We start from the raw sequence: 109,196 nt of genomic DNA on the forward strand, positions 1-109,196 counted from the left end.
AGTGACCTCAGAGGCATCATTTACAAGTAGGAATCGAGGGATGTTTAACAAGATACTGGAGGAAAATGGGGTGAACAAGACCCCGTGTATGCGTGCATTAACATGAGCACAAAAGCAAAGCCCAAGGCGATGTTTTCCTCCTGCCTGTTCTGGCCTTTCTCTTGCTTGGCCCCATGGTCCGGTGGCCAACGTGCAGGTACCAGCCCGCAGTCTCACTGCTGCCTTGCCCTTGGCATGAGTGTTTCCTCCTGCTGCACAGCCAGAGGGTGAAAAATAACCAGGCTTTAAAGCTCATCGCCTTGGTGTCTTCCCCCTCCAGAGGATAATAAGCTGCTTTTAATATTTGACATGTTTATTAACAGATGCAGTTGTGACAGCTGATGACTTCATATGCCAGTTACCACTGAAATGTTAGTAATAACTCGGAATTAGCAGTCATAAATAAAAGTGACTACAAAGAAAACGAGATGTTGTGTCACTCTGCAGTAATTTACTGGGCCCCGTTGGCTCTGGCCGGGCTGGGGCAAGTCCGCGGCTCCACTCCGGGTTTTGCAGCAGCCGCGCAATTTGGCTGCTCGGGCTCAGGGGTGGTACCCGCGGCTGGAATTCCCTCGTGCAGGAGTCCGCTGGATGCCTTTGCGGAGCTGGATCCTCTGGTAATAATCACAAGAAGCCCCCGACTGGCCGCGCGGGGATGGAGCCCACGGCGCCGGGACCGGGGACGGCGGCGGCGCGGGCGGCGGGGCCGTGACGGCGCCGGGAGCGGGAGCGGCGGCCGCGCGGGCGGCGGGGCTGATGGAGCCTGCGGCCGCCCGGGCGCTGCCCGCGCGCTGAGCGCCCTCGGAGCCCGCCCGGAGCCGGCCATGCGCCCGCCGCGCCGCCCCGCCGGCCGCGCCGGCCCGTAGCGCCCCGGGGAGCCGCAGCCTGCGAGAGCTTCGCCGCCGGGAGAGCAGGAGAGCCTGCGGCGGGGATGCGGCCGTGACGAGCGGAGGTAAGGGCTGCCCCGGGCGCTGCCGGCCACCGCTGTCCCCGCGTCTCTCCGGTCCCGTCTCGTCCCGTCCCGTCCCGGCGGGAGCAACTCCGCCAGCCGCGCAGCCCGGCGGCACCGGCGCTGTCGGAGCTGCTGGGGCTGCGGAGCCCCTCGCGGCACCGCCCGCCGCCGGCGCGGGGCTCGGGCTCGTCTTGGCGGGGCGCGGGGCTCCGCCGGCCCGGGCGGCTCTGCCCGCACCGAGCTCCGCGTCCTCCGTTCGGGGAAGCCGCACGCCCGGGTCGCAGGGTCCCCGTTGGGGCTCCCGCCGGCTCTCGGGGCAGCGCCGGGCGCTGCAGCGCGGTCCGGCGCACGGCCGGGGGTGCTCGGTGCTGAGCCCCGTGCTCGGCGGGGGACGCGGCTGCCCCGGGCTCCGAGGCTCCGTCCTGCCTCCCGCCGGCCCCGCAGCTCCTCTGAGATCCCTCCGAGGGGCAGGTGCCGCCTCGTTCCCTACCCGATCCGGAGCCCTGGGCTCTGGCTCCGCTCTTGGCCGGGGAAACCAGCGTGTGCCAGGGCGTGCAGCTCGCGGGGCTCCTGCGAGCCCTGGCAGCTTGCTAGGAAGAAACGATTAGAGCCAGTCCTGGATGCTGCCGCAAGCAGCTTCATCCAGAGGCTGGAGCGCGCGGGCAGCGCCCTGCATGGAGCAGGTGCAGCCCGGGGGGACGGGGTGGCCGCAGCTGCGAGCGCTGAGCTCTGCGCTTGCTCCTGCTCGACACTTGGCCATCCTGCAGCACCCCTGTTGCCAGGTCCTGGAGGGGCTGCCACCCTGCACGGAGCCCATCACCACGGCCTCTCTGCCCGCACGACTGCTGGGCACTCCACTTCATGGCCATGGCACTGCCAAGGTGTTCGGGAGCAATTTGGAGGGAAGAGCCATGCTGGTCCCGGCTGCTCCTGCCTTGCTCTATTGGGACAGCGGGAGCCGCCCGGCCGGGACGTGCGCCCCGCTGGCCGCGCGGCAGCCGGTGGAAGGAGTCAGACCTCAGCAATGCTGCGGGAGCTCTGCTGCCAGATCACTTCATATTATTATTTTTTTTCGTTGAAGTTTATGGGGTAGGGATTTTGCAGAACTTGGCACTCGGATATCACATCAAATGAAGACCTTCTGGTTCGGAAATTTCACTTAATGCAGCCTCCTTTTATTGCTGCACGGATCAGGCAGAACAAAGTGGCTCTGCCTGTGCATGGGGAGGCGCACGCTGGCCACAGCGCCGACGCTGCCTCACGCTCCCCATCCCAGCCCGGAGCACAGCAGCCCTGTCCTGCCTTCCCGCAAGGTCCCTCCTCGCTCCTCAAGGATGCTGAGTGGCACCGGGAAGCTGCTCAGCCTCTCACTGCATGGGACGTGTAAAACGGGATGCGAAAACACCTGCTGTGCAGGAGTGCAGGGCTGGGGCACGTCCCATCCAGGTGCCACGCAAGAGTGATGCAGGACAGGGCTCGGGGCTCTGCAGTAACAGTGTGAGATCCCTCCTGCCTGGAGATTTTCACCCAAAATAAGTTACAATGCAATGCTCTTTGCATGCTGCCGCAGCTCCCGACGCATCCATGCGTACACCACGCTCGGGGTGAATCTGCAAAGCCTTGTCCTGTCTGTGACCCTGCCTGCAAATGTCGTTGTAGGGATCAGTGGACGTTTGCACCAGACTGCTAAATTTTAACAAACGTTGCAAAAATTGATGGACCGTGGTGCTGCAGGAGCTGGCGCTGCGCAGCTACTCTATGCGTTGTGCTTGTGCCAGCAGCAGCGTGGGGCTCTGCAGCAAGTTGTCCGCACGCCAAGAACAGAGCAGCCTAAGCCTGAAACATGCAGTAGCAGGAGGGTGCAAGAAATTGAAAGCAAGATTGCAAAATGCATAAATTCATGGAATCTGTTCTCCTTGCATCTAGATAAGCTGCCAAGGCAAAATGCACCAGGTAGAGGGATGCAATGCAGCCCCTTCCTCCAGCCCTGGAGTCCTGGCAATGCAGGTTCCCCAGAGCTTGTGGCTTGTGGTCCGAGTAGCCAAGGGCTCTTTGTGGGCTCTGATGTTGCTGCTGCGGAGATCGGACTTTGTCCTGCCCCCAGCCCCTGCCCAAGCATCTGGTCCTTCTCTCCTGGCTTCAGTAAACCTTTGGAGAGCCCGTTTACATTACTGATAGCTTGAGACATTGGGCAAGAGGCAATATATCAGCAATTTCGTTATTGCGGATTAGGTCTCCAATATCCCAGAGATGTAACATTGCTCTGCCTCACCTTGTGTGTAGGAGGACTAATGGTAAATTATCTGGATGGTTTACATTTTCTGGTTTGCATCGGGGCTCCCAAGGACCAATTTATCCTGATTGAATTGCAAACAAGGCTTACTGTCATCCTGGGCGCAGGGGCCACGGCTCTCTATAAAGGAATTCAGAGCAATCCGGGTTACCCCAAATTCTTCCAGCCGATGGGATAATGGCATAAATCCTGCTAATGTTTAGACTGGAGATTGTTTGCAGCAACCTGAGCTTGACTGATGGCCCAATGTCGGAAAGAGCTGCGATCCATGCCCGAGGCGCAGGTCGGAGAGCTGGAACCGGCTCCGGTGGCAGCGCAGTGTGGGCGCAGCGCTGTGCCGGGCGCGGGGAGCTTCGCGCGTGGGGATTTGCCGGCCGCCGATTTTGGCAGGGCTTCCCGTCGTGGGGACGCGGCCGCTCGGCTGGAGCCCGGGCTCCCTTGGCTGCAGCGCAAGGCAATGGGGGGAAGCTCTTTTCACCTCTTTTCAGTGGTGGCCACTGATAGGACTAGAGGAAATGGCCGGAAACTGAAAAATCAAAAATTCCATAGGAACTTAAGGAAAAATTTCTTAACAGTGAGGGTGACAGAGCACTGGAACAGGCTGCCCAGAGAGGTTGTGGAGTCTCCTTCTCTGGAGATCTTCAAAACCCGCTTGGACGCAGTCCTGTGCCACGTGCTCTAGGTGTCCCTGCGTATGCAGGGGGGTTGGACTAGATGATCTCTAGAGGTCCCTTCCAACCCTAAGCATTCTATAATTCTATGATTCTATGATTCTATGAAGCGTCTGTCCGCACGTCTGCGTCCCGGCGAGCCCTGGGGACGGAGACACCGCCGAGGCGGGAGCCTCCCGCTGACTCTTGGCTCACTGGGCGGTTCCTGCCGCTGTCCCCGCAGAGAGCGGGGCTCACCCCAGCCGCGAGTGTTGTGTAAATACTGCGGACACGGAGCAGGTTCAGCCCGTACCTCCTGAGCGCCCCGCGGACCGGGCGCTGCTGCTATTAGGGCACCGAGCCGGCCCGGCTGCCGCGGGGGCTGCGGGCGCCGTGCCGCGGGGCTGCGCTCGCGCCGGGCGGCTGCGGCAGCCGGTCCCGTCTCCAGCACGTGGTCATGTCCAGCGAGCAGCAAACAGCGTTTATGCAAGCAACTAATTATTAATCCGTAGCCGCGGGCGATGCTGCAGGATGCAAGGACCTGCAAGGCGCCGGCAGCAAGAGCGGTGATCCTGCAGCAGCGGCTTTGAGGAGCTGCCGGCCTGCAGGAATCGCCCATTCCTAGGAGTGTTCTCCTGCTGCTTGCAGCTTCTCCCAGCTCCTCACCACATACCCTTGTCCCACAGCACCCCGATGCCTCTGCGGGAGGTGATGCCCCATGCAAGGCACTCGCAGCACATTGCAGGTCCCGCTCTGTCCCCAGACCAGCCGCCCATGAGCTCGGCAGCGCACAGCAGCCGTCTGCTCACTGCCCAGCCGTGGCCCAGAGCAACGACTGATGCTTTTGGCACATGTGCGGCATCAGCAGATGGCAAAATTGCACGCATTTCGATGGGAATGGCGTGCTCTTTGCTGCTGAGCAGAGCAGTGAGTGGTGGGCGAGCGTGGTGGGCAATCTCCTCCATGTGCTGCTGCTTCAGCTTTGCTGCGAGGCTTTTGTGTCCCCTTTTTTGCACCCAGCCGAGTGCTTGCAGGAGCAATGCAAAGAGCGTCAACTATCTGCCAAAATCACCCTGTTCTCTGTTCTCTTTCCAGGTCCTGGGCACGCACACGGACACGACACACAGCGGGCACCCCCAGCCCGAGCCCCCGGATGGGACTAGCCCCCCGTGCTCCCTATGGGGCTGGTGGCAGAACCACGCGGCCCGCGACCTGAGCTGCCCGTGGCCCACGTTGCCGCTTGCGGATATGGTCCAGCGCCAGGCTCCGCGCGCAGCCGCTCGCGCCTGATCCAGCCCGAGACCCACTAGCAGCAGCAGCGCGAGCTCCCGCGGCCCCGTCCTCCCTGCGACGTGGGGGCTGCCGCGCGGGGGCTACTATGCAGCTTGGACTCTTTGTGGCGGTGGTGTTTCTGAGCTCCATGGATCTGACGGGCAGCAGCAAAGTGCTCAAGGGCAAGAGGCAAAGGCGAAGTACGTGCACAGCGCTCTGCTCCTCTCCCCTCTGTGAATTCACCTAGTGCACAGGCTGCCCAGAGCCCGGCCAAGGAAGCTCCAGGGTGCAGAGCACCTATAGGTGCCCGCTTTGAGGGGGTGCGATCACCCCGGCTAGCTGCACCCAGCATTAACCTGTGCTAACAGGCTCACAGCTGCCGTGTGGGGTTGCTCTCACTCATGCAAGCTGCTTTTCACCTGGCTTCCATTAAAAACAATTTAAGCTATGTTTTATGTAAGTTATCTTATATTAAAGCGGTGAGTGTTGACCTCAGAGGGAAGATGGGGAGCTTGGCATGTGATGCTGCTGCACCGAGCACGGGGATGTGCCGGGGCTCCTGGCACCACGCGGGGCCACGCTCTGGACCTGGCCAGCGGTCCCCAGCCAGCTCGGAGCATCCGCTCCGCGTGGGCAGGGACTGGCTGCGCTTTCCATTTCATTTTCCGCACCCGGAGCCACTGGCATCCCCGGCGGGACCCCGTGGAGCCGCAGCCACGTCACCACTGGCTGTGCCGGAGGGACAGGGAGGTTTTCCCACCTTTCAGCCGGGCATGCGAGCGCTCTGGCATGCCGTGTTCCCTCTTGAGGGCCAGTAAACACGGCATTTAACAGCCACTCCATAAACAAGGATGCTGCTTGCATAATAAGCTAATAAAAATAACCTGCATTCTAGCCTGCAAAGACTGCCCTCGCTTTCAAAACAAGCAGCATTTCGTATGATAATTGAAAGCAGAAAATTCTCAAGACACAGGATTGAGTGTTTTTCTTGGACAGAGCTGTGGCGCTGGGAGCACATCTCTATTTTGAGCGCAGTCCCTGGTGTCACCGAGCACACGTAGTGTAAGAGGGGACACGGTGTCACCCAGGGTGGTGCGGGACGCGGTGCTGAGCGCCGGCTCTCTCTTGCGTTGCAGTTAGCACCGAGCTGAGCCAGGGCTGCGCACGAGGCTGCGACCTGTGCTCCGAGTTCAACGGGTGCCTGCGATGCTCCCCCAAGCTCTTCATCCTGCTGGAGAGGAACGACATCCGCCAGATCGGCATCTGCCTGCCCTCCTGTCCGCTGGGGTACTTCGGCCTTCGCAACACGGACATGAACAAGTGCATCAGTGAGTACCGGTGCCCCGTGCCTTGCCCCGTGTCGGGCAGGATGAAACGTGGCCATCAGCGCCCCCAGGAACCATCTCCATCCCCTGCGGTGCCGTTGCCCGAGCACCGTGGTAGGCGGCATCCCGCGTGGGAGCCGGAGAAGGACGATGCTCCATGTCCCATGGCCAGTCCCCATGCAGGGCTGGGTCCCTTGGGTCTCATGGATAGGGCCGTCCTGCAGGCGCGTGGGTCACTGCTACGAGAACTAGGATCCTCCTTCTCCAAGAGGCAGCAGCAGGAGGGAAATCCTGCCAGCGGCAGGACCTACTCGCACATGTCCCTCGTTGCTGTCTCCTGCCTGGTCCCCATAAAGAATTAGCTCTCTGAAGGAGATCCTTGGCCTGGAGCTGCCTCTTTCGGCCTGAGCAGTGGGAAGGAAACTGGACATGGAAAAACGTGATCATTTCCCTGGCAGCTTTGTGCAAGCCACCTCATGGCCAGCTTTCCGCCCGACCTGGCTCCTTTGCAGCCTCTGCTGGGGCCACAGCTGCAGCTGTAGGCGCTGGATCTTATTCCTTGCACTTTTCCACCTTGGCTGACTGATGCCCAGGCTGAACACGAGCCCAGATCTCCCCCTGGTCCAATTTCGAGCTGGTGGTGGCTGTGGTGGTTCTACAGGCTGCAACCCAGGGCTGTGTTCTGCATGAGCAGCAGAGCAAAGGGGATTGACCCACTAACACATGCGCTGGCACCGGCAGGACGGCCAGAGACGCAGTTTGCTCCCAGCAGGCGACCTGACAGCTTTGTGTTTTCTCCCCAGAATGCAAAATCGAGAACTGTGAGTCCTGTTTCAGCCGAAACTTTTGCACAAAGTGTAAGGAAGGGTTGTATTTGCACAAAGGGCGATGCTACGTCACCTGCCCCGAAGGCTACTCCGCAGCTAACGGCACCATGGAGTGCAGCAGTCCCGGTAAGCGCCGCTCGGGCCGGAGAGGGTCCAGCGCAGGGCCACAAGGATGATCAGGGGCCTGGAACATCTGCCCTATGAGGAGAGGCTGAGAGAGCTGGGCCTGTTCAGCTGGAGAAGAGAAGGCTGAGAGGGGACCTGAGCAGTGTCTAGAAGTACCTCAAGGGAGGCAGTGAGGAGGATGGGGCGGCCTCTTTTCAGTGGCGGCCACCGACAGAACTAGAGAAAATGGCCACAAACTGAAGCACCAAAAGTTCCACAGGAACTTAAGGAAAAAATTTTTAACAGTGAGGGTGCCAGAGCCCTGGAACAGGCTGCCCAGAGAGGTTGTGGAGTCTCCGTCTTTGGAGATCTTCAAAACCCGCTTGGACGCAGCCCTGTGCCACGTGCTCTAGGTGACCCTGCGTGTGCAGGGGGTTGGACTAGGTGACCTCGAGAGGTCCCTTCCAACCTTAAGCATCCTGTGATTCTATGATTCCCTGGTGCGCGCTGCTACTTATGAAGGGCCCGTTTTCCCGCTTCCGCTCCTGGCGTTTCCTCCGGCGGTGTTGGAGGGCACACACGCGACAGCCGGGGCGGCGGGAGGGCGGCGCGGGCCGGGGCAGCGGTGCTGACGGGGTCTCCCCTGTGCAGCGCAATGTGAGATGAGCGAGTGGGGGCCCTGGGGCCCCTGCTCCAAGAAGAGGAAGCTCTGCGGCTTCAAGAAGGGCAACGAGGACCGGACGCGGAGGATCCTGCAGGCGCCGTCCGGGGACGCCTCGCTGTGCCCGGCCACCACCGAGGTGCGCAGGTGCACGGTGCAGAAGAGCCAGTGCCCCGAAGGTGAGTGCGCCGGGCGCGCGGGCGCGCGCGGGGCGGCCCGGGGTGCCGGCATCCGCGGGAGCTCCGGCGGGCGCCGCTCGCTGCGCGCGCCGAGCCTCACTGCTGCCCTTCGCTCCGCCGCAGGGAAAAGAAAGAGGAAAGAGGAGCAAGGAAAGCAAGACAACACCAACGGGAACAGAAATCGGAAAGACACCAAAGATGCCAAGGCTGGCCCCAAGAAGAGGAAGGGCAAGCAGAGGGGGGCCGCGGGCCCCGCGACGCCGGCCAGCCCTGTCCAGTAGCCGCCCGCCCGTCGCCCGACGCCAGACTTGGTTGCTGCTATGGACACGAGAGCTTTACGGAACCAGAGCGCTGTGCCCCACACGCACCGTGACCCACGGACGCGCCGGGCGCACGGACCGCAGGCGCCCAGGGGACCGCAGGGGCGCCGGGCCCGAGCGCCGCGGCTGCCGCTGCCGCGCGGCCCCACAGGCCACACCAGGCTGGGACTGAACCTCTGCCCTTGCAAAGGGTGGAAGCTGCAGCCTGCAGCGGCAGAGCCCCCTTCTCTTCCCCCCAGCCCTTTATTTTTTGTTTTAAGCTGTATGACTTCATCTTTGAGAATACATGTTAAACGTTTGTGATAAGAGGTCAGTGATATCTGCCCTGAATCTGCTTCGAAAAGTTATTTCAAATTTAAAAAACGACAACAAAAACCAAAACGACAACCAGCTTCGTGAGTGTGTGGTTCATGCCTTGGCCCCTATGGAGGCTGGTGTCCCACCGGACTGAGACTCGCTCGTGGAAGGGAAAAGCTTTAAGAAAGTCCCAGGAAACGTTGCCAACTGCATCGCAGCCACAAATCTGTCATAATTCGCTCTCGATCCCAGCTGTGCTCCAATAAGCCCCCTGAGGAATTTCCCATTAAAGGATCCAGTTAACATGCAGCAAATTGAGAAAATGAGAGGTTACAACAAACCACAGGTTGCCTGAACACTGTGACTTTGCTCGGACAGTCTCAGCTCCGCGACTCCGCTCCTGGGCCAGGGACAGGCTTGTCCGTCTGTCCAGACACCGCTCTAACACATGGGAGAGGGAGCGACAGCGGAGACGGCTCAGGCTCTGCAGGAGCAGCCTGGACTTTCGCGCTTAGACAAAACTACTGCTCCCTGTGTCACCAACTGGAATCCCTGGACCAGCACAAGGCTCCTTCCCGGCAGGAACGGACCTGCGGGCGGAGGGACCAGGAGCAGACTGCACTGGATGGAGACTTAGGAAGCCTGGCGTGGGGACATCACGCTGCCTTCCACGTATACCCTCGACGGTGTAACGAGGGGCATATTGCTCACTTCCCCTTGCATTTCGAAACGTGCTTCCTTGATATAAACACCTGCATACACGTAATTCCTGCAAAGCTCCGCAACGGACCCGTGCTCCCGCGGGATGGAGCCAGGTGAGCCCGTGCTTCCCGCGGCGCGTGCCGGGAGGCCGCGGCTCCGGAGCCCCCGCGGGAAGGGGACGGCGGCTGCGCTCGCTTTGGGGGCCCCCTTCCCTGCTTCGAGCCTCGGTGACAAGTTGCCTTCCCTGCCAGGCCAGTCCGGTGCTCTTCCGTGAAGAGCGGGCCGTATCGTGCACTTACGGAGAATTCAGACCTTACGATTCTAGCAAACGACAGCAACGCTCTCTCTTTGCCCTATTCCCTTTGCTGCTCCTTGGGCTTCGTTCAGCATGTGGGAGCTGCATAGTTGTTCCAGCTCCAGAGCTGTACCAAGCTCTCCGTGACTGCTTGCTGGCAGCAAAGCCTTTCAGCCCATCATCCACTTTGTGTTTAAGTAAACAAGAAGCCGTTATATCTTTTAAAGGGGATTCCATTTCAGCACAATGATAAACGACCAGCATACCAAGCAGGGAGAGAAAGAGGTTCTTAAAAGTCATCCTTCGAATTGTTTATGGATCATGTTCAGGCGATTCCTGACGGCCTCCCAGTCGAAAGATCAGATCTCACTTTATTTTCTAGCCTCAGCTAGCCTGTGAGATAAGTATTTTGTTTGTGCCATGGCATTGCATGTAACCAGAATCTTTTTTTTTTCCTTCTGCTATTTAGCAGCAATAATCAGTAACCCTTTCATGAACCTCAGCTTGCTAATTCATGCCCTACTCCTCCTTCCCTCCTGCTTCAGTATCTCAATCCAGTTCTCAACAGGGATTAAAGAGAAGAGAGAGTGCATTAGTAAGGTTTTATACTACTAAGGTTCTGCCAACTGACTGGATTCCCTACAGTAACTCATGTCAATATTAGCATAAATATTTCAAAATGAAACTACCTATAATAAATCAACACAACTTATTTTAAAGAATTTGCTAGAGTTTTTAGAAAAACTGAACTTCTCCTTTCTGTTGTACCCTTTTCCCTTCTCTCTTCCTTTTCATAGCACAACAGGGGAAAAAAAAAGGAGGAGAAAGGCAAAGGAAAGTTTAAAATATATATTAAGAAAATCCAAGATTTTAAAGTAAGGTTGATTTTTAAATGAAATTGTTTTAGAAAAATTAGGAGGAAAATATTTTTAAAAAAAATCTAATTTCTTCCTCCTCTTCTTTTAATCAGCCTGAGAATTGTGCTTATTTCCATTCCCAGAGAGCTGGGTTGTTTACGAATTTAGAAGCATTTTGTCTTTGACCAACTTGATTTGCACGCTGGGCTCAACAGTCCAAATCTGAGACTTCTTTACATGGGTGAACATCATCTCAACTCACATGAACGCTCTCTTTCAGCCCACCAAATAAAATCTGTTGTGGTGTTCTCTCCGTGGCATCACTGTAAAATATGTGCTTCTTTAAATAAATAAATGGGTTTGCTGAACAAGCTTTGTTTGCTTTATTCAGCAACACTGAGGTAAAATCCTGACTCATAAAAAGATTATGTAGACAGTAGGAAAGTCTCTTCTAACGTAATTTTCTACCCACTGCCATCCAGAAGTTAAATGTGTAGCTCTTGGCATGAAGATATTGTTGCTACTGGGCTCTGCAGGGGTTCCTGTTCTGTAGTTGGACGACCTATTTGTGGAACTGGACATACAGTTGCTAGATATATAGGCAGCAAGGTAGATAAACCATAATCAGAAACTCATTTGCACAGAACAAGCCTTTATTTATACAGTCGAGAATAAGCCTTTATTTATACTGTTGAACAAATTGATGTTTACCCACTGGACAGATTCCTACCCCAAATTTGCAGGTTGGTTTCTAGGCAATTTACATCCCTTTTTTACTTCTTAGTGCATAACGGGTGGCAAAAGGCAGATCGCATTTCCAGCTACAACTGTGGCATTGGCACTGTTTAATTTCTATCTCATTTGCTGAGATTTAGGAGCTGAGACAGACAAATTTCACCAAACACACGCTGGTTGTAGCATGGTCTTGCCCTCTCTGTGTGATACCAATCCATACTCTTCATTGGTGCAGTCAAATTGAATGTGTGCACACATACCCCTCAGGCAATAATTTACTAGCCTTCCACCTCCACGGAGATGGAGGCAATGTATATACTTTTTAGCTCATGTTTATGTTAAAATGATTTCTCACTCAGAAGAAATCTTTGTTTTGATTAGAGGAAACATAGTAGTACAGAGAAACCGGTTATTCTTAATACTATTATTTGGGTTATATTGTCTGAAAACATCAGAGGGGATATTTCATAGTAAGTCAATGGTCTTCAGAGAAAGAAGTGTCAGGCCTAACACTTAAAAAAAAAAAAGAAACTTTATTAAAATTACAAAAATACCAGGTATATATATAATAATTCACTATAAATAAATAATTCCAGTGGCATTTATACACATGATAATATATCCAACTTAATGCCAAACTATAGTTTAGATGAAGTAGTTTGCCAGAATCTCCAGGATTTTTGAAGGGCAGCAGGACCCTAATGGAAAAAACAGACAAACAGGTAGATAATTTAGTTACTTGCAGCAAAAGCAGAGCGGCTGGTTAGACGCCTGCCTATCTTTCAGCATTGACACATCTGCAAAAGGCCACAGGGGATCTAAAGAGACATTAGCCTAAAACACATGGTGCAGCCTATATTTTGCACAGCTTCTAGAAAAGCAGCCCGCTTTCATGACTATTAAAATCATGCCACAAAAGGAATATCTAAATCCAGAGCAATGAGATCTGGGAATGCTCCTGTTTCTTCTCGTACGGAGTCACGGAGCCTCGTGGTGTCTCAGCCCTGCCCCTCCTGCAGGCTGTATCCCCAAAAACCGATTCCTGGGGAACCGAGTTGCCAAAATGAGCGTGGTGTTACGCAGTCCAAGGTATCTTCTGCCAGGGCTTTGGAAGGTTTGGAAGGGCAGCTCAGAAACCCAGTTCTGCCTTTGTACTCTGCAGGGAACCACTGCAACAGCGAGAGTAAGATGGCTGATGTTGCCTATTAAAATAAAACAAAGTAGCTCAATACCCCACTGAAAAACTTCTCCGAGTACAAGTCCAGTCTTGTTCTGAAGTCTTGGAAATCTATTTTTCCTTCATTTAATTGACAAAATCTGTAGATCATACAAGGAAGACGATCCCTGCCAAAAATCAAACATCACTAGTTTTTAATAATACAATGGGAATAACCCCTTAGAACATATGTAATTATGGCAATGAGTCATTTTGATGGCATCACATAACCACATTCACTGGGGTTTTGACAAGGAAGAGGCCACATAAAACTCGAAACGATCGCAGCTCAACAGCGGTCGGGCTCAGCTTGTCGATGGAGCGGGAGCGGTTTGGTGGATCCGCTGGGGCTGGCGCGGATCACGGAGCCCCCGGCCCCATCTGGTGCGGACAGCGCTCCGCTGGAGCCCATGGAACACGAAGGAAAAGAAGAAAAGAAAAGTTAAGAAATTAAATGAGGGATTTGGTTCGGCATCGCCGGCGCACTGCGCATGGTAACGCAAGGCGTCCGCTTCGTGCGTTATCAACAGCTACGGCGCCGCGATCCCGCCTGGTAACAACCGCAGCGTCATTTGAAACACCAAAAATTCCATAGGAACTTAAGGAAAAATTTCTTGACAGTGAGGGTGCCAGAGCACTGGAACAGGCTGCCCAGAGAGGTTGTGGAGTCTCCTTCTCTGGAGATCTTCAAACCCGCTTGGACGCAGCCCTGTGCCACGTGCTCTAGGTGACCCTGTGTGTGCAGGGGGTTGGACTGGATGATCTCTAGAGGTCCCTTCCAACCCTAAGCATTCTATGATTCTATGATTCTATGATTCTGGTCAGGAAAAGTGCGCCAGGAGAGCGCGGCCGAGGGGATTTATCCCAATTCGAATGCAATCCCATACGCACAGAGCCGTGTAGGTCTTCCTTTAGGAGACGCAGGATTGCGGCCCGCTCAGGTTTGCACAACGGGGCCATATGGAGAAAGTGGCGCTGCCACGTGGTGCCAACGCCAACAAACCCAGCGCCCGGCGCGGGGCCGGTCCAGTAAAAGTTCTGTGCAGCAGCCCCCGATGTCTGAAGGCAGCTATTTCTATTCTTTCAAAGAAAGAGACAGTAATTTTCTGGCCACTTTCCAAGATATTTTGTTAACAATAAAAAGAGTGTTTTGTTAAGGAAAATGAAAAAAGGAGTGGGGGAGAATAGGGCAAGTATTACTCAACTATTTAGTCTAAAATCTGAAAATCAAAAGGATCTTCTGACAGATTGATATCAACCCTAATAGAAAACACACTTGTCCTGGGAAAACTCTTCTACATAAGCCTCAAGTGTGATAGCTTAAACAATTATCTGCAATTTGGAATTAATTTTTTATGCCCACATCAATGTGTATTTTTGAAAAGCCCAAGGCACAGATAATTCCATTAAGAGGAAAAACAGAAATCCTAGGCTTAACAAAAACAGGCCCAACACTGAAGCCTGCCATCTTACAAAACATCTCCTGAGTCCCAGCTAATTGGGAGGACTTGGCCGGACAGGGACCATGAGCCCTAAGGGCAAAACGCCCCAAATCCCAGGGGAGCAAAACCCCAGGGTGCAGCCGCTGCTCCGGGTGGGCCAGAGCGGGTGGCCCTGGCCCGGTTGCGGTACCGCCCCGGGCCCCCGTGCTGGGAACGACGGGGATGACGGGCCTGGCGGGGGGCGAGGGGCCCAGGCGTCCGGGAATGGGGCCCAGGAGATGGGGACCCCATTTCCCCTTAGCGCAACCCTATACGAGCCAGTGGAGAATCCACGATTCCCCCTTGGGGGGATAACGAGGGGCCCAGGCGTCCGGATTGGGGTCACCCGGAGGGGCCCAGGCGTCCGGGAGCCCCGTTTCCCCTTAGCGCACCCCTATAACAGCCGGGGGGGGCGTTGCCATGGCGACGCCGCGCGTTGCCATGGCGCCCGCCCCGGTGGGGCGGGGCAACCGGGGCGGGAGCGGCGCGCGCGGCCGGAAGCGAGGAGCCGCCGGAACTGACGGACGGCCCCGGAAGTCCCGGTAGCGCGGCCGTGTCCCGGTGCGGCGCGTGTGTCCGCCCGTGTCCGCTGCGCCCCGTGTCCCTCCCGGCGCCGCCATGGTGAAGCCGCGCTACAAGGGCCGCAGCACGGTGAACCCGTCCCGCGCCAGCACCAACCCCGGTACGTGCGGGGCCGGGGCGGGCGGGCGGGGGGCGGTTCGGAACCGGGCCGCGCCTGAGGCCGCTCTGTCTCCGCAGATCGCGAGGCGGGCGCGGGCGGCCACAACATGCGGGACCGCGCCACGATCCGCCGCCTCAACATGTACCGGCAGAAGGAGCGCAGGTGAGCGCGGCGCCCGGCCCCGCCGCCGGCCCGCGCCGTCCGCAGGGAATTTACCCAGGGGGGTTGTTGGATGGGGCTCCCGGGTGGCGCCTGGGGTGTTTGTGGGGGAGTTAGACCCGCGTTTGCCCGTCCCGTGGTAGCTTTTGCCCCGTCTGAGGGTGCGTTACTGCGCTGCGGTGTCCCCTGGCAGGTCTCATAACGGTGCTCGGTTGTTGTGCCCTGGGTATTGGGGTGTGGGGAACTGTTGCCCAGTGGATCTGCAGTGAGTGGAAGCCCTGGAAATTCTTGGGAAAAGCAAAAACTCCTGCGCGTGGGCGGTGGTTGCAGAGGTGGCGGCTGCTGCGTGGGCCGTGGCGAGGCCGGTTCTGCCCCGGGGGCCTCGTCCCAGCATGGGGACCCACGCGCTGGTTCCGCCATCTCTCCTGTTCCCATGTTGAAGCCCCTCTGCTTTACAGGCCGCGCTGCCCCTCGTAGCAATTCCAGGGAGCCTTTCCAGACTATTGGGCTCTGTGGATCCTTTTGGAGGGACTTCTGGTCTAGCAGCTGCGTTTGCTAGAGGGATGGGTGCTGCCCGTGAGCGTTTACGTGTGTTCTCATTTGTCACTCAGAAACAAACGTGGCAAAGTGATTAAACCTCTGCAGTATCAATCGACAGTGGCACCAGGCACCGTTGCGAGAGTGGAGCCCAGTATTAAGTGGTTTGGTGAGTTTTTCAGCTTTCAGCCTTGACAAGCTTAAACTGCTGAACTCTGTGTTTGGAGGGTGGGTTTGTGTCAGGGTCCAGGCTCTGTGCTCTCCAGGACAGATACCAAAAGTGAAGGGGCCTCTATAGGTTGGGGTATAGGGCAATATAAGATGATGGGATATGTAGCATCCTGTGTGTGTACCTCAACATGCAGTGTGGGGTTTCTGCCCACTGCTTTAGAGCGTGTTTGTTTTGTCCACTTTGGATGTTTGGGCTTGCCTGTATGCATGTGTGTGTGTTGTGGCTTATGTATGTTAGGTGCAGTATGTGCCCTCGGTTTTTTGTCACTGGTATTTTTGTTGCTGGATGGAGAACTAATGTTTTGGTATTTATTAGTGTACCCTTGACTTTGGAAACAGTTATCACAGGGAGTGGTGCTGTGCAAGAGATATGCATGTGTATATGTTTTACATGCAGGAAACACTCGCGTGATCAAGCAATCATCCTTGCAGAAATTTCAGGAAGAAATGGAAACTGTCATGAAAGATCCTTACAGAGTGGTGATGAAGCAAAGCAAGTTGCCAATGTCCCTCTTCCATGACCGGATCAAACCTCATGTGTGTGTTGTTCATCTGTGTAGGATGAAGGCTGGGTTATGAGCATGAGCTACCGTGAATATTTTCTTTCCTTTGGAGATGATGCTGCATGTGCTCAGCTTGGTGAAATGCTCTTTGACACCCTCTGCAAGTAGGGGGATCATTTAGGGCAAATCACCCCCTTTTCTGGGTGGGGAAGGATGTTCCTGAGCCTATCAGTTGGACAGCAAATATAAAGGCAGAGATATAGCATATTACTTGCCTGTATTTTGTGAGAAGATCTGTATTATTTATAAGGAATTCTCATTTTCTGTTAGGAAAGTGCCAGCTTAGGACGACTATGGCTGCTTCTCACCTCATGTTCTAACATTTCTAATAGCTCATGTCATACTTGAACCTTTTTTTTGAGCCAGCTTCACCCTGCTAATGCTCTTACGTGATGAATTTGAACTCCAGTATGTACTTTTTATCTTGAGTCAAAAATTCTTCTGCATGTGAACTTTATGGCAAGCAGATCAAGTTTTTTAATACTGGGCTTCTTTTGTGATGTCTGAACTATTATTTTGGACTCCTGCTAGATGTTTTTCACATGGAAACTTTCCAGGTTTATGTAATAACATTTTTCTTTAATTTAAGTAAGCTTTTTATCAGAAACTAGAATGTGCATTGCAAAAACAAACAACTCCTTTTAGTTTAAATTATACGCACTTCCAAGAAAAGTTGGCATTCATTACAGGCATTAAACCCTACAATTTTGACTGTAATTACCCTTGACAAAAATCTGAGAATCTGGCGAGATTTGTGCACTTGTTAGAAAAACAAGAAATGATCAAAGATGGCAGCTAAATTTTCATCATTGGAGCCTTAATTGCATTTGACGATGTTCACGGCGAAAGAACTGAAGCGTAGTTCTGGCAAGTGCAATGTGTTTTGTTGCTTATTAAATATCCACGCTTAGTTTCTCAAAGATTAAGTTGGAAAATTCAAACATTGTTAGGAAAATGCCTGTAACTCTTGTCAGGGCTTGCAGAGTAGCACTGTGCTAAGGTCTTGCACACTGCATGTTGTGAGCCTGGGCGGGGGGAATAGTTTATTTGTGTTTTTTTACCAACTCTTCTTTTGTTAGACCTCCAGAGTTCACATTCTTGACACAGAAACATTTGAAACAACATTTGGCCCCAAATCGCAGAGGAAGAAACCAACTCTTTCTGCAAGTGATGTGCAGTCTCTGCTGGAGAATGCAGAAGCCTCAACAGAAACTTATGATCAGGACAAAGACCGGGACCTCGTGACAGAAGACACTGGTGTAAGGTAAATAGCAAGAAGTTGTTTATTGTTCACGCTTCTGAACAGCTTGATCTTTATTCAAAAAAGAAGAAGTTTTCTAGTGGCATCCCTTGATATGAATATGAGCATGTGAGGAGTATACAAGCAAAATTTGACTGGCATTTTATAACCTTGTTTTGTTCCTATGTATTTATGGTAGAGGTTGCTTCTATGGGAGCCTTCATTAGTAATTCATCTACTTTTGCGTGTCTGACTATCCCCAAACCCACATTTTGCATTAGACAGGAAACCAAATAATGTGTAGATATAACCCTCTAAACCAGTATGTGTTTGTAGAATCTTTCTGTAGATGGGTGGGTTAAAGAAATAGCCAAATCTTAGCTCTCTGTTATTTGGGCCTTACTTCCTGTGCCTGCAAATGACTTTGGAGAAGATGACACTGTAACTCTTGCTGCGATTGCTAATTTCTCTGGTAATTCCCTTCCAGGGATGAAGCACAAGAAGAAATATTTAAGAAGGGACAGTCCAGAAGAATCTGGGGTGAGCTCTACAAGGTAGGCAACACTTAATGATTTACAACAGACACACATCTACTTTTGTGTGTCGCATGGTTCTTTGGTGTTGAAAACTCCACACAGCAGCAATCAGAGAAGATCTGAAAGCCTTTTAGTAATAGATCAGCTCTGTGTTCAGGAACCGTTGATACAGTTGAATTTATTTTCAAAGTTGGCTAGAAACATTAACATTTTTGTCATGCAGAAATGTGCCAAATAGGTAACTGCTGTTTTCCTGTCAGCCTAATTGAGCTGGCTGGCTTGAAACAATACTTGACTTTTTTTTTCTCCCTTTTTTTTAAGCATTGGTCTAGTACTAATAAGGTGGGGGAACAAGAAGAGGGGGAAAGGAAAGGTAGCTGTAGGAGGGGGTAGAGGTTCTGCCTCACTTCATTCTGGAGCTCTTGCCCTAGTATGATAAACATCCCCCAAAATATAATCTAGAGAGAGACTAGCATATGCCTTTCTAGGATTCTTGGGGCTTCACCACAAATAAACCTTTTGGATATCCTTAAGTTTCCTCAAGCTAAAAACATCTGGCAAATTGACAGTTTTCTTTTCTGGAAGGCTCTGTTCCTTGATTCCCGTTGAGTCACTCCAACTACCAAAGGAGTGGAGACTGTGGAAGAATCGGGGTCATAAGAGCACAGTTTGCATACAACCAGTAGCAGTTAGATGTGAAATTGCTTGAGTTCTTGCTCTGGATTTCTGAATGTAGCTTAAACCCTTCCCTTTTAGATCTAAAAGTGCTGGGAATGATAGAACAAAACAGATCTCAGTAAGACGCTGCCAAAAATGCAGGAAATAGCTGTGAAACAAATTCACTTGGCTTGAAGCAAGTCATAAAACGACAGCTCCCTGCTGTAGATGCTTAGTGGGCTAACAGCAGGTTTCTAGTTGTGTGTTTCATATTGATCCAGAAAACACTTTTTATATCATGATCCTTTATGAAATGGCAGGATTGAAGTGCCGTGAAATGGATGGAAGACACTGGTTTTTGTCTACTAAAGCAATTAACTTACCCCTCTTGGTGCAGTTTTTACTTTCCCAAGTACTATGGGCGTCCTGCTACTGCATAAGAACAAGTAAACACTCTTGAGCTGTCCAGCCTGGCTGTGGGGGAGTGTAGCAGAAGGGAAAGCAAGGCTTTGGTGAATATTAGCCTCGTGTGTATGTGGAAAAATAACAGTTGTTCATCATGGATAAAGGCTTTTAGCTAAATGATGTCTTTTAGTAAATCACTAGTTTTGCTTCTGGAGGTACAGATGTCTTAGCCTCTGTAATGTCCTTTTCTGTGTTGCTTTTCAGGTGATAGACTCGTCGGATGTTGTTGTTCAAGTTCTTGATGCCAGAGATCCCATGGGTACTCGCTCCCCTCATGTGGAATCCTACCTTAAAAAGGAAAAACACTGGAAACATCTCATTTTTGTCTTGAACAAATGTGATCTTATTCCGACTTGGGCTACAGTAAGTTCTGTTACGCCTTGGACTCCTTATTCCTTTTGTAGTTTCTCTTCTAATTCCATTGCCAGGACTCATGCTGCTCTCAGAGTGTAATGTAACAGGGGGTCAATGGGAACTCTCTGCTTCTCTGCTATAAAAGTAGCAATTACAATGTAAAACTGTCCAAGTTTGGCTCAGTCAAGCAACAGTTGTCAGCCACAAATTCTCTGCTTCCTCTGTCTGGATTTAACCATTCAGCTGATGTCTCCAGAGTATGTAAAATCTTAGTCCTTCTAAGATCCATATCCACCACAGCTGGTCTGTTTTATATTGTTAAGATAATTAGTTTTAGCTAGCAGTGAAGGCGTTTTTGGGAAACTCTGTCTTTTATACAAACAATAAGTCGATGCCTTCAGCTGTTAAGTTGATGAAATGCTTCAAAGGTTCTTACATAGTAATTTTCACAGTCAGTTGCTTGCAGGACTCATGTGAAGCTCAGGATCCCTAACTCAGTTATGTTTGTCTCTTCAGAAGCGCTGGGTTGCTGTCCTCTCTCAGGAGTATCCAACACTTGCTTTTCATGCCAGCCTCACAAACCCTTTTGGCAAAGGAGCCTTCATACAACTTTTAAGGCAGTTTGGGAAGGTACAGAACTTTGTGGTGTTGTGGTGTGTGGGTGTGTTGTTTTTGATCATTTTCTCCTAGTGAATAGTTCCCTCTAGAACGCTGCCTTCGTTGGAGAGCAAATGGAAAATGTTCCTTGCTGAGAGATGTTTTTCAAACTGAGCAGATCCAGTAAGAGTTACTTTGACCACAAATCTCTGGTCTAGGTTTCTTCTAGAAAGACTATCCCATTGATGCTTCTGAGTAACACTCCATGTCTAAGACTGGTCTGAAATATGTCCCTTTCTTAATGTCTTGCATGTATTCTGTTAAGATATTTTTCATTTTAAGTGTCATCTTCTTGTGGGGGACACTTCGTTGCCTTGGTTAGATTATTTGCTGTCTTCAGCTTCTGTTTGTATTTGCTTGCTTTCTCAACCTAAATGGCTTCTAGCTTAGGGCATCCACAAGTAATTTTACAGCAACAAAGAATGCAAGGGGTTCACTTTTCCCTTTTGAAATAGGGATCTGGAAATATTTTAAACACTTGGAGTTCTTGAATGATCTGTTAGTTGTACCCTTATACATTTCTCATAATAGAAAGGAGCTTTTTATGTATATGTGTGTGTGTGTATATATATATTTATATATTTCTGATATACTTTGAAACTGACTTACTATCTTCTTTATATTAAAAACTAACTGCTGAGCTTTAAGTTTAGAGCTTGAAGAATAACGCTGTCTTTCTCTTTGAGTTATTAAAAAGATGTGTTATCTCTTAACAGTTGCACTCTGACAAGAAGCAGATCAGTGTGGGTTTCATTGGCTATCCAAATGTTGGCAAAAGCTCAGTGATCAATACCTTGCGGTCAAAGAAGGTCTGCAGTGTGGCCCCCATTGCAGGTGAAACAAAGGTAGGAAAAAATCCCTATATATGCAATAAAAACTAATTCTGGGAGTGCACTGCAGGAAGCAGAATTTATGTAACGATGGCTGATGTTGACTGAATGCTATTTTCAATGCAAATTAATATTTTGCTATGTTAAATCTAATATTAACTGCTGTGTAAGCAGCAAGGTGCAGCGTATGTTGCTTAGCTAACAAATATGCTCGAGTTACCATGTTTTTGAGTGTAATACCAAGTTCCTAAGATACCTCCTGTATGTTGTTACCACACATTTAAAAAGCAGAACCACTAGTTGTGATGGAAGGAGGTACCATGGAGCCTGTTGATCTTTCAGGTGTGGCAGTACATTACCTTGATGCGGCGGATTTTCCTCATTGACTGCCCGGGTGTAGTTTATCCATCCGGAGACACAGAAACGGACATTGTGCTGAAGGGAGTGGTACGTAGCTGCTGGAAATGCTGGGAAGTCTTTATGGTTGTCAGTAGGGTGGGTTCAGAGACACTAATAAGCACTTCTACCTTCCAAAGTAACAACTTTGGGATTATTATTTATTGTAGACTTTAGAAAGGGATGCTTACTAGAGCAGAAAGTTACTTAATGTATCTCTCCAGAAGCCTGAGCAGTCTGTACAGTTGTTCCTTTTTACACAGAGGGGATGTTTGATTCATCATTAAGCTAAATTAATTTAATAGTATAAAGGAGATGGTGGCATCTGAGCCTTAGGTCATCTCCCTGAAATATTTCTGGTGCAGAAACTGTCCCACATTTGTATATTGAAAAAAAGAAGAAGAAGAAAAAAAAAAAACTCTTCGCTTCCTAAATTTTAAGTTATCTGAAAGGAGGGTGGGAGTGGTGAAAGAATAGGAACTGAACTTTTGTCACAGATAGGCTTGCTTAAAGCACTTGAGGTTTTTGAACAAAGACCCCTGTTGATGTTCCAGAGGGCTGACTTTCTGCCATTTGTTTTTAGGTTCAAGTTGAAAAGATTAAGAGCCCTGAGGATCATATTAGTGCAGTGTTGGAAAGAGCAAAACCAGAGTACATCAGAAAGACATACAAAATTGACTTCTGGAAGGATACAGAAGACTTCCTTGAGAAGCTTGCTTCTAGGACTGGAAAACTGCTAAAGGTGAGACAACTTTTTTCACCTGCAGGTTGGAAAGGGTATGCAGGCCATGGTCCAGCACCGAACACATACTCAGTGACAGGAATATGGGGAATACAAAGTTGGTATGTTTAGTTCTCCAAATGTGGACAACAACTATTACTGGGTTCTTTCAGGGTGGTGAGCCTGATGTGCAAACGGTGAGCAAGATGGTTCTCAACGACTGGCAGAGGGGCAGAATTCCATTCTTTGTGAAGCCACCTAATGCAGAAGCAGGTCCCCAGGTGAGAATGTGATTTAATGCTCTATCCCTGTTTTGCAAATACAGGAATCTGTCTTGAGTATATTCACACACTTTCACTAGTGTTCACTGTTGTAACTTGGGCAGTGCATAGCTCAGGTTCTGCTTTAATCTGCTATTCAGGTGGCACTCACATGAATTTGGTAAGTACACAGAGAGGACCAGGTAGCTGTGTTCTGCTTCACACTGAGCCATCTTACAGTCATCTTGCTAGCAGAAATGTCAGTAATTATCACAGCCTTCAGTGTGCTTTTTTTCCAGAGAGATAAAATCAAAATTGCTCCCATGAGACTCTGTTGCTAGAGAATGCTCTGTTTTGCAATAATGTCAGACCCAATTTTGCTATTACATTTCATTACATCCAGCCTGATGTGCTGTGCAGCAACCAAATGCGAATTGCTTTTATGATTAATCCAGAATCATTAGAACTTCTTGATTTGTTTCTAACACTTGAGGCGGAGGGGGAGTCCATTTTTTAATTGTTCTCTCTCTCTCATTTTTTTTAACCATTGGCTCTTTTTCAGGGATTGTTTTTATGTGCAGTCATACCCATATCCTTCTGACTCCTAAAGTAATTTTTGGAATTATTTATAATGCTTTCAGACCTGTGCCGCCTTTCCCCCACCAAGAAATGAAATGAAGTGGGAACAGCTAGGATTCTGCATTTGAAGGCACTAATTGCTTAAAGATCAACTTTCTGCCCTTTCTTCTTTCCATTCCTGGAGGCTGATGCCATTTTAAAAAAAAAATACATAGCAGATCCAAGATGCCTGAGACGCAAAGTGCATATTTGTGTAATAGGGAGATACTGCGTCAGACTTTGCTTGTGGCTAATATATCCTTTACACTTTCTTGTAGCCTCCTGTGTCGGAAGAAGCAGTAGCAACAAGCCAGGATAAGAGGGAGGAGAAAATCTCCGAGCCGGTAGCATCAAATGTGGAGCCAGCAGAAGAGAAAAACAACACGGATGGTGAAATTAAGCAACTTATGTCACACGTCCGGCAGAACTTTGGGAGGATTAATGTGGCGCCTGAGTTCTCAGAAGAAGACCTGGTTCCTGTAGATGTGTCAGGCTTTGAAACAGACAGCGATTCTCCTGCAGAGGAGGAGGAGGAGGAGGAAGAGAAGGAAAACGAGCAACAGCAAGACTCTGCAATAGAGGGGGAATCACAGTCAGCTGTGCAAGATGCCAGGGAGAGCTCCAAGGCAGTTATTAAGGCTTTGGAGGAAAAGATTGCAAAATGCAAAAAATTCCTGGATAAAGCCAAAGCCAAGAGATTCTCAGCAATAAGGTATCTAATTCTGCTCAGTGACTCATGTATTCCACAGGGGAAAAAAAACAAAATGTGCTAATTAATGTGGTTCTGCTGTAGTTGCATTCTGTTCATGACTTGCTCTACCGGTTCCCTGTGTGTTAGATTTGCCCCCGTATTTCTAGTTTAGCTATAAATATTGCAAATCTGGATAAGCAGCAGGGCTTTTTTTGTTTTTTGAAATACTATTTATAAAGTTTTCTAGTTGCTATCCTAATCAAAAACGTTCTTGCCTTTGGAAAGCTGCTGCTTCGGCTGTATATTACAAACCTCTTGGTACTCTAGTAGCAATAGCATTTCCTTGGATCTCTTTTTGATGTTGTGTTTGTTCTTGGTGAAGATCGAGTCTGGTGTTTTACTGGAAATGCCACCTTGGTCTCCACGCTCGTGCATGTGTATCCTAGTGGATGGAGCAGGCTCCGTTTTGGCAGAGCTCCCTCCTCACAAGTCTGCACGAGTCCAGCAACCCCAGAGGGAGGAGGAGTGGAGTGTGTTTCCTAGGTGCACAGCCTGGCTTCGCTGGCAGGCTGTTAGGAGGATTTGGAGGTGCCTGTTCCTCAGAGATGGCTGCGTTTTGAACTATGACATTGTCTCATTGCGTGTTTTCTTTCTTGTAGAATCCCTAAACAGCTGAATGAAAAAGTATTTGCAAGATCAGAACAGAAGTCTGAAGAACCCAAAGAAAACGAAGACAGAGGTAAACCAAGAGACCAAGATATAATCCACGTCATTGGAAATCCTAAGAGCAAGAGAAGAGAGGGAGTTGGAGAGAGAGTTCATTAGTTCCTGACCAAAAATTCTTTCTCTGAAGCTATATAAATCTGTCTGCCACTTACCTGAGGGCTTCCTGGTGATTTTCCACTAGCCTTTTTGCAGAATGCCTCTCTCTTTAGTAAGATAATACGTTGTTATGTCAGTGAGTGAGGATAAAGTGAAGACAAATGTTGAATTCTGAACAAAATGGTGTAACTAACAGATTGGAGTCTGAGCAACTTCCATTCCACATGGTGTGGAAGGGTTTTTAGAATGGTATAAAAGCATAGAGATAAAAGCATGGTGATGGATTCCATTGTGACTTACAAGTGTCTGTGGTTTCCGTTTCCAAGTATGATTGAAGGCAAATTCAAATTCTGGCAGGATGAGATCAAGTGATTTATTTATTTATTTATTTTGCTAGGCTTGCACAGGGCTCTAAGCAGCTTGCTGCTGCAGACAGCTTTTGTAGTGAAAACTTGAGTGATTCTCTGGTAAGGAACAAGTCTGCTATTTTGGAAGGAGCTATTCTAAATTCACCAGAGCAATGCTCTGCTGAAATAGGCAGAGTGGTGACACAAGCAGTCAAGTTCTGCAAGCAGAGGGGTTTTGGAAGGTGCTGGAGTATGTGACCTGTGTTGTTTGTAGGCTGCACAGAGAAGAAGAGAAAAAGGAAAGCAGAAGAGGAGGAGGAGGATGATGACCATTTGACTAAACAGCCCTGCAAGAAACTCACATCCAAAGAAGTAAGTGGGATCTCCTGTAGTAAAAAATGGGAGGAAGAGTAGAGCTAGCTTTTTTGCATGGATTGCCTGATACAATTTAAGAGCTTTGAGACTTGAAATTCCATATAGTCATATGAAAGATGCTTGGTATGAAATTATATCTTATTTCCCTTAAAGTACTCTATGTACACTGAGTACCCATTGGAAGATTGCAAACACATCTGGCTATGGATAATGTGCATTTGCTCATGAGTTTTGCTAATGCTTTTTGATTTGTTTGTGTTCGCAGAGGAGACGAGCTGAGAGGCAGCAGCGCTCCAAGAAAGTTGGAGTTCGGTATTATGAAACCCACAATGTGAAAAATAAGAACAAGAACAAGAAAAAAAGTGGCTTGGAGGGACAAAGATCAAAGCACAAGAAATACAAACATAAGTAGTAACTGCTGGTTCTATTAAATTTTACATAAAACAGTTCTGGTATGCAGCATTTCTTTTATTTTTTTAATATAAAACTTATAGTTCAATTCAAAGTCTGGTTTGATTTGTCTATCATGTTTCAAGGAGCAGCATCACCTTGGATGCCTCTTGGTATCTGAATTATCTGAGGTTCTTTATGCAAATAGAGATCATGGTCTTTGCACATCACCCTCTGAAGTCAACATACATTGCATTGCCAAGCCACCTGAGATGCTCTTCAGCAGAAAGGGCACTGAGGCTGTTCAGAGCCTTTTCTGTTTGTTTGTTCCCCCCCTCAAAATGGCTTTTACTGAGTTGTTCTACAGAGAATCATCTTCCCAGGGTTTGTGTATATCCAGCTAGTTATACAGATTCCTCAAGGAAAGATGGCATTTGCTTTTGTGGAGAAACAGTTCTTGGAGTGGCATTGTGAAGGACTTACTACTTATCCTAGCTTTCAACAAAACTAAGTTTTTTGATGTGCTGTTATCACTAAGTTGCACATACACACAGGAAACAACATTTTCAAAGAAAGAATTTGAGACACACATGAGGAGGGGAAAAAAAATAAAGTTTTATTAGTATATTGCTTTGAGGGTCATAGAGCATATTAGCAGCAGGTAGGTCCCAGATGGCTTTACTGTTTAGGAGGCTGAATGCTGAAACAGCGCTGGAAGCGAATCTGTACAATTGCACGGCCTTCAGTTACCGGTGAGTGGAAATTCAGCGTAGTTTTATGAAGGCAAATCTCCTTCACTAATTGCAAACTTCTTGCTTTGACAGTTCTTCTGAGCACAGGCCGGGGGACAATAAGAAATCTACTTATTTGGTGCAATGATGCCTTCAAGTTGGGCCTGAAAACAAATGAAACAGTAAGTTAAATTAGCCTCAATCTAAAAAATAAACCCACGTTGCTGAAAAGCGATAAATTGTCTGTTATATATTCAAAGCGAGGAGCTGAGGGATGCTGCAATACTTCAAGAAAAGCAGGCCAGGGTTCTTTTCCCTTGGTTATTTCATTTCTTGCTACATGTTTTATAAATTAACATTTCATTCTTGGCATGCAGACTTGTTGCATTCTGAGAAGAAAAGAGTTGGCCTTGGTTCCATACAATGAAAGACTCATTTTTATAATGTAAAGCATTGAAAAGGAAATTAAATAAAAGCTGTTGAAACAGGGGACTGAGTTCTCTGATTTCAGGCTGGACTATGTTCGCTAAATTAAATATTTGGCTCTTCAGGGTTTGGAACACAAGCTCTGACTCCGGGACAAAAGGAACTGGAAAGAGCAAGTTTTCTCATTACTGAGACAACTTGACGCCCAATCAGGAGATCGATCAGGGAGATTCTGTGTGTGAAGTGTCCAGGACGCCCAGATCATCCTCTTTCTGCAGCAGTCCATACACAGCTGTTAAAATCTTGCTAGTTCAAGGAAGAAACAAATTCAGTGGCAACAGAGCTTTAGTCGAACATTTGCTCCATTTTATATCCTAAAACAGTTCAAGATGGCCTGAAGATTAATGGTTTAAACAAGAAAAACTGTAAGAAATAAGATGAGGAAAGCAGGTTACTGTATAGGAAACTTCTGGAAGAAAGATTTAAAGTTGTTTCTGAATAATTTTTTTAATCAAGTAATCAAGCTTTTTTTATTTTATTTTTTTCCTAAAGCAAGGAAATCTGTTTTTGTCAAACTGAAGGGGTTTTGGCTACTGAAAAAATAGTAGCTCACACAGTTACTCCTGTCCTTTGCAAATCAGTTTCAGTGATCCAGGTGTGAAAGGAGCAGCCTTTTCCCAGTGTTTAGAATCAGATCTTTACTAACCTTGAGCTGCTGATTTGTGCGTTTCAGGAACTGGACCTCTTCGGTGTGTTTCTTTTCCTCTATCTGCCGCCTTTCATTTTCACGTTTTTCAATAGCTTCACATTTAGCCTTCTGTTCGTTCACTTGCTTTTCCAACTCCCGCTTTTCTTCTTCCAGCTCTGCAATCTTGGAAAAAGAGTACAGCGCCCTCGAGTTTTCTTTGTATAAATAAGCAACTTCCCCTGGAGCTAGGAGCAGACTGCAGGCCGTGCCATGCTGGATATATAGCGAATTTACGGACTACAGTTAAGCCCTAGGGAGCAGGAACGTCAGCAGTTTGATGATCTTTACTGCCATCCAGTGGACATCATATAAATTATATAAAGCTTTGAGTATATAAAACGTGGTGAAGTTGCCGCCCTTACCCTCTTCTCCATGTCCGACTTGCCCTGCTCGGCCTGCAGCGCCTTGCGCATGCCGAAGGCGACGCTGCTCTCGTAGAGCGTCTGGTGGGCGGCGAGTGTCATCTGGATCTCGTCCCGCACGCGCAGCAGCAGCAGCCCCCGCTCGGCGCAGTTGATGGTGGTTTCGCGGATCAGTTCGTCTTGCGAGGACAGGGACAAACGCCCCGTTAGGGACGCGGGGGCTGCTGCGGTTACCGCGTGTCGGGTACTGCGTGGAGGCCGGGAGGGCTCCATGGGGAGCTAGGGACACTGCGGGGGGCACAGGGGGATATTGGTGCAGCGTAGGGATGTGGGGGACATTAAGGGGATGTCCCTGTGAGGCCTGTACTGAAGCACCGGGTGTAGAGACCATGGGGGAGAGCGACAGGGCCACTGCGGTCACCGCTGCAGGTGACACTGGGGGCTATTGGCGCAGGTTAGGGATGCGGGGGCATTAAGGGGACGTCCCTGTGAGGCCTGTACTGAAGCACCGGGTGTAGAGACCATGGGGCAGAGGGATGGGGCCACTGCGGGCACCGCTGCAGGTGACACTGGGGGCTATTGGCGCAAGTTAGGGATGCGGGGGGCATTAAGGGGGCATCCCCCCAAGACCTGTACTGAAGCATCGTGTGTAGAGCTCGTGGGGCACAGGGACAGTGGCACCGTGGGCACCGCTGCAGGGGACACCAGAGGCTGCTGGCACAGGGTAGGGATGCGGATCGAGGGGACACGGCCGCGAGGCCTGTACTGAAGCACCGTGTGTAGAGATCAAGGGACAGGGGCTCGGGGGGCACGGGGGCGGCGGGCCCGTACCGAAGCACTGCGCGTAGAGCTCGCGGCGCACCGGGCACAGGCCGGTCTCGCGCGCCTGGCGCTGCTGCAGCCGCAGGTCCAGCTGCTCCTGCAGACGCACCACGTCGGCGCGGGTGCTGGGCGCGCCCGACACCTCCTGCACCCACAGCCGCCCGTCCTCGCTCCACTCCCTGCACCGGAAAGCACCGTGAGCGCCGCCACCGGCGGCGGGGGCGGCGGGGCCCGCGCGCGCGCCCCTCACCGCGGCGGCAGGATGGCGTTGAGCACGTCCCGCGCGGGCGGCGCGGGCTCGGCGGCGGAGCCGGGGCGCGGCGGGGCGGCGGCGGCGGCGGCGGCGCGGCGCTCCCCGCGGCGGCTCACGAGCACGGGCGGCTCGTAGCGCACCAGCGAGTCCGGCGGCGGGATCATGGCGGCCGCCGCGCGCGCCGCGTCGCCACGGCAACCGGGAGGGAAGGAGGGGCGGGGCCCGCCGCTCCGCGCCTGCGCAGTGCGCTGCGGAAGCGCTGCCGGGAGCGGGCGGAAGCGGCGCGCCCTCCCCGCGGCGGCGCCATGGAGGAGGCGGCGGGCGCGCGGCGGCGCGGGCGGCGCTCGGCGGCGGCGCGGGCGGAGCGGGGCTCCCCGCGGGGCTCCCCGCCCGCCGCGCGGCCCCGCTCCGGCTCCCGCGCCCGCCCGGCGCGCGGCAGCCAGTCCCCCCCGGCCGAGGAGCGGCGCGGGCCGCGGCGCAGCGGCGGCGGCAGCAGGTAGGCCCCGGCCCGGCCGCGCGCCGCCCCGCGCCGCCGCCGCGCTCAGCGCCTCTCGCTCTCCTTGCAGGTCGCCCAAGAGGCGCGAGAAGGGCCGCAGGAGCCGCTCGCCGCGCGCGCGCAGGAGCCGCAGCCCCCGCCGCGCCAACGTGCGCGTCAAGCAGGTGAGTGGCGGGGGGGACCCGTGTCCCGCGCGGCCCCTGCGGAGCCCCGGCCCTCCCCGTGCTCCCCCGGGTGTCCCTCAGCCGCTTTACAGCCTGTGTCATCCCTTGAACGGGCATCAGCGAGGCCTGTTCGTTCTGCAGGGAAGTTTTCTCCTGCTTTGTGTTAAGTCAGAAGACGTCAGACTCCTCGTTTTTCACGCGTTGTTTCTCTTTAAAGTAGATTCCCTGCTTTTTCCTTCCAAGTCGGTTACCGTAAGAGGCTCTTCGTTACAGGAACGAGATGAGCATCCGCACAGAGGCAACGAGGAGCGGAGGCAGAGGAGCTCGTCCGAACAGGAACACAGGCGGGACAGAAGCGATGAGAGAGAGAGACACAGGGACCACTCGGACAGGAGGAAAAATCCCAGCGAAAGGCCTGGAGGCCGAGGCCACGAGCGAGACAGGGATGTGCAGAACATCCGCGAGCAGCAAGCGGAGAGGGAGTTTTACAACGAGAGGAGACGGGAGCATCGGGAGAAGAACGAAGCGAGCGGCGTTAGCCAGAACCCGGAACTCCGGCAGGCCGAGAATAAACCGAAAGAGCCCGTAAAAAAAGAGAAGCCAAGTTTTGAACTGTCCGGTGCCCTCCTGGAGGACGCCAACACCTTCCGGGGCGTCGTGATCAAGTACAGCGAGCCCCCCGAGGCGCGGATCCCGAAGACGCGGTGGCGCCTCTACCCGTTCAAGAACGACGAGTTCCTGCCCGTCATGTACATCCACCGGCAGAGCGCCTACCTGCTGGGCCGGCACCGGCGCATCGCCGACATCCCCATCGACCACCCGTCGTGCTCCAAGCAGCACGCCGTCTTCCAGTACCGGTGAGCCGGGAGCGCGGGGTTCGGCGCGGGGCTGCGCGGGCGTCCGAGCCGGAGCCAGCGCCCACGGGGGTCGCTGGCAGTGAAGTTGTTCCAAGGAGGGGCTTCCACAAGTTGTTCCGAGGAGGGGCTTCCACAAGTTGGTCCAAGGAGGGGTTCCCACAAGTTGTTCCAAGGAGAGGTTCCCACAAGTTGGTCCAAGGAGGGGTTCCCACAAGTTGTTCCAAGGAGGGGTTCCCACAAGTTGGTCCAAGGAGGGGTTCCCACAAGTTGGTCCAAGGAGGGGTTCCCACAAGTTGTTCCAAGGAGGGGCTTCCACAAGTTGTTCCAAGGAGGGGCTTCCACAAGTTGTTCCAAGGAGGGGCTTCCACAAGTTGTTCCAAGGAGGGGTTCCCACAAGTTGGTCCAAGGAGGGGCTTCCACAAGTTGGTCCAAGGAGGGGCTTCCACAAGTTGGTCCAAGGAGGGGCTTCCACAAGTTGGTCCAAGGAGGGGCTTCCACAAGTTGGTCCAAGGAGGGGCTTCCACAAGTTGGTCCAAGGAGGGGCTTCCACAAGTTGGTCCAAGGAGGGGCTCCCACAAGTTGGTCCAAGGAGGGGCTTCCACAAGTTGTTCCAAGGAGGGGCTTCCACAAGTTGGTCCAAGGAGGGGCTTCCACAAGTTGGTCCAAGGAGGGGTTTCCACTGGATCTTTTGCAACAAGAATTGCTACTCTGCTGCAAACAGGGTTGGTCTTCTAAGGAGCAGACACCTCTCTTTTTGATAAACCTTATAGATTACTGAGTCCTGTCACCCCGGGTTTTGGAAGGTGATGCGGTCTATCAGAATCCCAGTTTTGGGTGTTACTGGAATCTCCCCCAGAGTCTCCTTGCTTTCCCAGGCTTGCGAACATTTCCGAAAACACAGAAAATGTTCAACCCCGCTGGTTTTGGAGTGTCTTTTGGCACTGTTTTTGCACAAGGGGGGATGTTAGGTGTGTCCCTGCTCTCGACCCGGTGCCTTTTGTCCCGCCAGGCTCGTGGAGTACACGCGCGCCGACGGCACCGTCGGCCGCAGAGTGAGGCCCTATATCATCGACCTCGGCTCCGGCAACGGGACCTTCCTGAACAACCAGCGGATCGAGCCGCAGCGCTACTACGAACTGAAAGAAAAGGATGTGCTCAAATTCGGCTTCAGCAGCAGGGAATACGTCCTCCTTCACGAGTCCTCGGATAAATCCGAGGCAAACACAAAGGACGATGACGAGGAGGAGGAAGAGAAGGAGGAAGAGTCAGACAGTTAACAGATGGGGAAGAAATTGGGGTGGTAAAAATATCTTTCCAATAGAACATTCATTGGGATATAAACATGGGAGCATCAAAGCACTGGTGCTTCTTACTGCCTTAAAGTCCTTCTGTTGCTGGTCTGTTCTTGTAGCTTATTTGGGGGACTTAATCATCTCTGATAATTCTCCTTATCAAGAAATCCAGCGTTTTCTAAGCTTATTTCCCCTGGCAAAGAACAAAGAGCACCTGGAGTGAAAGCTACGGTGCTGGAAATATTCAACATGTGTTGAAAGACTCCTAGTAAATAATGTAAAACACAGTAGGCGTATTTAAAATTATTTTTATGAGCTGTTTTGTCATAATCCTTTGAAAATGCTACTTAACTGAAAAATTAGGTAGAAACTAGCCTGATATATTTTCTCTTACTTGATAGGATTTGCCAAATTTGTATGTCCGTTAAGAAATCTAGAGGAGTTTATCACGTTTCACTATGAAAGAGGCAGGAATGTCACAAAACCCCTCTGGTATTTGTATGTTTGGGTAGTTAGTTTGCATTGTAAAAAACTTTTCAGGGATGGGCATTTTACCGGAATACCATGGAATTCAGAGGGGAAGGGAAACGCTTCCCGGAGCTTTAGTTACAATACTGTGGTGTGGGGGCTGAAGTCAGTATATGCCCAAATATGTTGAAACTAGATACTGAAATTGTTTTTGGATGTTGAGTATCCAGTTTGAAAGCAGAATCCTTTATTTTTTGATAACAGCGCGACCGTATAAATTTCTCCTTGTTTCTATTACCTGTAGATACCTGTTATGTGATGAGACATTTTCAACAGTTTGCACTATTTAAGTTTTCTTTATATAAAACGTTTTACTGTCATTTGTTTGAAGTATTCTTGTTTTCTGCTGTAGAAGAAAACACGTTTTAGGAGGCAGAGAAAAAATTGTAGTTAATGAAAGTACTTCTATTTTGCCTATTTTTGAATGGTTCCTTCCCGTGCTTGGCTTTCTGGTGAATGAAATGTAACGTTTTTCACTTCTTTATTCCCGTGTCCCAGGTGTCGTGCGGTCACCGTCGCTGCCGCCGGTGCTGTCTCTACGTCGGACGCCCACATCGTTGCCCCGGGTGTTTATGGTGTAAATGTGGCCGTGCCCGGAGGGGTCTCAGCCCGCGGTGGGGACGGGGCCGTGTTTTGAGGGGGGTCTCGTTTCTTTAGGGGGGTTTTAATAAAGAGTTTGGAAACGGAGCCCAGGGCGCTTCTGGCCTCTCTGTCCCTTGGGACCCGCCACGGAGCTGGGAGCGGGCAGGGGGCAGAGACCGGGCCCGGCGGGGGGTCCCCAGAGCCTGGTTCCCCGTGGGGTGACCGGTTCCCGGTGTGGGGCGCCTGGTTCCCGGTGTGGGGTGACCGGTTCCTGGTGTGGGGTTCCTAGTTCCCAGGTGCTTCCCGGTGTGGAGTGCCCGGTGCGGGATTCCCAGGGCGGGGTTCCTAATTCCCAGGTGCCTCCCGCTGCGGGGTTCCCGGTGCCCGTTGCGGGGTTCCCGGTTCCCGGTGCGGGGCTCCCGGTGCCCGTTGCGGGGTTCCCGTTGCGGGGTTCCCGGTGCCCGGTGCGGGGCTCCCGGTGCCCGTTGCGGGGTTCCCGGTGCGGGGTTCCCGGTTCCCGCGCGCCGCCCCGGGCCGCGCTCGCCCCTCCCGACCCCACGGGGGCTCCTCAGCGCCCCGGGGACGCTGCGCGGGCCGCTCCTCTCCGTCCCCTTCCGGTCCGTTCCGGGCGGCGCGGGCGCGGCGTTCCGGGCTGTTCCGTTCCGGGCCGCGGGGGGCGGTGTTGCGGGCCGGACCGCTCCGGGCCGTTGCGTGCAGTTCCGGTCCGGGCGGCGCGGGCGCGGGGCCGCGTTCCGCTCCGTTCCGTTCCGGGCCGCGCGGCCGCTGCCGTTGCCGATATCGGTGTCGGAGCCGCTGCCGGTATCGGTGCTGGTGTCGGTATCGGTGCTGGCGCCGGTGGCGGCGCCTCGGCGCTGCCCCCTCGTGCCGCTCCGGCCGCCGCGGCGCGGGCCGCCATGGCCGCGCTCCACGCCAAGGCGGGCGGCCCCCCGCAGATCCCCGACACGCGGCGCGAGCTGGCGGAGCTGGTGAAGCGCAAGCAGGAGCTGGCGGTGCGGGCCGGGCCGAGGGCGGGTCCGGGTCTGGGTGCGGGTCCGGGCCGGGGGCGGGTCCGGGTGCGGGTGCGGGTCCGGGCCGGGGGCGGGTCCGGGTCCGGGTGGGCCCAGGCCGGGCCGGGGGGTGCAGGTGCGGGTCTGGGTGCGGGTCCGAGTCCGGATCTGGGTGCGGGTTCAGGTCCAGGTTTGAGGGCAGGTCTGGGTCTGGGTCTGGTTGCAGGTCTGGGTCTAGGTGTGGGTCCCAGTCCAGGTCTGGATCTGGGTCTGGATCTAGGTGCATGTCTGGGTCTGGGTGCGGGTCTGAGTCTGGGTGCAGGTCCTGGTCCGGGTGCTGGTCCCAGTCCGGGTCTGGGTCTGAATCCAGGTGCATGTCTGGGTCTGGGTGTGAGTCCTGGTCCAGGTGCTGGTCCCAGTCTGCGTTCGGGTGTGGGTGCAGGTCCTGGTCTGGGTGCAGGTCTGAGGCCGGGTCTGGGCAGATCTGGGCCAGACTGGGAGGTGTGAGTCCGGGTCCTGGTCTGGGTGCAGATCCCAGTCCAGGTCCGGGTCTGGGTGCGGGTCCGGGCCAGTTGGGGCCGGGCTGGGGGGTGCGAGTCGCAGTCCGGGTCCAGGTCCGAATCCAGGTCTGGGTCCAGGTCCGGATCCAGGTCTGGGTCCAGGTCCGGATCCAGGTCTGGGTGCGGGTCCCAGTCCGAATCCGCGTGCGGGTCCTCACCTCCCGCCTCCCCAGGAGACGCTGGCCAACCTGGAGCGGCAGATCTACGCGTTCGAGGGCAGCTACCTGGAGGACACGCAGATGTACGGGAACATCATCCGCGGCTGGGACCGCTACCTCACCAACCAGAAGTGAGTGCCCCGCGCGCGCGGCCGCCCGGGCCCGCCCGCCACGCCGCTGCTGCGCTCTCTCTTGCAGGAACTCCAACAGCAAGAACGACCGCAGGAACCGCAAGTTCAAGGAGGCCGAGCGGCTCTTCAGCAAGTCCTCCGTCACCTCGGCCGCGGTGAGCGACGTCCCGGCCCCGCGGGAGCCCGGGTGCCGCCAGCCCCGGCGGGAATCGCCCCTTCCCCTCCCCGCTGCCAACACCGGGGCGCTCTCGCTGCCCCGGGACGTGTCGTGGTGCTGCAGCTGCCCCAGGACCTGTTTTGGTTTAAGCTGTGTGTTTCTATCTCCTCCCCTCCCCAGCAGCTTCACTTCCATGTTGCAATTTCTTTCAGAAAACTCTTTTTCCTAGTGTCTGAAGAGGTGAAAGGTAACGGCGGCCAAGAAACACCCCTGCCACTTGTCTCTGTCACTGCTGCCTGCCTGTCTTTTTGCTCCTAACTCTCCCTTTTGTTGTGCCATGTTGGTGCTGGGTTGTAAGTTCTTTTAAGCAAAGGCTTGGTGTGTCTTCCTGCGTAGGTGATTTCCCTGTCTTGGATGTTTGAAAACAAGTAAGTGAATTGCCGCTTTCATGAAGTCCCTTTTGGTTTTCCAGGCGGTCAGTGCGTTAGCTGGAGTCCAAGACCAGCTCATTGAGAAGCGTAAGTCACTTCTTTGTTTCGCCCTGAACACAACTGATTTGGAAAGGACTAAACTTCCACATCCATTATGTGCTGATCAGTGCTGAATTTCCAGGGTTTGGAGTCAAAAACTGCGAAAACTCGTTTTCTTTCCCTAGTGCTTTCAGAATATTAACCATTTATGTTAAGATTAAAAAAAAAATCTTGTAACTGAAATCAAATCAGACACCAGTCTAGTTTCCCTCAGTCAGTGAGGAGCAGCCTGCTCCACTTTGGGTATAATTTTCAGGCTGTCTTCCTTGCCCCTGGGTGCCCCGTGCTCCTTTGCTGGAGGCTGCTCCGTTTGCTCAGGGGGGTTCAGGGATTCGCCAGGCTGGGATGTGATCGGGGAGGTGACCGCTGTGTTTGTCGTGTGCAGGGGAGCCGGGGAGTGGGACGGAAAGTGACACCTCCCCAGACTTCCACAACCAAGAGAATGAGCCCAACCAGGAGGATGCTGAAGAGCTGGATGGGTCTGTGCAGGGGGTGAAACCCCAGAAAGCTGCTTCCTCCACTTCCTCTGGCAGCCACCACAGCAGCCACAAAAAAAGGAAGAACAAAAATCGACACAGGTTAGTGGTACCTGCAGCCTTCCCCCTGTGAATGGCTACCAGTTGCTGAAATGACCTTACTGTGTGCAAGGACCTAGTAACTTCAGCTCGGGTGATGTCTTTTTTTGTGGTAATGTCTCTTGTTTTTAAGTTGTACACATCAGGATTGCTGCCATTGCAGGAAGGAGGGGAAGGCAGCTAAAACCAGCGTCTGCACTCCTGCTCATTCCAGCTCTGCTACAGCTAAATCTGTGACTGGGCCTTCTCAACTCTATCAAGGAAAATAAAAGTGTTTTCCCTCCGGAGAGCAGGATAACAGGCCTGGTGTCCAGTGCTGGCCGCACAGGTTCCTGCAGAACTGCTTTCTTTGGGGAAGGAGGGTGAAGAAGCAAATCAGAATGGGGCACTGTGGATACCCTCAGTATTTTCACTCTAAACTGTTCTTTGTTGTTGTTGTCCTGAGGGTCTTTAGCTCAGAGTTGCTTTCTTTGTCAAGACCTTAAGCTGCAGCGGGCAGGCTGATGGCTCCAGCATCAGAAATAATATTTTGCAGGGATATTCCCCCCGGGCCAGCATAAACATAACCTGCTTCCTGCCTGGTTTCAGCACTCTGCAATAAGAGCTAGCTCGAGGAAGGCTAAAGAATGGGATAACATGGGGTTATGCCCTTAGAAACAGAACTACCTGGAAAGAAGAGCTGGGGACTTGCTTCAGAACTGTGCCTGTCTGGAAATGATTGCTGTAACTGATCCCTAAAGATTACTAGAAATGAAGGAGAACAAAATCAAACATTCCTTCTGCCTCAGCTTGTTGGCTGTGGGTATGGACAGGTTTCCCTCTTGGGGAACTTGCCATACGACTGCAGGAGAGATAAATGTTTTAAAGAGCAGTGGTAAAAACTCCGTAAGATCGCTGGGGGGAAATTCATTTGGCTGATGCAGAGGTAGGTAAAGTGTTTGCAAACTGATTAACTGCCTTTCTCCTTCATTAGGTTTGGAGTCATTGCTGTATCTTTAATTCTTAGGTCAGGATTTTAATTGGGCCGTCACCCAATACTGGGTGTCTTCTTCAATTTCTTATAAACTAGGAATCCTAAGCAGTTTAAAACTTTTTTTTTTCTTTTTCTGTTTGCCTGTAGATATTTGGAAAGAAGTCCAGGGTTAACCAAAAAAAAAAAAAAAAAGCAAAAAAAACAAGCCTCTGTAAGCAAGTTCAGAAAAACAATCTGTAAAGCTGAAGTACAAAGTACAGCAGAAGAAAATTGTGCGTTTTTTTTCCAAACAAATTATTCTACTAAATGCTTATATAGAAAACAAACCAACCAATCCATTGCCATTGTGTTACAAATGCTGTAAATAATATGCATTCTTTTGCCCCATTGAGTTTTGCTCCAAACTTAGGCAGCAGGAATTAGGAAGAAACCTTCCTACTGAAAGGTTATTTTGCTTTGGGGGTTCTTGCACATTCCTGCCACTGAAGCAGCTGATGCTGGTACTGTTGGAGACAGAATATTGGACATGAGGAGCCCTGATCTGATCTGGTATGGCAATTATTATCATCTTGAGAGATGCATCAGACAAATTTCAATTATGGAAAGGCTTTTCCAATTAATAACGACTATTCTGTAATGCTCAGCATGGCCAGACAGTGAAAGGAAGCACGTTTGTCTTTAATAAAAGCACTGTTAAAATTGTGATCGCTCTTACTGACTGTCCCCTAAATTTCAGCAAAAAAAGACCATGGAATTTTTGAACATACATAGATTAAGAAAAAAAAAAAACAGTCCTTATTTACTAAAAGTATAACTAAGTGCTTTAAAATGCCTTGCAACCTGGAGTGCTTTTTATAAACAGGCCTGTGTGTCTGTTCCTTGAATATCGTGTATTAGGGGAAAAAGGAACCCTGGAGGCTGCCTTTGTGGCAGTTCTCATGAGGCTTTTCCAGTTGATGCCTGACCAGGCAGCAGGGTTGAAAGTTTCCATCAGAGTGGGCACGACTGCAGCTGCACATGGGATTTTGCTCCGAGTTAAAAGCAGGGAATCAGCTGGACATCAGCGTGGGCATCCTCAGGGCCTGCAGAAAGGCAAAGACGGTTATTCCCTGTGTGCTCAGTGGCCAAAAATTCCAGGAGGAAACACTGTTGCTTCCTCTAAGGAATTCAGAGCTGCTTAGAGATGTTTGGTAAGTCCTTCTCCAAGCACAGTGGGAGCTTCAGGAGGAGCCGTGGGCGCCGCGCGAGTGCGAACGGGACTCAACTGCAATTAGACGCAGCCTCGTTACCACGTTTTCGGTTTTGCTTCCTAAATGAAGCGAGTGTGAGAGCAGTGTGTGTGTGTGCACGTTATGAGAGTAGCTGATTGCACAGTTGGCCACAGTTTTATGGCTCTGCTTTGCTGCAATAACCTCGACAAAGCCGCTGCTTACTGACCACCCGTTCGTTTGGCAATTCGTTCCCCTGCCTGTGAGCTAGTGTGCACTTCCAAGTAATCAATAGCTTCCTTTTTCTGCACATAAAATTCCCTCCATAAAACTACTCTGCCTCTTGTTTTAACACCTTTTTATTTTTATTTTTTTTCCTTTTTTTTTTCTGGAAATCAAATCGGGGAGGGGGACTCTAGATTGCCAAATCTGGAGTGCTTTTTGTGCCCAATTCTGGTTAAGATATTTTAAGAACTTTATGGCATTTGAACACTGGCTTTATTTTTTTATTTTTATTTTTTTATTACTCTTGCTAGGGTGGCTAATCAACTAATTTATTTAATTCATTAGTATATTAATTTCTATTGCTTTCTTCCTTTCAAATGCTGCCCCTCAGCCCGTCTGGCATGTTTGATTATGACTTTGAGTAAGTTTGACTTGAATTAGTTCTTGTGCTGTGTTGTTAGTGTGTAGACACCAATGTGCCTTTTGAGACCTTTCTAACCCATAGTTTATCTGTTTAATTGTAGGTATGTATATTAGGTTAGGCTGGGAAGTTTTTTTTAAAAACAGAAAAGCGTGATGGAGGTAACATTTTATTTAATAACTTTAGCAAAATTAAATTAACTTCACTCTTCTTTACCTCTCTATTCCATTTTTAAATAGATAAACTTTTTTAACTTAAAAACTTAGTTAAATTCTGATTCTTCTGGCTTTGCTTCATAAGGAGATTAGTGTAGATTTGGATATTTCCTTCTGAAAAAATGTAATAAGCTCAATACCCTTGGCCTGTCTAATACCTGTCAGCTCACACTCCTATTTCTATTCCAGTAAATAATTGTTAGCACTGTGTCTGAATAATTACCTATGGCATAGTTACACATCTAACAAATTAACATAGAGCATGCATATTTAACCTTATTTCTCTATGCTGTGTAACGGCCCTTGATTTTTATTATGATCTTTTATTAACTCTTTTTCCGAGTGGGCGGAATATGCATTTTTGGCAAAAAAAATAAAGAATCCACTCTCTTCTCCTTGCTGCCCCTTGTCCAGTAATACTGGGGCAGTGATTTGGCTCAGCTGAATGGAGAATGTGGATTGAATTAACCAAATAGTCTTTGTTGTAGCCTGTGCCATAGGCAGTAGCTGGTTCTTTGAACGCAGGTGTTGGTTTAATATATTGAAATGGACATTTCTCTTATCTTTCCAACCACAGGATTGATCTCAAGTTAAACAAAAAGCCAAGAGCCGTAAGTATCAGCGCTCTGTCCTTGTTTTCATTGCTCATCCATACACTCGAGTGGCTGACTGACTCCTAATCTTAAAAAGCCTGCTTCTGCTGTAATTTAAGTTCTTATTCCCGTGTTTGAGGAATATCTTGGGATGAAATAAGCATTGTCTTGTGGATTTAACAATGAGTAAGCCCAGGTAGGCTTGTTAGGAAGCTAGGTGACAGTTAAAAATCCCTCAGACTTGTCATGATCTGCAGTGTTAAAAGTACATGGTTTTGGATGGTGTGTTTCTGAGCTGAGGCTTTCAAAGGGTCTGTTCTTTAAAGTGTTAAGCTATAAGGAAAAAAGAAATCTCTTTTCTGTTTTGCCTGCAACCAGTGGTATGTAGAAATGCGAGAAGACAGAGCCTCCAAGCAGAGCTGGCCCCGGGAGGGTGTTAATGTGGCTGTCCTGTCCTTTCTCTGCAGGACTACTAGACTCATCAGTGCTGAAGCTGCCGGGATTTAGGTCTGCTACGAATCCCCATGGAGAAAAACTCCAGGCAATGGGATGAGCCCGATGGCAGCTCTGGCCAAGCGCCTGCCCATGGGATGCTCCGCTCTAAAGAACTCAGATGGGGGCAGAGGTAGTCCTGGACCATGCGCTTTGCATCATTTTCAAATCCCCTGCGTTGCAGGAAGACTAAGGTGTAGTAGTGGTAGTCTTGGGTTCCTGAGTATCCTGTGCTTCCAGCTCTGCCGGGAATGTCCTACAACTGGCTCACGCCCCTGTCATCTGTAACAACCATGGGGAGATATTTTTCTTTTCCACTGGAATCAGGGTATGATTCTGTATGTCCCATCCACGCTGTAAGACTGCTAGCTTACTTTTGATACTGCTATTTAGCTGTGTGAGTTTTGTTTTCTATTCTTCTTTCTTTTTTTTTTTTAAATCTGAAGTATGTAGTTAATAAATTGGCTTTTGTTTTGTTTAATCCGTATAGCGAGGAAGGTTCTTCATTTTGTGGAACAACCCATTTGAATTCTTACTCAAGCAGAGAAGAGGGTGGTTACCCCTTTTCTCTAATTTTATTTTAAACAGGAACCTTTAAAAGTGTGTGTAGTGCTTTTAGATACAAAGAAGGCTGAGCTCAAAGCCATCTTGCTCTTTGCTGTCTTTGAGGTTGGGTGAATTCTCTTTTTAATACAATCCTCTGTCATTTGTACATAGACAATAAACGTTACATCTTTGTCTCTCTTCTCACGTTTTGTTCAGTTTAGGAAGCTGAGTTTCAGTGTTTTTGGTTGCTCCCCTGCTCTGTGAGGGCCCCTGTGGGTTCCTCCTCCCTCTTTCGCAGCCCGTTCCGAGCGCTCGGCGGGATGGCCAGGCCCTGATCTCCAACCGTGTCCGGCTAATCCCGCGTCAAGGCACAACGTGGATGTCGGTCAGTTCTCGCTGGTGCTGGCACAGCGCCCACGGATCAGGGATGAGCCGGCTCGGCTGCCGCTGGCAGAACACGCAGCGAACGGGGCGTTTGTCACAGGAACCGGGTCAGGGTTCCGGTGCTGGTGTCAGAAGCGGCAGCGCTTTTCCCAGGTGCCACCTTAGCCGTGTCCCTCGGGCCGCAGTGGCTTTGCCTCGGCTCAACCATCGCTGCTGGGAACAGCACGACGGGGAAAGGCGCCCGCCCTGCGCCCCGCTGAGCCCTCGTACCTGCCCTCGCAGTCGCTGAGGCCGTTTCCCCTCTTCTGGCCACCCCTTTTTGTGTCCTTGCAGCAGTCCCGGTTCAGGGATGGCCCCGGTGCTGCTGGCTGCAGGGACGGGGCAGCATTTCCTGCCTCTCAGCAGCGCCTCTCGCTAAGGAGCAGCCCCGTCCGTCCGGATTAGAGGAGCGTGGACAGGAACAGCCCCGGGAGCTGGTGCGTTCCTCGAGGGGAATCGGAACGGCCGATGCTTTGCTCAGAGTTAAACCGCCCCCGGGTACATTAACATGGTGCCCTGCAGCTGCCTAGGGAGGAGTGACGTGAAACGGCCAAGTCCTTGTGGGGACATTGCAATGTGTGGGGAAGGCAGGAGCTGGGGTTGCAGCTCGGGGACATCAGCGCTGTCCCCTGTAAGAGTTTCACAGGAGACATTAGGGCATTTGGCTCTGAAAACACTTTATTTTCTTCCACAACCACCTGAGCGATTGAAGAGTCGCAGGATAATCAGACCTGGCTCTGGTCACTGAAGGCCCAGAGAGCCGCACAGGCTCGTACTTGCATTTTAATACAATTTAATTGAGTTTAGGCGCTAAATGAAACTCCAGCCCTTTGCTCACGGCAGATGCATCCAAAGCAAACGAGGCTGGCAGAGCAGCCGCTGCCTTTGCAGTCCTAAAGGGCAGCGCAGGAGCAAGGCGCTAATCCCCTTTGCAGCCTCTTCCCCGAGAGGCTTAGGCGGGTTTATCCGCCCTGCGCGCGGCGGCTCCGCGGCGTCACGCGGGCCGGGCCGGCGCGGGGAGCAGCTCCGCAGCGCAGCGGGTAGGTGGGCAGCGCCGGAGCCCCCCTGCCCCGGGGGGCTGGATGCAGCCCCCGGCCCCGCTCCCGTGCAGCGGCGGCCCCGCGCGCAGCCCGCGGTGACGGCCCCGCGGCCGCGGGGCGCATGGGGCGGCCGCGCGCGTCCCGGTGGCGACGGGCGCCGCGCGCCTGCGGCCGGTGGCTCCTGTCCCTGGCGAGGACGGCGCTCTCGGGGCTGCTGCTGCTCTGGAGACTGGCGTGGGTTAGTAGCGCGGGGAGCTGCCTCCTCTTCCTCCGCTCGGCTGTGCTTCGTCGCGCCGGTGCCGAGGCCGAAGCGTGCAGCGTGGGGCTGGGACACGGGCGGGAGCGCTGCCGGGGCCTGTCCTGCAATACGAACACGCGCGTTTGCATCTAGCAGCACCGGGGGGGACCTCGGGATCCAGCTCTTGGCTCTCGGCTTAGTGCAGTGTCAGCCTCTACTGACCAAAGGGCAGCAGGGCCCTTTGTTCCCCCTCTCCAAGCTCTGCCCTCCCCAGGGGATCCGGCCTTGGAGCCCCGGATGGCTGCAAAGGGCCCCGTCGTCCCAGGGATGCTCTGGGGCCCCGCGGGGGTCTCTGCTCCTTGGGCACCATCCGTCTCTGCCCTTTCCCCCCAGTACCTGCTCCTCTGCTACAAGATCTGCTGGGACACGATCTTCCAGTTCCTGCAGGAGGTACCGGCCCCGCTCCCCCAGCGCCCTCCGGGCCTCCCCAGCGGCGGCTCTCGCTGGAGGGGCCGGTGTCCGCTCTGCATCCCGGCGTCCAGCTGGGCTCCGCGGCGCTGCTGAGGCTGGAGAGCGACGCGGAGGCGGGCGAGGAGGACGGCGGCTCCCCGGCCACGTCCGCCCCGGAGGAGCCAGGTTGGGGAACGGGGGCACCCCGGGGCTGGGAGAGCCCCGGGCGGCTGCTCAGGCACCCGCTGCCACCAGGGCCCGGGGAACTGCAGCGGCTGCGCGAGGCCAGCGCCGCGGTGCACAGGAGGCTGGCGGCGCTGGAGGACGACATCAGCTTCTTCAGCACTGAGCTGGGCGCCGAGAAGCTGCTCTGGAGCAGCCGCTTCCTGGAGCTGCTGCGGGAGCAGCAGGCGCTCGCCGCCCGCGTGAGCGGTGCCGATGCCACTTGCATGAGCGGTATCGATGCCACCCGTGTGAGCGGTACCAATGCTGCCTGCATGAGTGGTGCTGATGCCCCTCGTGTGAGTGGTACCGATGCCACTTGCATGAGCGGTACCGATGCCACCGCGGCCCCCGCGCAGCCCGGCCGTGGCCCCCAGCGCCTGCCCTGGGAGCGGAGCCCTCGTCCCCGCGCCGGTGCCGAGCGCGCCGCGCTGCAGAGCGATGCCGACAGCCCCGAGCCCAGTCGTGGAGCAGGTACCCACAGGTGGCTGCGTCCCCGCCAGGGGTGGCAGGAGGGGACGTGCGTGGCCTCCCTGGAAGCTCCCAGTGCTGGGAATCAGAACGGGAGCAGCCGGGATGGGAACTCCCGGGGCTGGCGCCTCCCTCCGCGTTTTCCCCGCAGGACCCCGGCCCCGGCGCTCCCGCCCGCCCTTCGCCCCTCTCGAGGACTGAGCCCTGCAGCGGGTGGAAACGCAGACCCTGCAGCCCCCGGCCGGACCGGCCTCCCGCGAGGGCCTCGCGCTGCCCAAAGCCAACGCGGTGCCGCCGGGCACCAAATCGTGCTGGGGCGGCACGAGCACAGGCCGGTCACCTCTGCGGGAGCCCAGCCAGGAGCGGCTCCCTCATTGCTTGCAGCTTCTGGGAGCTGCAGGAACGAGCAGCCAGGGCAGCGCCGATTCCCACATTCTCTTGCACAAGCTGCACAAGCTGCAGCACCGGCGGGTTGCAAAACATGAGCTCGCTGCTGACTTCCCGCTCGGCCAGGGGAGGCCCCTTGGCCAGCAGCTCCAGACACGCGTTGAGCTCCGGGGTTGCTCCCGGAGAGGGTTGGAGGGGCTGCGGCCATGGAGACCTGCCCGGACACGGGGGAACCTCCCTCCTGGGTGTCACCCGCGCGCAGGAGGTGGCACGTGGGGGCTAATGGCCAATGTCCTCCCAGGTGGGACCTGCGAGGCGCCAAGGCCGGAGCGGTGGCTCACGCCGGTGCCCGGGGCACCACGCGCAGACCCGGTTCCGTCACGGCAGCGCCGGGCGGGCGTTTGCAGAGAGGCTCGGGCTGCTCGATGCAGCGCGCGGCCGCGGCGCTTCCTGCCTCGCGGATGATCCTGCAAACCAGCCCTCCTGGCCAGGGGATGGCCGAGCACTTTTCGCCCCCTGAACCCGGCCCTTCCCTGGGCTCAGCACCCCGGGGGTGCTGCCGGCCCCAGCGCTCGCCCTTCCTCTCGCCTGGCGCAAGCGCGAAGCCCCCGGCCGGTGCCCGTGGGAGCTGGCGAGCGCAGGAGCTCGTCCCCATCCCGCAGCCGCGCGGCCGCCCGCCCCGAGGCTGCTCCGGGGCTGCCCCAGGGCTGCTTTTCCCCCCTGCTGCAGCCCTGGGGCCACGTGCGGACAAGGCTCCGGCAGGGCCCTCCCGAGCACACGGGATGGGGACAGGCCTGTGCGCGAGCAAGGACGGCTTCTCCCGACGAGCCCACGCAGCCCCGCGCAGCCAGGGAACGGGCACAGGGAACGGGCGCAGCGCACACAGGAGCAGCCCGACTCGTCCTGTGCCGGCCTGGCTGGGCCAAGGTGGGACAACCCCGCGTGGAGGAGCCAAAAACTGGAGGACGTGGGGACACTGGAGGGATTACAGGGATGTGGAGCTGCTGGAGAGAGTCCAGCGCAGGGCTACGAGGATGATCAGAGGCCTGGAACATCTGCCCTATGAGGAGAGGATGAGGGAGCTGGGCCTGTTCAGCTGGAGAAGAGAAGGCTGAGAGGGGACCTGAGCAGTGTCTAGAAGTACCTCAAGGGAGGCAGTGAGGAGGATGGGGCCGGCCTCTTTTCAGTGGTGGCCACCGACAGAACTAGAGGTAACGACCAGAAACTGAAACACCAAAAGTTCCACAGGAACTTAAGGAAAAATTTCTTAACAGTGAGGGTGCCAGAGCACTGGAACAGGCTGCCCAGAGAGGTTGTGGAGTCTCCTTCTCTGGAGATCTTCAAACCCGCTTGGATGCAGCCCTGTGCCACGTGCTCTAGGTGACCCTGCGTGTGCAGGGGGTTGGACTGGATGATCTCTAGAGGTCCCTTCCAACCTTAACCATTCTGTGATTCTATTCTATTCTATTCTATTCTATTATATTCTATGACACGGAAGCTGCCAAGGGGCCCTCCGGTGCAGCAAAGCCAGAGCTGGGCAGCCGCTTCCGCACAGATCAGAGCAGCATCCGCTCGGAGCGGCCTCCTCTCCCTGCGGCGGCTCCGCGGTGCCCGTCCCGTGGCCTCGGAGGCCCCGTCCCTGCTCCGTGGGCCCTTCGGAGCCGGTCTGGCCTCCCTGCGGCGCCAGCCTGGGCCTCCCAGCGCTGCCTGCAGCGGAGCGGAGCGCGCGGCACCCGGCGCCTCCAGCACAGAAACCTGCCCCAGGCCCCGCAAACGGGGGTTCGCGTTGGCTCCACGGCTCCGCGTTCGCTCCAAAACCTTGGTGCAACGCAGGCCTGCGGCGAGGGGGACGGCGCTCTCGACGAGGACACGCGGCGCTGCCCACGGCTGCCGCTCTGCGGCTCCGTGTGCGGAGGAACACGAGGAGGTTGGAGCCGAGCGGGAGCCCCGAGCCGGGGCGGCCGCCCCTGCCTCCTCGCTCCGCTCCAGCCTGGCCCCGCGTCTTCATTCCTTCCTTTCCTTCTTTAGCATCGCTTCAAAGAGCAAAATCATCAAGATACCCCAGAGCACAGACTTGCCGAAGAAGCTGGTTCTTCCCCTACTTGTCCTGTGGTGGAGTGCAAGTAAAAGCCTTCTCTAATGACACTGAGATCCCCTTCCATCCATTCCTACGGCCTGGGAAAGGCAAGGGAAGGTCTCCGCCATCACCCCAAACACACTCTGATCTCCTCTCTGCAGCCGTTCCTGCCCAGAGCAGCACATGGAGAGCGGGGTCGGGGATCCAGGCCCGATCCGAGCGATCCGGCCTGTTCTGGGCGGATGAGAAACTCGACGCAAACACGCGGTGACGGCAACGGAGCCTCCCTTGGCCTGGGGCCTCCGCACGATCCCCCGGGAGCAGCGCGGCCTCTCCGGTGCTCCGCGAGGACCCCGGGGACACTGGATGGAGCCACCGGGCGCCGCGGCCGGCGCTGCCGGGCGGGAGCGTCGCCGGCCTCGCGGCCTCGGTCCCCCTTGGCGGCGGCAGCGACTCGATGCCTCCGCACGCGCCGCTTTATTGCGGCCGTCCACGTCGGAGCAAAACACACGGGAATTCCCACGCGCACCCCCTGGAAAACAAACATTCCCCATAAAGACCTCACTTTACTGGAAGCCTTGAAACCCCGGGGAGCTTTTTGAGCCTGTAGCTTTCATCTTGAGCCAGGAGTGATCCAGCAAAGGCGAGGGCTGCCCAACCATGAGCCACGTCCAAGCAAACCCCCCGTTCCGCACCCATTTACATCCGCTGCAAGCGGGTCCTTGCCGGGCTGGAAGGCCTCATCCCACCCGGGATGCTCATCCCAAGGCTGTGCCTCCCCCTCCAACTCGCTCCTGTTCCCAGACACCTCCAAGGGTTTCTTCCCCACCACCGATAAATGACCTTTCAAGGCTGGGAGCTTCGGGACACTTCGGATTTGAAACCTGCCAACTAGACTAACTCCAGGAGCACCCGTTCCCCTTGGTTTTAATTAACTAGAAATAACCATTGCTCTGTATTCAACTAAGGACACAAATTTGAATAAAGACCGTAAAGTTATTTGCCAAGTCAGATAAGAACATGCTGTGCTGCCTTACAGCAGGTGGGGGGGAAAGATTTTTCCACAAAAATGCAAACATTAATATTCCTACTGCATTTCCTTGCCTGCTCCTGTCAAGGCCCTGCTGTAGAGCCCTGTTATTTCATGGTTAATATCCCAATGTGCTCAACATCTGCCACAGAAGGCACTAAATACAACATAGATTTTACTGCCTCTCCAGGCAACTGGCTGTGTCACCTCTGCTTGGATTAGAGCTGTATAAAATTAATGCCTCTCTTAAGGGTTAACTGGAGAAAACATGCACTTATTTCCAGATTATACAGGCAAAACTGGCCATAAAACTGAAGCTATTGCCCCCCATTCAAAAACAATCCATTATATCTCACTGCGCAGCTGCAGGATTGAAAATCCTTCATCCCTGTCACAGAAATCCCAGGCAGGCAGGATAATTTCTCCCACCTTCCTGGAAAGCCCTCCAGGAAAACACTGAGTGGACTTGCAAAAACCCAGAGACCAAGTCATTCAAGCTAGCAGTTTTTATTTATATAATACAAGTTTTCTTTGCCATGGCTTTGCATGGCTGTCTCCATCCAGTACAGAAGCTATATACTCCATAAGGATACAGAAAGTTCAATAAAATGTCTGCTTTTGAGTACAAAATGTTAATCTTTTGACTGCAAGAGAACAAGCATATATCAGCATCGTGCCAGAAAAACAAAAGACCAAGCCAAGTAACACAATGGCCAAGTCGAAAACACTACTAATTAAAAACAGCATCAAGCAGCAAGTTCCTGGACAATAACATTAAAAACCTTTTTTTTTTCTCCTGTAATTTACAAATATGCAAAGTATCAGGTTACTTAAAATTAAGAAGCATTTTGCTTACTAACATGAAACATTACAATTTTGTAATGTATCATAATTCACCAGGTATACAGGGTTCCGTGGCCCTGTGGTTTCTACGGCACATGGTGCCAGTTTGGGTAGGTCACTCCTTGGACAGAGGGAAAATTCCTAATAGACAAAATGGCTCCTGAAGAGCAGTCCCAGCATCAGCTGGTTTCTGCCCTCCCCTTCATAATTTGCCACTCTACGACCTTGGTTTAACCACAAGATGTACTTACTTTTAAAAAAACAAACAAAAAACCCACACAGATACAATGTGTATCAACAAATCAACTGCTTCTGGCCTGCAAGTGCGAGAATCTTGGTATTCTGAGCACCACGAAATTCCAGGACCAGAACCAATTACTACCGTAATCGTTTTTGCATATTTAAAGTCTGTTACAGCATCTACAGTAAAAAACATCTTAGAGGAACAGGGTATGAAAGGGGAACAGTCTTATCAAATAGGCCTCATTACACGTTTTTGGATGCTGTTGTAGCTTGACAAAGCTTAAGGAGGGGATAAATATTAGTGAGGAAGATGAAGCAACAGCTTTTTAGAGAAAAATACTAAGAAACCCTCAGGAAGAGTATTGGCAGCAGTCTAGACACGACTACAGCTGTTTTACTGAATGCTCAAAACTATTGCTGTCTGAGGACAAAAGGCACAATATTATAAATTCTCCTGGTCAATGTTACACAGAGAGCCTAAGACAAGTGGCAAGGTCAATGTTTTGGTCATCCACGGGCTCGGACAACCGCCCTTCGCAGCTAACGTGGTGGTGCAGTGGCAGTGTCTCATCCTGGGAAAGGATGGGTTCCGATCCCGGCTCCTCCTGCTCCCGGGAACGACGCAGCTGGACTGAACACGTGTGCTGTGAACTGAAGGGCTACCCCCTCGCAGGAGGGTGGGCTCAAGGGGGAGGTTAGGCAAGGAAAGCATCGCTACGTGCACGGTGGAAACAAATCGAGCTGCTCACCCGCCTTCATGCTAGACTTGGAAACCGTTTTCCACAGATCTGCACGGCAGGATTGAGCAGAGGCTTAACTAAGCTCAGCCTTGATGATGCGTTGCAGCCTTCACAAATAAGCCCCACAGCACCACAGAGGAGTGACCCCCTGGCCCTGCACGAGCCTTGGGAAGCCCCTTCCTCCGTGTGCCCATGAGCTACCTCAAAGCCAAACGAACAGGAGGAAGGGCCACGTGCAGCTCTGAACAGCAGGAGCTCCAGAAGGGCCTGACCTGCCACTTACCCCCTGCAGGAAAGCCCTGCTCTGCAACTGCAGCTCCTTCTCCTGCTCAGCTCCTGGAGTCTCCGACGTGCCCTGGGGCACGGGGACCACACGCTGTCCTTGCATCTTTAGGAGGGGCACGGCTATACCAGAACCGTGAGCAGATGACGCGTGGCATCCAGCCTGAGCCCAGCGCTTCCAGGGAGAAAGGAGCAGCGCTCCAAAGTCTCTACGGCAGGTGCAGAATACTCTCCACGAGACAAACACAGCCCCTCCAGCTTTGGGCAGGCCTGGCTCCCCTCAGCACCCGCTCATATGCCTGGGTTTTGAGACTTGTACGTGAGTATTTCTGCAGCTAACCTTTGGGGATCCAAAAGCTGGGGGAAACGGCTCATCACGGCATCGACTAAATGGGGATGGAATATGCCGCACAGCTTGACGTGCACGTTGGCCCTCTCCTCTGCAAACTGGTCGGAGAGGGCCCACTGGCAGGAGTCCCCGCCGTACGCGGGCCCCGGGGCTCTCTGCACGGATCGAGGGTCTCGCACGCTGCCGGATCTGGCCTGAGGAGGCGGCAGCTGGTACGGCTCGGACCAGTACTCCCGGGAATGAGCCGCAGGGGCGTTATACTCACCGGGCAGACTGTATTGCCCAGCGTTGGCCGGGTGAACAGGCACTCCGTAGCCCGAGAAGGAGCGGGGCGGCCCCGAGCGAGGCACCTCGGGGCTGTACTGCAAGAAGGGGGTGCTGGAGGAGGGGGATTTGTGGGAGCCGTGCTTGTAGGGGAGCAGGCCGTTGTGCTCCACGCCGGGGGACGGCGGGTAGCCGGCTCTCTGCCGCGCGCAGCCGCACGCCGCCTGCTCCGCGTGCGCGTGGTCGCAGGGACCGGCACACCGGTAAGGCCACATGTCAGACATCTGGCTCTCCAGAGACCCGATGCCCGAGTCGAGGTGCTCCTGAGAGATGTACGAGAGAGAGTCCACGGGAGGAGGCTGGTACCTGTCAGAAGATCTGTGGCTCCCGTTATTAGGGGGGACACCTCCTGACACAGAGCCCGTGACCTGAAGGGGCACATCGCTGGGTTTTGCTTTATGAGTCAAGCTTTTCCTCTCTGCAGAGACCTTCTGCAGGGAGCTTTTATCACAGTCTGTTGGCGCAGAGCACAAGAGCTCTGCCTGGGAAGCTTTCTTGCCCTTCTTCTCTTCCTTGGCAGCACTGCTACTTCTGGTGGGAGACAACCTTGCATTGGCTCGGAGTTCATCTGCTAACGAGCGCTGGGGCTGATTGATCCTTTCAGGGTGGTAGAATTTACACTTAATTCCATAAGTGCATTTCTTCCCTGCAAGGAAGAGACAAGAGCATGGAATTCTAAAATTCACCTAAAATTCTAAAATTCCAGCTAAAATTCACTAAAGGCATGAATTATTCTTTGTACAGGCACTGCAGTCTCCGTGTTTAGAAGACAGGTCTTACCGTAAGGGCACTGCTGTTTCTTGTGTTCTGGCACCACAGGTTTCTTTCTCAGAAAGTTATCCAGGCTGGGGCCATGTCGCCCTAAAGGATCATCTGGAGGCATAAACCTAAAGAGAAAAAAAGTCTCAGTCAGAAGCATTTCACTTTCCAGCATCACAGTTTCTTTTCTTCCAGAAGTCTCCCACTTCAATGAAAAGTTAAAAGCTACTTGATCCTTCAAAAGCCTTCCCACCTCACTGGAGAGGGCTCTCCAGCCCCCTGGCAAGGACTAGCACAAAGAGCTTCTCCTGAGGCTCTGAGGAAGGTCTGTGCTTTTTACATGAAGGTAGAACTTGCTGCTGGGCAGCCTGTTAACATCCTGGAAGGAAACCAAGCCCTGGAGCCTCTCTGGGAACTCCAGGAAGGCAGAGCTCCCAGCTCCAAACCATGAAGAGCAATTAAGGTGACTCCAATTTGTACCTCACAGCTGGGCAGCTCTTCTAGTCACTCTTCCTTCTACAAAAGAGGGCTCCTGGCTGCTATATTTCTGTTTTCTCCCCACTCTGCACCAGCCTTTTGCTCTTTTCACGTGTCACATGCTATTGCTTCATTATCACAAGACAGCCTGCTCACTTGGCACTTTTTTGAAGCTAAGAAAAAACGGGAACATACTTGTCATTTACAAAAGAATACATCAACAGACGCTCCTCAATGAATTTCTTCCACTCAGGACGCTCATTCTGCAGGTCCCGGTAAGTGTCGTTAGAAACCACAATGCCATCAGACTCATGGGCCAGTTTCACAATGAATCGATCGTCGTAACAGACAACTCGCTTGCCTCCAACTCGCCTGGAAGGAGTGAAGACCAGAATTTTCTTCTTTTCAAGGTCACGGAGAATGTACTGGTCTAGAACAAACACAACTGTGAACACACTTGTACAAACGCACATAACCCAAACGCCCCCCGCACTGATCATAACGTGATATTAAAAAAAGACAAGAAATGAAGTCATTTTATCTTTCTGCAATTCAGCCTCTACTCCCGGCTCTTATGCCATCTGCTAGGCTTGTCAGAGGAAAATTCCTTGCCCTGGTGCCTGTATAGCACCTACAACCATTCAGGAACCACAGAAGCTGCTGCAATACAGCAAGGGTTTTTATTCCCAAAATTGCATGAACAGAGTGTTGATTTCCACTTAAGATTGGCAAGCTAGCATCTCTTCTGGTGCTTTACAGCATGCAGAAATATCTTCTGAGTGGATTTACTTAGAAAACTCAGTTGTTTGCAAGTACAGAGCAAATTCCCCTTAATGTAAATAATTCTAAACCTCCATCAAGCTTTAACTTGCAGCATGTTGGAAAAGTTCTGTGCAATCTGTAGTATCAAATATATTAAATACATAGCATGAAGATGAATCACTGAAAGGAAAAACATTCAAATGATGAAAGAACACAAGCTAGGAAGCAAAGAGGAGAATTACAGTGTTTGTTCTCTGAATTATTCCAAGCGATCCAGGCAAGAACTTATGTAGGGGAGAAGTTAATGAGTTTAAATCTCACCGGTCAGCAGAGTTCAGTGGATCTCCTACCACTCAGCTCTTCCCTGAGTTAATTACTAACTAGCCAGAACTTTGCAAGCTCATTAAGTGACAAAGCAGTAAGTCTGAAAAGCTACTATTGGTTTTCATATTTCCACACCTGTTATAAGTACATCTGGTCGTGGCTGTTCTTTCCTCCAAGATGGCACAAAGACTGTAATATCCTTGTGTCCTCTGTCCCAAAACCACTGTACAGCCAGAAGGATACCTCGGCAGGAGAACACTTCTTTATTTCCATGGCTGCATTGGAGAAGACAATTGTGAGGGTTTCAGTATTTACGCAACGTTCAGACTAGTCAGACAGTTCTCTAAGCAAACGGATCCAGCAGTTTAGACAACCTTTGGTGAAATATCAGAGTAGCAGAAGGAGTGTTTTTAAACGTGGGTAAATAGCATCAAGATCTTCAGAGAGCTACTGCTGCTTTCAGCAACCCAATATACCAAAAAATACCCAAACCCTCAGCAGGAGGATGGAGCAATCACGACTTCCAGTCTTTTTTCCTCAGCTCTTTCCTATGTTTTGCCTCAAGTATAGCAGAATCCTTGAACTACCCTTCCTCCTATTTTGCTAGCTAGCACCATAACTCTCCTCCCTCAGTGCATCTGCATCTTCTTTAGGTGGTTTTGTTAAAGTTATCTGTCAATTTAGTGAAAGCAGGATATTTTATGCACCTTTACTCCAAAGACAGCAGTACTGAGGATATCGGTGTCCAGAACATCAGTTACAAGTGCCCCATTTGCATGAAACAGCAATCAGTGCTTAATAATTTGATGATACTTGGCAGTTAAGGTCAAGGGGAAGAAAAGGTTGCCAATAGTGTCAGAAGCTACTTGCTGATATAGAAAACAGCTTCTTAATAATTAAGTCACACCAATAAGTTTAGAGAAACTTCTAAATTTCTCAAAGAAAATCAGCCATCCTGTTCTAGGAATTCCAGTATTTACAGTGTTGCTAGTTCTGTAGGCAACAGTTCTGGCCAACTTTCAATATGAGTGATCTAAGAGCCTGCATTTCAGGGTGAAGGACAAGGCAAGATCAACCATCCTTAAGATCAGTCTCATAATTCAGGAGGATTTCAGTAATGTTTCCCCACCTGGGTGCAATCCCCAAACTACCTCTTCACTTGCCCACTCAAACAAAGCTCCAAATCCCAATCCCATTTAGTTTGCCAAACAGATGCAAGGGCCTTTTGCACTGTAACCCTGCCTAATCTTAAGGGACACCTGTGTAAGCATTTGGGGCGCCAACAGAACAAGAAATACTACGAAGCACAAGCTGCAACTGTGCAAGTTAGGGTAGTGCAATGAACACTTGTAAAAAAGTTACAAAACTTCAAAAATGAAGTTTCTTGCATAGAAAATATCTGGTAGCCTAAACAGGACACAAGTGCTTAGTGGGGACCCTAGATGTTTGCACTGAGCTCCAGTAGCAAAAGGGACATTTTGCAAGCAGGAACCCCAGCTTTGGGGCAGAGTGGGATCTGTTAGGAAGGCTGTGCAAATCCTTAGGGAAACACAGGGCTGCAGTTGCAGCCCGGGGCAGCACACGGAACAAATGGAGCACACATTCCAGTTAGAAAGCACCTAAGTGCACACCGAGGGTCTCTGCGGAGAAAGGAACAGGAGAGTGGAAGTGCAAAAGGGGAGAGAAAGGAGAACGTAGGTAATTGGGCAAGAAGTAGCAAGACGAAAGCATTAAAGAGCAGAGCAGGTTTAGGGCAGGGAAGATGCTCTGTCACCAAGCAAGAAATTTACCTCTATGTGGAGGCTCGAGACAGGGGGTTACACTCACCCCTAAACAGCACAGCTGGGACAGGGCAAGTGCAACAGCAAAGCCCAAGCACGGAGGTGGAAGGGGAGGCAGTGCTGGAAAGGGAAAACAGCCCAAGGGATGCAACTCCGGCTCCCACCTCCACCACATCCTTCTACTACTGAGCCCCGCTCTTACCCGTGTTGCAAGTGTTTCCAGTGCAACAGTTTGTAGAACTTTATTTTTGCTGACAGACTTCAATTTATGCTCTCCTCCACTTCCCTCACAGAAGGTCAAACCTCTTACAAAATCATGAAAGGTGCTAAAAGCAGTAGATATTAAAGGGAAGGAAAGCAAGAAAGGCAGCTACAGCACTATGCATTTAGATGAAAAAGTACTATATTATCACCCTAATAATGGATTAAAAGTATTTTCAAGGGCTAAGAACACTTACAGCCATTTCTTTGCTGTTAAGAAAAAGAAATTAAGGGTCTAAGAGTTACTACGCCAGGCTGCATCACGTGATTTATATGAAAGCAAATTCACAAGAATTCTTAAATATAATCCAGATTTGTTTTGCATATGCAAAAGCCACTTCCTAGGTGAAATAAGTTCTGCATTTTCCCCCGCCCACCTCTAAAGTAACCAAATTCAGCAGCTTTTATTTTCTGAAGGGTTTGAGAGCCAAAACTCAACCTACAATCCATGCTCTACTTCCAAAAGTGGGCAAGGCTAAAACTGGCATGAAGTGATGACCGAAACAGGCTGCTCCCCAGCAGAGGCATTTCCAAGTGCTGTTAGTGCTAGTGCAGCTCTACCAGCACATAGAAACTCACTTTCCTTCCTCCTGTCCTCACCCTCCTCTTAAAACTGCTAGGGAAAACGCAGAGATGTACCAAAACGACACTACAAACACTACACATCTCACAACAAAACACCTATAGAGACACTTAAGATACCTTCACTAAGGACCCAGATCAGAGAAAAGCTGACATGAGCAACCAGAAGATGCTCAGAAAAGGCTTTTTCCAACTCCAGATTTCACTTTTGCTCTACACAGGCAGGCAAGTATTTACCAGTCTCTTAAAGATCAAGTGAGAAATAAGTAGAGATTTGTTTTTTCTTTTCTTTTTTTTCAGTCCCTGCTACTAACCCACAATGTATAGAAGGCGGCTAATTGGGCTGATCTGATTTGGCAGCAGCCAAGAAAAAATTCCCTTAGAAGGAAGTAGAAGCTAATTTCCACTATGATTTGCATATGTTTGTCAAGAGCTGTTCAGGGAGGCCGCTGTACACACTGCAAATGAATCAGCAGGGAACATCACACCATCAATACAGGAAGTTTCAGAACGGAATTCCCCTTCTGGCAAATTGCTTAAAAAAAGCCAGGCTGCTTTTCTAATGTCAAAATCTGCCCTATCTGCAACGCTCTTGCTGCCTCGCCTGCCCAGAGCCACATTTGCTGGGCCCTCGCCTGCGCCGTATGAGGCAATTTTCATGGCTAAGTGGCTGCCTGGGCCTGACCGTGCTCCTTATCTCCGGCATGGTTCTTGCAGTGAAGTTTACTTAGCAGCCCGTGTTTTGTAATGGGGTATTTGCTGAACAGCCAGACACCCGCTGCAAGGAGGAACTGGCCTTTCCTGCACGCTTCCAAGTTAAAGGTTTTTCCCTCTGACTCCGCTCTGTTGCCAACCTCAGAATTTCACACTTGTTGGACAGACCAGCACTCCCTAAGAGTCCCCATACAGCTGCCCCCATCTTCCCTCCATCCTATCTTGCCATGGGCCATGACAAACAGAAAAGCCACTTAGAGCCACACCTGCCAGCGAGGCCCTGTTAAGCACTTTCTTCTGCCTGACAAAATCTACAGTAACACTCACAACAGCTGAGCACAGCCAGGAGCTGGAAGTGGGGCCAAAAAGGATTCCAAACCTATAGATATTGGGCCTAGAGACTGCAAGGGCTCTGTGAATATCATAACTCTCTACTCCAGCCTGGGGCTTCGGGGGGTTTTTGCTTAGAGAAGCTGCCCCGCGGGTCCCGCCGCGGCCACGGGCGCTGCCGTAACGGAACAAGCGGGCACGGAAAGCCCCGCTGACACACGGGCCCTTCCCCGCGCAGACACGTAGCGAAAAGGGAAGAGCCGCGGCCTGGACACCGGTGCCCGGCACAGCAGACGGCTCCGCGCCGCACAGCCCTCCCCGACGAACCCCGCAATTATTTATTGAGCAACATCCTGCCTCGGAAACTTGCACAAAGCCGTGAGGTAAGAGCGCGTTACCCTGCCGGGTATCGGGCCCGCGAGCCGCAGGCCGCCGTAACGTTCCGCTTTCCGTGCGCCGACCGTGACGGGAAGCGCCCGCCGCGGGGCCCCCCACCTACCTCATGGCCACGTTGCTGCCGTCGATGACGACGGGCCGCAGGTTGTCGCCGTCGCCGTCGTCGCCGGGCGCGGGGCTGCGGCGGGCGGCGCCGCCGCGGGGCACGAGCGGCGCCTCGGGCGGCGGCGGCGGCAGCGGCGCGGGCGGCTCGCGCTCGGCCGGGCCGCTCTTGACCAGCTCGCCCAGCACGGCGTTGGTGTCGGCGCCCAGGCCCAGCTTGTGCAGCACGGCGTGCACCTCGCGGCACGAGTAGCCCAGCTTGCGGAAGAAGTCCACCTTGAGCTGCAGCTCCAGGCCCTCGGCGGGCGCCTCCGCGCCGCTCATGGCGCCGCCGCCCGCCTCAGCCCAGCCGGGGCCGCCGCGCAGCGAGGAGAGGCCGCCCGCGCTCATGGCCGCGCCGCGGGCTCGCCGGGCGCTGCTGCTGCTGCTGCTGCTGCCGCGGAGCGGCGCGGACCTGCGGGCGGGCGGGCAGGTGAGGCGGGAGCCCCGGCGGCGGCCGCCCCGCCCCGCCCCGGCCGGGCCCGCTTCCCCCGTCCCGCCCCGCTCCGCTCCTCACCGGGCCCCGCTCCCACCGGGCCCGCGGCCTCCGCCCGCCCCCTACCGGGCGGCCCCTGCCCGTGCCGGCCCCGCCGCCCGCCTCGCTGCTACCGGGCCCGCTTCCCCCGCCGCCGCTCGTACCGGGCCGCCTCGCCGCCGCCGCGCCGCCTCCATGGGGCCGCGCCCGCCGCCGCCGCCGCCGCTTTATAGCGCGTCCGCGCGGGGCCGCGCAGGGCGGAAGGGCCGCGCGGGGCGGGCGGCGGCGGCGCCGCCCCGGGCCTGGCTCCTCCCCGGGCCTCATCCCCGCCCCGGCGCCGCGGCCCGGCCGGGCGCAGCTCCGGCCCCGGCGCCCCCGCTCGGCAGCGTCGCCATCGCCTCCCTGCGGGCCCCGCCACCCTCTGCGGGGCCCCCTCGGGCCCCTCGTCCTGCCACGGGCCGCGTCGCCGCCTCTCGGCCCTTCCCCTCGTCCCCCCGTCCCCTGCGGGCAGCGGTGCCAGCCGGGGTCCCCTCCCCGCCGAGCCGCCCCGGCGGGGGCGGACGGGCCCCCGCCTGCGCACACCTGGCTTTCATGCAAATCGTTTTGCAATAAGGGCAGATTTGCCCCAACAAGCGCGCTCGTTAGGGAAATTCATTCATCTCCTTCCTGGTTTCCTTTCGCGACACCTTTGCTCTCAATTCCGGGATCGGCCGCCGCGCCGGCTCGCCTGGCCCGGCACGGCCAAGCGGAGCAGGGACGTGGGCATGGCCACGGGGGCAGAGCGCCCGGATCACGGCGGGATGGGCCTTTCCAGAGAGCCACGGAATGGCTGAGGATGGAAGGGACCTCTGGAGATCATCCAGTCCAACCCCCTGCTCCAGCAGGGACACTAGAGCACGTGGCACAGGGTGGCATCCAGGTGGATTTGAAGCCCACATCTCCGCCTGTCCGCACCTCCGGCACCTTGAAATGGCCTTCGGAGGGGCTCGGAGCGCGGCCCCGGCTGCAGTTCTAAGCAAAGGAACACGATGGAGGCTAACGGAGCCCCGAGCGCTCCGACAGCAAGGCGGCCTGCGGCACGGAGCTTTGCCAAGAGCCAGCTTGGACCCGGCACTGTGGGGAAAACAGCCCTCCCTCGCACAGGACACCTGCGAGCTGAAACCAGGCAGGTCCGGAGATCTTCCAAACCCGCTTGGACACAGTCCTGTATCATGTGTTCTAGGTGACCCTGTGCATGCAGGAGGTTGGACTAGATGATCTCCAAAGGTCCCTTCCAACCTTAACGATTCTGTGATTCTATGAGACACGGAGCCAGGGAACGGCTGGGCACATGTTCCAAGGGCAGAGTGGGAAAACAGAGAGAGGAGCAGGCTACAACCAAGAGGCCCCATGGCCTCTTCTCCATCCCAGGTCTCTCTCTTTGATCCTTCAGTCTTCCCAAGTGATCCTTATATCCTCACCTCTCTACCTTTACCACCACCTTCCCAAGTGCTGCTTATATCTCACCAATGTTCCTTGTTAACCTCAAATGGTTGGCCTCAGAAAATCCTTTTATCCATCAAGCAACGCGCATTATTATTTTTATCCCTGGCCAACCTTCCTCCTATTCCTTATTCCTACCGGGGAGGTCGCGCCGGGGCAATCCAAAGCCCCGACTGATGTTCGGGTTAGCTGCAACCTGATTGTCCGGCCGGCTGGTGCAAGGGGATGGCCACGAGCACCCGGCCCCCCGGTGCAGCCGTTGTGCCCTTGCCCTGCTCTCCATGCACGTGCAGCTGCAGAGCTGCGAGCGAGACGCGTTAGCACGAGGCCGGCGGTGCCGCGGCCCCGTCCCGCACCCCGCGCGGTGCCGCGGCCCCGTCCCGCCGCGGCGAGGCTCGCGGGCGGCGCACGTGGCCGTGATTCAGCCGGCGGAGGTTTAGCAGAGCGAGCTCTTGGAGGGCACTGCAAATAGCAGACAGGAAATGTGTATCAGCAAGCAGAGCCTCTCCCCCAGCCGTTTGCTCAAACCGCGGGCTGTCGGCAGCTGCAGGAAAGCCAGCATTGCACAACGCACAAAAACTGCACATCTCTTTTCATTAATCATCCCTAAACATTTTAATGAAGGTAGGTTGCAAATTTGCTTCCCTGGGGCCATGTACCAGAGCCCAAGTTAAGAGCAAGGGAACTCTCCCAGTTACAGGAATACATTTGCATTCATCTTCCTTGTGGTTACCCTGAAACAATCATTTTTTCTTGTCTCTGGCCATGTCTGAAACCGCACTGTGTACCCAACAGTAACACACACACAGGCCAGATTCAGATCAGAGATTACATCCTTAGTCAGTGCTTAAGTAGGTGCTTTCCCAACTCCTCTTTCCTTTGGAATCTACTCTAGTCAGCGCAAATTTGGCGTTTGTTTGTGCGCTGCTGCTTCCAAGCTAAAGTCTTGCTCCAAAATGTATGGCCACAGATGTGCTTTTTATAGGAAATAACCCAAGTTCCTCAAAGCAGTGGCAGCAGTTGCATGCTGCCTTTCTTTGCTTTGGTAAAAAGAAGAAGCAAGGAGTGGGAGAGGATATATTGGCCTCTCTACCCTAGAAGTCAAAAGGGGTCATACGCTGGCCCCACCCCAGAAATCCTAGTGGTTCCTTTTGATTTTTCTTTTCACATTTGCAAGCTGCTTTGAAGAGATGTTTGCTTCAGTCGCTCGGCTTTGGAGGGCTGTTCTGGAGGCTTCGGTGTGTCGCGGTCCCCAGAACAACCTCCTCGTGCTCCCCGTGCCGCGGGGTGCAGCCGGTCTGATACTGCACGAGCTCCTTGTGTCGGTGCTGTCACCTAGGCCGCGGTTCAGCAGAGCTACAGCCCGGAGCTCAAACTCCTGATACGGGAACGTCGCCGAGTCCACGGGCGTCTGCGTCCTGAGAGCAGCACAAGGGGAATGGAGTCCCCCATCGCAAGGATTCAAGGCAGGATTCAAGGAGCTGGCAGAGCTGTGCCTGGGTTTCATAGAATCACAGAATGGTTAAGGTAGGAAGGGACCTCTAGAGACCATCCAGTCCAACCCCCTGCACACACAGGGTCACCTAGAGCACGTGGCACAGGGCTGCGTCCAAGCGGGTTTGAAGATCTCCAGAGAAGGAGACTCCACAACCTCTCTGGGCAGCCTGTTCCAGTGCTCTGTCACCCTCACTGTCAAGAAATTTTTCCTTAACTTTCCTTTAAAGCAAGGCGGAATTTCTCACACACACTCCGCACATCCAGGAATTAAAGGCAAATGAGGGCTGACTCACCGCTCCCTGCCAGGACGCGGCCCCGGCGGCTCCCGCAGCTTCCTCCTGCCCGTGCCCTCCGCGGCTCCCAGCCGTGGGGCAGAGGGAGCAAAGGCAGCCCAAATCCTCCCCCAGAAAGAAACTGGAGGAAGGGAGTAGCGAAAGGGGAGCTAAGCAGGACCGTGCAGGGCTCACGACTTGCACTTTGCTCGTGTCCGTGACACTCGTTAGGTTGAGCTGCCTTCCGAGCGCAGCCCTCACCCAGGAACACGGGATTCCTTTGCAGCTGCTGGGAATAAAGGGGCTGTTCCCGGGAATATTCTCTCTTAAACTCGTCTCCTGGCTGCTGAGCAGCTCTCGGTGTCGGAGCGGGCTTCCTGCCAGGGCAGCGGCTCCGGAGGCCCTGCAACAGCGTAACCCATGCGGCTGTCACCGCGACTGCGGCTGTGTCACAGCCTCCGCCGCGCTCCTGTGCGTAGGCTTGATCTGCACCTTTGGTCCTAGTGGCAGTATTAAGTTACAGCAGGATTGGCTTGTTTTCCTGGTGACTGATGGGTCAGGGACATGCTATTTTTTTTTTATTATTATTAAACTTCCTCCAAGGAATTGAGCCATCTCTTCAAGGTCGTTTTGACCCCATAAATCGATGTTATTGCTCAGCGCTGCAGGGTCTGCCACAGCCGGAGCCTGAATGTTGCCGGGCTCTCCGGGACTGTCCCCCATGCGCATGTGGTGCAGTCGATGGCTTGGGAACGGTGACATGGAGCCACCCTGCACGAGAGCCGGGCAACGACCGCGCCGCCAAGCCCCGTCTTAGCACCCCAAGGCTCTGCAGGTGCTTCCCAAAGCCCCTCGGAAAGGCAGGATCATCTACCAGCACGTAAATCATCCTGGCGGCGGGACGAGGGCCGCGGTGGGCGGGAAGCGGCCCAACCGCGTCCCTGTGCCGAGGGCTCTGCGGGCCCTGTCCGGGCCAGCTGGTGACGGATCACCCGGATGGCTGCGCCCTGCTAGGACCCACGTGCCCTGCCGTGGTTTAACAGAAGATCCTGCAGCTTTGGGCCCTCGGGCAGCCTCCCTGCGGGAATGCTCGGCAGAGAGTCCAGTGCAGGGCCACAAGGATGATCCAGGGCCTGGAACATCTGCCCTATGAGGAGAGGCTGAGGGAGCTGGGCCTGTTCAGCCTGGAGAAGAGAAGGCTGAGAGGGGACCTGAGCAGTGTCTAGAAGTACCTCAAGGGAGGCAGTGAGGAGGATGGGGCTGGTCTCTTTTCAGTGGTGGCCACTGACAGAGCTAGAGGTAACGGCCACAAACTGAAACACCAAAAGTTCCACAGGAACTTAAGGAAAAAATTCTTGACAGTGAGGGTGCCAGAGCACTGGAACAGGCTGCCCAGAGAGGTTGTGGAGTCTCCTTCTCTGGAGATCTTCAAACCCGCTTGGACGCAGCCCTGTGCCACGTGCTCTAGGTGACCCTGCGTGTGCAGGGGGTTGGACTAGGTGACCTCTAGAGGTCCCTTCCAACCTTGAGCATTCTGCGATTCTGTGATTCTATGATTCCATGTGCTCAGCTCCATGTTAGTTTAGCGGCATCTGTAGCTGTGGATTTGCTGCACACAGAGATGCCCAGGAGCTTTCACTGCTCCAGAGCTGAAAGAACAATATGAGTTGAGCAAACACTTGATGGTATTAGCACGAGATGTTTAAATAGACAGTCACGGAATATTTTATCCCATGCGGAGCAACGTGAAGAGCAGAGGATTTGTGCCTATTGCTGTGTAAATACCTCCTGAGGAGTCGCATCCATCTGGGAAACGGATGGTTTTCATTCTAAGGGCCTGGAAGCAGAGCAGCGTTGGCTGAGATGCCCGTGTGGGTTGGGGGTTCCCCTGCGCTTCCTCTTGGAGAGGCCTCGTCCCAACCCGGCGGAGGATCCCGGAGAGCAGCCGGGGGACGAGGGGCGCCGGGAGAGGCGCTGGCTCCGCTCCGCGTCCCGGGTGCCGCAGGGAGGGATGGAGCGGGCGACCGCGGCAGGGCCCGATGGGCCGAGTGAGCCGGGTCGGCGCCGACAGCCTCGCGGCGGGTGTCCGGGACAGAGCAGCGGTAGGGGCCGTTTCCACAGGCTGGAAATGCAGCGAGAGCCGCGGGCGCTTCCCGCGCCGTCGGCCCCGGGCCGGCTGCGCTGCGGTCTCTTGTTGCGCTCCCTGCACCGGGAGCAGCGTCGTCCACGTGAGTCACGGAGACCAGCTCCCGCCTGGCAGCTCCCAGCATTTGGAATCAGGAAAGGGGCTCCTGAGAGCCAAGCCCGGGCCCACGGCCACCCCCTGCTCCCGGTGCCCGCGCAGCTCAGCCCCGAGCCGCTTCGCGTGCCGGCGGCTGTCGAGCGCTGCGGGGAGCGCTGTGCTCCGGTATGGAGCATGCGGCATGTCGGAGACCTCGGATCTGCCCGTTACGGAGCCTGCTGCGGGCTAAAAACCCAAAGGGGCGAATCCTTCAAGAGGAGCTTCCGCACGTGTCCCCGGACAGGCCGCGGTGCCCCCGCTCGCTCCGGCCCCGCGCTGGCCCTTGCCCACACAGTCTTTCCACTTTTGCACAACAGTGCGCAGCAAAGATCCGCTGTCAGACCGTCTCAGCCTCGACTTTGGCAACCCTTTTACATCCTCCCACTGCTCTGATTCACGTCTGACAGCAAGTAAAGACGTGAAAGAAACGGTTGCGTTTTCAGTTTTGCTCCTTGGGACAAGTTACCCGGTTTTCTAATAAATCCATTTGTTTTCTCGGTCTCCCACCTAGAGGACTGAACAAGGTTTCACAATTTACTCCAAACTTTCTGGCTGTTCCCGGCTTTGCGGAGTGGGAGTTCGGGACGGGACGATGCGGTGCCGCGAGCAGCTCTTGCTCGCGCAGCCGGGGCGCGCGGAGCCGAAGCGGCCGCTCCTGCGGGACGGGATCCCTGCCCGGCAGGTCCCTGCGGAGCAGCCGGAGCCGCATCCGCGCTCGCAGCCTCCCACCTAGAGGCTCCGCCGGCTGCTGCAGCCCCAGCGAATCCTTCGGCTGCACCGAGCACTGACTCACGCCTGGAAAATGATGCGACTTGGGTGACGGGGCACCCAAGCAGCCCCCGCTGCAGCCTGGCACCCCAGTGACAGCCCTGTCCGGTCGCGCTCCAGCCCCTTGTAACAAATCCGCGGATCTTCCCTTCGGAGCTTGCCTGAAACAGGCTCTTCTGTGGCGGAGCTGCTGGCCCCGCTGGCCCCTGGCTCCTGGGGACAAGCGCCAGCATCCGGCTGCCACCAGTGCCAAGGTGGCCCCCGGCTACCCGGCACAGAGGCAACGGGGCCCGTGGCCCCGGGAAGGTGGCCATGGCCACCGGCGGGCGCTGGGGGTCTCTGCTGCTCCACGGAGCGGCCCTGCAGCAGCGCCGGCCCTGCCACTGCACCGAAACCTCCCTCTGTGCACAGAATCCATCCCTGCACTGAATCCCTCTGTGCACCGAAACCTCCCTGCACCGAATCCCTCTGTGCACCGAAACCTCCCTCTGTGCACCGAATCCATCCCTGCACCGAATCCCTCTGTGCACCGAAACCTCCCTGCACCAAATCCCTCTGTGCACCGAATCCATCCCTGCACTGAATCCCTCTGTGCACCGAAACCTCCCTGCACCGAATCCCTCTGTGCACCGAAACCTCCCTCTGTGCACCGAATCCATCCCTGCACCGAATCCCTCTGTGCACCGAAACCTCCCTGCACCAAATCCCTCTGTGCACCGAATCCATCCCTGCACTGAATCCCTCTGTGCACCGAATCCATCCCTGCACTGAAACCTCCCTGCACCGAATCCCTCTGTGCACTGAATCCATCCCTGCACCGAATCCCTCTGTGCACCGAAACCTCCCTGCACCAAATCCCTCTGTGCACCGAATCCATCCCTGCACTGAATCCCTCTGTGCACCGAATCCATCCCTGCACTGAAACCTCCCTGCACCGAATCCCTCTGTGCACCGAAACCTCCCTGCACCGAAACCTCCCTCTGTGCACCGAATCCCTCTGTGCACCGAAACCTCCCTCTGTGCACCGAAACCTCCCTGCACTGAAACCTCCCTGCACCAAAACCTCCCTCTGTGCACCAAATCCCTCTGTGCATCGAAACCTCCCTGCACCGAATCCCTCTGTACACTGAAACTTCCCTGCACTGAAACCTCCCTGCACCAAATCCCTCCCTGCACCGAAACCTCCCTGCACCGAAACCTCCCTGCACTGAATCCCTCCCTGCACTGAATCCAGCCTGCACTGAAACCCTTCCCAGGACCCTGCCACGCACCTCCCGGGCCCCTCCGGCTCCACGCACATGTCCCGGACCCCACTGCTCCCACGCACGTGTCCCTGGTGTCCCTGGTATCCCTGCTCCCACACACGTGTCCTGGTCCCCCTGCTCCCGTGTCCCTGGTGTCCCTGCTCCCCCTGCTCCCACACACATGTCCTGGTCCCCCTGCTCCCACACAGGTGTCCCTGGTCCCCCTGCTCCGCTGCTCCCACACATGTGTCCCTGGTGTCCCTGGTGTCCTTGCTCCCACGCATGTGTCCCAGTCCCCCTGCTCCCGTGTCCCTGGTGTCCCTGCTCCCCCGCACGTGTCCCTGGTCCCCGGTGCTGCAGTGCCAGGGCCACCCGGTTCAGGCCGCAGAGCGGCACCTCGCACCACCCGCTGCTGTCGCGCTCTGCAGGGCCCTGTCCCCATCCTGACACCTCAGATCTGTGTTGAGCTCTACCTGTGTTTTCCCACCTCTTCTTTCTTCTGCCTCCCTCGGCAGCAGTTAAAGGCTTGTTGATCCTTGGCTGCATTTCGCGGACAATTCCCCTCATACACTGCTGGCTCTTTTATTGACAAAACTCCTGTTTTCAAGGAAAATAAAAGACCTCTTTTGCCAGCAGCAGCCACTGTGATCTTGCTGCCTAAGGCAGTGGGACAGAGCAGAGGATGGGCTGACCCAGGACCGCTCCAGGGTCAGGTTCACGGCTGAGGCAGGGAATCGGGATCCGATTCCCCATGGGAATCTCCTTCCCTCGTCTAACGGAGCTGTGTTTGCAAAGCGAAATCCTTGGGCCACTGTCACCACCGTGGCCGGGCCCCGCGACGCCCCGTCCCGAGCTCTGAGCATGAATCCACTTGACGTGACTCAGGAAATAAATCTGTGCTAATGACCTGCTGCAGCTTCAAGCGTTTAGACAATTCTCAATCTTTCTGCAGCTCTTTGTAATAATAATTGAATGACCTTTAAAACGGCCGTGGGTGGAAAAAATCCGTAAAACTGAGTAACAATTCAGCAGCTGCTGAAGAATATTGAAAATCAAGAGGAACTCTTCAAAGTTAAGATATGGGGGAAAAAAAGCAGGTGAAGGAGCCCTCGGGAAGCTGGACGCTTGGTGGTCCTGGCGGCAACACGCAGGCAGGGGACACAAGACCCAACGGGTAAATGGACAAACCCTGGGTAAATGGGCAAACGCCACGTCCCCTTCGCGGGGGCTCGGTCCCCTCGGGTGCCTTAATGGGGCTGGGGCCATGCGGGACCATGTGAGGCCATATGGGACCACACAGGCCCATGCAGGACCACACAGGACCACATAGGACCACGTGAGGCCATATGGGGCCATACAGGACCATATGGGGCCACACGGGACCATGCAGAGCCATGCAGGACCACGCGAGGCCATATGGGGCCATGTGGTGCCATACAGGACCATGTGGGACCACACGGGGCCATGCAGGACCATGCAGGACCACGCGAGGCCATATGGGGCCATGTGGTGCCATACTGGACCATGTGGGACCACACGGGGCCATGAAAGGCTATACAGGACCTCACAGGGCCATGTGGGGCCACGTGAGGCATACAGGGCCATGTGGGACCACACAGGGCCATGCAGGACCACGCGAGGCCATATGGGGCCATGCAGTGCCATACAGGACCATGTGGGACCACACGGGGCCATGCAAGGCTATACAGGACCTCACAGGGCCATGTGGGGCCACATGAGGCATACAGGGCCATGTGGGACCACACAGGGCCATGCAGGACCACGCGAGGCCATATGGGGCCATGCAAGGCTATACAGGACCTCACAGGGCCATGTGGGGCCACGTGAGGCATACAGGGCCATGCAGTGCTGTACGGGACCATGCGAGGCCATAGAGGGCCATGCGGAACCATGCAGGGCCATACGGGGCCACACAGTGCCATACAGGACCACGTGGGGCCATGCGGGACCATGTGAGGCCATATGGGACCACACAGGCCCATGCAGGACCACACAGGGCCACGTAGGACCACGTGAGGCCATATGGGGCCACACGGGACCATGCAGGGCCATGCAGGACCTCGCAAGGCCATATGGGGCCATGCGGTGCCATACAAGACCATGTGGGACCACACAGGGCCATACAGGACCTCACAGGGCCATGTGGGACCATGTGAGGCCATACAGGGCCATGCAGTGCCATACGGAATCTTGCAGGGCCATACAGGGCCACGCAGTGCCATACAGGACCATGTGGGGCCATATGGGACCACGCAGGGCCCTGCCCAGCCGGCCACGTATCGCCGCTCTGCAGCCCGCGCTGGGTTTGATCCCCCGCAACACAGCGGATTTATCTCTCCGGCTTTCATGTGCCTTTAGGGAAACACCACTTTTTATCCCATTTCTGCCGCTTTTTATCATCACAAAGACTCTTTAATGGAATGAGGAAGCGTCTCTTTCCGCAGGCGAGAGCGGCGTGGGCAATTTCAATATAAAACAAACAAGGCAGCTTTCAAAATTAAAATTGCGCGTGAGGCATTTTCTCATTTAATGGAACGCGCAAGGCTGCAGACGCGGCGCTCAGCACCGTTACACACGGAGGAGCAGGGGCAGCTCCCCGTGGCCAGAAACCCCAACGAATCTGCATCCTTCTCCACATCCTCAGCCAGACTATGGAGCTCCCAGCTTTCCGCAGTGGAAATCCCGGGGAGGAGCATGGGGAGTGTTCGGGAATTCCAGCTCCAGGGAGGAGCGGGAAATGCCTTGGATCAGGGTTTAGGGGCTGCCAGCGGTGGAGACGGTTCCCAAACGGGGGGACGCAGGCAGAAGTCCCATGCGAAGGTGCCACTTCCTGGGAGGATTCTCCGCTCCGGAGCCCTCCGCCAGGACAAGGAGCGTCAGAGACGAAGGCGAGAGCCAGAGCTGTCACCGCCACCGCGGGGACCCAGCTCGCCCGGCGGCACGGGAGGAAGGGCTGGAATTAAGGCAAATCACCCCTGCTATCAACCCGGGCTGTGCCTGTGGAACGCAAGATTCCCAGACGCCGGGAGCAAGGCGGAGCTGCCCTGGTTGCCGCAATCCCCGTGCCCGGCGGCGGGGCGGATTTGCGCAGCGCCGTGTTCCCCACGGCGCAAACAGAGCGGCCCTGTTGTCACACCGATCCCTCGACACCCCCGCAGACCCCGCGCTGTCCTGGGCAATTCCCTTTCCGTGGAGGCAGGATCAACACGAGGTGTTTACGGACATCAGGAAACGCACCTTTCCAAGCAGAGATGGGGGAAGCGGGCTGCGATCCCACTGCAGATCTGCCCGTGTTTTAGTGTGAGGGATCCAGACTGATTGGCTTTCCTGAGATTGTGCGTAATTAAAAGGTTTGCCTGCGAGTCCTGGGAATGGTGGCAGAGCGCAGCGCGTCTGCTAAGGAGCCAGGCATGCGTTGAGCACCAATTGCCCCTATGATGAGAGAGCTGCAGCTCTTCAGATGAAGTATTTATCTGCTTGCTTAATGCAAATCAATAAACTAATAGCAGTTCGATGCAAGGGACATTTGTGGGATTCTGGCATCATTTCTAAGCCAGGGCACTGCACGATGCGGGCGGGCGAGGGAAGCGACGCCCCGAGCAGCCGGATCCCAGCGCTGGCTGCCCCGGCTCGCCGCTCCTTGCGGGAATCCTTCCAACAGCCTCTTCTCATTTTGCTGCTATTGTTTGGAGCCAGCGGGTCGGGAAACCCTGGGAAAACAGGGCTCTGGAGACACCAGCAAGGCCAGGAACGTGCAAGAGGACGGGAATTGCAACAACGGGAGGTCCCCAGGTGCCCTCGATCCCTCTCCCTAGGCCAGGCCTTGTCTGCCCCATCTCGGATGCACATTTTGGGGCCCGTTCCTGCAAGGACGCAGGGAAGCAGATGGCACTGCTAGTGCTCAGCATCCTGCCAGCGCTTCTCGGAGCTGCTCCTTCCAAGTGTCCCAGCCAGGGTCCCCAGAAGAAACCCCTTCCCGAAGGACTGCCCTTTATGTACTCCAGGCATGCTTTAATTTGCTGAATATTTCATGGTGTTGTCCTTGGTGGCTTTTCTAACTCCTCAAAAGCGAGAAGACAAACTTCCCAAGCTATTGTCTTGGGCCGTTCTGCATCTGTTACCCGGCGGCTGCGGTCCCAGCGCTGGAGGCACCATATGGCTCGCACTGTGATGAGAAGAGCGGCACACGCATGAAGAACGAGCAGCAGCACCGAGAAAAATCGGCCTGGAATTAAATATTCACCTTGTTACTGCTAACTGCAGACTTAAGTGACGAAGCTGGAGGGACTGGGTATCTCACTGCAGTGCTGAGTGTGGTGTTTATTTCTCTTCTGGAGGCGTCCTGAAATATTTCTATATTGTGTCTGATTTTAAAGCATAGGGGTCACTTCCACTCTAAGTGCAACGTCACACTTCCTGCTACTGCTAATGAGAGCTGCACAAATACAAGAGAGGTAAAATGGGCCTTAAATAGTACTTATATTTTTCATGATATGGGAAATAAGAGCGTCCCTGAAGGGAGCTGCGTCTGTTAAGTGCTGGCATGGTGGAAATAATTTGCTCACGAAGCAAACCTGCAATTAGATAGAGCTGCTGTCACCGTGCAGCGGTGCTGCCCGCGCCCCACGCGGTGCCTGCGGTACCGACCCGCAGCCGCCTCTGGTACCGACCGCAGTCACCTCTGGTACCGACCCGCAGCCGCCCCGGGACCAGTGGGGACCAGCGGGATGCTGGAGCTGCTAGAGAGGGGCCAGCGCAGGGCCACGAAGACAATGAAGGGACTGGAGCATCTATTGTGTGAGGAAAGACTAAGTGAGCTGGGCCTGGTTAGCCTGGAGAAGGGAAGGCTGAGAGGAGATTTGATCAACATGTTCAAGTACCTGAGGGGTGATTGCAGGGAGGATGGGGCCGGGCTCTTCTCTGTGGTGGCCAGTGACAGGACAAGGGGCAATGGGTACAAGTTGAAACCCAGGCGGTTCCATCTCCATGTGAGGAAGAACTTCTTTGCTGTGAGGGTGACAGAGCCCTGGCACAGGCTGCCCAGAGAGGCTGTGGAGGCTCCTTCTCTGGAGATCTCCAACCCACCTGGATGCCACCCTGTGCCCCTGCTCTGGGTGTCCCTGCTGGAGCAGGGGGCTGGACTGGATGATCTCTAGAGGTCCCTTCCAACCTCAACCATTCCGGGATTCTTGGATTCTGTGGGACAGGGCTCTGCTTCCCCGAGTCCTGGCAGGTCTGAGCGGTGCCGTCCCGCGCAGGGCACTCCTGGCACCCCGTCCTCGGCACGTTTCGCCGTCCGCTCTCTGCTTTCACCTCCCAGCACCGGTGTGAATATTGCATGCTGCAGCTCCTGCCTCCAGCAGACCTGACGCTCCATTGATTAGCTCTTGACATGAAGTTCAGGAACTCCGCACAGCACATGAAATAATAAACTTGTTCCTGTATGAAGTTTCTCCGTTCAGGATCAAATTCAGGGCTAATTTATTATTCTCGACAGCTACGGCAAGAGGCAGAGCAGCTAAGTAAACTAATTGCAGGGTGGGTTCTGCTTGAGCTGAAGGCAAGGGGTCACACGCAATTAATATCCAAATCAATCCGACACGGGAAGCAGAACATGCTCCTCATTTGTGGGCTGCGTGGAGCGGCGCGATGGATTGAGATATCTGAGAGGGGCCTGCGAGGGCTCGAGGAGCAGGGCCCGATGCTGAGATGAGGGCGGCTGCGGCAACGGTGACCGCTCGCGCTGCTCCTGTGCCCGCCGAGGCCCCTCGTGCACCCGCTTTGTATCTCCCATCTCACTTCCATCCCTATCGAGATCATTAGTCACTTTGGCAAGAGCTGCACGATGTCCTTATTCAAACGCCAAGAACTACCTGCAAAGGCGCCCGCAAAGGGGAAAGCCGGAAAGGTGAAAGCCCCGCGGCGCCGAGCGCCGCGGAACCGGCCCGCGGCGAGCGCGGCGGCGCCGGCAATGCCCGCGCCCAAGTTTTCCTAGAGTTCCTCACGCGGTTGTTTAGATAAGTTTAAATGAGCTGTGATTAAGCTAATTTCAAGGTAATTAACTCAGAACGATATCATCCACTTTCTAAAATCCGAAGTGGCTGTTCATTAGGGGCGCGCGCGGGGAGGCTGCGTCACGGCGCGCGAGGAGCTAAATGCAGCGGCGGCGTTGACGATGTATGAATATTCGTTATTAATTAAATGGCGTAATTAATGGGCCATCACCGCAGCTGCCGGAAGCTGGGAGTGTCCGGAGCCGGCTCCAACACCCCGATCCGGCCCGGAGATCCTCCCAGCTGGACCAGGCGCTGCCAGACTGGGAAAAGGCCCTTGGCATCCCAGGCATTTCCTTGTGCTCCTCGCGGCACCGACCTGGACGAGACGTCCAACCCCGCTGCCTTCAGCTCCCCGAGCGCCGGGCGGGCGATGGACCGTGAGCTCGCTGGCATTTTTAATTTCTAGACCCAAGCTTGTTAAATATTGGAAGAATTGATGCATTTTGCCGCTCCAACGAGGGATCTCCGCACGTCGCCCTGCAGCCGCCGCAACTCGGCTGCCCCCAGCCGCGCAGGGAGCCGATCGGCACCAAACGCACCCACCTCGAGAGCCGACCCTGCCTCCCTCCTTCCATCATCAGGGGCACGGGATCAATACAAGAAATATTATCAGTGCTTTAAGTCAAACGGTTTCAGTCTGCCCTCCTGAAACACGATTATTTTTTCTCTACAGGACATATTTTTAATAGGCCGGTTGCCAGTCGCAGGCTGTTGCAGAGCGCTCACTCTTACGCTAATTGCAAAGCTAATTGTTCTTATTGCAAAACCCATTATATAGTGCAGTTATATTGCAGTTAACGAGATGTTTGGATTAAATAGCTCACTGAAAGTCAATAAAAAGAAATTTGCTCGACTATGCCTTTAATTTTTCAGATGCAGCGTTAATATGCTGTTAATTCTCCCTAAAGGCTTGGATTCATTAAACTGCTTAAAGCAGGAGTAATATATATATTGTGCAAAGGCACGAAAGCAGAACCCCAGCACGGAGCACAAGGCATCTGCGGAGGTTTGCAGCAGCGATGCAGATCTGCAGCTCTCCCGCTTGCTGCGTCTCAGCATGGCTGCTCCGTTGCCTTCGGCGCGGGAGCGGATCCACGCGTTCCGGCGGGACATCCCGCCGGCATTCCGGAGCTGCGTCCGCTCGCGGCTCTTCCCCTCGGGAGCCCTTTGCCCAGGTCAGACCCGTTGCGGCTCCGCAATGGGGTTTTATGCAACTTGCTGGCCCTGCACTTCAAATGTGGGGCGGGATGAGCTTTTCCTTAGGAAACGACGTCCTCCGCAGGACCAGCGTTCGCTTTCATTAAGAGCAGCCCTGATTACTAAATATTTAACCAGGGGAGGCTCCTGGGTCCATTACCGCCTTCTTCCCGTGTTTATTAAAGCAATAACTTTGTTTTTAAAAGGGACATGTTTCCCTTGGGCGCCCTCACATTTTGGTGCCCTGATTAAAGAATATAAATTAGAGACTGAGCAGGTCTCCTGCTTCAAAGAGGACTGAATTGGGCGCCTGGAAATCCTAGGCAAAGCCAGGCCATGAAAGGCTGGAGACGGCGCCGAGACGCAGATGAAGGCGCAGCAGAGCCCTTATTTACGGCTCGCCTCACCGTGTGCGAGCTCTGATGAAAATTTCATTACCTTTTTCTTCTGTAAAGAAGGAGGGTTTGGGGCCCTGCCGGGACGAGCCTGGGCGCAGCGGCGGCTCCTGCTTTCCCGCGGCTCCGCGCGCCGCGTTCCCGTCTCCGCCGCGGACACGGCGAGAGCCACGAGGGCAGCGCGGGGACACGCGGAGCCGCTTCCCTCCTGGCCCCCTTTCCTCCCGGGAAAGGAATGGCCCATTTCGGACCGGATTGCTCTGCAATGCCGCCACACACCAGAGCGTATCTTGGCCGGGCGGCCGTGTCTGCTCCACCTTTAGCCCACTCGCTGTTCCCTGTTCCCGAATTCTGAGGCTGACACATTCCCTGGAAACCCCAGCCGCCGCTCCGCACTGGCCGGTCTCAATCTTGATCTATATTTTCCTTTCATTCTCAGAAATGCGAGGGATCTTTTCATGCACAGAGCCTAGATGTCCCACTCCTTCCCACAGCCTTTTCCTTCGTTAACGAGGGCGGGTGGCAGCGACCTTCCCGGCAGGTCCCGCTGCGGCTCCAGCGCCGCTTTATTCCCGTGACTCTGACGATGGCTCTTCCCGCTTTGATGGCACTGGACACATTCCAACAGCTTTGGACCAAAGCGTCACCTTTTTGACATATCAAGTTTGTTTTCCGAAGGAAACAGGCCTGGAATGCAAGGCCTGTGTTTGGCCATCATGAATCCTTGGAAGCTCTTTTGATTGCCCTGCTGCTGCGTTACAGCATCCCATGGAGCTGGGATGCAGCAGGGAGAGCACACGCGGATGCACGGATGTACAGACGCGTGGACGTAAGGACACATAGATGGACGGACACACAGCTCACTGCGGCACGGCCAACGCCAGCAGGAATCCGCCAGGATCAGTGGGAAGAGTGGGTTTGATAAAGCAATCAATAAATATCGCCGTTAATAGAGCAATCGCCTTGATTTAAATCGCTAGCACACGTGTGGACACGGAGCCCGTGTGTCAAAGTGTCCCAGCACGAGCAACGGGCGCCGTGACCGCCCCTGGGCCCTGCAGCACCCCCCATCACCGGCGTGCTGCAAACCCTGCGCTATAAAACCCTGCAAATTCCGAGGGGTGCAAATCAATCACCACATATTACCTTACTTCTGCTTTATTTCTTACTTTCGCAAAGCTGCGCCGTTATTTACGGCTCCTATCTCAGCACTGCGAAAGGTTAATGGGTGCTGCGAGGCGGGGGCTGCTCTTAAGCGCGAGCCTGAGCCTGGATGTGCTTTTATTTTTTTAGCTCAGATGCCAATACAGGTCAACGGCAAGGAAATGGGTAAACCGGAGTGCGTTTGCGCTCATGGAAAAGGCGGTTTTGTGGGGTTCACATTAAACTCCCCGGGGCAGGTTGAGGATCAGCTGGACCGAGCTGTCCCGGCTCTCCTGCAGCTCCTGCCCGGCTCATCCCTGTGCATCCCGTGCTGGATCAATAGCAGGAGCCGACAGGGAGGTGGAAGAGGACACGAGAGGCAACCGCTCGCTCACGGCCACGGCCATAAATTCACTCCCGCTGTCTTGGAAACAAAAAGAGAAAGGAAAGGTGAGCGCAGCTGACACCATTTAATTCCCCAAATCCCCAGCTCCGGTGCCAGAATGGAAATATCATTTTCTTTGTCCTTCACTTGGGCGGGCGGCGCGGAGGGAAGCGCGGCGCTGCCGGGACGGAGCGCCCGGACCTCGGCAAGAGGTTGTGTTGGCACCTGCGTCACTGCATGGTGATGGATGGGCAGGTCGGGGATGTACACGGACGGCACGCGGCTCTCCAACTGCTAATCCAGGCCCAGCTTCCCCTCTTCTATTTTATTTCTACAAATAGAGTCAAGTGCCGATGAGAAGAAGATTTAAAGTCGAGCAAGAAGGAACAACCAGGCTGGAATAAAAGCATTAGTGCAAGATTTATAGGGAACAGGCACAAGAGAGTGAGTCACCGGTGACACTCAGATGCCGGTTGCCGCAGCTGGGTCTGTCCCCGGGTGCCCTGCGCTCCCCGTGTCCCAAGGGAGCCCCTGTCCCCACACGTGTCCCTGCTCATGTCCCCGTCCTCGGCCACCCGCAGCCTTGGGTGGGACGGGAGATATCCCAGTTCCTTCTGAGTTCAGCTAAAAACACCCCTTTCCTTGGGTTTGGCTACTCCGGCTTGTCTTTGTGTTGTGCTGCCTTTTCTGTGCTGCTATTTGAGCAATTCCGCCTCACACCACCTACGTGTCTGGAGCACGGGATGTGGATTTGGCCCAAAATAGGTAGTTCTGCAGGTTTGCCAGAAAACTTGGTTTCTTCCGGAGCTTCCCCTCGGGATTTGGGCCTGTGCTCGGAGCTGCCCTTGCTGCCCAGGCCGGGCTCCCACCCGCGCGCGCTCCGGAGCTCCGCGGCCGCGCTTTTCCGTGGAATCTGCTGTTTCCATGGCAATAATCGCAGCTCCCGAGAGCTCTTTTCTCGGCAAGGGGAGCCTGGTCCTTCCAGGAGCTCGCTGGGAGCCCGGCCGCTCCTCGGGACGGCGCCGCATCCCGGGGGAAGCGCCGGCGGGACTCGGCGCGGAGCCGTCCCCGGAGGCGAGCGGCAGCGCAGGAGCACGGGTGTCACCCCTCGGATTCACCTATTAGCATTAGCAAGAAATAATGCCTCGTATTTCCCAAAGCAGGTAACACAACCGTGTAGAAGCGATATCCAATTAATGCAGCGTGGGATGCGCTGCCTGGATGGTAAAAACGCCTCCCGATTTCCGCGCTTGGAGGAAGGCGGCTCCCGCTCCGGGCGGCCGCGTGTCCCGTGGAAATCGCCGCTGTTGTCACCTCTCGGCTCCCGCTAACACGGCGACGGGATGGGCAGCATCCCGGATCCCTGCTGCCGTAGCCGACCCGGAGCGGGGAGAGCGGCCACAGCCTCGCAGGGAATTTTTACAAGGCAGGATGGGAGCAGGCGGGGAGCTCTTCCTGCTCGCTCGTGGCTTTGCTGCTTTTCTGTGACATATTCCAATGTATTGTGTGTGCTGGATGGACGGAGGGAGCCGGAGCAGCACCCGGCACCGCGTACAGGAGCATCGGCCTTTACTCATCAACCCAATTTGGCTCCCTTTGGTAAAAACGCGGGTAATTTCCCATTACTCTGCGAGGAAGCTTTGCTATGATTTATTCACGACATTCCTGAACATTTCATTGTGAAGCTAAAATTAAAATATCCCCACAGGCTATGGCAGAAACCTTTGCATAAGCCTGAGCCGATCTGCCCGCGGTAATAAGTCCCTGAGGTAAAACAAATTACAGAAGAAAATGCTTCAAAATCGCCCGCTCCCAATTAAAGCTGCACCCAGGTCTGCGAGGCGCGAGCGGCACCACGTCGGGAACGGGAATTCCCCCTGGAGCCTCCCGGGAATGCAGCCCCGGGCCCCGTCCCGTGCTCGGCGCGCGCGTCCCCAGCCCCGCTCGCTACGGAGCAGCTCCCCTGCCTCCCACTCCATTACTCCTTCTCATTTTTTAATTAATTTCAATGAAAGATGCATTAGAATTGCAGAAATCATGGAAATGTCAAACATCTCGCCCTCTCCTCGTAAGAACTTTGTTAAGTGCCGAATGCAAATGTGCAGCTGCTGCCTTTGACATTTGGGTTCCTTCACTGGCACGGGCTAATCAATCCAGCTTCTAATTTTAATTTTATCAGTAGCAGATCTGCAAGAGTTCTCGGGCTCCAGTGGATGCCAATTAATTTCTAATCGAATTCCCTGTAATCCAAGAGCTTTTTCCTGTGCTCTCCGGCAGTGGCCGGGAGAGCCGACACGACGCAGGTCCGGCCGCACATGGTGGAGGAAACACGGAGCATTTAACAGTATTAACACAGAATAGGGAAGAGAATCCAGAAAAACATGGCTCGTAGGGAAGAGAATCCAGAAAAACATGGCTCGTCCCCATTTTGGCTAATTTGCTGCATTTTTTTTAGACACTGGGAAGCAACAGGAGTTGTATTTATTGCCTTTTTCTTTTTTTGGGCTCTTTTTTATTTTTGCCCACAAACCTCTCCGCCGAAGGGTGTTATTAGCGCCACCGCTAACCATGCCAGCTATCAAACTTGTGCAATGCGGCACTAAATAAACCTCAGAATCGCTTGCTTTCCAGTTTTGAACTGATATGTGTGTGCATATATATATATATCTACATGCATATATGCGAGTATGTGTCTGCTTGATTGTCAAGTGGGAATGAATCACAGCTCGAGCTTGATTTTGCCTAAAGATCCCTTTGGGGGATCTAATTCTCCTGTGCCCCGAGGAAGGGGAGCCCTGGGAGCAAAGGGAGCCCTGGGAGCAAAGGGATTTCAGCAGCTGGAAGAGAAATCCCGAGGGAGGACGTGTGGATTCCAGCCCGTGTTCATCTCCTGTGGCCAGGAGGCACCTCCGACCTTGCAGCCCCGAGACCTACCTGCTTCTGCCCTGCTTCGTTTTCCCCTTCTTGATGAAAAGCAGCTCTTTTCTGATTGAACTAATTACGCTGATTGAATTTCCTCCCTCTCTCTGTCTCCGAGTGTGAAAGGTTTCCTTAATTTGATGGGGGTAATTGTTATGCACACACTGTCACATGTTAATGCCAGGCCTTGACTGACAGGCAATCAGCACATCAGCTGCACAAAAGAGTGAACAAGTCTGTAATTTTATTTCCCCTGATTCCACTGTGTGGGATGGCAGGAAAATCTAAATTAGCAATCAGGGAAGCAGCCCCGCTCCGGAGCGAGGCCGGGGGCTCGTTCGGCCATCCCGGAGCCGGCGGGACGCGCGGAGCCGGCACCAACGCGGCCATTGACACAATTAACACAGCGAAGGGTCCGAGCCCACGTGCAACGCGCACGGCGGCTGCAGCGCTGGGAAGATCCACCCGGAATGTCCCCATTCCCGTCGGGCAGGATTTGATCCGCCCCGTGAGCTCGGATCTCTCCCCAGAGCTTGCCAGAAACAGGCGATTGCGGGAACAGAAAATTCCTGCTGCTCCGGATGCGCCGCGGCCTTCCGGACACCGGCAGGAGCTGCCCGCCTCGGAGATGATATTGGAGCCTCGAGCAGCTTAGCGGTGCTTAGGGAAAGGAACAGGTTGTGAGGAGGGGAGATTAGAGTGTGACCTCTCTGTAGGCCAGAAATCCCAAGAAAGGAAAGAACTGCCAGGCTGTGGAGCCAATGTCATATTGCAGAACACAAAAACTGCTGTCTCCAGCTAAAGGGACGCTTGATGCTGCAGAAAATTAGATAGATTTTCTTCATCCGCTGCAAGTTGCATGCAAAATAAATTGCAAAGGGCAGTGGCAGAAGCAGCTGGTAAAGACAGATTAAAATCAGGCTTAGACAAGCAACTTCGGGGAGGAAGATACCATGGGTTAGGCTGCTAATTTCAGAGCAGTGATGGGGACAGCGGCAGTGCCCGGGACGCAGCTCCTGTGGGCAGCAGATGACACCGCAGAGGAGCAGCGCAGAGCGGGGCCGCGGTCACCTCGTCCCGCGCCAACGGAGATGCAATAAATCATCCCCCCTGCACGGTGCGCCGTGCAAAATAAAACCCGGCACGTGCAGCTTAGTTTCTTTTATTGCATCTAATGACAGATTAAATACGAGCTGGGGCGAGCTCTGGAGTGTGCTAAACGGCTGCGAGCTGGGCTCAAGGTGATGTAAATTCTCGTGAGCAACGGAGATGCACATAACTTCTTTCACCTACAAAGGTAATTTCCCCTTCAGCACAGCCCTCATTTGTTTCTTTATGACCTGAATCAGCGATTTGCTGCTGATTTGTGCCTCGAATACCCTGGAATAGCTGCGAATTGATGGGGGTCAGGACGCATTACACAAACGGTCCCCACCTCCCCTATTTCACTCCTCTGCCTCCCACGGCCGCCATGCAGGGGCCAGGTCAAACTGACGGGTCAAACGGGTCATTTCGACTGCGCCCACCCGTGTCCTGGCAGCTGCAAAGCCAGTGCAAACAGTAAATAATAACGGAGCCGAGCACGGAGCCGGGAACAGCGGTGCAGCGCCAGCCCGGTGCCTCGCCGCTCTTCCCAGATTTATGGTGCTTCCCATTGCAGGGCGCTGCTGCCCAGCCCCCTGCGCTTCCTCAGTGCCTGGACCCACCAGGATCCACATGGATCCAGCAGAATTTCCTCCTGCTTACAGCACGAACGGGCTTTTCCGCGCACGGGAAAGGCGGGAAGCGGCACCCGCAGCAGCCGCCTCCTCTGCTCTCGTCCAGCAAAGCTGGAGGAAATTCCTGCTCTCTTCTGCCGGGACTTTGCATGACAAAACGAGCTTCAGAAACAAAAATTCCTGGAAACTGTCTTCCTTCCTCAAAATATTTAGCATTTTTGTCAAGGAGAGGCTGACAGCACCCAAACGGATTCTTCTGGACTGGTTTCTCACTCTCTACAGTTTTCAGCCAACGTTTTTCCGTGGGTTTTGGCAGCGAGTCTTTGGGTTTTGACAGTTGTTCTTTTCTCAAGAAAAGCTGACATCTTCCCTTAACATTTTCCAGAATGCTTTGGGGTTGCAGCTGCTCAAGTCTGACTCAAGGAAAAGAGACCAGTTTCTGCAAACCCTCTAATCACGAAGCCAGCGTCCTCGTTCCGGGGATGCATGTGCAGAGCAGCACATTCCCGGTGCCCTGACATCGTTTTCTACAATTTATTACATGCAGATGGACCCTGGAAGTGTAGTTGTTTTAATTACAGTGAAACGCCAGGCAAGATTGGTTATGCAAGTCAATAAATCACTCGACTGCGCTGATTAAACAGGAGTAATATTTTGAATAAGTGACTGTCTGAGGAATGATCATTACGATATTACATTATCATTCTCCTCTACACAAATACGGCAAACAAAATTAAATGAAGATGTCAAGTTGCAACAGAGCCTAGGCACTAATTAAAACACAAGCCAGCGGGTTGGGAGCGGGAGCAGCCGGAGGAGCGGGACGGCCGCGGCCATCCGCATGCTCTGGGAGATAAAGTTCATGGAATACTTTTAGGGATCACAAATGCTGCTGGTAAAGATAATTGTTCGGATGCAATATATTTAGCTGTGGAGGATCATGTTACTTAGTGCTGCGTGACAGTTTGATTAAAAAAATTAGTGCTTCGTGGTATTGATGAGGATGAAGGGGAGAGGATGAAGGGTTGATGAGCGGGCAGGGAGCCGGGGAGCTTGGTCACGTCCTGTCCTCTCCGCATCCCTCCTGCTGCCTCCTGCACCTGCTCCCGTCCTCTGCCATCCGCTTCGGCCCTTCAATAGTTAAAATACAGATATTGCCTTTCTGCTCAGTGAACCAGGTGATAGGATTGCAGTTAATGGCAATTTGAACATGTTTGGTCAACTAGAAATACATAACTAGATTGAAACATGAAAATGCCCTATGAATTTATACAACTGATGTATTTGGACGCAGTCAGCTGTTAACTTCATTGCAAGAAGGATGGTAGAAATAATTCGCAACAACCCACACGTTTTTTATTGAGCCTCTGCGGGCAGGACCGGCGCACGAGCCGTCTCCGGGCGGGAAGAGCTCCCGGCGGCTCCCGGCATCCGGGTTCGGAAGGTCCCGCGCAGGGGCCGGGTGGCTGCAGCCCGGTCCCCATCCCGTGGGACGTCCTCGGTCCCGGTGCCTCAACGTGCCAAGACCGGGGCAAAGCTCTTGCCAACCTGCCCTGGCCCCTCCGATGCCGGCGCCCTGCGAATTCCTCACAAATACTCTGTTTTTCCTTATTTACACTTCCCCACTTTCCCTTCCCATCTTGTTAGAGGAGGTAATTTATACTGTGTGTGTCCATTTATCAGTCATTATGCCCCAAATGAAAGAGGAGACAAAACATATTCTCTATTAAAAGCCTCCCAAATGGGCCTGATTAATATGTCCAATTGATTGTTCAGCTGTTCTGCTTAGTAATCTGCAAAAACTAATTAGGCAAGTGGGAAACCAAAATACTGGGTCATTTCCATCGTGTGCTAATGAATGTTCTTCAGTTTAGCAAATGTTTTGTTTCTGCCACAGAAAGGAGTAAACTGGAGCGAGTTCTGGCTGCTGCAGAGGGGCCTCGGCTCTGCTCCACGCTGCAGCTTTGGGTAGACCAGGAAAATAAATGCACAAAAAAAAAAAAAGACTCGATATGAAGCCTACTTTGTAGGGCAGGCTCCAAACTAGCCGTGTGAATCAATTCTGGAAAGGTTGTTCTTTAATCAGATCCCCAGGATAACGGCTCTGCTTTCCCTCTCACATCACGCTCTAAGCAATAACGTCCTTTGCCAAAGGTCCTTGCTCAAAGTGTGCTCGAAGGCTTTCAGATCTGCTGCACTGTTTCCCCCAACGTTTCATTCGCAACTTGCTGCTGAATAAGTGCATTTGTTCCCGGCGCTTCAATTTTGGAGCCTTTCCACGCTACACCCTCAGTTATCCCCAAACCCAACCTCTGCACCCTGCATACGGACACCTAAATTGCCAGAGCGACCAAAGCCGGGTCCCTTCGCGTCCGAGTTTCGGAGCCGGCGGAGACGATGGAAGCGGCTCCCGGCGTGACCCACTCAGGACCCACTCAGGACCCGTTCGCCGCTCTGCCCCGGTTCCACGCGGGGCCGGCCCAGAAGAGCTGGCGCCGGCGCGCTCGGTACCTGCGGCTCCTCCAAACCCACCGATTCCATTAAAAGGGCATTAGCGCTGCGCTCCGCTGATTAATCTCCTCGGAGAACTAACCGTTCACAAGAGCTGCACGGAGGAAGGACATTTCACATCACAGAGCTCGTTTCTCCTAATTGACTCATTTAAAATAATCTCCGGAGCTGAGTTTTGTCACACAGACCCTGTTCATCCAACACTGGGGAAAATAAATAGCTCCCAGCTCGGCTGTTTCTCCAGCCCTGGGAAAGCTGCGCGCAAGTGTAGCAGGCAGGTGGGAAGGGAAATGTCCCGGGAATCTCCTTTTCCATGGGATGAGCTGGAGCGCCTCGTGTGCCGGGCGTCCTGCCCGGCTGCGGAGGAGCCGAGATTCCCGCCGGGAACGCGGGGCGGCCGCGGAGCCTCCGGCGCCATTCCCGACCAGGGCTCGCAGGGAGCAGCAGCCTGCGCTCGGAGCGGCTGGTTATATCCGTTCCTTTTCAGACCGTGGTTTTGATCCCGCTGCTGCTTCACTGGATCAGTAAATAGAAAGTGCTCTGGGAGAAAAATGGCCCTTTTTTGTAACTGTCAAAACGCTATTGCTGCTGATGGGAGAAGCCACCCGGAGCGCGCGGCGCGGCACATATGATACATAACTAACCAGAAGCATCGTCTGCTAAATTGAAAACTGCGATATTTGCTGCTGGAAGCGAACCTGAGCTCCGGATCCTGCGGCAGCACCGCTCCCGGGGGCTCGCTGAGCCGCTGCCACCATCGCCTGGGTGTTATTCCTTAAATCCGTGTACCTGGATTAGGAGGGGAGCAGGTTTCATTAAGCAGCAGCGCTGGTGGAAGCTGCTGCCCGCTCCCATTCCGCACGCTCGGGGAACGGCGCCGATGCCCGTCCGTGTTCCGTGGCTCCCGCAACCGCTCCGCAGGGATGCAGCGAGTCCCGGGGAGCGCCGAGGCCGGCGACGCTCCGTCTCGCGCTGCGCGGAACCGAGTGCCTGGTACCATCCAAACCCCAACCCGCTGCGTTGCAACCTCCCCAGAGCACCTAAAAGAAAGGCCAGGCCTTAACATCTGCCTCAAATGCTGCTTAATGATTTTCAGTTATTTAATTCTCCGAGAGGTTTGATAGCTCTCCATAAGTCAAGGTTTATTTGCCTTCCCCTGAATGTCGCACATAATTCATGTGGAAATGTTTATTTGCCTAATGCAACTTTTAGTGTCCAGGTTATTTATTCCTTCTATTTGTCAGCTAAGAAGAAAGCTACCTTTAGCCTCAAGCCTGATTACTTAAAGTAATATGGTGGCTCAGTCCTTCATCTTCCCAGTGTGACTGAAATGCATTTACAGTTGAATGGCTTATCACAAAACAAAATCTAATTTTAAAAAGTACAGTACATTTTAATACACTTTGCATTGGATGGAAATAATCTGCAAACTAAAACCTGATCAGAAACATCTATTTTGTTAACTGCGAGGATTAACCAATAAAGAAAGTGGTGCCAGGGAAATGCAGAACGCAAGGAGCACCGATTTGTCACTGCTGTTCCTTGCGCAACGAGACCTCGTGCAGACAGTGACGGTGCAGGGGGAGCCCGAGCCGAGGCCACGTGGGGCTGGAGCACCGGACCACATTCCCAGCAGGAAAATGAGCGCCCAGGCTGTGATGATGGACACGGCCTCCCGCTTCTTCCTGGTGTCCCAGGATGAGCCTGCTTGGAGCCAGCGTGCAGCCACCCCGTGCCAAAGAGATGGGTCCTGTCCCACCTGGGCACCCATCCTGCCTCCCCCTTGCCACGGCGCCCAAGACAATCCGCTTTTTGCAATTTTTCCATGTAAAACCTCTGGTTCCCAAGCTCAGATTCCGCCTCCAAAGGTGGCTTGAGCCGGCTGGACATCGCTCTGCTCCCGCCGGCTGCTCCGCTCCCACGGCGGATCGGGACAAGGAAGAGAAGAGCCAGCAGAAATCCCTGCAAGCCAAAAACAAGGCTTTGCCCCCGACCTGCTGCTCCCACTGACAGGGAATCATCCACCAGCATTAAACAGCTGCAGCTTTATTATTACCGATCGATACTGTTAAAACACAGCTAAAACTTGGCTGGACGCAGCCAGGCGCGTCGGAGCGCGCTGCCGCACCGGGAGCGTCAAAGCCTCCGTGGTGGTGTCCCGGAATCCCGGGATATCGTCTCCACATGGGAGCTCGTGGACCCCGTATTGGCGCAGGGACCTTGCAGGGTGCCCGGGGGTGGCAGCGCTGGCCCCGCATCATCCCGGCATCGGGAATGCTGGAGCGGGAGCGGTGCTGCGTTGCCATGGCGATGCCGGGGCAGGGATGCGGGTGCAGGGGCCAGAGCACGGGCAGGGTGGAGACAGGGATGCGGGAAGGGATGTGGCAGGGATGTGGGTAGGGATGTGGCAGGGATGTGGCAGGGATGTGGGTAGGGATATGGCAGGGATGTGGCAGGGATGCAGCAGGGATGAGGCAGGGATGTGGGTAGGGATATGGCAGGGATGAGGCAGGGATACAGACTGGGATACAGGCAGGGATGTGGCAGGGATGTTGGCAGGGATGTGGCAGGGATGAGGCAGGGATGTGGCAGGGATGCAGCAGGGATGTGGGCAGGGATGTGGGTAGGGATATGGCAGGGATGAGGCAGGGATACAGACTGGGATACAGGCAGGGATGTGGCAGGGATGTGGGCAGGGATGTGGGCAGGGATGCAGGCAGGGATATGGCAGGGATGCAGCAGGGATGTGGGCAGGGATGTGGGTAGGGATATGGCAGGGATGAGGCAGGGATACAGACTGGGATACAGGCAGGGATGTGGCAGGGATGTGGGCAGGGATGTGGGCAGGGATGCAGGCAGGGATATGGCAGGGATACGGGCAGAGATGAGGCAGGGATGTGGGCAGGGATGTGGGCAGGGATGCCTCTGGGATGAGGGCAGGGATATGGCAGGGATATGGGCAGAGATGAGTCAGGGATGCGGGCAGGGATGAGGGCAGGGATGAGGGCAGGGATGAGACAGGGATGCCTCAGGGATATGGCAGGGATCCTGGCAGGGATGAGGCAGGTATATGGCAGGGATATGGGCAGGGATGAGGCAGGGATATGGTAGGGATACAGGCAAGAATGAGGCAGGGATGCCTCAGGGATGCAGGCAGGGATACAGGCAGGGATATGGCAGGGATGCCTCAGGGATTTGGGCAGGGATATGGCAGGGATACAGGCAGGGATACAGGCAGGGATGTGGGCAGGGATATGGCAGGGATACCGGCAGGGATACCTCAGGGATGTGGGCAGGGATATGGCAGGGATATGGCAGGGATGCAGGCAGGGATGCGGGAGGCCGGACCTTGCGGCTCTGGCGCTGCCTTCCCACCCTGCACCCAGGACGGGCGCTCGGGCCGGATCCTGCAGCCCTGTTTCACTGCAATATTTGTGCACACACTAAAACCCCCTTTGTGCACAGTGTGGGAGCGACCCGGCCCTGCGAGGAGCCTGTCCCTGCTCCCAGAGTGTGAAAAAATTACGAGCTGCTCTGTACTGGAAATTGCAAACAGCGCTGCCTGCCCGGCGAAAACACATACATTTGGGCTATGAAGTCGAAATTAACTTGTATGCAGAACGTAGATTTATTTAGTGATTTGTAAGGAATTGGTATATTATAGAGCTTCCTGCACAAAACTGATGCTCCTACACATCATTCATAAAAATAATCACATCCATTACCTCCGTCTCCCAGTGCTCCGGGTACGGAGCATCGAGTTCCTCCCGCTGCTGCGGAGGAGCCGGGGGCTCCGGGAGCTGCTCCTGCCGTTGGACCGCGGCGTTTGCAAGCGCTGGGAGCTGCCGGAGCCGGGAGAGGGTCCGGATGCGCAGGGACCGCGCGGAGCCCTCCGGAGGGAGGAGAAATTCCCTGCGGTTGCCGCTCCCCGGCTTCAGGAAACTTGTTTCTGCAGGAGAATCCATTGATAGAAACCTCATTATTTCAATTTAAAATATTTCTTCACAGCTGGTTACAAAAAAATGTTTACAATTATTTTAAAGACCTGAGCTGCTTTTTTTTCGTGCTGCAAACACGCAAGGATACGTCCTAGTTTAGCTACAACAGCAAAATTGCTGAAACCAATCAAGCAGAGGCAAATGTGTGCACCCAGGAGCGATCCAAAGGTTGCCAAATGCAAAGCGTTATTGTTTGCGAAATAATTGTTAAAAAATGCACCACCTTAAGCATTAAGGTGGCTTCGGTTAACACGCATCTCCTTGACATGTTTTAATGTTGAGGGTTATTTGCTTGTGAAATCCATAGGAGGAAAAACTGCTGGGGTTTGTATCACGCAATTAGGATCAGAGCGAGGCCGGGGGGGATAAGGTGCATCCAGACGAGCTGCAAATCCTGGGATAGAACAAACCTGCAAGAGCCGCCTGCCCGAAGGGATCGACACACGAACGTGCATCCCGGGGACCGGCGGATCTGGGAATCAACCTTCTCCTGTGCCGCCCCGGCATGGAGCAGAGCTGTCCTTATTGGGAAGATCCCATCCGGGAGCTGGATGCTGGAGCGGGCGCCCCACAGCACCCCACTATTAGTCCGGGCATTTATTTTAAACATCAAATTAGCAGCAGGGCCCAGGAGGAAGGAAGCTGCGGATCGGCGGAGGGGCGACTATGCAATTAATCTTTAAGCATTAAAAACTACAATTATATCGTTCTTATTGAAAACAGGCATTTAAGCGCTCACAGCCCTGGAAGCCTCTCCCGGGCAGTGGCAGCTACTCATTAGAGGCAGCAGAGGAAGCGCGGGGCCTAATTTGTCCCCTCGTCAGCTGTCGCGGGCTGCGGAGCCGCTGGAAACGGCAGCCAAGTCATGAAGAAATTAAGGGGCTTCTAAAATTAACCCGTTTGATTTTACCCCTGTCGCATGGGGTTGACCTAGATGTAAACAGAAAGGAAGGAAAAATCCATGTGACTTTCTAAAGCGCTGCAAAGTCCTCGGAATGGATCCTTGCTCCTCACTTAGCAGTTCCCTTCCCTCCCACGAGCTGCCGGGGTTTCCGAGGTGCACGCCTGGAAAGGGCTGGTGTGGGGAAAGCGGTGCAAAAGGGGGGCTTAATGTGGGGCTGGGATCAAGGGGACATTTCCGAGACTTTGGAGCGGTTCCTGGAGCCCGGCAGGCTGCGAGCGCCGGGACAGAGGAGCCGCGGGACGTCGGTGCCGGTTCCTCCGGTGCAGGACGTCCCCATCCCTGCGGCGCCCCGGGAGCGGCGCCCCGCTGGGATACGCGCTTGAAAAGGGCCCGTATGGATTTTCCATTCCCTCTGCGTGCGCGGATGGAGATTGCGGGCTGGCCCCCCAGGAGCTGCACACAAAAGCCTTAACTGCGCCTATTGTCGGGGCGGAGAGCTTCCATCAGCCTCATCCAGCCTCATCCCGGCCCTTTGAAGCCGTGATTGCGTCCCAGCCGCGAGCGGAGCGGGATGTCGGGAAGGCATCGGGGGCCCAATCAAGAGGGGAGCATTTCATTAGGGAAGAAAAACACGTTTTCGCCTGCAAAAATCAGAGCGCTGCTCTCGCTCCCGGCAGCCCCGGTGCCGGCAGGGCCTGACGTCCCCTCGTGCCGGCGGCCTCCGCTCCGGCGGCCTCCGCTCCGTCTCCCTTCGCAGGAGCCTTCGGCGCTTCCCTCTGCCCCCCGCTCATCATCCCGTGACTCACAGGGTGCTTTTCTACCTGTCTGACCGGCACATTCGCACTAATACTGAGTTAATTCTTCACTATTAGCATCCCGAGATTTAACGACGGGCTACTTATTTTAAAATAATGATTTTAATTGACAGCCATATAAATCTAGCGAAATAACGAAGCATCAAGTGATTAGGCACTTGGTACTAATAAAACATATCACACACGGGCAAGAGCAGTATAAACAAAGTAGGGGCAGCAGTAAAATATGTGACAATTTATTCCTATACTTAGTGCAGTGACCTTCATGACTCGCTCATGAGTTATGGAACGGCTCATTTCCCTCCACCGAGTAAATAAATCGTGTTGTGCGACGGCTGCTCTGCCGCCACTGCCTCCGCTTTGCCGTGGAGACCCGATGCTGATCCGGTCCCGGCGCATCCCGGTGCGACAGCCGCTCCGCACTGGAGAAGCAGGAGGAGGAGGAGGAGGAGGAGGAGAAGGAGGAGCGGGTGAGCATCATTAGGCAGCAGTTTGACACTGATGGAGCAGTAATGAGAGAGGCAGCGACCGGTGTTTGCACTGTAAAAAGCCGCACAAGCAGCGACAGTCCCGCCGCTCCGGGCTCGGCGTCGCGGGGGGTCTCGGCTCTGCCCCGGCCCCACGCGCTGCCCGCATCAAACTTCATTATTGGTTAGCGAGCAGCAGCCAGAAAGCGCTGAGAAAGCCAGGGAAACCCTTCAGATCCTCCCTGGATCCCTGAGCCCGGCCCTGCGCGGGAGCCTTCTCTAGTCCGGACACAGCAAACCAGAGCCGGGCAATTTAAGGTGCAAGTTAATAAAAACCCAGAAACGTCTCTCAGGGAGCATCGGTTGCTTGCTCTTCAGATCCACTCATATGCAGGGAAATGAGCTGCAAAACTTGTTTTCTCCAGGAATGCCAACTCAGACCCCAATTTTGTCCCAGCAGCACAGTGACAAGGAGCAGGGAGCACTGCTCCCCGCAAGGACACAACAGCTCCTCGCGCTCCAAGCCCTGCTCTGCTTCCCGCAGGATGCTCCCGCTCCCGCTCCCGGCAGCATCCTGGCACCGAGCTCATCCTGCAGCTCTGCTGGAGACTGCCTGGGAAAACGGGACGGATAAGGAGCAAACCTGCCCAGAGCAGGACTTCCCACGGGATGTGGCTCGGGTTCGGCACGGTGCATTCCCGGCACCGCCGCCTCCGGGAAGCCCAGGAGCACCCACGCACCACCACGCTGCTCTTGTTCTATAGCAACACCGACCCCCACAGCCTTATTAATATGATTAATAATTAGGGAAGCACACACCTCAGCTTGGGATAAAATAAATATGTGAAGGAAAGACAGATCTAATAAACCTGGTTGGAATTTATGATGGGCTCCGACATCGCTTTGCGAGAGATAATGTTGCGCAGTAATGTTGATTTGCTGGATGAGAACCATATAATTTATCCTGTCAGAGTACATAAGAAATCTTATCTATGCGGGGAATGACTGATGGTCTCATGAAAACTGGCAGGGAAGCAAATAAAATAATTTTGTCCTTTAAAAAATATCTAATTATCATGTTCTTATTTATGACAATGCGCGAGGGTGAGGACTGTGTCAATATCTGCAATATAGATTTCTGCTTCACGCTGAAACTTTCTTTTCAGCTCAACCATTTTGAAGTTTCAGAAATTTTCCAGCTAGTAATTACAGCCGCTAGCGCTCGGCTCTGACGCAGGATTCCAGCATTTTCCTCCCGTTTTGGTTTGCAGCGGATCCAACCTGGACCTTGGCATCGCTCTCCCCACATCTCCCCTCCAGTGAGTGAGCACAGGGCCATGAGTAAGATGAGAGAGGGGAGAGGGAGGATTCCCATCACGTTATTTCCTACAAATTTAGAAGTAACCAAGAAGAGGAAGAAAGCAGGGAAGAGCATTCATTGCTTTTATGTGAGACTCTGGCAGCAGAGGGAAAACATCATCAACAAAATCTTGACAAATCTTAAAATAAAAGTGCTATTTTTTTTTTACTTTCTGAAATGGAATCTTTTTTTAATGTTCAAATGTCTCTCCATGCGCCAGCGTTTCCATTTCTCAGCCAGTGCAACCAGACTGGGGCGACTTCCTCCACAAATGAAGCCCCCGAGCGCCTGTTGTTCCGGATCCCGAGTGCAATCCTGCTCGTTTTGGTTAAAAACATGTGGGATCTGGTGGGTCCCAGCAGACCCAATGCCCCCGTTTGCCCAGGGCCACCGAAATGGTGGCTGGATGCCCCCTCCTCGCAGGTACCACTTGCTTGTCCCAGGGCTGCTCGTTGTCCCGCTCCGGGTTGGACCGCGCAGGGCCGGGATGCAGCGAGGCCTCCTGCCCGGGATGGAGCAGCTTCCTGCAACAGGGAGAGGAAACCAGGGCAAGCAGCACTGGGAAGGCGAAGAGAAATATGCCAAGAACTATAAAACCCCCCGAAATTCCAATGAGCAATGGAAGGTGCTCCTCTACCCTCAACGGAGCAGCGGAGCGCGCGGGAGGGCTCCGCGGCGTCCTGCTAATCGCCAGTCAAGCGGGTTCATCGGGGAAGGACGGCCTCGCCGGCAGAGCTCGTTCCGAGCAGGAGAGCCCGCCTAATAACACCCTATTTAGCAGAAAATTCCACTTCACTGGAGCATGTTTGAGAAGGACTTTGATTTGAATGAGGATTGATATCAGTCCTGCAAAGCAGGGCGACTCAAAGAGCAACAAAATGAAGCATTTATAACCCGGGCACCGAGCCGTGTGCTAAACTGTAAACTTATCAGCCAGGCTGATTAGTTTGCAATAATTTGAAAGGATAAAGCTTGTGTTTTTCAGCACAGAGGTATCGTCAGGTCATAACGTCCTCCCAGCCTGAGCTAATTGCCCAGCGCGTGGGGCAGAGCCGCAGCAGCGTTTTTAAAGTACATGGATGTGTTTTATAAGAATATAAGGATATGAGCGGGAAGCAGCTGGCCTCTCTTTTCTTACTTCCATACCAGAGCAGAATGGCACAAATGTACTTTATTGTCCTTGCTTAAAGGTTGTGATCGGATCAGAAATGGCAGGTGCATCGAGGTAAAATGCCAGGGAGAAAAACTGAAAATAATAAACACGTACAAGGGTGCGATAAATAAAGGGGATTAAATCAGAACAGTCAGGTGACATTTATGCAGGGCGTCTTCTTTGCAGATTACTCATGTAAAAACGCTCCCGTATCATCACACGCCGCCCTTCAGCTCCACCATTAGACAATTCCCATGCAAACGGTGATCCCGTTTCTGCCGTGCACGTTCAGCCGTGGCTCCCGCTCGGCTCCCCGCGCGCTGCCGGAGCCCCGTGCCAAAACCGGGATCGACCCCGGCAAGGGGAGAAGCGCCGGGCTTGGGCTTGTCCCTTTGGTTCAAGGACAACGAGGTACAGGATTCTTGGGCAGAAAACCAGAACGGAAAAACAGATCTATTTATTGCTGTCCTACCCTCTGTTCCTAAAACCTTCCACCACCTTGTTAGCTGGTGTTGCAAACCAGGAGTGCAGCGAGGCTTTCCAGGGAGGACAGCGGTTCTGCAGGTGCTTGTGGAGTTTCAGAGCCTCCTCTCTATCTTTAAGCACTGCTGGGATGCTGAAATCCAGGGCAGCAGGAGAGCCCTCCCGGCCCCGCGCGGCCGGCTCCGGGCTGGGATCTTCCCGGAGCTCCATGCAAAGCGCCCGTGGCCGCAGCAAGGAAGATTTGCTCTATTTGCAAAAGACTTTGCTTTATTTCCCCCATCCCGGCTTTGGCTCCCACGCCGTGTGGCTCTTTGTGTCATTTTTACAGTGATGTGTAAGAGCCTCTGCGGAGCTGGCACTGATTTATGGCAGTGGGAGCCCCGCTCGCTTCCGTCTGGTGGGAGCTGGAGCAGAAATCTCCCTGCTCTTGAACCTTAGTTAAATAAAATTGGGGGAAAAAAAGGGACAAAAAGCACAGCTAGATACACGATTTGTGTTAATCAATCATTTCTTTACCAGGACGGTGCTACTACTCTGCGTTTAGGAGCTCAGGCAATGGCTTTTCCGTGAGGATTCCCAAACGCCACCCGTGGTAGCCCCTGGATGGTCCCGCTGCGGCAGCAGCTTCGTGGAGAGCTGTTCAGCATCCAGCTCAGCAGAGGAGGGACTCGATTCCCATGAGATTTCAAGTGCACTTTTCAGAGAAAGAGAAAAAACAGAAGAGTGCAGAGCCCTGGAAAGCATTAGAAATTCCCCTCCCACGTCAGTCCTCGTCTAGTTACTCTGTCCACACCAATTTGCCTTGTTTGACGTTCTCCATCACCTAAACTGTCTTTACTGCTTTTGGAGGCTTTAAATTCTTTCCACAGCAAGATTACACTCAGTAAAGCACGTGCTAATGAGCTCGGGTCCTTCATTTCACCCATGCAAAGATTCGTTATTGACAATAATCAAAGAGCAAATCTTTTGTTGGGCAAGTTGAGTTAATTCTGTTACACAGGAGAACATTGATTTGTTGTCACGGAGCATTTGTTAACCAAAAGGCATCCCCAGGCTGCAAAGGGAAGGGTAAAAAACCTGGCTGAAGTTTAAAACTCTTGCAAATCAGGCAAACTTTGTTTTACAAAAAAGTGCAGGTCTTGCAAAGGAGGGAGGACCAGAGAGCCCCCGGGGGCTGCCGGGCCAGGTGCTGCAGCCACGCAGGGTCTCCTTTTAAGTTACATTTATTTAAATGTAAAATCCTCAGCTTAAATTGCAGCAGGTTTTGTGATATTTAATATCCAAAGCTGGGAAAGGTCATGTCTGTCTGAAAATAAAATGAGCTTTAATCTGGAGATTGTGTGTGGCAGGTTTTATATGAAAATTTGGTTTAGAAATAGATCTTAAATCCGTAAGGTCACCAGGAGGAACATTTTTCTTTCTCAGAGACTTATCACTCCACATCTCAGAGGAGCAGAGGGTATTTCAGAGGAGGGAAAACAAAATCCCGTGTCTTTCCTTCTGCTCCCTCCGCACCTGCATCCAGGACTGCTCCGTCAGTGCCGGGAGGAACGCGGCTCCGGGCCGTCTGCTCCAGCGGTGCCCTCGGGATGCACCGGACCAGGAGCACCGGCTGCCCCGTTCCAGCAATGCACCCGGTCCTGGCAGCAGTTGTTTGCAGCGATCCTGTTAAATTATCTCTCAGGAACAGAGCCCGGGATCTCCATCCCTCCCGGTCAGAGCTTCCTTTTGCATCCTGCGCCGCGGGCAGCAAGCGCTGAGCTGCCAAGGAAAGACTTTATCCCGCAGCAGGTTACAAAAACACCTCAAAAATCCCAAAATCTCATAATTCCTTCCTGCTCCGAGCAAGGCCAGGAAGGCTGGAAAGGTGAGACGGAGCCGGGCGTTGCTTCCCATGAGCCAAGGAAGCAAAAGGAGCAGGATGGGAGCATGGACAGGGGGGCAGCCCAGCGGCCAGCAACACGAGGGATCTCGTTGGGAATCCAAGAGAGCAATCACATCCCTAATCCCGCTCCACGAAGCGGCGCTTACAGGTAAAGCCACAGCTTTCTGCTTCAAACCAGAAAGCGCTGCGAAATAGAAACGAGGCAATTCCAGGCACCGGGTGTCTGGGAAAAGGAGGCGCCTACGGAGCGGAGCGATCGTCACCTGGGACTGACGGGTGTCCCGGAGGAAAGGCGCCCGCTCGGGGCTGCATCCGAGCGGGAATGTCGCGGGCAGCGCGTCTTTCCCAGGCGGGATGGGAAGCAGGGCGGGAAGTGAGGAAAACGCATCCGTCTTCCAGCCTCAGCTGCCACGTCCCCTTCCTGTGCGTGTGCAAGGCCCAGGGACCGCGGCCAAGGGCTCTTCCCTAAAAAGAAAGCAAAATGGGATGGTGCTGATCCTGCTCCTGCCATGGGCCGGGCACGTGCGAGGCCGGCGTTCCGAGGGGAAAGTGACACCTGGATATCGCGGCGGGCAACGGAAGCAGCTCGTGAAGCGGCCGCGCGGCGCCCGTCAGCCGGGGTGACGCCGACCGGCTGCGGCACGAGAGGAAGGGCCGCCGGGAAGCGCTTCCCGCGGCACCGCCGCGCTCCGGGCACCTCCGCACGGCCGGACGGGATGGGAGGGGTTGGAACGGGATGGGACTGGGTGGGATGGGATGGGATGGGTTGGAACAGGATGGGATGGGATGGGATGGGATGGGTTGGGATGGGAGGGGACCAGATGGGATGGGATGGGACTGGACGGGGTGAGATGGGATGGGATGGGTTGGAAAGGGATGGGACCAGATGGGATGGGTTGGGATGGGATGGATGGGATGGGATGGGACTGGACGGGATGGGATAGGAAGGGTTCGAACGGGATGGGACCGGATGGGACTGGATAGAATGGGATGGGATGGGACCAGATGGGACTGGATAGGATGGGATGGGATGGGATGGGATAGGTTGGAACGGGATGGGACCGGACAGGATAGGATGGGATGGGTTGGAACGGGATGGGACCGGACAGGATGGGATGGGATGGGTTGGAACGGGATGGGACCAGATGGGACTGGATAGGATGGGACGGGATGGGATGGGTTGGAATGGGATGGGACCGGACAGGATAGGATGGGATGGGACCGGACAGGATGGGATGGGATGGGACCGGACAGGATGGGATGGGATGGTTCGGAACAGGATGGGATGGGATAGTTCGGAACAGGATGGGACCGGATGGGATGGGATGGTTTGGAACGGGATGGGATCGGAGTGCTGTTGTCTAACACAGCACTCATGACACAAAACCCATCTGCTGGTGCCCTCAGCCCCCATCTCTTTTTAAGAAAACCTCATTTTTACCCGTTCTGGAAAGCCCCCCTGCCTGCCTAACTTCTGAAGAAGCCTGTGTTTATTTGCCACGTATTTTTCCCCTCTGTGTCTCCAGCCTTTCCCACGTATCCGGCGCCTTCTCCCGCCCGCTCACGCCGAGCGCTGCAGCTGGCAGGGAACAGGGACAGGGAGGTCTCCCGCTGTTTATTTATCCACAACATGTAGGGGCATTTCCACGGTCTCTGAGCCAGCCAAGGCCTGTGAAAAGGTTTTATCTTCTCTCAGTCTCCCAGCAGAGCAGAGCCCGGGGATCTCCTCCGTGTTCCTTTGCTTTTCACCACGCGCTTTTCAGGACCGAGCAGATTTTCACAGCTCGTCAGCAACAGCCTTTATTCCTTGGAATAAAGCTGGCGCTCTCATGTTTTCCCAGGATAAAGCTTATTTAAATGCACAGAGAATAGAGGCTTATGTGGAAATAAATGCTAAGAGCATTTCCTAGTTAATTGGAATTGGGGAGGGGTTGGGGCTATCATAGGTTTAAAATCTAAGCCAGACTTCCAAGCTGCTTACATTCGCTTTGGCCCCAAATCTGGTGTTAGGGCAAGAATTTAATGAAAGTGTAAAAGGAAACATCAAGTCTGAGCCTTTGCTACAACGAGCATCAAGCTACATCGTTACTTCCTTCTGTCCGTAAAAAGTACAGAGTTTTGGGTAAGATGATGTTAAATCTAGTATTTTAATGATACTGCAAGATCCTTCACAAGCAATCACAGACATCCACAGACTCATTTCCATTTTAAATGAGAATATGCATTGAGAGTGGGAAAAGGCACCCTCCTTGCCTAGCCTGATGCTGAGGAAGGAAAATCAACTTTTCCTGGAGGAAATGCCGCTGTTTTGGGAGCTGCTGGCTGCTTCCATGTCCTGTGGTCCCCAGTGGAGGGAAGGGCTTCATGTGGGGGCTCTCGGGCTGTTTTTAGCCTTCTGAAGTGCCAGTTAGGGAGAGCTGCTAAAAGGCACCGGAATGGGCCAGCATAGCAAATCCGGAGCGTTGCCCATAAAAGTCATAAATGTAATGTTGATGCAAGGAGTTCTGTTTTTAGCTAAATTGCTCTGTTCCCTCCAGCCTCTCCCGAAAACCCCAACCCAAATCTTAACGCAATTACTGCAGCAGCTTGGAGCAGCGCGGAATAGAAATCCGAGGGGCTTTTCCAGGCAGCCGGGAAACCAGGACAAACCCAAAGCCTTCTTCACAGGCTCTAGCTAAATTGCCGTAAGGGTCTTAAATAATCAATAAAATATCACTGCAGATGTGTCTGAGCGAAGCCGCCTCTGCTTTGCTCTGCTTTGCTTTGCTTTTCTTTGCATCTCAGGCTGTTTTTGATGTGCTCCCGGCCAGCGCGGCGCTTCCCCGCATCTCCGGCCACCGTGCCCGAGCGCAGGGCAATTTCCCCGAGGCTCTTTGAAGCAGCCGATGGAAATTGCGGCTCCTCCGTCCCGCGGGAAGCAGGGAGAGTCGGGAAGCTGCATCCCGGTGGAGTGAGCGGGATGCTGCGGATGGAGCCGGAGGGCGGCGTTGGCCATCGGCACCAGCCGGAGCGCGGACACGGAGCGAGCGAGGCAAATCCCTGCAGGAGAGCTGCCGCTTTCAGTCTTTCTTTAAAAGAAATAAAAAACCCCAAACCCCAGATGATTCCCTATTTTTACAAAATCCCGTCTTCCTAACATGTTTGCATTAAAGACAAATTGGCTGATTTCCTCTAGTGTGACAGAAATTACACTAACGTGGCACATTTGGCTGAGACTCTGCTCTTAAAATCGGGAATTGCAAAGTTATGGTTCCCACAGCAACCACAGGTAGCAATTATCCCGGCCTCTCCATTTCTAGAACAGGAGGATTTGGGGTTTTTGCAGCCTCCCTCTAAAAGTGCATCAGGCGTGTGTGCATGTGCATGGATGTGAAGAGCCCTTTTCCTTTTCTGTGTTTGCATCCCCCGTTGCACCGCAGAAACCTCATTTTTATCAACATTTCTGGACATTGTTTTTCCCTGCTAGAGAACACAGAATCTCCTAAAACACATCACGCTTAATTTATTTCCACTTAGCTTTACTCTTTGCAACAAATATAATTCACTGCACTTGCTGCATCACCCTTCCTCTCTGTATATCAAATTTAATGAATATCACCACAATAAAATTCATAGTTTGTGACACTCCCTATTAATACCAGCTTCTCACAGAAAAGAAAGATAACTGTGGCCATTATGAATTTATACAGATCTTGCTTCTGCTGTTAGAAGAGACACAGTGATGGGCTCTGGGAAAGGGGGAATTTTGGGGGGGATCAGGGCTTTATTTTGTGTTCAGGGAGCCCAGGTCTGCCCAGATCTGCAGCCTTGGTGCCCTCCTGCACCTCCTGCTTGTCCACACACAGCTCTGTGTTCATACTTGCCTATATTTAAATTGAATTAGTGCTACAGACTGTCTGTAGCATTATGCGTTATGCGTTATTATCCGTTATGCGCCTGGCCCGCTCCGCGCCGGGATGCGGATCCTGATTTAAATTCCTGCTGTCAGACGTGATTAAAAATTAAGTTGAACACAGTCGTAGGGAAATTAAATTAACATTCTTTTGGAGCAATACCATATAATTTAATGTAACAATTAATACAATTGAGTCATGCAACTGCTAATGTATGTTTAAAGGCAGCCTGGGGTTGGAAGCAGTGGGAAATCTGGTGATTTGAAACCCTGAAGGGGCTCAGAGGTGGCCAGGCACAGGCACAAGGGGACTCGCCGTGATCTTTGCACCCAAAATACAGGAAAATGGCCCCGGTATCGGGTTGGTGCTGGGCTGTGCTGCACACAGGCTGTTCCCACTGCCTCCTTGCAAGACAAGCAGCCAATTCCCACCCTTTTATGACAGGACTTTTGGAGAACATTCCCGAGCCAGCGGAACAACACGCGTGTCTGCCAGTCCCTAGCACCTATCCCAACGGATACGGCCTTGCTATTTCCTGCACGCTGCTCCAGGCACAGACCCGTTCTGTATCAGAAAGGCTCAGGCGGCTACTTCACAAATCGCCCAAAAATGAACAAATTGCCCAAAGCCACCCAGCCCCTGCAAGGGCGCCAAACAGCAGCGCGATACCCCCAGTCCCGGTCTCAGAATAAAGACATAAAGTCACGTCTTTGCAGCAAGACATAGTTAAACACATCCCTAGAAAAAGCATCCCCTGCTCCACAGGCAGGAGAGTTCTGGACAGTTTCTATTTCTTTGCAGCTTTTAGGCTGAATGGAAAGAGCTTATACACCAGGCTTTCAATAAAGGGCCATTTAGGATTGAAAAATAGCAATACGTTTATATACAAAATGGGAGCATTTCACCAAATCCTTCTCTCTCACTCTCTCTTCAAGAATTATTGTCCTTATTATCCTGCGACAATGGAGGGATTCGCTGTCTCGCCAAGGTAAGCGCCATCAGTTCTCCTGTCATTTTGCAAAATGGAAGCGGAAAATAACGTTGACCTGAAACCGGAGCCGCGAGGCCGAGGATGCCACGGAACGCCGGGGCCTTTTGTGCGCGGAGCCGTCCCGCTCGGATGGAGAAGGGGCTGCCAGGAACCGCGGGGGCCGGTGCCGCCCGGGGGGCTCCATTAGCTGCCCTCGCTCGTCCCCCCGCCGCGGGCCGGTGACGCAGCCGCGACGGGGGCTGCGCCGAGCAGGGCAGCAATTTTCTGCCATTAGCAGCATTGTGCAAATGCCACTCAACACCCGCGTCGTCTCGGGGTAATTTTGGCTCCGGCGAGCGCGGCTGCGATTCCAGCGGCTGTTTGTATCCAGCCCCGAGCAGCGGGAAGGAGGGCTGGATGTGCAGCCGGAGCCGAGACGGCCCCGGGAGAAGCCCCGACTCCCACGGGCTCCTTCGGGATCCAGGACATGGTCCCGTGGGAGCAGAGCAGCTCCGGCGTCACAGCCCGCGAGGGCTCCGGTTTCCATCGCTTTGGGATGCTCGGCCCCACAAGGCACAAGCAGGACTCAGTGCCCTGCTGCACACCCTGGTGGGAAGCAGCCAGGGAGACTGCAGGAATTGCCGAGATTAGATTTTGTTAATTCGTCTCTAGAAAGTGCCGCCAAAATGGGTGTTGTGCAATTATCCGCAGGCATCGCGGCGCCCAGAGCAAACGTCTGCAAAGAGGCCTGTTAGGAAAACCCTAAGCATTCTATGATTCTATGATTCTATGAAAAGCCTCCCTCTCCTTGCAAACACCCGGTCGTGAGAGCAACCAGCCAAGCAGGGGCTGTGGCCACCGGGTCCCTGTGGCCACCGGGTCCCTGCGCCAGGTCCCTGCGCCCAGGACCAAGGTCCGGCCATGCAAACGCGGGCAGCAAAGCAGCCCCGTCCCCAGCACTGCTCATTTATTGCTTAGCAGAGGTGCTCAAATTCCTCATCCCTAAAATTAATGCCTAGCTCTCCGAATGTCCTCAAGGTGCCTTCCCCCGTCTCCCGTCGCTCCTTGCAGTGTCACTGCTCCGGCACTACCAGCTGAACGTTTTTGCCCGAGGTCTTTAATATGGGGAGTTTTGCCATAGCTTATTATCGCTAAAATTAAATGTCACCTTGGGTTTTCCTCGCTCACTTTAGCACACTCTGCTGCTGTCTTCTACATCTATAAAAGGAAACTTTATGGCTCTTGCTCTCCACTTCTTAAAAACTGCATGTGAAGAGAAAAATATTCCTTCTTTTTTTTTTTTTACGATATGCAGAAATGGTTTGTGCGGTTGCATGTTCGTGGCACAAAGAGCTTCGGAGGAAGCTGCACAACTGCGTGGAATTGATTCAAAGCAGGTTTTACAACCGCAAGGAAAAGACAGGGGCAATGAAGATTCTTCATCGATTTTCCAGACCTCAGGGACTTGATCCGCCAGCTCATAAATGAAGGCACTATTAACCTGCAGAGCTCTTCCCCAACCTGCTATTCCTGCCTTAACCCTAAAATTAAGGCACGTCCGTCCGCAGCTGGAGAGCGAAGGGGTCGCGGCGGTGAGAGGCTGTTTCTGTGTGGCAGCCGGTTAATGCGGCCGGGTATTTCAGAACCAGGAGCTTTAAAGGCAAATTCCCCACCTGCTTCCCAGCGAGACGTGTCACCACCTCCCAGGCCGCCCTTGTTCCTCCCTTTCCTGCTTCCCGAGGTTTTGCTCGGCCATCCCGCTCCTTCTTGCAGCCGTTCCCGTGTCTCCCTGATCCCGACCGAGCGCAGCTCCCTCCCTGCGGATAACGGAGATGTTTGAAGCAGCTTTGGCAGCAGCTCCAGCCGCCTTCGCTCGGTGCCACCCTCCTGCTCCCATCACTCGCTGCACCGGCGGCTGCGATGCCGCTACCATATCCCACTCGCCAGCAAACTGAAGTGCAGGGAATTAGGTAAAAACCACCCAGAACACGGCAATCACTTGCCATTAGCACGGGCGTGCGCTGCAGGATGCGCTCGGATCGACTTCCCAATTAGCTGCGACATGCCCTGGGTGGGAGCCCCGCGCGCCAGACACCGGCTATTAATTAATCGCTGCGGTTTCCTTCGGCTGTTGTCAGCTGCTAAATGACTTTTTCTCCAAGCTACGGGGTGTTTGCACAAAACAGCAGCTGAGGAAAACAGGGAGCCCTTCCTGCTCCGGAGCCGGGCGCATCCCGCCGGGATCGCGCGCTCCCGATGCAGCGCGAGCCTCGGCGCCGGGCACGGACCGTCCCGCATGTCCCTGCCATGTCCCCTGTCTCCTGGGCCCCAGCCAAGGACAAGGACCCCTGCCATAACAGCAGAAGCAAGACAGCCCCTTTTGTACCAAATCCCACGGATTTGGGGCCGACTCCAGGCTAGCGCATGAAGAACCCGACACCGAGCAGCTGGAGAGCACCACATTCCTGCTGCACCTCTGCAAAGCCGAGCTAGGCCCTCTTATGTGATCCTTTTTATTGTTATTTTTGCTGAAATGCATATGAATTAGTTCTCTCTGGGGGCTTTGCACAATTTTTTATTTTGCTAAGCTGGATTTTCTTTCCCAGAAACCTTATTTTGATGTAAATCTTGGGACAGGGGACTAGTTCGTTCAAACACCGAACACAAAAGCTCTCCCGAAGAAGTAGATCAAAAGTCTGCAGTTGGCTTAATGAAAGATATCTGACAATTAGACTGAGAAACCTGGATGGATTGTGGGGGGACGTGGAAGGAGGGATGCAGAAGAGCCGGAAAAGCCGTGGGGGAAGATCCCTTCTTTGCTTTTATTCCCATAAATACTCTCCATGCAAAACGCCCATTGTTGGAGCCGGGACAAAACGGTTGTACAAGCGCTAAGTGCCGAGGCAAATGGAAAATTTAGCCCTTTAGAAAAAATGTTCAATATTTAAAGCATTTTCTTTGCAATCAGGTGTACCCATTTTCATGTCTTTTCAAGGTGCTCGCCATCCCTGCAATGCTAGGGGATAATTACGGCACTTTTCACAAATGAAGCGTAGAAGACACGAGACAAGGAGCCAGGTTGTCAATACCGGGGCAATAACGCGCGGACGTCGCATCGATCCCGCGCGCGGAGGCGCCGGCTGCGCAGGCACTGCTGCTTCTGCCATATAGATGTGCATAAAAATGAATAAAAAGGTGTTCTAGGAAACCCAGTTAGTTGCACCCAATTGTCACCTAGAGCAGGTGGCCTCGGAGGAGGGCAGGAGCTCGGAGCAACAGAAACCAAGAAGGTTCATGGGGAACCGAAGCCCCAAGCCGGCCGCAAGGCTCTGCACAAAGCTCCGGGGTAGGACAAGGGGGAAAATCGTTAATGGTGGAAAGGAAAAATAAAAAAGACGCTGCTTGTGCTTCTATCTGACCTTGGCTGGACACAGCGTGTAGCGCAGAATACCCAGGAAGCAGCATATGCAAGATCCTTCAGCACTTGAAAGCATCTGTATTATCTAAAACATAATTCACGCTGCCTATTGCCCCTTTGAAGTTCTGTTACTATTTTTAATCACGGAGTTGGGACTTGGCTCTTTAGGTGAATCCGCCGGTAATTTATGCTAACACATTTCTGCGCTAGCGCTGCGCGTCTATCTCCGCATCTCTCCAGATGCCGTGGCCAGGATAACCGCAGGAATATTAATTCCAGGAACTGCAAAAGCGCCGCCGCGCTGCCGTACGCCGCGTCCATCCCGATGGCACCGCTCCGAGCCACACCACGAGCATTGGATAAACCCTTGGAAAAGCAGGAGAGCTCTCCTGCCCCCGGGCAGCTCCGTGGATGCTCCGCGGTGGCCAAGGGGCCCTTTGCAAAGAGCCCGCGGCCGCTCTGGAGCTGCAGCCACCACGCTCCGCTCTCACTGCCAGCCGGGGGTAATAACAGCACCGTTTTCTTTATTGACACATAAAAGATCTCCCTATAAAATGCATTAAAGCCAGAGTGCTGAAAGGAGAACAGTGCAGCAGAAGCCTCTTTGCAGCAAGCCGTGGCTACGTGCTATCCCATGCCGAGCCCTATCCCTGCCATCCCACAGTGCTGCTGTGTGTGGGAGCCCACGGCACCCCCTTCTTCCCATGGGGACACCAACTCCGGTGCTTTGTCCCCTCGGGAAGAGCAGAGCAAGGTGCCCTGGTGGCCTCATGTCCCTTGGAGCAAGTGGCAGCAGCTCCGAGGCCTCTTCCTGCTGCCGGGAGGTCGGTGTCATCCTCTACAGCTGTTTTATACAGACCAAATCCATCCCTATTCCGTAAGTATGTATGGATAAAAGAGGCGTCCAATTGCCACGTTTGCGACAGGCAATGCCAATGAACTGCCACCCATGAAAAATCAACAAAAATGTTATTTGCTTATTTTTTGGAATAACAAAGGTAAATGCAGGCTTCAGCCGCATGCATCATAATTTATGTTAGTCAAACACAGACGTGCTCGGTTGTCCTTAAAGCCTGCAAGTGAACAGCTCTTCACGTTGTACATCAGCACACAGGGATCAAAAACTCCTTGTTTTCGTCCGTGTAAATCGTGGCACCATCTCTGTCCTGGGCGGCTCGGGCAGCGGGGCCTCCGCTGCTGCCCTGCTCCGAGCGCCTTTGCTCTTCACTCCTTGGCTCCAACGAGAGTCTGACAACTTGACTTGTCTTTTCTCCTTTTTTAATATCCATAAAGCCTCACCTCCAGGTGCTTTGCAGCTTTCACTGTCACTTGAATGTCACTGTCAGCAAACGAGGATGTTCCCCTCCCGTAATTGCCCTGGCACGAGGCTGCGTATATTCAAGGATCATTTCTGTCAGGAGCATAACAAGCTAATCTGTTTAGCTTGAATTATTCAGCCAGATGATATATGTAAATCTGACCATCTTGCAGCAGCTCCAGGCCTTGAAACGCTTGTGAATCATCCTGATCCTGCAATTATTTTGCAGTTTCGATCTTTATTGTTACCTTAGTGCGAGGCCGGGAATAACAAAGCCGGAATCCAGGCGCGCCGGGAGCGCAGGCGGCTCCGCGGAGCGTCCGGCCCCGGGGCTGCGCGGAGCTGGGCCTGGCCACGGCTCCCAGCAAACACGGAAAGGGGCTGCTGAAAAACTTCCACTGTCTCCAAGCAGGACCGATTTGTTGTTTTTTGACTGTTTTTTCGAGAGGATCCAGTGAAGGGGGATGCGGAGGAGGCTACAAGGCCAAGCTGCTTCAAGCTGCAAGGACACGCGGAACGGAGCGATCCCAGTGCTCCTGCAGTGGCTCCCGCTGTGTCCCGGTGCCGCGCGGCGTCGAGCTGCCCCTGCCCCACGTTCTGGGGCCCTTCGCAGGGCATCCGAGCGCAGAATGCCGCTTCGGGGTCCCCGCGCATCCCCCGGGGCCGGGAGGGCTGCAGGCAGCTCCGCTTGTGCCGTGGGACAACCCCGCGAGCGCCTGAATCAATCCCGCAAAATCCCTGTGCATTTCCGCAGGGCTCCCGCACGTTTCCTCCACGAGATCATTCAGGAGGGAGCCAAGCGAGGAACCACGTCCCCGGCTGCCCCTTCCTGCCCTCTCCTGCCAGCAGCAGCCACCAAGGCCGACCACTTTAATGCAGAATAATGTGAACTGAATCCCCACCGAATCCCTCACCCGTGAAGGGTGATTACATCTCCCGCACGTGTAAGAAGGACCTTAAATAGCAGTAGGTCTTAGAGGCTCTGCCTGTGGCGGGGGAGGAAGGAGAGCGGCGTCGCCTTCATGGGTGAGGGGCTGGATTTGTTATCTGGCGGGAGAGGCATGGAGAGCAAATGGATCCGTCTGAGCCTGGGAAATGAATCGGGTGCCATGGGAGCAGCAGGGACTGGGCACGCGGAGCACCTGGAAAGCGGGCACAGCTCGGCCGCTTCCCAGATTCCCAGCAGGAATTGCTCACAGGTGCTGGGCAGTGTCACCCCATTCCATGCAGTGTCACCCCCTTTCCATGCAATGTCACCCCCTTTCCATGCAATGTCACCCCATGCCATGCTGTCGCCCCATTCCATGCAGTGTCACCCCATTCCGTGCAGTGTCACCCCATTCCGTGCAGTCACCCCATTCCATGAAATGCCACCCTGTTCCATGCTGTCACCCCATTCCGCGCAGTGTCACCCCATTCCGTGCAGTGTCACCTTGTTCCATGCAGTGTCACCCCCATTCTGTGCTGTGTCACCCTGTTCCACGCAGTGTCACCTCATTCCGCGCAGTGTCACCCCATTCCGTGCAGTGTCACCCCGTTCCATGCAGTCACCCCCATTCTGTGCTGTGTCACCCTGTTCCACGGAGTGTCACCTCATTCTGTGCAGTGTCACCTGGTTCCATGCAGTGTCACCCCATTCCCTACTGTGTCACCCTGTTCCATGTTGTGTCACCCCATTCCGTGCAGTGTCACCCCATTCCCTACTGTGTCACCCTGTTCCATGTTGTGTCACCCCATTCCGTGCAATGTCACCCCATTCCCTGCTCCCTCCACCACGAGGCCGCTGCCGTTGGGAGCACCAGGCTGGAAGCGGGAGCACCGGGCTGGGAGCCGGCCCGGTTCCCCCTGCTCCTCCTGGGAAGAGGCAGCTCCCGGGATCCGTCCCCCTCGGCACAACCTTCCCCCGGGCTCAGCCCTGCTGCTCTGCCCCCGGCCGCTCCTCCGGGCACAGGCAAGCGGGAGGGCCAGAAAAGGCATTAATAAATCCTAAATTAAAATCAGATCTCAGATTCCACTGGAAGTTGTTCAAAGGGAAAGAGAATCAATTGCAACCTGTTCCCAGTTCTTTAAGGCAGCCTTATATTGTTTCTAACGAAACAAAATCAATAAGAAATGCTTCTTACGGTTCATTTTTTTAAGCTCAATACCAACTATGCAATTTGGTTGACAATTATGAATGATCTGTTATGTCATCCAGCCCTTTCCCAGCTATCCGGCTTGCCAAAGCCTGCAATCATGTATTATTGCTTGCAGGTACATCTTTAAATATTGGTTTGCTTTCCACTTTTCTACAATGATCATTCAGAAATAAACTGAATTTGCTGATCAATTCCATTGACTTGAAAGCAAATTATTAATGCCTTCATTTGATGCTGGCTTCTAAACTTTTCTGATCCATTAGTTATGAGCCCTCATTGATTAAAAACGTGATCCTTATAGCATTGTTTTTTCAGGGGAAAACAATGGGTTTTTTAGAGTCACTTTTCGCTAGGAGGCACGGCTTGGTTTTTAAAACCAGCATGAGATGATAATACAATTTCACCACAATAACTTCCTTTGTAGGTAAAAACGACATAGCTATTTTTGAAGTCCTCCATTAAAATGATTCCATTTTATTTCCAATCCACGTGTCCTTCTCTTTCACCTGCTGCTTGCCTGTGTTCCCTGCAATCCTGCGGGATGGAGCCGAGGGCTCCGCGGCGCCTTTCCCGGCACTTGCCGACCTCGACACTCTCCGAACAGCCCGTCACAACCTGCGTGATGCTTTCCTGAATCCCGGGAAGATGCCATTCTGGAAAAGCAAGCAAACCTCTTTTTTTATTAGTATTTTTTTATCCTTTGAGACCTGAGCGCCTCGGTGCTTCTCCTCGTTAATGGCCTGTGATCTGGAGCATGTGATGTGCGCGTTCCGCGGTGGGCAAGCAGGAACGGGAGAGAAAACCTCCCTGAAGCCACTTCTGCTCCGTCTCCTTCCTGCTTTTTGAGCATCCTTGGGGATTGCCCCTCTCAAGGAGGAGGATGCTTTGGAGGAGGAAGGGTGACACTTGCTCAGGGAGGTTATTTCCAAGTGCTCTTTTGCTAGAGATCAATGTGTTGAGCCCAGTGAAGAACGATTTCAATTTTGCCTTGAAAACCTGGATCAAACCGTGCTGACAGTGCAAACCTCCCTGCATCCAGAGATTAGACTTGTTGTGCTGCTTTTAATCGGGGGCTGAGTGCCTTCCTCGCCTGCTATTTGTCGTCGAGCAGGTTCGGAGAGCAGGAAGGACCGATCCGTGTCCACGTGCTGATGCTTCCGATGCACCAGCAGGCACCTTGGAGCGCCCTGCACTGCAGCAACCTTCTCAAAAGTGGCAAAAATGGTGCACGAACATGAAACAAAATAACGGGAGTCAATCTGCATTTAGTTCTGAGTTACTACAGGCCTTTCTTGGGACCACGCCGAGCTCGCGCGGTGACTGAGGGCATGACGGCAGTGCGAGGACACAGGTGTCTCGCGCCGTGCTCGCGTGTAAGAGGTCTATATTCAAACATCCAAAGCAATTTATAGCAAGAAGCACCCTTGGCATACAGTATCTCCAAAGCAATTTATAGCAAGAGGTGCCTTGGCATCCAGCATCCCCTGGGAAATGACTGTCGGGCTGAGGCTGATCACCCTTGACTTCACCGAGAGCAGTTTATTCTCCAAGCCAGCAATTAATCCCGCTGTGCTCCCCAGGTCTCCGTTATTAAAGTGTACAGGCAATAAAAGCAGGAGGGAGCTGCTGGCATGAATGACACCTGCTACGGAGCAGGGAGCTGCACGTGCCTCCCTGAGCCCCCTCTTCCCACCAAGGTAACGCGGAGCAGCAAAAATCCCCGGGACGCGGCGCTTTGGTGACCGCAGCACCCGCCGCAGCTGCCAATGACACCCTGAAGGCCACCGCGTCCCCAACGCAGCCCAGGCAGAACCTGGGCACCTCTGGCCCCTTGTTTGCAAGGGCCGAGCCCTGCTCTTGGCCAGCGAGCCCAAATCCTATGGGAAAGCGGGTCCGGAGGCGCCGGGACGGGCGGGCGCCGGTGGGGCCGCTCCGCTGTCCCTGGCGCGCAGCGTCACCAAACCCCTGCGCCCGGCCACGCGCGCCCGGCGCCTCCGTTATTAGTCAGCTCTGTAAGACTTTAATCTACTCGGAGGGTTTTTCCTTCTTTCTAATTCATAAATGAGCATCTTCGCATTTAATCTCTAGTCAAACCGCTCCTTGCTTGATCTTTAAACTGCTTCCATGAGGGAAGCGATTGCGTCTCCCCGCGTGGAGCGACGGCGGCACAGCCTGCTCGGCCCCCCAGCGCCTCTGGGTCAGGAACGTGGGATTTGGGCCAGATTAAAAATAGTGCAGAAAGCGTCATTTTGTGAAGGCATTACTTTTCCCCCAGTGAATGCTTATAAACCAGAAACACCGTTCTGCAAAACAACCCGCTTCTTCCTTTTATACTTAGAAGAGCCCTAACACAAAGTACTTCTATATGAAGCTGAATTTTCTTTTTAATCTGTAATGTTTTCTGGGCACAGCTCTTGTTTCTTCCTTCACGTTTGAAGAAAATAAAAACAAAGGCAGAGGTCAGGACGGCGGGAACAGCTGCTGCCAAAGCAAAGAGGCTGCGGCACCCGCGCCCTGGGCATCCCCGGAGCAGCTCCGGAGAACATGGAATAACCGGAAAGGATCTTCCATGTCAGATCCCCCAAAACAATTAGTTTGAAATCCGTTTTCTCTGTTTGCTTAACACCTTTGCAGTACCAGATAAATACCAGATAAAAGCAGACAGTAACGTGGCCCGGAGGCAGGAAGCCTCCCACACTCCAGCCTTCAGCCCGTGAATACCACGGGCTGCACAATTCTCCTTCAGCATGAAATTGTTTATTGCTAGCTAAGCTGAAAAGCACTCAAATTAACCTCGTGCCCAGGCACCAGCAGGCATGAATTACAAGGATTTAAATGGTGCAATGGTCTGCGTTAGCACCGTTAGCTTCCCTCCTTCGCTCCTTCCCTCCTTTCTTTTTAAATAGGTGAGGCCAGATCTGCCCGCTGCTTCCCCATCCAGCACTCAAACTTCCTCCGAGTGCGCTGGAACAAAGGAGGGATTTACCGTGAATTGGAAATAGGCCCGAGTTTGCAGGAGGATTGGAAAAAAAAGATGGGATGCAGCTGGCCAAATTAATCCCCAGTATAATTTCAGTCAAGTCTGATTCTACCAAGCATTTGAAATAACATGCTCTTCTCTTGCCCTTTGCATGCAGGGAGGGAAAAAGAAATAAATAAAAGGTGCTGAGGCTCCAAATATTTGAGCTCCAAATCTTGGCCCGGGCAATGAGACGCGTGGGCAGCAGAGTAACCCCCTGCTCCGGCCCCGGCCGGGCATTCGCGCGGAGCGCTCCGAGGGCGCCAGGTCGACCATAAATCACTCGGAAGCGCATCAGGAAGCCAAGGAGCGTACCAAATAGGACTGGTAAACTGGCTCCATGTAAAGATAATTGCAAGCAGAGTCTAATTCTGCAGTCTCTAATTTTCTTGTCTGACTAAGCAGGCATAATTTACACCCATCAGTTGCAAATGGCTTCTCCCACCAAACCTAAAGATAGAGGGTTTTTTTCTTCCTTTTTTTTTTCTCTTTTCTAAGGGGAAAAAAGAAAGATGATTTCCTACCTCTGCAGAAAGAAGATGAAAAATACATGCAAGGGCTGTTTGATACGAGTGTGCATTTCCAGCCGGCCCGGTTCAAACGATTCCGCTGCAGCAGGGGAACGGGCGCAGGCTGCAGCTTCGCCTCGGCAGGCGACAAACACGGGCGCAATAAAGGCAGTAATTTAACCGGCTCCCACTTATTCCTCTGCTCCTCACTGCCCTTTTCAGGGCATGAGTAGGTTGAGGTGCCGCTCGGCTGCCGGGCATCCGCGCCGGGTGCCTGGGAATCAACCCCGCGCTTAAAATTAACTGCGGCACGGACGGAGCGGCGGGAGGTGTCGGGATGATGGCCGAGGTAAAGGCAGGGAGCGCGTGCCGAGGCGGCAGCGGCCGGGCAGCGTTTTCCACACCGGGAGAGCCTGCAAACTGCAGCGGTAGATTGAAGGGAGCAGCATCTCGGGGGCTGCCGGCCCGAGGGAGAGCGAGGACGTCTCAGCAGAGGGCACCCGAGCCCCAGAAATCGGCGCTCGCCGGCCCCGCGCTCGCTCCCGCGTCACCGGGATCTGGGGACCGCGCGGCCTGGGCCCCGCGCGCAGCCCCACGGCCCTGCGCTGCACTTGGTGCACAGAAATCCACGCAAAATCCCCCTGGAGCTAGCTAATCCAAATAAACCAGTTTAGATAGCATTAAGAAAAAAAAGCCTCTTTTTCTTCATTAGCATGGAAATGCAGCTGCAGGAAGCCTTATGGCATGTCTGCTCTGCGGGGTCATCCCTCATCTCCTGCTCTGAAACGAGAATTTGGCTCAGAATGGTCCCTGGACAATCAGCGTTTCCCCCTAGATATCAACGAAATAACTTCAGCAATTGTTTCATTTTGGTTAGCAGTCCCCCTTTGTCCTTGGGAAGGTTTGCATTAAAATTCACCACTTTGTGGATGGCAGAACGGAGATTTTTACGCACATGGAAGATGCAAAACGCCCATGAGTGCCCCGGGACGGCCCCGTGCGGCACACGGAGCTCTGGCACCGCTCGGAGCAGCATCCCGGTGCGGGAGCCTGACAATAAACCAGGAGCAACCAAGAGGCTCCGTCAGTGAGACGTGGCCTGCTGCGGTCACAGCCGCTGCCTGGAGCCGCAGTGCCGGCCCCGGACACGCTGCCGAGCGGTGAATCCCGGGGAATCACCGCCGGGAAGCATTTTCACCTGCACAGGGCCCTGGTGTTTCTGCAGCCACTGTGCAAGTCCCTGAGACACCCAGGTCACTTCCATGGTGCCGGGTACCCCGTGGGACAGCCAGGTCTCGGCAGGGCCCCCATGGGGTTGGGAAGGTCCCGCCTGGCCCCTCGGCAGGGCAGGGGTGACGGTCCCTCCTCGCCCGGCAGGCGCACGGGCACCTCCAAGGACGAGAAGGTCCTGGGCAGCGTCTGCAGGAAAAGGCAGGCCAGGCTCTGGGGCCGTTCCAGGCGATGTGGCGAGCGGACAGCTGGCAAATGGGAGCGAGCGGGAATGAAGGAATAGATCAAATGATTTCAGTGAGGAGAAGGGCGCTTGCCCCGGCCTAGCCCGGCGAGCTGACGGAGCAGCTGATCCGGGGCTCTGCGGTGCTGGCACCGACCACCCTTGGGGGGACAAACAACAGAGGTGCCAACCCCGGTCCCGATCCTGGTCCCGATCCCGATTCCGGTCCCGATCCTAGTCGTGACCCTGGTCCCAGGCCGGCCCCCCGCCCCAGGGGCAGCGATGGTGGCCGCGGTGCCCTCCCCATGGCGGGTCCAGGAGGACCCCGGGCTGCGGGGGTGACCCCGAGGGGCGGCGGAGGCTGCGCGGAGGCCGGAGGGGGGCAGAGCCCCCCGCGACCCCCCGTGCGCTGCCCGCGCCGCCCCGGGACCCCCCGGCCGCAGCTCCCGCCGCCCCGGGACCCCGCGCGCTGCCCTCGCGGGTCTGAGCGCGGCCGCCGGCGCGGGACGGCCCTGCCCCGGCCCCCCGGGGTGCGGGGCGGCGTGAGTGTGAGTGTGAGTGAGCGCGAGCGCGCGTGAGTGCGAGTGAGCGCGAGCGAGCGCAGGGCTCCACTC

At 53.9% G+C, this 109,196-nt stretch overlaps 7 protein-coding genes across 11 annotated transcripts; 5 read left to right on the top strand and 2 right to left on the bottom strand.

The window, feature by feature from the left end:
* The first annotated feature begins 5,301 nt into the window (after positions 1 to 5,301).
* RSPO1 (R-spondin 1) lies at positions 5,302 to 8,623 on the top strand. Its single transcript, XM_088531027.1, has 5 exons — positions 5,302 to 5,406; positions 6,343 to 6,534; positions 7,335 to 7,484; positions 8,115 to 8,303; positions 8,427 to 8,623. Exons 1-5 carry the CDS (start codon positions 5,313 to 5,315, stop codon positions 8,582 to 8,584), a joined length of 783 nt encoding a protein of 260 aa, XP_088387153.1. The 5' UTR covers positions 5,302 to 5,312; the 3' UTR covers positions 8,585 to 8,623.
* A 6,170-nt stretch (positions 8,624 to 14,793) lies between these two features.
* Positions 14,794 to 25,793, top strand: GNL2 (G protein nucleolar 2). The gene is made up of 16 exons (XM_088531165.1): positions 14,794 to 14,888; positions 14,966 to 15,050; positions 15,659 to 15,753; positions 16,213 to 16,352; positions 17,458 to 17,642; positions 18,106 to 18,172; positions 19,481 to 19,639; positions 20,147 to 20,260; positions 21,004 to 21,132; positions 21,460 to 21,564; positions 22,097 to 22,255; positions 22,408 to 22,515; positions 23,391 to 23,824; positions 24,463 to 24,542; positions 25,247 to 25,344; positions 25,613 to 25,793. Exons 1-16 carry the CDS (start codon positions 14,825 to 14,827, stop codon positions 25,757 to 25,759), a joined length of 2,169 nt encoding a protein of 722 aa, XP_088387291.1. The 5' UTR covers positions 14,794 to 14,824; the 3' UTR covers positions 25,760 to 25,793.
* A 701-nt stretch (positions 25,794 to 26,494) lies between these two features.
* DNALI1 (dynein axonemal light intermediate chain 1) lies at positions 26,495 to 29,273 on the bottom strand. Its single transcript, XM_088531166.1, has 5 exons — positions 29,077 to 29,273; positions 28,836 to 29,005; positions 28,005 to 28,183; positions 27,601 to 27,765; positions 26,495 to 26,632 (listed from the first exon to the last, which is right to left on the bottom strand). Exons 1-5 carry the CDS (start codon positions 29,241 to 29,243, stop codon positions 26,597 to 26,599), a joined length of 717 nt encoding a protein of 238 aa, XP_088387292.1. The 5' UTR covers positions 29,244 to 29,273; the 3' UTR covers positions 26,495 to 26,596.
* SNIP1 (Smad nuclear interacting protein 1) lies at positions 29,242 to 32,736 on the top strand. The gene is made up of 4 exons (XM_088530985.1): positions 29,242 to 29,273; positions 29,541 to 29,739; positions 30,013 to 30,596; positions 31,606 to 32,736. Exons 1-4 carry the CDS (start codon positions 29,242 to 29,244, stop codon positions 31,871 to 31,873), a joined length of 1,083 nt encoding a protein of 360 aa, XP_088387111.1. The 3' UTR covers positions 31,874 to 32,736.
* Positions 32,737 to 33,912: 1,176 nt separating this feature from the next.
* On the top strand, positions 33,913 to 40,414 carry MEAF6 (MYST/Esa1 associated factor 6). Of its 5 annotated transcripts, none has more exons than XR_015913726.1 (8): positions 33,913 to 34,008; positions 34,739 to 34,854; positions 34,922 to 35,009; positions 35,484 to 35,529; positions 35,927 to 36,119; positions 39,047 to 39,104; positions 39,736 to 39,769; positions 40,219 to 40,262. XR_015913726.1 is itself a non-coding variant. In XM_088531168.1 (8 exons), exons 1-8 carry the CDS (start codon positions 33,913 to 33,915, stop codon positions 40,225 to 40,227), a joined length of 612 nt encoding a protein of 203 aa, XP_088387294.1. In that variant the 3' UTR covers positions 40,228 to 40,263. The 5 variants fall into 5 exon arrangements, 4 of the variants coding, with proteins under 4 accessions (XP_088387294.1, XP_088387295.1, XP_088387296.1 ...); XM_088531168.1 differs by lacking the exon at positions 39,047 to 39,104 and adding an exon at positions 38,914 to 38,943 and having other exon boundaries at positions 40,219 to 40,263; XM_088531169.1 differs by lacking the exon at positions 39,047 to 39,104 and having other exon boundaries at positions 40,219 to 40,414.
* A 1,959-nt stretch (positions 40,415 to 42,373) lies between these two features.
* Positions 42,374 to 43,834, top strand: LOC148593422 (uncharacterized). Its single transcript, XM_088530986.1, has 4 exons — positions 42,374 to 42,490; positions 42,884 to 42,940; positions 43,033 to 43,636; positions 43,785 to 43,834. Exons 1-4 carry the CDS (start codon positions 42,374 to 42,376, stop codon positions 43,832 to 43,834), a joined length of 828 nt encoding a protein of 275 aa, XP_088387112.1.
* A 5,690-nt stretch (positions 43,835 to 49,524) lies between these two features.
* ZC3H12A (zinc finger CCCH-type containing 12A) lies at positions 49,525 to 56,793 on the bottom strand. Its single transcript, XM_088531167.1, has 5 exons — positions 56,398 to 56,793; positions 52,366 to 52,505; positions 51,340 to 51,574; positions 50,689 to 50,795; positions 49,525 to 50,554 (listed from the first exon to the last, which is right to left on the bottom strand). Exons 1-5 carry the CDS (start codon positions 56,784 to 56,786, stop codon positions 49,527 to 49,529), a joined length of 1,899 nt encoding a protein of 632 aa, XP_088387293.1. The 5' UTR covers positions 56,787 to 56,793; the 3' UTR covers positions 49,525 to 49,526.
* Positions 56,794 to 109,196: the final 52,403 nt, after the last annotated feature.

Source organism: Tinamus guttatus, unplaced genomic scaffold, assembly GCF_059628265.1.
Source record: "Tinamus guttatus ecotype Peru unplaced genomic scaffold, ASM5962826v1 Tinamus_guttatus_pri_ptg000397l, whole genome shotgun sequence".
NCBI lineage: Eukaryota > Metazoa > Chordata > Aves > Tinamiformes > Tinamidae > Tinamus > Tinamus guttatus.

Bases quoted from the DNA above. Each gene is read 5' to 3' on its own strand.
- RSPO1 (XM_088531027.1), top strand. From the start codon at position 5,313: ATGCAGCTTGGACTCTTTGTGGCGGTGGTGTTTCTGAGCTCCATGGAT. The intron at 5,407-6,342 runs GTACGTGCACAG...CTTGCGTTGCAG, and splicing joins GGGCAAGAGGCAAAGGCGAA to TTAGCACCGAGCTGAGCCAG. The intron at 7,485-8,114 runs GTAAGCGCCGCT...TCCCCTGTGCAG, and splicing joins CATGGAGTGCAGCAGTCCCG to CGCAATGTGAGATGAGCGAG.
- GNL2 (XM_088531165.1), top strand. From the start codon at position 14,825: ATGGTGAAGCCGCGCTACAAGGGCCGCAGCACGGTGAACCCGTCCCGC. The intron at 17,643-18,105 runs GTAAATAGCAAG...ATTCCCTTCCAG, and splicing joins ACAGAAGACACTGGTGTAAG to GGATGAAGCACAAGAAGAAA. The intron at 20,261-21,003 runs GTACAGAACTTT...ATCTCTTAACAG, and splicing joins TTTTAAGGCAGTTTGGGAAG to TTGCACTCTGACAAGAAGCA.
- SNIP1 (XM_088530985.1), top strand. From the start codon at position 29,242: ATGGCGGCCGCCGCGCGCGCCGCGTCGCCACG. The intron at 29,740-30,012 runs GTGAGTGGCGGG...TCTTCGTTACAG, and splicing joins CCAACGTGCGCGTCAAGCAG to GAACGAGATGAGCATCCGCA. The intron at 30,597-31,605 runs GTGAGCCGGGAG...TTGTCCCGCCAG, and splicing joins CACGCCGTCTTCCAGTACCG to GCTCGTGGAGTACACGCGCG.
- DNALI1 (XM_088531166.1), bottom strand. From the start codon at position 29,243: ATGATCCCGCCGCCGGACTCGCTGGTGCGCTACGAGCCGCCCGTGCTC. The intron at 28,184-28,835 runs GTACGGGCCCGC...TGTCCTCGCAAG, and splicing joins GCTCTACGCGCAGTGCTTCG to ACGAACTGATCCGCGAAACC. The intron at 26,633-27,600 runs GTTAGTAAAGAT...ATTTGTTTTCAG, and splicing joins GCACAAATCAGCAGCTCAAG to GCCCAACTTGAAGGCATCAT.
- MEAF6 (XM_088531172.1), top strand. From the start codon at position 33,913: ATGGCCGCGCTCCACGCCAAGGCGGGCGGCCCCCCGCAGATCCCCGAC. The intron at 35,010-35,483 runs GTGAGCGACGTC...TTGGTTTTCCAG, and splicing joins CCTCCGTCACCTCGGCCGCG to GCGGTCAGTGCGTTAGCTGG. The intron at 35,530-35,926 runs GTAAGTCACTTC...TGTCGTGTGCAG, and splicing joins AGACCAGCTCATTGAGAAGC to GGGAGCCGGGGAGTGGGACG.
- LOC148593422 (XM_088530986.1), top strand. From the start codon at position 42,374: ATGGGGCGGCCGCGCGCGTCCCGGTGGCGACGGGCGCCGCGCGCCTGC. The intron at 42,491-42,883 runs GTTAGTAGCGCG...CTTTCCCCCCAG, and splicing joins TGCTCTGGAGACTGGCGTGG to TACCTGCTCCTCTGCTACAA. The intron at 43,637-43,784 runs GTACCCACAGGT...TTTTCCCCGCAG, and splicing joins CGAGCCCAGTCGTGGAGCAG to GACCCCGGCCCCGGCGCTCC.
- ZC3H12A (XM_088531167.1), bottom strand. From the start codon at position 56,786: ATGAGCGCGGGCGGCCTCTCCTCGCTGCGCGGCGGCCCCGGCTGGGCT. The intron at 51,575-52,365 runs GTGTGGAAATAT...TGTTTGTTCTAG, and splicing joins ACCAGATGTACTTATAACAG to ACCAGTACATTCTCCGTGAC. The intron at 50,555-50,688 runs GTAAGACCTGTC...TCTTCCTTGCAG, and splicing joins GAAACAGCAGTGCCCTTACG to GGAAGAAATGCACTTATGGA.